The 144179-nt window shown below is 40.6% G+C and overlaps 2 protein-coding genes across 15 annotated transcripts in view; both read right to left on the minus strand.

Annotated features, from left to right (window-relative positions):
• Window positions 1-22185: 22185 nt before the first annotated feature.
• Window positions 22186-93262, minus strand: LOC140199092 (transcription regulator protein BACH1-like). Of its 6 annotated transcripts, none has more exons than XM_072260594.1 (6): window positions 93096-93262; window positions 85208-85296; window positions 60178-60432; window positions 42128-43570; window positions 29137-29343; window positions 22186-27794 (listed from the first exon to the last, which is right to left on the minus strand). In XM_072260594.1, exons 3-6 carry the CDS (start codon window positions 60418-60420, stop codon window positions 27360-27362), a joined length of 2328 nt encoding a protein of 775 aa, XP_072116695.1. In that variant the 5' UTR covers window positions 60421-60432; window positions 85208-85296; window positions 93096-93262; the 3' UTR covers window positions 22186-27359. The 6 variants fall into 6 exon arrangements, with proteins under 6 accessions (XP_072116695.1, XP_072116692.1, XP_072116694.1 ...); XM_072260591.1 differs by having other exon boundaries at window positions 85208-85299; XM_072260593.1 differs by having other exon boundaries at window positions 93089-93262.
• Window positions 93263-107257: 13995 nt separating this feature from the next.
• Window positions 107258-144179, minus strand: part of map3k7cl (map3k7 C-terminal like) — an 80393-nt gene continuing 43471 nt past the window's right edge. For all 9 annotated transcript variants that reach the window (XM_072260603.1, XM_072260601.1, XM_072260595.1 and 6 more), the window contains 3 exons: window positions 140399-140460; window positions 127069-127184; window positions 107258-108525 (listed from right to left, as the gene is read on the minus strand). In XM_072260603.1, coding sequence (XP_072116704.1) covers window positions 108345-108525; window positions 127069-127184; window positions 140399-140460 — 359 coding nt within the window. In that variant the 3' untranslated portion in view covers window positions 107258-108344. The remainder of the gene's footprint in view (window positions 108526-127068; window positions 127185-140398; window positions 140461-144179) is intronic.

Raw genomic sequence — 144179 nt, forward strand, 5'->3', positions numbered from 1 at the left:
CATGGTTTTGATAGCATGGGGAAGAATTTAATTTGTACCTAATAGACCAAAAAAAAAGTTGAAATTGATTAATAGAGGTCTCTTCACTGAATAACTCTCTAAGCCTGTCTGGTGATGACTAGCAATCTCAATTTCAGAGCAACCTTTGTAGTTTCTGCCTTGAATTAAAAGTAGGACAGATTAGTGTCAGGCATTGGATATGGCACAATGTCTTCTATCTGCACAAATGAGATACCAAGGACATTGCTGAATATTAGGAAGCAGAGTGTCTCATTCCTGTTCATGTCCAAGGAAGAAGCTTTACAGTGCTTTGAGTGTAAGTTACCTTATATATGAAACTTAAGAAAATACAGACCTTGGCTTCTAATTCTGTTCAGCTGGGGATAGGCAGGTACTAATCTACAGGTTTCAAAACCTGGGCCTCTGTACTTCCATTTGCAACTGAATCCTTGACTTCCACATTGGGAGGCCACTGTCAGTCCAGATCAGAAAGCACATCTGCTCCTTGCTAACAATCAGCACCGGTGCACCTCAGGGATGAATGCTTTGCCCAATGCTGTACTCTCTCTCTAAACCCATGACTGTGTGGCTAGGCACAGCTAAACGCCATCTAAAATTTGCCAGTGACACAATTGTTAATGGTAGATAACCTCAGATGGTGACAAGGAGGCATACAGGAGGAAGGTAGATCAGCTGGTTGAATAGGTTTGAACAATAACTTTATACTCAATGGCAATAAGACCAAGGAATTAATTGTGGACTTCAGCAAGTGGAAATCAAGGGAAAATTTACCCAGTCCTCTTTGAGGGATCAGCAGTGGAAAAGGAAGCAGTCTGAAGCTCCTGGGTGTCAACATCTCTGAAATCCATCCTGAAATGCAATTACAAAGCAGGAGCATCAGTGACTATGTTTCATTAGGAGTTCGAAGAGATTTGGTATGTCACCAAAGACTATAACAAATTTCTACAGATGTACCTGGGTGAGATTTCTAACTGGTGGTACAGGAGCCTAAAGCCACACACTCAACGTTTTAGGAAAAAGCTTCTTTCCCTAAACCATCAGGTTTATGAGCAGACAATGAACCAACCCAATGACACTACCTCACTATATTTGGCTCTCTTTTTGTATTATTTATTTAATTATATGTATTTCTTATTGTACTTTATTGTCATTTTATGTATAGCACTGTACTGCTGCAAAAAAAAACAAATTTCACAACATATGCTAGTGATATTAACCCACTAAACCTGATTCTCATTCTGATGCTGAGTTACAGCTGCACTTTTTTCCAGCAGTCAGCCAATACAATTGGGATTATCTATGAATTAAGAAATTTTCCTACTTTAGCTCCTCTTGGATATGAAGAACTGAACACACAAATTGCTGGAGGAACTCAGCACGATAGGCAGCATCCGTTGAGTGAGATGAACAATTGACATTTTGGACCGTGACCCTTCAACAGAACTGGAAGGAAAGAGGGCAGAAGCCAGAATAAAAGGGTGAGAGGAGGGAGACGAGCATGATTTGGTGCATGATAGTTGAATACAGGTGATGGGGAAAGACATAAAGGTCCGGAAAGACAGAAAAGTGAATGATGTTAGAAGATGGGAGGTGGTATGTGGAAGAGGCAAAGGGCTGAAGAGAAAGGAATCTGATAGAAGACAAGAATAGACCACAGAGTAAAGGCAAGGAAGTGTGGAGCCAGTGGGAGGAAGGTGAAGGTGATGAGCAGGTTGTGAGGATAAGGAAGGGAAGGGAGGGGTAACGGGGACCATAGGGATAAGGAAAAACAAAGAGGACAGTGGAAGACAGTGTGAATCTTGATGCCATCAGATAGGAGACTACAAAGATGGAATATGTGGCGTTGCTCCTCCATTCTGCATCTGGCCTCAACGTAGTAGAAGAGGAGGCCATGAGCAAACTTATCAGTGTGGAAATGAGATGTGGAATTCCCACACTGATAACAACTGTCCACAGCCTCCTCCTCTGCTCTCTGGAGGCCAGACACAAATTGAAGGAGAAACACCTCACGTTATGTCTTAGTAGTCCTCAATTTAGTGGTATCAATAACTACTTCTCTAACTTTCAATAAACACTCTCATCTGACTCTGACCCCCAACTGTATTTTCCCTTTACCCTCTGCCCACTTTACCCCTTCACTTTCCCCTCCACCACCCTCGCAACCTGCTGATCATCCACACCTTCTAACATCATTCTCTTTGCCTCCCTCCCCACCTTCCCACCTTCCCCTTCACCTGGATTTACCAATCAGCTTCCAGCTCATGCTCCTCTGTCTCCCCCCTCACATTTTAATTCTGGCTGCTGGCCTATTTCCTTTCCAGTTCTTCAAGAAGGGCTATAGCCCAAAACATTGATGTTCATTTCCCTCGGTAAATGCTACAGAGTTCCTCCAGCATCTGCAGTCCCTCGCGTGTTCCAAACTTCACTGGATGCTCCCGCGCAATTGTAATGGCAGATTTATATTACCGTGCAGAAGTCCCAGAAATGACGAAGCCGTTGTGACGATATAACATCAGGGATAACTTTATAGTAATTTGTGTCTCTGCAAAAACAGACGTTCTGTCATTTAAAAAGTTTTAACAATAATTTAAAATATTTTTTTAAATATACGAGATGGTCAAGGAAACCACATTGGCCCGTATTTTGCTTTCTGTAGTGAAAGATGCCATTAGCTGTTCACTTCATGTACAGTTTTCTGGAGGAGTTTTGCAGGCACAGGTAGTTTCAGGATGATCTCTACTGGGGATTCATGGTTTTTGTAATAACGCCAAATAACCAGAAGGATCTTTCATAAATCGGTCTTAAGTATCATCAGGCAGGCATACAGCCAAATCCAGAAACAAAAACAGGCAATACGTATCATATTTATATTATGCACAGAGAACAAAGTAATTGGATGTTGAGATTAATGAGATAGAAGAGTTGGAAAGAAAATTGGAATAACTACTTTAGTTTCCTTTAAATTTATGAGATTGAATTTATTTAAAGAAAATAGGACTATAATCATAAAATTTATTTTTCCAAGGCTAGAGATGGTTTTCAACTGAAGGAGTATGAACTATGACGTACAGCAGTTTAAAATTCTACTTTTCTTGCAATTGCCTTAGTCCAAACTTCTTCAGTTGCTTTTAATGTGTTACTACTAGTCAAAGACTTCAGATTCAAACCATTTTGATGATTTTGCTACTGAAGATGTTGACAAGGATTGTAACAGCTCTGTCTGAGTGGGATTTTGGTAGCCTCCAATAGGAAGTCTGAATTCTTCTGTATGACCTTGTATGTGCATTCCCAACTATTGCTACTGGATTAGGTAGCAATAATGGTATCCTCTGACAATGTCATCCTTATAATCATAACTACAATGGCTGTGATTAAAACTCTGATATGTGTACTTATATTTTAAATAGCAGTTTATGATTAGAGCCTAATCATAACATACATTTAGAACACATCTTAAACTAACCAGCACTGCATGCGAGTGCTTTGGGATAATTAAGATCATAGTCACATGCAATTAGATCTTGTGGACTTTCTATTGCTGTGTTTCCTAGGACAGGATATTGAATTTGGATGATCAACCAATTCCAAATTGAATAGTGGAGAAAGTTGAAGGGCTTCTACATTTTGAATTATGCATTTAATCTAGAAGAGTAGAAGCAAACACATGGCCATGGCTCATCTGCCTTTTTATTCACAGTGCAAAGATTCAGCCTGAAATTGGCAATTTAGCCTTTGTCCATCATGGTAATTGTCTTCATTTACAAGAAAAATATTCAGTGGAGTAAGGTTCTGTCACTCAAGGCTACTAATTGGAAAAAGGGTACAAACTAGCATCTCCCTAAGGTGCAGGCAACATTTTATAGAAAGACAATTTTGTTAGGAGATATAGACGGACATTCTACTTAGACTTCAGAGATGGCTTTTGAAAGTCTTCAGTTTTCAGTATAGATACCTGGGAAATGCTGATCAGACAGGTCTGGTAGACAAGTATTTCAGGAGCAAATGGCTAGCTTCAAACTCTGAGACTCTTGGTACATGTGAGTAAACAGCCCAAATGGCCACAGTTCCATTCCACATTAAATGGCCATGAAACAAAAGAAGAATGTTCAAAGGTATTAATAGTGTGAATGCAAAGGTGCACACCAAGGCTTGCATTCTCATTCTTCTAATTCTGCCTGTCGCACCCCAAATTTAACCAAGTCCCCGACAGCCCTGTCTTCAGCTGCCAAGGTTTCCCACCCTTAAATTTCTCTGCTCCTTTTCTCCTTTTTCTACTTTAAGACGCTTATCAAAACCTACCTCTTTGACAAAGCTGAAGGTTGTCTGCCCTAACATATCTTTAGTTCAGTAATTTTGCAAACATCCTCATGCAACACCTGTTGATGATTATGTTCAATTAAACAGGCTATGTGCATAGAAGTTGTTGCACCTGGTGCAAGACAAGAAGCAAAATCATCTATCTGCTGGATCCTTGAAGAATAACGGCAAAGCTTATATGTTATTGTGAGTCTAGATGAAGGGTCTCTGCTCAAAATGTCATCTCTTTACAGCTCTCCATGGAAGCTGTCTGACATGCTGAGTGCCTCTAGCATTTTGTATGTGTTGCTCTTTATTTCCAGCATCTACAGAATCGCTTGTGTTTCTGCTATTATGCCACATTTTTATTCCAAGTGCTGTATAATGACACATTTTCATGCACGCTCACAATAGATCTGGTGAAAAAACTGCAGATGTACTATTCGACTCAAGGCAGCTCTGAACTTTCAAAAAGCAGAGAGAAAACCTTTCCAGCTTTCATTCACAAAATATATGTCAACATATTCTGCATATAATTGAAGGCTGTTCTAAGGTTACATGATAGTGAGAGGGGAACCATTCAAGCTGGAATGTATAGATGTTGAATTGGAGGAGGAATACACTGATATTGTAAGCGGAAGCCCCAGGTGTGCCAGTCAGTCAGAACACAGGCACATGCTGGCTGCCAGCAGTAGCAGTCATCGAGAAATGAACATGCAAGGTTAGAAACTCAATTTTCTACCTGCATATACAAAAGCTAAAACTCCATACATTTTGCAAAGACTTGGTAAATTTGCTCCCATGATTTTTATCCAATTTAAGTCTGTCTTATGGAATAGTTTTCATTTATTGGTTTCAGTCTCAGCATTTCAGAATTCTGCAAACTACTGGCCAGTCAAACTGCCAGATAAAGATTGATGACATGCAGTATATGTAATAGTAATCAAATAGCCTTTTCTGTTTTAGCTCTTATCACACTCTGATCCAAAGAAAATTGTTGTTCCCAAGTTATATTAGAAGTGCTTCTGAACTAAAGTAGACTACCAATGAACAAATATTGAATTTCAAATAAATTAATATTTGCTTGGTTCACTTCAGTATACTTTGTCCTCCTCCACAACTGTACTGACATAAGAGGCTCTGCTGGATTCAAGTGCAGCAAGAGACTTTCTGGACTGGACTCTGGGTGTGCAGCTTGAACTGTCTACCTAGCATCATGGCCATTAATGGATGACGCTTGGGGTCTGGGATGGTAGGAGCATGCACATGAGCATCAAGGAGCTCTGCAAGTCGTCCAGTTCCTCCTCATTGACTCATACAATACTCCTCTCACCTCGGGTTACCCCTGGCTCTCCACTCAAGACCCTCACTTCACCTGGTCATCCAGTTCACTGCTGAGTTGAGGACCCACCTTTCGGACCACCTGCTTGCAATCTCCATGGCGATGGAGGAAACTCTCGACCTCACCAGACTCTCACAGGAATACCCCAACTTAGCCATTGTTTTCAGTAAAAGGGAAGTCAACACTGCACTGACTCACAGACCACATAACTGTGCAATTGACCTCTGTCGGGTACCACCCCTCTCCAAGGTCATCTGTTCTCCGTCTCCCTTCCTGAAACTTAACTATATTGCCGAAGCACTATAGCATGCTTTCATTTGACCATCCCAGTGCCCAGTCTCTGCAGGATTTTTCTTTGTCCAAAAGAAAGACAGGGGTCTCTATCCCTGCATTGAATACCGTGGACTCAACAAAATCACCATAAAGAACCACAATCCTCTCCCGTTGATGGATAACGCATTTGAAACACTCTACAGGGCCCAGATCGTTACCAAACATGGATCTACAGAGCACATCTGTCCAAGGGATGAGTGGAAGATGGCACTCATAACATCCACTGACCACTTGGTGATGCTTTTTGGACTTTCCAACAGTCCCGCCTATTTCCAAGCTTTCGTTCATGAGATCCTCTGAAGCATGCTACACAGGTATGTACTTGTCATGTTCAATGATACCCCCATCTTCTCCAAGGACCTACAAGACCATGTTTGTCACATCCTTTCAGTCGCTCGGTGTCCCCTATTTTCCTAAATTGCATCTCAAAATGATTTGAAGTTCATGCCACAACTAAGGTCAGACTTTAGCAATAAGACAGCAACTTATTTCTATTTGTGATATTTACTTCCTCCTATCTTATTGGCTGATGTTGCATTATTAACGTTAGAACATAAGTAAAAAGAAGAGCAGGCCATATGCTTGCTCGTGCCTGTGCAGCCTTCAGTAAGATTGTGCATTGCTGATCTTTTGGAATTCATTTCCCATGTCATTTGTAAGGAGTCTGTATGTCCTCCTTGCGGAATGCATGGGTTTCCTCCCACAGTCTAAAGATGTACTGGGTAGAAGATTAATTGGTCATTGTGCATTGTTTAGCAATTAGACTAGGGTTAAATCGGCAGTTCCTGGGTGCCCAGCTCAAAGGGCCAGAACGGCCTATTCTGTGCTGTATTTCAATAAATAAATATACATCTTTAATAAACCTGACATTTGCATTTTCCTTAACAGTGTTTTAAATCACTGTCTTGAAGGAATAGCATACCAAAGATTCACTAAACTCTGGAAATTTCTTCTCGTTTAATAAATATCTAGCACCCATTTATAGATGCCCAGCCAGGATAAACATTTACTCTGCATCAACCTTGTAAAGCCTCAGAAGAAGATCTGTACAGATCACTTCTCATTCTTCTAAAGCCAAGTGAGAGTGCAGGCAGTCTGCTTAATCTCTCCCTGAAGGACAAACCTGCCAATCTAAAAATCAACCAGGTAAACATTGTTACATCCCATCGATCACCTCTATACCTCTTTAGGTTTGAAGATCAGACTTCAACACAATAATGCTGATGAAAGTATTACACCCCTATTCTTTACTGTGCCTGAGTTAACTTTCAGTGATTAATTTTCAAGGTTACTCATGCTTCTCCAAGCATCAATATTGTTCGATCTTTTACCATTTAAAAATATTCCACCTTTCAATTCATTTATGCATTTTTCCATCTACCATGTCCTTACCCATTCATTCAGTCCTGACGAAGGGTCTCGGCCCGAAACGTCGACTGTATCTCTTACTATAGATGCTGCCTGGCCTGCTGCGTTCCACCAGCATTTTGTGTGTGTTGCTTGAATTTCCAGCATCTGCAGATTTCCTCGTGTTTGCCTTTTTAAATCCACAACACTAGTCTCTGTTGCATCTCACTCATTGCATCTGAAAATCAAACATTTATTCCACGTTTGTTTTCCTTCTTTTAACCAATCCTCATTCAATACCAGAGCACTCAAAAGTTCAAAGTACATTTATTATCAAAGTACGTATACATTATACAACCTTGAGATCTATCTGCTAACAGCCAGCTAAGAAACAAAGAACCTCCCCCCAAACAAAACTTAAAAAGACCGTCAAACACCCAATGTGCTGAGAGAAAAAAAAATCATGCAAACAATAAACCAAGCAAATAGCGTTTTGAACTGAAGTCCACAAAGGGAGCGTGAAACTCAATGTCAGGCACTCTTAATTTTGTCAGTAACCTTCTGAAACTCCTCAAGTCAGCTGGCTGCAGCCGCAGAAAACAGATTCATCAAGCATGATTTCCCTTTGAAATTTTCTATGTTTACTCGTCTAATCCTTTTATTTTCTGCCTATGTTGTACCACTTCTTTAATAAAAGGTACCAGCATTTTCCCAACTCGTCAGGCTAATTGATCTCCAGCTCCCAGTTTTCTCTTCTCCCCATCTAAAACACTGGGATTTTACTCAAGGAGTCCATTCTGGGGTCTATGGCGTTTTAAAAGATAAAAAGTAGTATATCCACAACCTCCAATACCCAAGGATGCAGGCCTTTAGGTCCTGGAATTTGTGCCTTAAAATCTCTATTATTAGCTTCTTACAAATATTAACTTCTTTGAGATCTTTGCTTACTCACAGGTTTCACAGGTTAAATATTCCTTTATTTTCAGGAAGTTTTCTATTTCTTCTTCTGTTTTCTATTTTAATAGTTGTTTAATTTATCTGCTATTTATTCACCTAATTATGTTCTCTGGCCTCAGTCTGCAAAAGGAATCATGTTATTTTAGCTAACGAGCTCCAATATTACCCTGATCTTCAGACTTAACAGTTTTGTTGGCAACATTGTTAGGCCTTTAGCTTCAATGTACACTCAGTGGCCACTTTATTAAGTACAGGAGTGAATCTATTAGAGTGGCCACAAGTGTGGAACCCAGAGTGGCCTTCTTCTGCCGTAGCCCATCCACTTTAAGGTTTGACATGTTGTGCATCCAGAGATGGTCTTCTGCACACCACTGCTGTAGTACATGGTTATTGAGTTACTGTCGCAATCCTGTCAGCTTGAAGACATGCAAACAACAGGAATTCTGCAGATGCTGGAAATTCAAGCAACACACATCAAAGTTGCTGGTGGACGCAGCAGGCCAGGCAGCATCTCTAGGAAGAGGTACACTTCGTCCTGACGAAGGGTCTCAGCCTGAAACGTCAACTGTACCTCTTCCTAGAGATGCTGCCTGGCCTGCTGCGTTCACCAGCAACTTTGATGTGTGTAGCTTGAAGACTTCTAGCATTTCTCCTCTGACCTCTCGCGTTAACAAGGCATTTTCACTCGCAGAACTACCACTCAGTGGATGCTCTTTGCTTTTCACACCATTCTCTGTAAACTCCAGAGTCTGTTGTGCATGAAAATCCTAGGAGATCAGCAGGTTCTGAGAAACTCAAATCGCCCCGTCTATGGTCAAAGTCACTTAGATTACAACTCCTCCCCATTTTGATACTTGGTCTGAACGACAAATGGAATCTCTTTACCACACCTGCATGCCTTTGAGCATTGGTTTGCTGCCACATGATTGGCTGATTAGATATTTGCAGTGAGACTATTAGACCAGAAGACATAGAAGCAGAACTAGACCATTTGGCCCATCAAGTCTGTTCTGCCATTTCAACATGGCTGATGCACTTTCCCTCTCAACTCTATTCCTCTGGCTTCTCCCCATAACCTTTCATGCCCTCACTATCGACCTCAGCCTTAAGTACACCCAATGCCCTGGGCTGCACTGCCACCTATGGTAATGAATTCCACAGATTCACCACCCTCTGGTTAAAGAAATGCCTCCTCATCTCTATTCTAACTGGTTATCCCTCTATTCTGAGGCTGTGCTTTCTGGTTCTAGGCTCCCCACTATAGGAAATACCCTCTCCACTATCTTGGCCTTTCAACATTCAATAGGTTTCAATGAGATCCCACTTCATTCTTCTTAATTCCAATGAATACAGGCCCAGAGCCATCAAACCCTCTTCATATGAAAACCCTTTCATTCCCAGCTTTTCTTGAACCTTCTCTAATCCCTCTCCAATATCAAAACTGTTCTCAGCACTCCAAGTGAGGCCTCACCAGTGCCTTTTAAAGCCTCAGTATTATATCCTTGCTTTTAATTCTAGTTCTCTCAAAATGAAAGCTAAAATTGCATTCACCTTCCTCACAACTAATTGACCTTGCAACCTAACTTTTAGGGAACGCTGCATGAAAACTCTCATGTCCCTTTTCACCTCAGATTTTTGAACTTTCTCCCCATTTAGACAAGTCTGTGCTTCTATTCCTTCAACACTACCTACTCCTCCACCTATCTTTATATTATCCATAAACTTGGCCGCAAGGCTATCAGTTCCTTTATCTAAATCACTGACATTTAACATAAAAAGTAGACCCAACACCGACCCCTACAGAACACCATTAGTCACTGACATCCAATCAGAAAAGGCTCCCTTTATTTCCACTCTTCACCTCCCACCAATCAGCCAGTTCTCTATCCATACTTGTATCTTTCCTGTAATACCATGGGGTCTTATCGTGCTGAGCAGCCTCATGTGCGGCACCTGAAAACCCAAGTGCATAATATCCACTGATTCTCCTTTATCTATACTGATTATTATTTCCTCAAAGAATTCCAACAGATTTGTCAGGCAAGATTTTCCCTTAAGGAAACCATGACTTTAGCGCATTCTATTATGTGCCTCCCAGTACCCTGATACCTCATCGTTCACAGTCAACTCCAACATCTTCCAAACCACTGAGGTCAGGCTAACTGGCTTATAATTTTTTTATCTTCTTCCTCCTTGAAGAATAGAGTGACATTTGTAATTTTCCAGTCCTCCAGAACCATGCCAGGATCTAGTGATTCCTGAAAGATCATTACTAATGTCTCCACAATTTCTTCAGCCACCTCTCTTTTTCAGAATCCTGTTATGTAGTCCATCTGGTCCAGATGACTTATCTACCTTCAGACCCTTCAGCTTCCCAAGTACCTTCTCCCTAGTAATAGCAACTTCATGCACTTCTGCCCCCTGACACTCTCAAACCTCTGGCATACCGTTAATATCTTCCACAGTGATGACCAATGCAAAATACTTACTCAGTTTATCCATCATTTCCTTGGCCCCCCATTACTACTTCTCCAGCATCATTTTCCAGCAGACCAATATCTACTCTCACTTCTCTTTTACTCTTTATGTATCTGAATAAAAACTTCAGGTATCCAGGTTGATACTACTGGCTTACTTTCAGGTTTCATCGTTTTCCTCCTTTTTGGCCTTTTAGTTGCCTCCTGCTGGTTTTAAAAGCTTCCAAATCACCTAAGTTCCCACTAATTGTATGCCCACTCTTTTGCTTTTATGCGAAGTTTGACTTTCCTTGTCAGCCACGGTTGTGTTATTCTGCCGTTAGAATACTTCTTTCTCTTTGGAATGTATCTATCCTGCGCCTTCCACATTGCTCTCAGAAACTCCATCCATTTCTCCTCTGCCATCACTCCTGTTAGTATCCCCTGCTAATCAACTTTGGCCAGATCCTCTCTCATGCCTTTATAGTTGCTTTACTCCACTGTAATACTGATGAATCTGACTTTAGCTTCTCCCTCTCAAATTGCAGGGTGAATTCTATCACATTATGATCACTATCTCCTCAGGGTTCCTTTACCTTAATCTCCCCAATCAAATCTGGTTCATTACACGACGCCCAATCCAGAATAATAAATGCCCTAGTGGGCTAAACCACAAGCTGCTCTAAAAAGCCATCTTCTAGTCATTCTACAAATTCTCTCGCTTGCACCAACCTGATTTTTCCAATCTACCTGTATATTGAAATCCCCCATGACTATCATAACAATGGCCTTTTGACATGTCTTTTCTATCTTCCATTAAAATTTGTACCACACATCCTGACAAGCCTGTATATACTATAACTCCCACTAGGGTCTTTCTACCCCTAAGTTTCCTAAGTCTACCTAGATCTTCCAATCAGTGTCACCTCTTTCTATGGATTTGATTTCAACAGAGCCATCCCACCCTTCTGCCTACCTGCCTATCCTTTCAACACAATGTGCATCCTTGGATGTTAAGCTCCCAACTATAATCTTCTTTGAGCCACGGCTCAGTGATCTCCAGAAGGTCACTCCTGCCAATCTCTAACTGCACTACAAGATCATCAACCTGTGCATTCAAATATAACACCTTTGGTCCTGTATTCATCACCCTTTCCAATTTTGTCCCCATGTTACACTGCAATTCATTGCCCTGACTACAACTTTTCCCAATCATCTGCCTGTCCTTCCTGGCAGTCTCACTACATACTGCATCTGCTTGTATACCTACTGCCCCATCCTCAGCTCTATCATTCCCATCTCCCTGTCAAATCAGTTTAAGCTCACCCCAACAAGTCTAGCGAAGCTGCCCACAAGGATATTGACTCCCCCCCCCTCTCAGGTTCAGGTGTACACTCTCCCTTTTGTACAGGTCACACCTTCCCCAGAAGAGATCCCAATGATCCAGAAATCTGAAGCCCTGCCCCCTGCAGCAGTTCTTCAGCCATGCATTCATCTGCCAGTTCATTCTAACTCTCACTGGCACGTGACACAGGGCAGCAATTCAGAGATTACTTCCCTGGAGGTCCTGCTTTTCTGCTTTCTACCTAGCTACCTAAAACCTCTCTTCAAGACCTTCTCCCTTTTCCTGCCTATGACAGTGATACCCATACATACCAAGACTTCCTGCTTCTCACCCTCCCCCTTTAGAATACTGTGGACCTGATCCAAGACATTTGTTTTACTTTATTATTTGTTTGGTGATATAGCACAGATTAGTCTCTTACAGCCCTTCGAGCCACAATGCCCCGACAACCCCAATTCAATCCCAATCTAATCACGGGACAATTTACAATGACCAATTAACCTAACTGCTATGTCTTTGGACTGTGGGAGGTCAAGCAGAGGACCCAGGGGAAACCCACACAATCCATGGGGTACAGAGGGTCCTTACAGACTGACATTGAAGTTGAACTCTGAACTCCGGAGCGCCCTAAGCTGTAATAGCATCGCGCAGACCGCTAGGCTATCATGGCACCTACATGACGTGACATCCCTGATCCTGAATAGACCATTCAGCCCATCAAGTCTGCTCTGAAATTCCACTATGGCTGATTGATTATCCTGCTCGACCCCATTCACCTGCCTTCTCCCCGCAATTGTTGACACCCTTACTAATCAAGAACCTATCAACTTCTGCTTTAAATATACCCAATGACTTGGACTCCACAGCTGTCAGCAGCAAAGAATTCATCAAATTCACCACCCTCTGGCTAAAGAAATTCTTTCCTAAGGCTCTGGTCCTAGATCCCGCACTACAGGAAACATTCTCTCCACGTCTATCCTATCTAGGCCTTTTGATATCTTGCCAAAGGGTCTCGGCCCAAAACATCGACTGTACTCTTTTCCACAGATGTTGCCTGGCCTGCTGAGTTCCTCCAGCATTTTGTGTGGGTTCTTATCAATTTAGTAGCCTCATGTGTGACACCTTGTCAAAGTCCTGATGAAAATCCAAGTAAACAACATCCACTGACTCTCCTCTGTCTATCCTGCCTGTTATTTCCTCAAAGAATTCCAACGGATTTGTCAGGCAAGATTTCCCCTTAGGGAAACCATGCTGACTACGGCCTATTTTATCATGTACCCTGAAACCTCATGCTTAATAATGGACTCCAGCATCTTACCAAACACTGAAGTGAGGCTAACTGGCCTATAATTTCCTGACTTTTTTGCCTGCATGGTCTTGCCCGCCTGAACTTGTGAACTGAACTGAACATTGTACATCATACGAAATAATACATAAAACAATTTTATATGTTCCTTCAGAACTCATAGGGATAAAACTAGAAATCACACATTCAATTAATAGGAAGTGCTTCTGAGAATCAAAAGTAAAGCTTCATTAAATTTACAAATCCTATTGGCACTCTTAGTTGTTCAGCTCCATTAAGATGTTAAAAAGCTTTTAATAATCCATTTGTGTAATGTGGTAACTCAGGCACGGCTGGCAGTTACTGTTCATCCCTCTTTGCCCTGTGGTGGCAATACAACTGAGTGAGGTCAGACTTGTTTGTTTGGCAAGAGGGCTTCTTTCTTTAAGAGTAATGAACAAGTCAAGTTGATATAAAATTCAGCAGCAATTTTATTTTTATTATTTGCACTGGCGAAGCTTGGTTATTCATCAATTACCCATCTCTTCTGAGAAAGGCAGCACCGGGGGATTATCTATTCCTACAGAAGAACAGTGTTTTGCTACCATCAAGTTACCCAGTCAAATTAAATTATCCAGTCCAATACAAGCCAATTAACTAATCTTATACTGTACAGGATTTTTGCGCCCATTCATTAAGAAATTGAATTTACATTTATGGTAAATTATGAATTAGCACTCTCTGGACTACTCTTCTCAAAGGATCAAGAATTATTTGCTACCACTCCAGTTCTAATGGTTCTAAGGTGGCTGATCAAGTGGGCCAGGAAACACTTCTCAGGGCACGCAGTTTGGGAGGTGGTGTGCTTCTTCCGCAAATGTACCGCTAATTGACATCCAACCCAAGGGCACAAATTTCTCAATGCCTTCTTAAATATTGGGAGCACCTGCGCTCCTTCAGCCAGAACAAGCAGAATCTCCCAGTGGCCACCCATTTTAATTCTACTTCCCAGTCCCATTCCGATATGGCCACCCATGGCCTCCTCGACTATTGTGATAAGGCTGGAGGAACCACACCTTATATTCTGTTTGGGTAGTCTCCAACCTGATGGCATGAACATCGACTTGTCAAACTTCCGGTAATGCCCCCCCCCCCCATCCCCTTTTCTTTCTCCTACTTTATCTCCTTGCCTGCCCATCAGCTCCCTCTGGTGCTCTTCCCTCCTTTTCTTTCTTCCATGGCCTTCTGTCTCTTTCACCAATCAACTTCCCAGCTCCTTACTTCATCATTCCCCCTCCAGGTTTCACCTATCACCTTGTGTTTCTCTCTCCCCTCCCCCCATCTTTTAAACCTATTCCTCAGTTTATTTCTCCAGTCCTGCCTAAAGGGTGTTGGCCCAAAATGTCGACTGTTTACTCTTTTCCATGGATGCTGCCTGGCTGCTGAGTTCCTCCAGCATTTTGTGTGTGTTGCTTGGATTCCCAGTATCTGAAGATTTTCTCTTTCATTTGTGATTAAACATTCCTCAACTACTTTCAGTAGTCAGGGATTCCCAAAAGTCTGTGAGGATGTTTGTTTTCCCAAAGAGGCTTCGAGAATCTCTTTGAATCTTTTCCTCCTTTCTGGTAGTCCAGGTTACAGCACACAACATGGTCAACCCAATAATAACTAAGTGCAAATAGGGCCTCAATGCTGGAAATGCAGGCTGTGCAAGGGCACTGACACTGATTTGGAGGATTTTGTGGGGATAGTATTTGTTGCCATCTCTCCAGCTGTGAACATAGTCCCATGCTCTATGTTGTCTTATTTTGACAAGTGAGAAGGCAAGGATCAATGCTGGCTGCTGGACCACGAGCTTTGGATTGGGTTTCAGGCCTTGAATTTCAAAGACTTTTCTTCAGATGGCCAAAGGCTATACCGGCACACTGCATGCATAAATGGATTTCACCTTCAATGCTGGTCTTTCCAAAGATACCGCTCCAAGATCTGGGAAATCAGAATTTGGAAATCAGTGGGTGGCTGAGAAGACAAGAACAATTAAGAGAAGGCCAGTGAGACTTGGGCTAAATAGTCTAAATCTAATGTTGGAGGTTAGATTTATTGATGAAACATAGAAATTAAATGTATGGATCAACATTTACATCAACACTTAGAATTCAGTAATTCAGGACTCAGACACATTACAATTCTAAACTAAGCATTCAGCAAGCTGTTTTTCACTTCATCCATATCATCCTAATTCCTTTTTACTTATGTTACACAGATGTGAAGTAAATACAGCTTGACATAAGAGGATTAATTAGGGTACGAGTCTTATAATAACTTTTTTCTTCGTTAAATAAAGATTACCTGTGTTAACTTATCAGACTTTCTCAGACATACTGCATTATTGCTGTTCACCAAATGAAACCTTTGATTACAAGCACCCATTTGATTCAGTATCTTTTCAGAGTGGATATGTTTCCCATTTTATGGAAATTTCAATTAAAAAGCCAAGTTACCATCACTTGCTATTTGCAAGACTAACTTCCATCCTAGCATTCATTAACAACGAATACAGCCTGCCAAAATAAAGGAAGCAGCATGCAAGGACATGTCTTTAATTGGTCATTAGTTGCAAACAAATTGTGTACAACATTAATTAAGTTTACAGTTTCCTAGAGACTTGAGAGCTTTTGAATATCTGTGAATGGACAGAGGAAGCAAGATAAATTAAAAGTAGTAGCTGGGAGTTGGGAAGAGCAGGGCAAGCAACTGAAGGAACTTAAGAAATTAATAAGAAGTCATAGAGAAGTTGGGGTTTACCAAGCTCAAAGACCTACTATCTATATCCAAGAATTTTGGAAGAGTTGTAGTATAGGTGGTGGATACTCTTGATATCATCTTCCTAAATGCTATATATTTTGAAATTATTCCTTATAGATTGGAAAGTGGCAGAAGTAACCCTACTATATAAGAGAGAAAATAGGGAGCTACTGATCTAGTAACCTACTTCAAAAAAAAAGAATTGAACAATCTACCATTTATGAATTTATGACTGGAGTTTTGCATGTGAACCAATGGACATTTTTGTACCTGGATTTCCTTAAGGCTTGATCAATTCCGACCATTGACCTACAAGCTTAGAGCAGACAGAGTTGAGGCAATAGCCTGACATGGATTGAGAATTGGTTATCATAGGCTGACCTTTCTTGGATTCAGAGGCCGTGATTAGTGGATTAGTACTTGTCTCTCCAATTTCATATTCAATAACTAGTGAAGAGTACCCTACATTCTATTTCCCGTTTTGTTGATTATGCTGAACTAAGTGAGATTGAGAGTACAGAGAATGTGAAGTGGCTTCAGGGGATATGGACAAGCTGAGAGAGTGGGCTAGAACATAGCGGATAGAATAGGATGTGGGAAAATGGAAGGTTATATAATTCAGTGCATCTTACAGGAAAATGCAGTACTTGTTGCTATGGTAAGAAACTGTGTAGTTCTGTTGTTCCATGGTCTACTTGTACTTAAGTCACTGCAGGCCAGTATAAAGTACAGGTGTAGCAAACAATTTAGAGTACAAGTGGAATTTTATCCTTTATTAAGACAGGTATTAAAAATAAGAATAAGGAATCAACTTGCAATTTTACAGGGCATTATGAAGATCTCATCTGGAGTACTATGTGCACTTTTCATCCTTAAGGATATAGCTGTATAGAAAGAAAATTTTAAAATTCTCAGGTTTTATGGATGGCAAGTATGAGAAGTTAAGCATAAGCATAAGTTAAGCAGAAGGGCTCATACTTTCCAAAGTTTGGAAGAACGAAGGGAGATCTCATCAAAACATGCGGAAATTTTTTAAGGCTTGACAGGCTGGTTTGTAGGGACTCTTCTTCCTCTAGTTATCTTATACCAATGCACAGTTTCTGAATAAGGGGTAAGCTACTTGGTACTGAGATGAGGAGAATGATGGTAAACTGGATCTACAAATTTGCAGATGACACCAAGATTGAGGGCATAATGGGCAGCATGAATGGCTATCAAAGTTTGCAGTGGGATCCAAACCTGCTAGAAACATGGTCTGAAAAATGGCAGATAGAAGTTAATGCAGGCAAGTGTGAGGTGTTGCACTTTGGGAGGACCAACCAGAGTAGGATTTACACAGTGAGTAGTAGCACACTGAGAGTGTGGTAGAACAAAGGGATCTGGGAACACAGATGCAAAATACCTTGGAAGCAACACATGTAGATAGGGTCATAAAGAAAGTTTTTGGCACATTGGCCTTCATAAATCAAAGCACTGATTACTGGAGTTGGAATATTATGTTGAAGTTTAATAACATGTTGGAGAGTCCAGATTTGGACAATTGTGTGCAATTCTGGTCACCTATTTACAGGAAAGATATCAAGAAGATTGAAAAAGTACGGAGAAAACTTACAAGGGCTTGAAGACCTGAGTTATGGGGAAAGGTTGAAAAGGTTAGGACTTCATTCCCTGGAGTTTAAGAGAATTAGGGGAGATTTAATAGAGATATACGAGATTATGAGGGGTATAGATTGGGTTAATGCAAGCAGACGACTTCTATTAAAGTTTGGTCATACAGTAGGTTAAGGATGAAAGGTGAAATATTTAAGGAAGAACTCCTTTGTTCACAGGGTGGTGCGGGTAGGGAACAAGTTGCCAGTGGAAGTGGTGGATGCAGGTTCAATTACAACATTTAAGAAGCTTGGACAAGTACATGGATGGGAGAGGCATGCAGGGCAATGGCCCAGGTGTGGGTCAATGGACCTCGGCAGAATACCGGTTCGGTACGGACTAGATGGGCTGTAGTGCTCTATGCCTCTAAATTTCGTCAGTGTATTGAACTTTTGAAATTATTTATTTCAGCGCAGAGTCTCTTCACAGCTGAGACATAGATTTCTGGGTTTTAAGCGAACCGAAGGCTATGGTGATGGTGCTGGAAGGTGCTAGAGGTGATCAGTCATGACTGCAATGAATGATGGAGTGAGCTTGAAAGTCTGGGAGGTCTGCTTCATCTCTCATGCAATAACACATACATCTCAATCACACTTGAGAATCCTTAGAGACATAAAGAATCAAAACTAGCATATTTAATTCAACATTATTGTACACAAAATGCAAAACAAGGTAAAATTGTTCAATTAGGAGATTAAGATGAAACTGACTGGAAAGACAAGTAAATTTAAAAATAACTTCATTAATTAAAATCTATATGATTGAGGCTGCACACATAAATGTTTCCAGTCTCAGGGAAATGGTTTGGTAACAATTATCAGACTCTTAAAAGAAATGACCCACAATTGAATGAATAAGTCCTACTGTTTTGTTCTTCAAGAGTATCCAGGAGATCAGTTCATAAAATGAATATCAAATCCCTCAATAAGGTATTGATACAGAAAGATAAGCAAATGATTGAGGGAGCTAGGGCTTTACTCTTTGGAGAGAAGGAGGATGAGAGGAGACATGATAGAGGTGTACAAGATATTAAGAGGAATAGATAGAGTGGATAGCCAGTGCCTCTTCCCCAGGGCACCACTGCCCAATACCAGAGGACATGGCTTTAAGGTAAGGGGTGGGAAGTTCAGGGGGGATATTAGGGGAAGGTTTTTCACTCAGAGAGTGGTTGGTGCATGGAATGCACTGCCTGAGTCAGTGGTGGAGGCAGATACACTAAGTTTAAGAGACTACTAGACAGGTATATAGAGGAATTAAAGGTGGGGGAGTTAAATGGGAGGCAGGATTTGAGGGTTGGTACAACATTGTGGGCTGAAGGGCCTGTACTGTGCTGTACTATTCTATGTTCTATATGTTCTATGAGAGTGCAGCATGCTCTCAACTTCCTTTTTTAGGAAAAAAAGCTGAATAGACAGAGTCAATTTCTTCCTCACTTCTCCTCTACCCTTTATTTGCTCTTTAATAACAGTGCTTAAGGTTGTTATAGCCAGGAGTGGTAGAAGGTACAAGCTCCCACTACTTATTAAATACTCCCAAAGGCGTGTGATGCAAATAGCCTCTGACAACTAAGTCCAGCTCCTGGCCTTCACACATGGCGTAGCTACTAAGTCCAGCTGAACACTCTCTACTGAGAGGAGAAGCGACAAAGGCTGGTTACTGTTGCCTTAAAACCAGTTGCTTTGGGCAGATGGGGCTTGTCAGCCATGATTGGCAACTCACCTAAGAGAAGGAAAACTCTGATCTCATACCTCCGTTGCCTTGCGGCTATACCCTCTCATAGAGAAGGCTTTGAGATTAAACCCCGAGGGAGAAGCTCAGAGATGGAGTCCCTAAGACAGTCCTACGTTGAGTTCAAAATTGACTGGCAACTCCTGTGACATTGCAGGTACTAGATTGTATCGGTCTCTGGCGTTCCTTTGGGTTCATCAGATGTGTGGAGAGGGGGATCTTGCTACATGGACGACAGCTTGATCTCCATATTGTACTGTCCAGGCTTGTGCATCTAGACAGCTAGGACTGAACATTCATGGTTGACCCTGGCCAACGAAGGCCTCATCATTAATAACAGTGCATCACAAAAGTAGGCCCATCTTAAACCTTGTGTAACTCTCGCTTCACCTAGCGGCTTAATATAGGGGGTGATAAGTTTGCCCGGCCCGGCCAAGCTTAAGAAATCTCGTTTGGGTGGATGCTGCACTATGTGTCCCGTTACAAATTAGTACCCTGAAATAACAAACAGTACACAATATGCGATTAAACGATTAAGCTTTATAACTCTTAATTTGACTATATGGTTAGTAGAGAAATGAAATAAAAGGAAAAAAAGAGCCCAATCTTATTAACAGTCTGTGCGCAAAGTTGGAGCTCAGTCATAGGCCGATCGTTCACCATTTACCTCCTCCGATCGTCGCTGCCCTTCGGACCTTCGCTCCAAGTCCACTCTGTCCGGCGGTCTACCAACTCTCTCCATACACATAATTTCTCTTCATCTCTCTCTCTCTCTCTCTGACAAAAGCTTGCAAAATCAACTGCTTCCAGATTCACAAGGCAGGGCAACAAAATCCTGATTGGCTAACATGCATAACCACAGTCCTGTTATCTCCAGCCATAATCCAAACATTGTTGCTACAGAGAAACCGTTATTTCAGCAGTGAACTTTACAGAGAAGCCATTTCATTAGCGTTAGCAGTGAAACATTACAGAGATGCCATTACAGCGCGTTACACTTGCAACCCCAGAGTATTCAAATTTAAGTGGAAATGTCTTGAATTTGAAATGTTAATCCTGAAATATCACCAATCCATTTGTTTTTCACTTCAGAAAAGTGGACTTACTTGCTAAGCAATTCCAGTTCTTATTTCCCATTCCTTGTAGTCACAGAGTTAAAAATACACGTGGACTAAGATGTTAACTGTCCTCTGCTATCACCAGTGGGATCATCAGTTGATCTGCCACCTGTCTTCAGGAGTTTCGGCCCGCTTATGATCAAGATTCCCTCGAGGTGGTGGGCCAGCGGTGCTAAAGCACCACCTCCCAACTGGTGAGCTTAAAAACTTGGCATCTGCCTCTATCAGAGTTGTTGGTCACTTCCATCCAACAGATAGTCTGCTCTTCAGGTGTCTATGCAACTACTGAAGGGTTTGCAAGATATGTACGCACTGTCTGACTATCTGCCCCTCTGGACATACTTGGTCCACACCCATGATGATCTTTTCTCTGCTGCCTCAGCTACAGCCCTGTTGGTTGGCTTGATCTCTCTTTTAGTGAAGCCAAGGTCATGCAGCCACTTCTGGAAAGTGAACGCAATAAACCCGGGGCAGCCTACTTCAAATGGATAGCATGAGACCTTCCACCAGATTATATCTGGACGCAATGTGGTGAAAGATAATTGCTCTGGGAAGCTGCCTTTTCCGTCCAGGTCGGTCATGACACACCAGTCACTGGATGAAGAAAGTATGCTTGATCGTGAGCCTGCACTGTACACCCTCGACTTGGAGCCTTCTTTCACAAATGATATGTGATGTTCTGTGCGGCATGGGGCATGAGATAAGTTGTGCTGCAGTACTCTCTGCTGAACCGCTTCTGTTACCACTTTGAGAACGTTATGTCTCCAAGTGTACATGCCGCTGGAAAGATTGACTCTGCATGCACTCAAAATATGTTGAAGTGTTCCCTTCTCGCCACAAGCAGCACACAGTAATTAAGTTTGCAAGATCATCTAGCAAAGGGTGCAACATCTTAAGATTACAATTTCCCTTGTCCCATTTCCTCTAAAGTACTGTGGAAGCTGTAATATCTGTAATGTTCCCGCTGGGTCTTAGGTAAACTCTTGTTGGCTGAGGGCTAGATGAGACTCGCTTGCAGCTGTTCTGTTACAATCTAATATCCCAACAATGTTTGCAGTTCAGCTGCACACTAACACATAGAGCTCGGGATGAAATAATAGTGCATGTTGTTTGTTGTAGATTCATCACTAATATGAGTCGCTAACTTTTGGACATGATCAGGTATAATTCTACCCAGTGAATGAAAGCAAGTTCTGCAGCAACCTAGACACCAGAACAAATATCAATAATTGACACAGATTAAAAAGTATAGCCTTGATTCCTAATTTATGGAGTTAATTCCCACTGAATGAAATTTTACTTAATGCATTTGAGCGTGGGTCAAAATACAAGCATTGAATTAGTAACACACACAAAATGCTGAAGGAACTCAGCAGGGCAGGCAGCATCTATGGAAATAAAGTACAGTCGAAGTTTCGGGCAGAGACAGTACTTCCCCTTAAGTTTATCAATATTTGGTACTAATGTACATGATTTAAATATATAATAATAAAGATCAAAAAGTTTTATTTGTCACATGTACATCAAAACATACAGTGAAATGCATTGCTTGAATCGAGGCTTGCTGGGGGCAGCTCACATAACACACCCACAGCTTACTAACTTGTATACCTTTGGAATGTGGAAGGAAACTGGAGCACCCAGAGAAAACCCAAGCAGTCACAGAGATAATGTACAAACATCAGTGAGGGGATAAGAGGTATTGATCGTGTGGATAGCTGGAAGCTTATTCCCAGGGCTGGGATGGCTAGCACGAGAGGGCACAGTTTTAAAGTGCATGGAAGTAGGTACAGCGGAGATGTCAGGAATAAGTTTTTTTTAAAACGCAGAGAGTGGTGAGTGCGTGGAATGGGCTGCTGGCGACGGTGGTGGAGGCGGATATGATAGGGTCTTTTAAGAGACTCCTGGACAGATACATACAGCTCAGAAAAAATAGAGGGCTATGGGTAACCCTAGGTAATTTCTAAGGTAAGGACATGTTCGGCAAAGCTTTGTGCGCTGAAGGGCCTGTATTGTGCTGTAGATTTTCTATGTTTCTATTAAACTCCAGTCTTACAGCTAGCACTGTAAGGCATTAAGCTAATCGTTTGGCTAATACATAGTCTGAAGGCTTCAGATTTACAAACGACATTTTGAGATGAACAACTGTACCACATTTTAATATTTACACTTTTTGTAAAGTCTGTTAAAAACTCAAACAAGTATATTCAGTAAAGCTAGAACATACCAATTACTGTTGTATCTTAAAGTTTGAACAATACAAAAAAAAACAGAATGGCAGTGGATATTTAGTTACAATACAACTGTACAATGTCAAAAAAAACTAAGATTAGAGATACTGAAATATTTGAGGTTAATTCAACACATCAATCATAAACAGAATCTGAATATGAATAAGTGGACCAGACATTAGACAATCACTGTGCTAATCTTCCATTAGTGCTTCAAAGGAGTATTATTAATCACAGCAACATGCCTACAATTTTTTAAAAAAGGATTTTAGTATACATTTCTGTAAATATTTTTATAAAATTGCACATCAGAAACGCAAAAACTTTGTACTTTTGATTAATAGAAAAGGTGGATTATCAAAGTTGTGGAGATATTCTGCACTGATTTGTAGATCTCACAGAGAAATTAGATTCTGCAGAAACAGAATGCTTGAGCCAGTAAATTTGATAAACTGCATATTTAGTGAGGTTGAAAGTTGAACACACTTGATTTCAATCATGCAGCCCATATCCCTGCAGTGAATTACAATTTCCTGGACTATTTCAATATGCTTGTTCCTTAAGAGTATACAAATTTTGATAATGCCTTTGAAGGCTCAGTCTACCAAAAATAAGCACATCTATTGCCTTCTGAGGCAGCTTTTATTATAATCCGTTATATAAACATGAGATATGTGGTATAAAACTACAACACTGCAGTGAACAAAAATATCGTAAAAAAATATACAAGCTACATTTGATTCAAAAAGTCCTGTTTCTTTTCACTGTTTAATGTGCCCTGTAGGTAGGTCAATAAATCTTCAAAATTTACATCATCTGCCCATTATCGAACAGCAAGTTAACTGAGAGCATTAGTATTTAATGGAAAAGCCACAATAACAAAATAGATTGATAATTCAAGAAATTCTTAAAGGGCAATTAATTGTTTTACCTGAGCTGATACAAATGAGAATTCTTTGTTTCAATATCTTGGTTTTGAAAGAGGAGGTGGTTCAAGATAAATTAAGGAAAGTTAGCCTTCGGAGATAACTGACAGACAAATTTTTGTATTTGCATTTAATTTTCTTTTAATACACCCTGAATTTTAAGAGTATTAACTTTAATTCGCAATTGATCTCAGACGCCCTCTACTGTACTCCCAAGAAATATAAAAACATCTTTAAACGCTTCAAATTGTTTCTATTTCCATACCTTTCTGATTAATTCCATCCTCCAAATACAGGCTTCCTGTATCCAAATACATATACCAATGCCAACCTAACTTTAAAGGATCACTCAGATAGATATTCGTAAATTATATTGGAGGCATTACTGTTTGCCTATAATTGAATTGAATCTCAAAAGCATCTTACATTTTTAAAAAATTGTCATCCTACATTGTTCCTTATAGGGCAACAATAAAGAAAAATAAGAATACTGTTAATATGTTAGATAATCCCTGACAATAATGCTGAGCTAGGTGGTCCACTGAAAAAAAATAACACTGCTGCCCTAATAAGCAACTCTTTATTTTTCTTTCACCCATGGTGGTGATTTATGATCAATCATGTTCAATAAGAAAGGTATGCAACTTGAAGCTTGATTGTCCCTAGGAGAAGTACTGAGACACATTTGGGTAGAATGTTATACCATTGCCTCTTTTGATGTATTCCTTCAACACTGAGGTAGTCAAGATATTGGCTAGAATAAATGGCTTCTACTGCATGGGGAAAAATATAGGGAAATTTTCCTAAAGGACTGCTGTACACAGAAACCAAATAGTTAACTTTATCATACAGTAAGACAATGATACAGAGTTTGTCAATAATTTGCAGATTGTATGGTTAGGAGCAGCACAATTAAACCAGGCATAAAATATTTAATGATTCACTTTCAAGTAATATTGATAAAGGCATCTTATTTCAATTAAGCCACTCAGTAATTATTGTTCTATTGTACTACTGCAGTAAATATTATTGGTTAATGTCTTTTCTGAACAAATGCAGAGTTCTACATGATAAGGGATTTCCATGGCTGCCCTATAAAACTCAGAAATTATCCAGGTGTACATTTGATAATGCTCTGATATTTTTACCCTCTTTTGAAACATTTCAAGTTTTAAAAAAAGTGCATGCCTAAAAAAAAATCCAAGGATTTGGGATTACTTTCCACAAAATAGATCTGGACTGGACTGGAAATGTTTCTGGTGTGAAGAGGAAGACTTTATTATGAAAAAGGCTCCTTATCTAAGAAAGGATGTGCTGGCATGGGAAAGGGTCCAGAGGAGGTTCACAAGAAAGATGCCAGGTATAAAAGGGTTAACATATCAGGAGCGTTTGATGGCACTGGATCTGTTTGGTGTCATCCGTTAGTCTCGCGAGACCATGGATCTGCCCCTGGAAAGTCTTGCTTCAGTCTGTGTTAGAGCAGCGTCTGTTGTGGCTGTAGAGTCCCACACTGACTGGATCTGTATTTGCCAGAATTTAGAAGAATGAGGGGTTATCTCATTGAAGCCTAGATAGAGTGGACACGGAGAGGATGTTTCCTATCATGGGGGAGTCCAGGACTACGGGGGCAGAATCAAAATCAGTTTTTACATCATTGGCTTATGTCATGAAATTTGTTGTTTTGTGGCAGCAGTATATTGCAATACATAATAAGAACTATAAATCTACACACACACATACTTATTGTGTACACACACACACTCGGTGGCCACTTTAAGTACACCTGTTTGTTAATTCAAATACCTTATCAGCCAATCACGTAGCAGCAACTCAATGCATAAAAGCATGCAGACATGGTCAAGAGGTGCAGTTGTTGTTCAGACCAAACATCAAAATAGACATGGTCAAGAGGTACATTTGTTATTCAGACCAAACATCAAAACAGGGACGAAAAGTCATCTATGTGACTTTGACCATGGAATGATTGATGCTGTCTGATAGGATGGTTTGAGTATCTCAAACTGCTGATCTGTGATTTTCACGCACAACAGTCTCTAGAGTTCAGAGAGAATGGTGGGATAATTAAAAAACATCCAGTAAACGACAGTTCTGTGAGCAAAAATGCTTTGTTAATGAGAAAGGTCAGAGGAGAATGGCTAGACTGCTTCAAGCTGACAGGAAGGAGACAATAACTCAAATAACGACACGCTGTAACAGCGGATGCAGAAGAGCATCTCTGAATGCACAACACGTTAAACCCTGAAGTGAATGAGCTACAGCAGAAGACCACATTGGGTTCCGCTCCTGTACCTAATAAAGTGGCCATTGAATGTACATATAAACACCACCACCAACCCATAATTATAGACCCCTTTTGAGAACGGGTTGAGATAGCGTTAAGAGATACCGGGAAGAAGCTATCACCTCAATCATATTCTCATCTTTTCCAGGCCATGAATATAACACAAATCTGCTTGAAAACATGGTCAGAGCTTTGTTTTGACCCTTTCTGCACCAAATATTAGAAAGTATTGATTCTGTTTCCATGACTTCCAGAGAATAAAAAAGATAGTCTATAATTACTTGCTATAATTAAACCAAAGATTAACAAATTAAGTTAGATGCAATGCATGATGCTCCCAACTTACTAATTTTTAAAGTTTCATAGTAGTAAATACATTAATGCTACTCAATCCACAAAAGAATGCTGACAAAAGGGCGCACAGGATCCTGCACTGATCAGGTAAAATGAACTTAATGGGTCAAAATTTCAAAGATATGACTACAGAGGAAAAATATCATCTCTGAATATAGAAGACACTTAACCTATGGTGCTATCTCTTTAGAAGAACAATCTATCCACTATCACAATATTCTATAGTGTGTGAAGGATCAAGGATTGACTTTATTTGCAATATACATTTACACATATTAGGAATTCGCTGTGTTGTGAAAGATTTGATTTAACTTGGCAAAAGAAAGCCCTTGAATAGTGCTTGACGATATGTGCAACGCTCAGGAAACAAATTAGTGTTTAGTTATAAAACTTCACTAATGCAAAACTTCACGTTCATGGACTTGTACAATACCTCAAAGAGGACATGGCACTGTTTTTTTGAAAAATTGAAAAGACAGATTCTAAAGTGTTGAGAATGAAAAGGTATCTCATCACGTAAACATGCAAAGAACAGACATAGGCAACCCAATGTCTGATGAAGGGTGTTTAAAATTTAGTGAAATGTTTAAGTTATTGAGATGCTGAGTGGAATTTATGGATTGCTCCAATATAAGTCCTTCCCCTCAAGTTTTTGAAACTTGCGTAAATTTCACATGTAATAACATGTACTATAAATTCAAAAGGAACATTATAAAACACATCTCAGTTTCTAGTCCATGTAGATCAAATGCATAAGATTTGCATTGCTCTTCTGTATCAACCGTACTTCATGGCTCTTGTAGATGAATTTTGAGCTCTATAAAGTGTACTAGTTCCTATTGAAATTGTAAAATACAGCATGATTACTCATCTGTGGTACACTTGTCTATCATTTCTTGACAGAAATCAGTCATTACATTTTGGCTGCACTGTTCAGTTTTAGATGAATCTGCTGTAATCCCTTCTCGTGGACTGCTGGGAATATTCAAAGTTTTTTCTCGAAGCTGTTGACCAGAGCCTTGCTCACCAATACATGCCATACCCTTTAAACCCTTGGAATATCCTGGATGTGCATTAATCAGATTTGTATGGGTGATGGAGCCATGATTTCTTTGGGTGTTCAGCACTGAAAGAGGGCATTCTGGGGAGGAGTACTTCGCTAGTGTCTGAATTTGTTCAGGGGTCAGGGCTGCTTCTTTACATATCTGCTTACAGAGGCCTGTTAAATTACTCCAGGTTTCACCCATAGACAGCTTTAATTGGCCCTTCTCTTCCAGCAACTTCTCCTTTTCACAAAGCTATATAGGAAAGAAGAAAGTTACATGTTTTAATAACTATATATTGTAGCACTTGTGCACAGACAGAATTTTAGTTACTTAATTCTTTTGCATTTGGTTAAGAATTAAAGCACAAAATGGATAATGAACCATGGGAATCTTTTATAAAAAGCATTACATTAATGAACCAGAAAGGACATCTAGAAACATTATTTTACAATGACTAATTAAAGGATGGTGGAACATATTCAATAACATACAAAAGAGAATGAAATAAAAATCTGATTTGTTGTCTTGCTTCACAAGGAGTACTGGCACATAGAAGGAAGCTATGATTCTATCATTTTATTTTACTCTACAGCCAAAAATTACTGTTCAGCTTTGGCTGTTCTCAAGGTAATGGGGAGTTGTTTTGTGATCCATTGCAGTACTCCCCAGTGCTGTTATGTAGAGTTACAAGATTTTGACACTTACTAATGAAAGGACAGTAATATGTTTCTAAGTCACAATGTTACCGAACTTAGTCATGGTACTACCTCCATGAGGATCTTAGGACACAGAACACTACAGTAGGGTACAGGTCCCTCAGCCCACAGGTCCCATTGCCTTTCAGCTGGTGCAGGTGGGAGATGAGAAGAAACAACAATGAACTGCTACAGTGCACCTTACAAAGGGCAAAGACTGCAACCATTGTAGTTGTTGGTGACAGAGGAAGCACTTACATTGGTTGACTGAATGCCACTCAAGCAACCCTGGTTTACTCTGGATAATTTCAATTGCCAAGTATTGTTGGTAGTGCACTCACCCTGGCAAATAAAGAGTGTTTTACCTCACTCTTGTCTCTTATGAGTAACAGAATAACAGATTATTTTTTCTATAATGGATGAAGGGGTGTGGGGGTGGGAGGAGTCAAGATCACCATGGAATTCCTAGCTCTGATATGCCATTGTAGTTACTATAACTGTGCAGCTGAGCAAGCTAACTTTTTAACTATGGAAATTAACAGAATGTTGATATTAGGCAATTTAATAGTGATAATGTTGCTGATCATTAGGAGACAGTTACACCATCTTATTTGGAATGGTCACATGGATGTTACTTGTGAAATTATCAATCCACAGCCAAACACTGTTCAGATTTGCTACTTGAGCTCACACGGTTCAATCATCCCCTGTTGTGAATGAAATTATAGTGTACCAGATTCAAATTCATAAACCGTTACTAGAACTTCAAGATATTTTCCAAATTATTATGGTCTTATAATAATGGCATGTCAAATATTACAGTATCCAACTTACTCACCACCAAGCACACACAAAAGAGCATGCAAAAAATCTACAAAACCCATTTTCCTTAAACCTACCAATGTGTGTATTTCACATTCCAAGTTCTGAATGCAATCAAGTTTCCGTTTTCGACATCGTTGAGCTGCAATTCTGTTTTTACTACGACGTCGTATATCATGGATATAATCCAATTGCTCTGGATTCAGTTTATGCAGCTTCAGCATTGTTTGAAAATCATTTCTGGATAACAGGGTAATTCTTTCAACAGGAAATGGTAGTTTCACCTGGAAGGAACCCAACATTTATAATTAGTTGCTACAAAAGTAGGAGGAAATTGCATGATAAATGAATGCATCTAAAAAATCATACAGAGAATGCATTTTGCATTATTTGTTCAAATACACAAACCTGAGAAATTGATCAGAATTTTCAGCAGAGATTTATTGGAAAGTAAATTTGTTCAGATCAGCAAATAACTGCAAGAATTGCTTAATAATTTATCAGGATGTGGACATTACTGGCAACGCCAACCATTATTGACTCACAGTAAATGTCTTTGAGGAGTGATCAGCTACTTTCTTGAGCCACTGCAGTGATTTTAACAGAAGGGCTGTAGCTCACTCCAGGATTTAACCCAAGCGATGATAAAGGTAAAATATTCAGTACCCTACACATCATTCTCCGCAACTTCCACCATTTTCCAGAAGGACCCTACTACCAAACACAACTTTACTTCCCACTCTCCACCTTCCACAGGGATCGCTCCCTTTGTGATTCCCTTCTCCATTTGTGCTTCCCCACTAATCTCCCTTCTGGCATTTATCACTGCAAGCAGCAGAAGTGCTACACCTGCCCATTCACCTCTGCCCTCATCTCCACTCAGAGCTCCAAACAGTCCTTCCAGGTGTGGGAATACTTCACATCTGAAACTGTCGGGATCGTCTGCAGTATCAGTGCTCTTGGTGAAATCCAACGCAGATCAGAGGAGCGCTTTGTCGAGCACCTCAGTCCATCCTCAAAAAGCAGAATTTCCTGTTGACTAACCACTTCAATTTCTATCCCCATGCCCCCTCCGACATGCCAGACCATGGCTTTCTCCTGCCTTGATGAGGCCACTCTCAGGCTGGAGGAGCAATACCTCATATTCCATCTAGGTAGCCTCCAACCTAATGGCATATACATCAATTTCACCCACTTCTGTTAATTTTTTCCTCCTTCTCCTTCCGTCTCCTTCATTTCCCCATGCTGGTGTCTTACCTATCACCTCCCCCTGGTGCCCCCCTCCTTCCGTTTCTCCCATGGTCCACTCTTCTCTCATCAGATTCCTTCTTTTCCAGCCTTTTGCCTCAACAATTCCCAGCTTCTCCTCTTCATGACCCATCACCCACCCACCTGGCTTTACCTATCACCTCCTAACTTGTTCTCTTCTCACTCCCACTTTCTTACTCTGGCATCCTCCCCCTTCCTTCCAGTCCTGATGAGGGGTGTTGGCACAAAACGTTGACTATTCATTTCCATAGATGCTCTCTAACCTGCTGAATTTCTCCACCATTTTGTGTGTGTTGCTCTAGATATTATAACCTGGAGGGGAACCTGCAGGTGGTGATATTCCAGATGTCTTTGTTCCCCCTGGTAGGCTTAGGAGATGTGGTCAAAGCGCAAACAAGAAAATGTAGTGTAGATTGCTCAGGACACAAATGCAATGCACCAGTGGTGGAGGGAATTAAAGTGCTTAGGTTAATAAATCAGGTCCAGTTCAAGCAGGATGTAGCATCCCAATAGCATAAAGCTAGAGTATTGTTGGAACTGCACTTATCAGTGACAAGTGAATCAATTTCCATCGCGCTCCTTATCTGTTGTCACAACCAGGGGGGTTGTTTTTAAAAATGATTTCTTTTTTTGGTCAGTTAGTATGTGGACTTGCCCCACCCCACCCTCGATGTCACTTTGTACCTGTGTTTTGTCCTTGGATTGAATATCATTTATGTCTAACTGTCTTTGCACTAGCCCTGATTTTTCACTTTATTTTGCAGGTGTCTTATTGGGGATAATGGGGAGAATGTTAAGCTCTTTGTATTTATAACTTTTCTTTAATTTGGGATAATTTAATTAGCATGTAATTTTCAATATCCAGAATTCCTACTTGCTCCAGGTTGTATTTCAGAGGAGCATGCAACCTCCCTCTGTTGGGTCTTTGTGGTTCCTTGTTGGTTGAAACTCTGACCAAGTTCTTCCCTGCACCCTCAGTGGTTTTGTTTCAGCCAGAGGTTGTGGTATATACTGGTACCAACAACATAGGTAGGAAAAGGGAGGAGGTCCTGAAAACAGACTACAGGGACTTAGAAACATAGAAAATAGGTGCAGGAGTAGGCCATTCGGCCCTTCGAGCCTGCACCACCATTCAGGATGATCATGGCTGATCATCCAACTCAGAACCCTGTACCTGCCTTCTCTCCATACCCCCCATCCCTTTAACCAAGAAGGAAGTTGAGAAGCAGGACCACAAAGGCAGTAATCTTGGAATTACTGCTTGTGCCATGTAACAGTGAGTTTAGGAATAGAATAAGGTGAAGGATAAATGCGGGGCTGAGGGATTGATGCAGAGGAGGAAGGGATTTAGATTTCTGGATCATTGGGACCTCTTTTGGGGCAGGTGTGACAAAAAGGACAGGTGGCACTTGAATCCCAGGGGGAGCCGATATCCTGGCAGTGAGGTTTGCTAAGGCGATTGGAGAGTTTAAACTAGAATTGCTGGGGGGGGGGGGGTGAACAAAGCAGATGAGCTTAGAGCATGGATCAGTACTTGGAGCTAATGATGTTGTGGCCATTACAGACACTTGGATAGCTCGGGGGCAGGAATGATTACTTCAAGTGCCAGGCTTTAAATGTTTCAGAAAGGACAGGGAGGGAGGCAAAAGAGGTGGGGGCTTGGAACTGTTGATCAGAGATAGTGTCACAGCTGCAGAAAAGGAAGAGGTCATGAAGGGATTGTCTACGGAGTCTCGTGAGTGGAAGTTAGGAACAGGAATGGGTCAATAACTCTTCTGGGTGTTTATTATAGGGACCTCGAGGAACAAATAGGGAGACAGATTCTGGAAAGGTGTAAAATAACAGGGTTGTCATGGTGGGAGATTTTAATTTCCCAAATATTGATTGGCATCTCCCTAGAGCAAGGAATTCAGATGGGCTGGAATTTGTTAGGTGCATACAGGAAGGTTTCTTGACACAATATGTAGATAAGCCTGCAGAGGAGAGGCTGTACTTGATCTGGTATTGGGAAATGAACCTGGTCAGGTGTCAGATCTCTCAGTGGGAAAGCATTTTGGAGATAGTGATCACAATTCTATCTCCTTTACCATAGCATTGGAGAGGGATAGGAACAAATAAGTTAGGAAAGCGTTTAATTGGAGTAAGGGGAAGTTTGAGGCCATCAGGCAGGAACTTGGAAACATAAATTGGGAACAGATGTTCTCAGGGAAATGTACGGAAGAAAAGTGGCAAATGTCCAGGGGATATTTGCATGACGTTCTGCATAGGTATGTTCCAAAGAGACAGGGAAAGGATGGTAGGGTACAGGAACCGTGGTGTACAAAGGCTGTTGTAAATCTAGTGAAGAAGAAAAGAAAAGCTTATGAAAGGTTCAAAAAACCTAGGTAATGATAGATATCTATAAGATTATAAGGCTAGCAGGAAGGAGCTCAAGAATGAAATTACGAGAGCCAGAAGGGGCCATGAGAAGGCCTTGGGGGACAGGATTAAGGAAAACCCCAAAGCATTCTACAAGTATGCAAACAGCAAGAAGATAAGACATGAGAGAATAGGACCAATCAAGTGTGACAGTGAAAAAGTGTGTATGGAACCAGAGGAGACAGCAGAAGTACTGAATGAGTACTTTGCTTCAGTATTCACTATGGAAAAGGATCTTGGTGATTGCAGGGATGACTTACAGCGGACTAGAAAGCTTGAGCATGTAGATATTAAGAAAAAGGATTTGCTGAAGCTTTTGGAAAGCATCAAGTTGGATAAATCACCCAGACCAGACAAGATGTACCCCAGGCTACTGTGGGAGGCGAGGAAGGAGATTGCTGAGCCTCTGGCAACGATCTTTGCATCATCAATGGGGACAGGAGAGGTTCCGGACGATTGGAGGGTTGCGGATTTTGTTCCCTTATTCAAGAAAGGGAGTAGAGATAGCCCAGGAAATTATAGACCAGTGAGTCTTACTTCAGTGGTTGGTAAGTCGATGGAGAAGACCCTGAGAGGCAGGATTTATGAACATTTGGAGAGGCGTAATATGATTAGGAATAGATAGCACGGCTTTACCAAAGGCAGGTCATGCCTTACAAGCCTGATTGAATTTTTTGAGGATGTGATTAAACACGTTGATGAAGGTAGAGTTGTAGATGTGGTGTATATGAATTTCAGCAAGGCATTTGATAAGGTACCCCATGCAAGGCTTATTGAGAAAGTAAGGAGGCATGGGATCCAAGGGACATTGTTTTGTGGATCCAGAACTGGCTTGCCCACAGAAGGCAAAGAATGGTTGTAGACGGGTCATATTCTGCATGGAGGTCAGTGACCAGTGGTGTGTCTCAGGGATTTGTTCTGGGACTCCTACTCTTTGTGATTTTCATAAATGACCTGGATGAGGAAGTGGAGGAATGGGTTAGTAAATTTGCTGATGACAAAGGATGGGGGTGTTGTGGATAGTGTGGAGGGCTGTCAGAGGTTACAGCGGGACATTGATAGGATGCAAAACTGGGCTGAGAAGTGGCAGATGGAGTTCAACCCAGATAAGTGTGAAGAGGTTCATTTTGGCAGGTCAAATATGATGGCAGAATATAGTATTAATGGCAGTGTGGAGGATCAGAGGGATCTTGGGGTCCGTGCCCATGCTTCAGGAGGTCTTGCGTTCAACCCTAGAAACTTGAGTCCAGAGGGCGCTCAAAGCTGCTGCGCAGGTCGACTCTGTGGTTAAGAAGGCATACAGTGCATTGGCCTTCATCAATCGTGGAATTGAGTTTAGGAGCTGAGAGGTAATGTTGTAGCTATATAGAACCCTGGTCAGACCTGACTTGGAGTACTGTGCTCAGTTCTGGTCGCCTCACTACAGGAAGGATGTGGAAAACATAGAAAGGGTGCAGAGGAGATTTACAAGGATGTTGCCCAGACTGGGGAGCATGCCTTATGAGAATAAGTTGATGGAGGATGAGAGGTGACCTGATAGAGGTGTATAAGATGATGAGAGGCATTGATCATATGGATTGTCAGAGGCTTTTTCCCAGGGCTGAAATGGCTAGCATGAGAAGGCACAGTTTTAAGGTGCTTGGAAATAGGAACAGAGGAGATGTCAGTGGTAAATTGTTTTGTTTTGTTTTGTTTTGTTTTGGTTTTCTTTGTGGTTTTTTTTTTTTTTTTTTTTACGCAGAAAGTGGTGAGTGCGTGGAATGGGCTGCCAGCAATGGTGATGGAGGCAGATACGATAGGGTCTTTTAAGAGACTCCTGGATAGGTACATGGAGCTTCGAAAAATAGAGGGCTACGGGTAATCCTAGGTAATTTCTAAGGTAAGGACATGTTTGGCACAGCTTTGTGCGCTGAAGGGTCTGCATTGTGCTATAGGTTTTCTATGTTTATCAATATTCTGTTTAATTTGCCTGTCCTCTTGTTAGTTTTTCAAGTTAATTTACGTTTAAAAAACTAGCGTTGTTTGAATTAATGAAGTCTCTGTGGTTCCTGTGTCTGAATTCGCTAGTGATCCTCACATCTGTGCTTTGTAAATAGTAGAAAGGCCTTGGGAGCATGAAGGTGAAAGACTTGCCACAGGACTCTGACCTGATCTTGCACAGAAAGACTCTATGTTGCTAATTGAGAACTAGGATCCACCAGGATGTTGTTGATGGAGTCGGCAGTGGTATTACCAATGTATATCAAGAATACATGGTTACTTTGCCTTTCTCTGGATGGTCACTGGTTGGTACTTTTGTATTGTTATTATCTATTTATCAAACAAGATCTTAAAAGTTGTCTCAGAGATTGATTCGTTCATTTGATGAGCAATTATTAATAGAATCAAACATTGCAAACATCTTTTTCTGACTTTACAATGGAACAGTTATTAATAAATCAGCTGAAGATGATTGAGCCTACCCTGAGAATCTGTGGCTGAAATGACTCACCCTATGCGTGATACAGGGGTGCTTTTTCTTAATACCCACTAACTTCAGTTTCACCAGGGCTCCCTGATGGCACACTCAATCAAATGAAGGTCACATTCCTCTCAACTCTGTGGCTTATTTTGGAGCAAATCTATGATGAAGTTTGAGAACTAATGATGCTGGCGAAACCCAAAACAGATTACAGGAATGACTGGGTGGCAATCAGCACGAGTGGAATTGAACTACTTTGTTTATAAGACACACCAGGACAAATTTGGCTTGAGGCACAGTTACTTCTGAAGTGCAGGCTTTCTGTTAAACAACTGGGATGTTGTCTACTCTTGTTGTATTCAATACTCACATCAGTTTCTAGATATCAAAATCGGGTAGAGACAGGTTTCTTGTATTTTGGGTTCCACAGTAAATAAGGATGCAATTAAAACCCCCACGTACATTTAGTGCTCAAGAGCCCACCATTATTCAAGTGGTGGGATTGCAGAGCTTTGACCTCATCTCACTAATGGGGTAGACCTTTCAGTACTCTAAGTTCTTAATGTCTAGCAGGTTCTTTCAATCACAACAAATATGTTCTAAAAAAAACAACACCTTTAGTTGGCCACACAGAAGCTACTGTGTCCAAGCATCTTAGCGGAAGATTGTACTGGGGTCCCTCTGATCAAAAGTTGCTTACATTCTTAAAGCTTCGTCTCTCCCACCAGCTCTTTAACTGTCCACCAACATTCACAACTAAATGTGATCAGACTCAGAACTTTGGCCTGATCTATTGGCTGTGGGATTATACAGCTTCAACTATTTCATATTTTTCATGCCAATTTATAAATACATAGTCCCAAGATGAAGCAGGTTGGCAGCACAATTTTTTTTAAAGGGAGGAAGAATGCTGCAAGTAAGCCTTCCTGCACTTATTCCATCAAAGTCGAGTCTCTAACTTGATAATGGTGATAGTGAGAGATATAGTGCAATAAGGTGACATACTCTGATGCTACTGGATTTCATCTCGTTATGGATGTTTGAGCTGCCAGAGCCATTTCAAGTCTTCTCTATTTTAGCATGATTATGGTGTTACAAAACAAAAAGAATAATTTCTCAGCGCAGAGAAATGATTGGCTTAATGCTTTTGGTTTTAAGCTTTATTTGACAGTTGTCTTGAATAAAAAAAAATCTACAGCAATATAGCATGACTCTGGCTTCCGCTGATAGCTGGTCTCCACCCGATCTTGATATCTAGAAACCCAGTATTTCATGGGGACATCAACTAACTGACAAACTAATTTAAATCAAATAACTGCAGCAGCAATGGGATAAACAGACTTGAGCGAGCAACCTTAATTGGCTACTAATCTTTGCAAGTTGGGAAGCATCTGTGCCTCTGTGTCCAATTTACTAGGAATGACAAGAATATTCCAAAACAGAGACCATCACGGGAATCTTACCATTCTGACCTATACATGTGTCAATCTTAGCTTAGATAAAAGAATATCACAGGGTGTCTGGAAAGATTCCAGCATCTCTGGTCGCCTGCCATCAAAGGTGTACAACTACTTATAGAGAAGAGCTGCTGTTTCAGCTCTAATGACACATTTGCTCCTGATCTCCAGTGCTGTATGTGTGGAGCTGCTCTTTCACCTTGTGACCATGTGGATTTACTCTGGCTTCCTTCCATATCAGGTCAGTAGATTATCTGGCAACTCTAAATTGATGCTAGTGAGTAGGTACAAACAAAGTTAATGAGGGTGCAGGGAGAACAGATTACGGGGAAAGTTAGCAAAGAAAAGGATTGATCTGCGAGTCAGCATAGACTAGATAGACCAACGTTTATTTATTTGGAGATATTGCATGGAACAGGCCCCTCTGGCCTTTTGAGTTACATGGCCCTGTGACCCACCGATTTAACCCTAGCCTAATCACAGGACAATTTACAATGACCACTTGCGGCGGGTGAGAACCGAAATGATGGGACTCAGGATAGGACGATGGTTAAAAAAAAAAGTAAAGATAGCGTGCAGTCAGATATCATGAAGGGCAGGCAGGTGATGGGACATAGTCACAGCCAACAGGGTGAGTATCAGTACATTAGGGATGCAAAATCAAAAATGGTAGCAAATACGGTACTCAAGGTGTTGTATCTCAATGCACGGAATATAAGAAATAAGGTGGAAGATCTTGTTGCATTATTACAGATTGCCAGGTATGATGTTGTGGCCATCACTGAATTGTGACTGAAGGATGATTGTAGTTGGGAGCTGAAAGTCCAAGGTTACACTTTGTATCAGAGGGATAGGAAGCTAGGCCGAGGGGGTGGCGTGGCTCTACTGGTAAAGAATGGCATCAAATCAGTAGAAAGATGTGACACAGGATCAGAAGATACTGAATCCTTGTGGGTTGAATTAAGAAACTGCAAGGGTAAAAGGTTGCTGATGGCAGTTATATACAGGCCTCCCAAAAGTGGCTGGGAGGTGGACCACAGATTACAGCAGGAGACAGAAAAGGCGTGTCAAAAGGGCAATGTGTTGATAGTCATGAGAAATTTAACATGCAGGTTGATTGGGAAAATCAGGTTGGTAATGGATCTGCCTAAGAGATAGCTTTTTAGCGCAGTTTGTCGTTGAACCTACTTGGGGATCAGCTGTACTGGATTGGGTGTTATGTAGTGAACCAGAGGCGATTAGGGAGCTTAAGGTAAAAGAACCCTAAGGAACCAGTGAGTTCAACTTGAAATTTGATAGAGAGAAAGTAAAGTCTGACATAGCAGTATTTCAGTGGAGTAAGGGAAATTACAGTGGTATGAGAGAGGAGCTGGCCAAAGTAAGTTGGAAGGAGCTGCTGGCAGGGATATCAGCAGCGCAGCAATGGCATACGTTTCTGCAGAAAATGAAGGTGGTGCAGGACATGTGTATTCCAAACTCAAATGGCAAAATAGTACAACTGAGGTTGACAAGGGAAGCCAAAGCTAATGTAAAAACAAAAGGGCGCGCATACAACAAAGCAAGAATTAGTGGGGGAAGATAAAAGATCGGTAATTTTTTAAAAACCTACAAGAGAGCAACTAAAATAATCAGTAGAAGGGAAAAGAATTATGAAAGCAAGCTAGCAAATAGTATCAAAGCGGATAGTAAAAGCTTTTTTTTTAAGTATGTAAAAAAAGAAATGAAAATGGATATAGGACCACTAGAAAAGTGATGCAGGAAAAATAATAACGGGGACAAGGAGATGGCAGATGAACTAAATGAGTATTTTGCATCGGTCTTCACTATGGAAGACACTTACAGTGTGCCAGATGTTGTAGCACGTGAAGGAAGAGAAGTGGGTGCAGTTACTATTACAAGGGAGAAGGTGCTCAAAAAGCTGAAAGACCTAAAAGTACTTAAGTCACCCAGACCAGATGAACTGCACCCTAGGGTTCTGAAAGAGGTAGCAGTAGAGATTGTGGCAGCATTAGAAATGATCTTTCAAAAATCATTGGACTCTGGCATGGTGCCAGAGAACTGGAAAATTGCAAATGTCACTCTACTCTTTAAGAAAGGAGGAAGGCAGCAGAAAGGAAATTATAGGCCAGTTAGCCTTACCTCAGTGGCTGGGAAGATGTTAAGAGTCAATTATTAAGGATGAGGTGATGGAGTACTTGGTGACATAGGACAAGATGGGACAAAGACAGCATGGTTTCCTTCAGGGAAAATCCTGCCTGACGAACCTGTCGGAATTCTTTGAAGAGATTACAAGTACGATAGATAAAGGGGATGCAGTAGATGTTGTATATTTGGACTTTCAGAAGGGTACACATGAAGCTGCTTACCAAGTTAAGAGCCCGTGGTATTAGAGGAAAGTTACTAACATGGCTAGAGCATTGGCTGATTGGTAGGAGGCAGCGAGTGGGAATGTGGTTGGCTGCCAGTGACTAGTGGTGTTGCTCAGGGGTCGGTGTTGGGACCACTTCTTTTTATGTTGTAGATAAATGATTTAGATGATGAAATAGGTAGCTTTGTTGCCAAGTTTGTAGACGATGCAAAGATTGGTAGAGGGGCAGGCACTGTTGAGGAAACAGGCAGGATGCAGAAGAACTTAAGACAGATTAGGAGAATGGGCAAGAAAGTGGCAAATGAAAAACAATGTTAGAAAATGCACGATCATGCACTTTGGTAGTAGAAATAAATGTGCGGACTATTTTCTAACCTGGGAGAAAATCCAAAAATCTGAGATGCAAAGGGACTTGGGAGTCCTTGTGCAGAACACCCTAAAGGTTAACTTGCTGGCTTAGTCAGAGGCAAGGAAGGCAAGTGCAACGTTAGAATTCATTTCAAGAGGTCTAGAATACAAGAGCAGGGATATGATGCTTTATACTGGTGAGGCCTCACCTTGAGTATTGTGTACAGTTCTGGGCTCCTCATCTTAGAAGAGATGTGTTGGCATTGGACAGGGTCCAGAGGAGGTTCACAAGGATGATTCCAGGAATGAATGGGTTATCATACGAGGAATGTTTGATGGCTCTGGGCCTGTACTCGCTGGAATTTAGAAGGATGAGGGGGGAATCTCATTGAAACCTTTCAAATGTTGAAAGGCCTAGACAGAGTAGAAGTGGAAAGGACGTTTCCCATGGTGCAAGATTCTCGGAGAAGAAGGCACAGCCTCAGGATAGAGGGACATCCATTCAAAACAGAGGTGCAGAGAAATTTCTTTAGCCAGAGGGTGGAGAAATTGTGGAATTTGTTGCCACTTGCAGCTGTGGAGGCCAGGTTGTTGGATGTATTTAAGGCAGAGATCAATAGGTTCTTGATTGAACATGGCATCAAAGGTTACTGGGTGAAGGCCGGGAAATGGGGTTGAGGAGGAGAAAAATAATAGATCAGCAAAGAATGAATGGCGGAGCAGACTTGATGAGACAAATGGCCTAATTCTGCTCCTTTGTCTTATGGTCTTATTAACCTACCAACTGGCACACCTTTGGACCGTGGGAGGAAACCGATGCACCCAAAATTTGCTTACAGTGGACGCCGGAATTGAATGCCAAACTCTGATGCCCAAAGCTGTAATAGCATCGGGCTAACTGCTACACTATCTTCACAAGGAAATATGGAAACCATAAGGAAAGAGAGTGTAGTATCAGCATTGACATATGGAATTCGCAGCCTTTCTCACCAGCAAAATTTACAAGCAATTCACCATTATTTGGTTACTTCTTTCACTGGTTTCTTATAGAACACTGAACATTTTCTAAATTGACAGCCCTCACCTCTGCAATTGTGTTAACAATGATAAGCCAATATTCTTGGAGCATATATGTTTATTCATATATCAGGCCCAAATAATTGCAGCCATTCACAAAACAATTCTAACTATTATTCACTGGAATTTCTCTGCATACCTATTAATCTTTCCCTCGTTAATGCCTGTATTTTTTATCCATGATTGTTTTTAATGGTCACCCTTAAATAGGGCATTTCAATGTGCACTGCACCGCCAGTTACTCAGTTTCCTTCCAAAACGTCATTGGGTATGTTTTGATTAGTAAGGGTGCTGAAGCTTATAAGGCAGAAGAACAGAGCTGAAAGGGGTAATAAATCAGTCACAATGAAATGGTGGAGCAGACTCAATGGGCCAATTGACACAATTCTGATCCTATGTTTTATGGTCTATGATTCAATTAAGAAATAAGTCATGTGATTTGCTCTCACTTACAAAATCATATGTTTACTTCCCACTCTTCATAATAACTTATCTGTGTCGTCAATAGTTTCCCCTTGTATCCTTGCCTCAACAAATTGTTTACCACACTATTAAATCTACTGCTAACACATTTACCTCATCCTGTGCTTCCTTTCTTTGGTACACAGTTTCCTCACACTAATTTTGAACCTATTACACAGCATCAGATCAAATAACAGTAACAGCTATTCCTGTGCTCATCCATGTTATTAACTCCCCAACATTACTGCTTCTTCTATCAGAACATTTGACAATCACAGATCACAATAGCTTTAATGATCGCTGCCTCTGATAGAAACCCGGAATAATAAAGTACAGGGCAGGCCTTTAAACCCATCATGCTTGCTCTCTCCCTTAGGAAGAATTAGCCATTTATTTCCTAATCTTTTCTGATAATGAGTCATAAATTGCAAGGCTAATTAGTAACCCAATTCACTTTTGAAAATTAAAATCAAATCTACTTTCACCATCTTTTTCAGGCAGTACATTCTAAATAATAACTTGAATATTCTCTTCAAACAATTTCTCGTTTCCAACTCTTAGGCTATCCTAAAATTTGTTTGCTTACCACCTTCAAGCTCCTCTACAGTTTTGAACATCTCTTATCAGATTTTCTCATAACCTTCTCTGGGGCAGAAACAAGTTTCTCTAGTCACTGAAGTTCTACATCCCTGCTAATATTCTACTGAACCACCTTCGAGATTCATTACATGGTAGTGACCACAATATTCCAGCTATGGGAACAAGCAGATTTAACTAAGACAGAAGAGAATCAAGATGAAGATTATAGAAAATAGGTAAACGGTAAAGGACTATAAAATCACTGGACATTTAACAAGGTCTAAGGCCATTTAACCAAAAGAATATTTATAAACTCAAGACAATTAGAAAATGGAACAGTGAAATTCAGCATCTTTTTCATTTATTTAACTGCACTTCCTTTATAATCATATATTTCTATAATCCAGAAGGGGGAGCTTTCACATGACCATCGTGGGCTTTGTGTTAACCGAAGTTTAGAGAAAAAGATATTGCATTGAATCTTAGATTCTTTAGCACTTTAGCAAGATGCACATTTTTTTCTTATTGCTATACTGTGACAACCAAAATATAAGATCTTTCCCATTATTTTTCCAGTGAAACATCATCCTGTGTTTATTTTACGTGTGTAAAGCTACCAGTTTTCTTACCTCACAATCTTGTTCTCTAGCAGAACATGACTCACTGTCATCCTCTGATTCAGAGCCAAAATCATCTCCTGAATTAGTAGTACAGGTGTCATCATATTTGCCTTGCTGATGTCCTTGGTCACTTTCAAGATCCTCTAAACCTGAGCTGCTAGAACATACTGAACTTACAGTGTTATATTTAAATGGGCACTTTGAAGACCGGTTAGAACCAGACAGGTGTGATGCTGAAGAGGTATAGTGCAGTAGTAGAGTGTTTTGATTTTCTTCAAGGGTTTGGCAAGAATCTATAGAAAACTGTGGGCACAGAGAAATTCTCACTTCATTGAGTTCTTTTGAACAATCATTCTCTTCAATAAAAGATTCATCCTTACAGCTAGACCTTGTATCATTAGTTTCACTCCAGAATCCTGCCATTTCTCCTTCCACAACGTTTTGACCACTGCAGACTGTATTAATACTTTGCCTTTTAGAACAACTCGAGCTAAAAATAACTGACTTTCTCTCAGAGTCTCCCCCTGCTTTTTCTGAAGCACTTTGCTGATCAAATCCTTGACCAATTTCAATTGTTGTTCCTTCAATATTTGCAACAGCAGCACTGTTCTTCTGCAAGATGTCATACTGCATTGTCTCAGGGACAAGTTGTTCTGCCTGGGCGCAAGGCAAGTTGTAATGCTCTTTAGTAAAGTTTAGTTGAGTATCCAAAATATTTTGCACTGACCCATTTGATTCTTCGGCTAAGAAGTTTTGTGTTACTGAGTAATGTATATCCATTGAGTTCTTCACTTCAGTATTTTCATCATTATAGATTCCATTCTCACCCATCATAGATGATCTAACATGATCCTTTTCAATCTGTTGCATAGGTGCATCTTCTGACTCGACTGTCGATGTTGGGTTTTGACAAGGTTCAATTTGCTCCAATGAAGAATTTGGTAATGACAAATTATTACTCCACAATTGTTTTCGTTCCTTTCCACAGGCCAGCTGAAATTTTCGGTACTTAGGGCAAAGAGATAATGAACTGGCCCATTCACTCTGTTTTAAATAGGGAAACTTGGAGTCAGTTGTCTCATGTTGAGCATCAGGGCAAATTTCCCTAACTTCAATGCATTTACGGAGCTTTGGACAGGGACTCTTGAGATTGTCAAATTCAAGAAATTCTTCCACATCATCATCAATCTCAGAATTTTCATTGTCACCAACAGGGATTTTTAGATTTGTTTTCAGACAAGTGGACATAAAACAGGCATTTCTTGGATATTCTGTATGATCTTTAAACTTTCCAAATAGTCTTGCTTGAAGAAAACTAAAACATGTTTTTTCTATGTTATGAATTCCAAGAAATTCTACGCTTCTACATACATCCAACACATTATCTTTGTTCAGAAGTAGTTTGGCGGTGTATGCAAACTGAAGAAGCGGTGCAAAACCTTTAACTGTAACCTGAAAAAGCAAAAAAAAAAGCCAATTATATTTTGACAAAATTGAACAAAGCCCATTATGATGAAGCATAAAACAAAATTAGCTCATTAGTGATTTAGATTTCTGTTGACATAAATTGAGTAAGATATACCATACTTCTACAAACAAGAGGAAACCTGCAGATGCCGGAAATTCAAGCAACACACACAAAATGCTGGAGGAACTCAGTAGGTCCGGCAGCATCTATGGAAAAGAGTACAGTCAACATTTCAGGCCAAGACCCTTCAGCAGGACACTTACACTTCTATAATTCTTTATTGCATATTAGTCTTATTGTAACTAAATTTTAAAGTATTCATGACAAAATCAACTAAAAAAAAACTACAATTAACTACAAAAGGTACTGGATACGGCCCAGTATATCATGGGTAAGACCCTCCCAACCATTGAGCACATCTACATGAAACACTGCCGCATCCATCAAAGATCCTCACCACCCAGGCTGAGCTCTTTTTTCACTGCTGCCATCAGGTCGAAGGTACAAGTTCCTCTAAAATAAAACTGCAGTCTTACTCCACAGAACATAATATAGTAATTATGGAATAAAAAACAATTGTTTTCTACTCCCAAGCTTCAAAGAAATCAAGTATTAATACCCCAGCTTTTAGCTTACATCATTATGGTTTACTTTTCATGGATATTCAACAGGTCACCTAGATTCTTCAAATATTTACTCAGGTAACACAATGCTGTATAATTTCTATAATTGATGTGGTATCTTTGTTAAACATTTTAATGAAGTTGAAACCAAAATCTTACAATGCATATCTTGATAATATCAATTTACACAACCTTTTCTGCCAATTTGGTTAGTATATGCAATATATAAAAGAAAATAATACTCAATTACGTCATCAGGCCCAAGCAGCATGGAAGACACATCATGATATATTGACCTCTACCTTGCCGAGGCACAGCGACAACTCGCGGATACGTCCTCTTATTTACCCCTCGATCGTGACCTCACTAAGGAGCACCAGGCCATTGGCTCCCACACCATCACTGACTTTATCCGCTCAGGGGATCTCCCATCCACTGCTACCAACCTTATAGTTCCCACACCTCGCACTTCCCGTTTCTACCTCCTACCCAAGATCCACAAACCTGCCTGTCCTGACCGACCTATTGTCTCGGCTTGCTCCTGTCCCACCGAGCTCGTTTCTGCATACCTCGACACAGTTTTATCCCCCCCTTGTTCAATCCCTTCCTACCTATGTTCATGACACTTCTCACGCTCTTAAATTTTGATGATTTTAAGTTCCCTGGCCCCCACCGCTTTATTTTCACCATGGATGTCCAGTCCCTATATACTTCCAACCCCCATCAGGAAGGTCACAAACCTCTATGTTTCTTTTTGGATTCCAGACCTAAACAGTTCCCCTCTACCACCACTCTGCTCCGTCTAGCGGAATTAGTCCTTACTCTTAATAATTTCTCCTTTGGCTCCTCCCACTTCCTCCAAACTAAAGGTGTAGTTATGGGCACCCATTTATGGGTCCTAGCTGTGCCTGCCTTTTTGTTGGCTTTGTGGAAAAATCTATGTTCCGTGCCTATTCTGGTATCTGTCACCCACTTTTCCTTCGCTACATCGACCACTGCATTGGCGCTGCTTCCTGCACGCACACAGAGCTCGTTGACTTTATTAACTTTGCCTCCAACTTTCACCCTGCCCTCAAGTTTACCTGGTCCATTTCCGACACCTCCCTCCCCTTTCTAGACCTTTCTGTCTCTGTCTCTGGAGACAGCTTATCCACTGATGTCTACTATAAGCCTACTGACTCTCACAGCTATCTGGACTATTCCTCTTCTCACCCTGTCTCTCGCAAAAACGCCATCCCCATCTCACAATTCCTCCGTCTCCGCCGCATCTGCTCTCAGGATGAGGCTTTTCATTCTAGGACGAGGGAGATGTCTTCCTTTTTTTAAAGAAAGGGGCTTCCCTTTCTCCACTATCAACTCTGCTCTTAAATGCATCTCCCCAATTTCACGTACATCTGCTCTCACTCCATCCTCCCGCCACCCCACTAGGAATAGGGTTCCCCTGGTCCTCACCTACCACCCCACCAGCCTCCGGGTCCAACATATTATTCTCCGTAACTTCCGCCACCTCCAGTGGGATCCCACCACTAAGCACATCTTTCCCTCAACCCCCTCTCTCTGCATTCCGCACGGATCGCTCCCTACGCGACTCCCTTGTCCATTCGTCCCCCCCATCCCTCCCAACTGATCTCCCTCCTGGCACTTATCCATGTAAGCGGAACAAGTGCTACACATGCCCTTACACTTCCCCCCTTACCACCATTCAGGGCCCCAAACAGTCCTTCCAGGTGAGGCGACACTTCACCTGTGAGTCGGCTGGGGTGATATACTGCGTCCGGTGCTCCCGATGTGGCCTTTTATATATTGGCGAGACCCGACGCAGAATGGCAGACCGCTTTGCTGAACACCTACGCTCCGTCCGTCAGAGAAAGCAGGATCTCCCAGTGGCCACACATTTTAATTCCACGTCCCATTACCATTCTGATATGTCTATCCACGGCCTCCTCTACTGTGAAGATGAAGCCACACTCAGGTTGGAAGAACAACACCTTATATTCCGTCTGGGTAGCCTCCAACCTGAGGGCATGAACATCGACTTCTCTAACTTCCGCTAATGCCCCACCTCCCCCTCGTACCCCATCTGTTACTTATTTTTATACACACATTCTTTCTCTCACTCTCCTTTTTCTCCCTCTGTCCCTCTGAATATACCCCTTGCCCATCCTCTGGGTCCACCCCCCGCCACTTGTCTTTCTTCCCGGACCTCCTGTCCCATGATCCTCTCGTATCCCTTTTGCCTATCACCTGTCCAGCTCTTGGCTCCATCCCTCCCCCTCCTGTCTTCTCCTATCATTTTGGATCTCCCCCTCTCCCTCCAACTTTCAAATCCCTTACTCACTCTTCCTTCAGTTAGTCCTGACGAAGGGTCTCGGCCTGAAACGTCGACTGCACCTCTTCCTAGAGATGCTGCCTGGCCTGCTGCGTTCACCAGCAACGTTTATGTGTGTTGCATGATATATTGTTTACCTGCACTGTGCTTTCTCTGTAGCTGCTACATTTTATTCTGTATTATATTGTTTGACCTTGTTCTATCTCAAAATACTGTGTAACGACTTGATCTATATGAACAGGATGCAAGACAAGCTCCTCACTGTATCATGATATATGTGACAGTAACATCGATTTCAATAATGCATTTTTAAAAATTAAGAAATTGTAATTAAAGTCTGCAAAAGGAGCAAAAAGCCTTAAAATATCCAACATAACACTAGAATAATGTATTGTGCTCTGACCAAAATTCTAGCTTTATTTTAGCCTAAGCTTCAGCTAACAAACAACAGAAATCTGGATGTTGTTTAAGGAGCACTGCATAGGGTTCTGGATAGATCTGTCCCATTGAGGCAGTGAAAGAATGACGGGGTAAGGGAACCGTGGTTGTCAAGAAAGGTGAAACATTAAGTCAAGGGGGGGGGAAGCAAAAGATCAGACAGTGCTCTAGAAAGTTACAAGATAGCCGGGAAGAATCTTAAGAATACACTTGATTACAAAAGATAGGTTGGCATATTTAAGTGCTCCGATAAAGACCTTGGTCCCTTGGGGAAAGTAACGAATAATTATACCAAATTTATTTTGAATCCCATGGAGCATGTGGAAACCTTCCAACATCCAGGCGGTTCTTTTCTTTTTTCTCTCTTTTTTTCTTTTTAGGTAGGACTATATATATGGGGGGGGGGAGGGTTAAGGGGAGGGGGGGAGGGTAGATTTTATCTTTTCATGTATTCTTTTTGAAAACTCAATAAAAATTATATTAAAAAAAAGAATACACTTGAGAAAGAAAGGGGCATGAGAAATCCTTGGTGAGTAGGATTAAGGAAAACCTCAAGGCATCTATCATATAGGTGAAGAACAAAAGGATGACTAGAGTTAGGGTAGGACAGATCATGGATACAAGAGGAAAATTGTGCCCAGAGATGGAGGAGGTAGGGGAGATCCTTAATGAATACCTTGCTTCAGTATTCACCAGTGAGAGGAACATTGATGTTTGTGAAGACAGAATAAAATAGACTGATATGCTAGAACACATCGACATTAAAAAAAGAGGATGTATTGGAACTTTTGAAAAACATTAGGATAGGTACTGTAAGCCCCTGAAGGTGGACGGGGTATTTCCCAGTTAGCACAGGAAGTAAAGGAAGAGATTGCTGTACTTGTGGAGATGACCTTTGCTTCCTCACTGGCCACAGGAGTAGTACCAGTTGACTGAAGGGTGGCAAATATCATTGCTCAATAAAGGGAGTAGGGATGACCCTGGGAATTATAGACCAGAGAGCCTTACTTCAGTGGTAGGCTAATTGTTGGAGAAGATTTCTCGAGAAAGGATTTATAAGCATTGCAGAAATATGGGCTGATTAAAGACAATCAGAAAAGCCTCACAAGCCTGATTGAATTCTTCGAGGAAGTTACAAAACACATTGATGAAGGTAGAGCAGTTTATGTGGTGTACATGGATTTTTATATGGTGTTTGACAAAGTTCTCTATGGGAGGCTCATTTAAAAAGTCAGGAGGCATGGGATCCAGGGAAAGTTGGCTGTGTGAATTCAGAATTGGCTTGACCATAAAAGGCAGAAGATGGTTTAGATATGAGTGTTTTCTGCTTGGAGATCCGTGACCAGTGATGCTCCACGTGGAGCAGTTCTGGGACCGCCTACTCTTTGTGGTATTTATAAATGACTTGGATAAGAAGTGGAAGGGGAGTTAGTAAGTTTGCAGATGACACAAAGGTTGGTGGTGTTGTGAATGGTGTGGAAGGATATTGAGGGTTACAACAGGGCATTAATAGGGTGCAGAGCTGGGCTAAGAAGTGGAAGATGGAGTGTGAGATGGTGAGATGGTCCTGACGAAGGGTCTCGGCCTGAAACGTCGACTGCACCTCTTCCTACAGATGCTGCCTGGCCTGCTGCGTTCACCAGCAACTTTGATGTGTGTTGTTAGATGGAGTGTGAAATGGTTTACTTCAGAAGTTTAAACTTGAAGACAAAATACAGAAGTAATGGCAGGATTCTTAACAGCGTGGAAGAACAGAGAATCATGGAGTCCACATCCACAGATTCCTCAAAGTTGCAGCAAAAGTTGATAGGGTAGTTAAGATGGCATATGGCGTGTTGGCCTTCATCAATCAGGGGATTGAATTTCAAGAGCTGTATGGTCATGTTGCAGCTTTATAAACCCTAGTTAAACTAAACTTGGAATATTATGTTCAGTTATGGTCACCTCATTATAGGAAGGATGCAGAAGGTTTAGAGGATGCAGAGAAAATTTATCAGGATGCTGCTTGGATTGGAAAATACGCCTTATGAGGATAGGTTGAATGAGCTAGGGCTGTTATCTTTGGAGGAAGGAGGGTGACAGGTGACTTGATTAGAGGTGTATAAGAAACATAGGTAGAGTGAACAGCCAGAGACTTTTCGCCCCTCCAGGGCATAAATAGCTAATATGGAGGAGACATAACCTGAGGTGATTGGAGGCAAGTATAGGGGGATGTCAGGGCTTTTTTCCTTTTTTTAATGCAGAGAGTGGTAGGTGAGTCAGATACATTAGAGACATTTAAGAGACTCTTGGTTAGGCACACAGGTGATTAAAAAAATAGAGAGCTATGTGGGAGAGCAGTATTTGATTGATCTTTGAGTATCTTAAAAGGTTGGCACAATATTGTGGGCCGAAGGGCCTGCACTGGGCTGTAATGTTCTGTTTCATGTTCTATAGAATGTATTTGCAAGAACATAATGTAAGCAGCTCTCACATCTAGAGGCAGAATCGAGAGAAAAGTCAAGCACAAAGACTGACAAGTACGGAGCAAATTTGCCATACAGTGTGTTTATCCATATAGCACATTGATGTTTTGAGTTTACTTTCAGCCAAATATTTTCTTTTGATCTAATCGCAATGGTCTGTAGAAGCAAGGCTTACAGGAAATTCTATCAACAATTCAGATGTAGGGTACCAATATTGCTATTCAAACATTAGGGATAGATTGCATGCAGGCCTTACTGCAAGTAGGGCATAGTGACATGCACCAGAGCAGTTGTGGGCAAGCTTTGTTATATGAGATAGTTTCTGGGAGGTCCTGGAATTTTTCATCCCAATTAACTTACAGATCCATGACAAGTTGACAATACTCCTTGCTAACAAAGTTCAGGGTCTTTGTATTTGCTGGGAATATTCAGAACAAATAATCATAGGGTCATTCAATGTAGGAATGGGCAGGAACAGGACAAGTATAAAGGAAATAAGGCACTGATTACTGAGCATGTGAGGGCTGCTTTTCCACTTCAACCTCTATGAATTCCTGGATAACATTTGATTGAGTAAAATTCCATAAATATAAAAATAAATAAATAAGGGTATTTGGTGCAGCAAAAAAAATAAATACACATATTTTAAAATGTCTATAGCATTAGAGCAGAAGTTTCTAATCTAAACTGTAAATTTGAGAAATTAGTATTACTAATGTCCATTGTGGGGTTTTTAAACAGCTCTTCCTGTATGTATGCAAATGGCACCAGAGCGAATTTATTACTTCTATTACAATCGTTCTCCTCTTAAATCCAAGTTCTATAACTCTAAGATAAATTAATAACATACATCTGACTGACTCTCTGGACATACACTTTTTCAACATTGCCATTGTTATCCCTTGCACTGATGTGATGAATTGATCTGTATGGATGGCATACAAGTTAAAGATTTTAATTATCCCGAGTACATGTGGCTACAATAGCCTAATTGACACATTTACATGGACCATCTTCCCACTTGATCTCTTCCCCAGCAAGATCTTCAAGCTATTTGGCTATGCCCACATTCTTGTCAGCATGGATACTTGGCTTTCACTCTCATACAAACAGAAAACGAGGAAAGAACCTTGGCATATAAAGCTAAGAAAAACAGGGTGAACATTTAAGTATGAAAACCTGCATCAGGACTGGGAAAGGTTAGGGGTAAAACTAAGATCCAGAAAGTGATGAGAATAAAAGGAACAAAAAAGAAAAGGCATGAAATAGGGTGAAAATGGAAAAGAATAAATGAAAAAGGGAAGGTGGAACCAAGTAAAAGAAGATAGCAAAAGCACTTTATGAATAATGAACAGCATTAGGTGAAATAGATGAGAAATATACAATTAGAGAGAAGGAAAAAAATAAAGCTGGAAATATGAGATGCAAAGATTGAAAATGCTGACCATCTAATTTTGTTGAACTTAATTTCAGGATGCTGCAACACACCTAACCAGAAGATTAGAACCAGAGAACACAGCCTCAGATAGAGGGGCGTCCTTTTAGAACGGAGAGGAGGAGAAATTTCTTTAGCCAGAGTGCAATGAGTCTGTGGAATTCATTGCCACAGATGGCTGTGGAGGCCACGTTTTTACATATATCTAAGGCAGAGGTTGACAGATCCTTGATTGGCGTGGCATGAATGGATACGGAGAGAAGGCAGGAGATTGGTGCTGAGAGGAAAAATGGATCCTCCATGATGATATGGCAGAGCAGACTTGATGGGCCAAATGACCCAATTCTGCTCCTATATCTTTTGGTCTAAGATGAGGTATTGTTCCTTGAGCTTTCATTAGACTTCACTTGAACAACACAGGAGACTAAGAAGAAAGAAAGGGAGGAAGGGAGGGAGAGCATGTGTATGTGTGTGCACATAAGAGAATTACACTAATTGTCAACAGGACATTCAAGAACTAAACTAGTCTCACTGCAAAATGTAACTTCGTTTCTACTTTGTTTTCTAAATATAGACTACACCAAGAAACCGCAAATGCAACGAATCACCGCTTTGTCTAGAAAAATTCAAAGTATATTTATTATCAAAGAAAGTATATGTTACCATATACTACCTTGAGATTCTGGTTCAGGATGGAAACAGGAAGTAGTAATATCAAGTCAATTTAATGGAAATCAGCAATGTGAACCCTGGGTATAAATGAAACAATAATCCAAGTATTCTGGAAAGGACATGCTATTTCAACTTTTTGCATCTTTTACATTATTGACTAGCTTACCTTCATATTTCATCTTTTCTAGTTGCCTTCTAAAAACTTCTCAATCTTTTACTTCCCACTAAATTTTGCTATATTATATGTCCTCTCTTTTGCTGCCTTTGACTTCCTTTGCACCCATGGTTGCCTTGTTCTCCCTTTAGAATGCTTCTTCATCTTTGAGATGTGTCTATCCTGCGCTTTCTGAATTGCTCCCAGAAATCCAGCTCTTGCTAGTGTCCCCTTCCAATCAGCTTTGGCCAGCTCATCTCTCATGCCTCTATAATTCCCTTTACTCCATTGCAATACTGATACATTTGACTTTAGCTTTTTCTTCTCAAACTGCAGACTGAATGCTATCATATTCTAAGGTAATGTAACTGGCAGAAATGTACATAATTTACAACCACTGACATTGAGATGTTGTTTCAATTTAAGAGGGTCGTCTGACGTGATGACATTAATGCAAGTAGATTTGTCGTGCTTTGTGTTCAGTTTTTTGGAGTTCAATAAATGGGTTGTACGTTTCTTTCTAAACATAAAATACGTTGTTTTTTTTTGGCAAAAACTTACATTGGTGACCCCAATGTTCTAAGACGATTCCAGAGTTATTGAACGTGTTAGCCTACACAGTTGCTTTGAAACTGCCAGACTTTCAGGAGCAAAATGCTGTTGCTTGGTTTGTACAAGCTGAGGTCCAATTTGTGCTGTGAGAAATCACCACCAACATCGAATTCTACTATGTGGTAGCGTCACTACAGACTCCATGACTGCGAGGGTTGTAAGTCTACTAGAAAAACACCCACCTGAACACAATAAATACCGATCATTGAAAACTCACCTTCAACAGACTTTTGGGCTATCAGTCTGAAAACACCAAACAATTGCTCTCCTTGGCCCACCTCAGCAATGAACCAAATGCTGTCTCTCCTGCAAAATCACCATCCTGGTTTTATTTTTAAGGAACTCTTCATGCAGCAAATAGCTGATCAAGTTTGCATAGCCCTCGCTAATGTACCCGCGAAGGACCACAGGGAGCTTGCTAAAATGGCTGATAGTCTACACTCAGCTAGGCAGCAGTACAGCATTCCTCCTCTTTTCTCTACCTCAATTAGCCCAGTCAGCAAGGCCCCCTACATAATGATGCCCATGGCTGCAAAATATGATGTTGGGTCTATGTTTTTACCACGTTCACCTTGGTACAAACACTGAGATGCATCAACCGCCTTGCAGCTTCAATAATGCCAGCACATCAGGACATCAGATGTCTGTGTACACTGTGGGTTCCAGCAGCCAGAGTTGTCTACTGTTCTACGTCCTGTGTGACATGGCTGCTCAAGTGAGTGTGCGGCCAGCATCACTACTGATGAGAGGAGAGGCAAAGACCGACAAAACCTCGCTGGAGGCGCCAATGATAGCAAGATCCAGACTTATATGACATGATGGGTGATACACTGCTTCAGTGGGCGACATTACAAATGGTTCATCCTGGCTAAAGTGGCTAGACCTCTGCTTGGTGCAGATTTTCTGTATGCTTAAGAGCAATTAGTCAGTCTTAAAAACTGCCGGCTCTTAGATTTCAAGGACTTTGGGTCATTACCCTGCTCCCCCAGCAAGTTCCCCACAACAAATCTGTCAAGGGCATGCACCACCGCACGCAAGTTTACTCTACTGCTGGAAAAATTCCCAAACCTCACCAAGCACACATTCTCCACTACAGTCATAAAACACGGGGTCGAGCACCATATCCTCACAACTGGCCCGCTAGTCCATGCCCATTCACGTAGACTGGACCCAGAAATGCTTGTAACTGCGAAGGCTGAGTTTGTCAACATGGAAAGACTTAGCATTGTACCCTGGTCGAATAGCCCTCCATCTGATCCCTTAGTCCAATGGTAGTTGCCACCTTTGTGACAATTACCAATGCCTTAATGAGGCAACCACCTCCGATCTTTACCTAATCCCACATATCCTAGACTTTTTCGGCATGCTTAGCCGGAAGGTTAGCTTTTTCCAAAGTCGATCTAGTTAGGAGCCATCATCAGGTGTCTGTGTGCTCGGAGGACATTCCCAAAATGGCTGTGATAACCCCATTTGACCTCTTTGATATTCTGTGCATGCCATTTCAGCTACAAAATGCAGAACAGGCATTAAAATACTTACTTACTTTTTGTTTACCTGGATGACATACTTGTCGCTAGTGCATCCAAATCTGAACATATATCTAATTTCTGCACACTTTGATTGCTTAAGCCAACACAAGTTGATTACTAACCTGCTAAATGCCAGTTTGGGTCGTCAACCACTGGCATTCTCAACCATTGCATCTTCACAGAAGGTGCGAAACCCATCCATCGAAAGTAGCCTTTATTATGCCTTTCCCCCTGTCCTGCACTACTAAACACTACAGGAGTTTTTAGGCATGGTGAATTCCTATCACCACTTCATTCTGCAAGCCGCTGAACTTATGCTCCCCCTGTATAGAGCACTTAAAAGCAATACCCCTAATCAAGTGCTTGACTGGTCAGAGGACATGACCAGGGCATTTGAAGATACCAGACAAGCTCTTTCCAACGCAACCTTACTGGCGCACCCACTCCCAAGTGCAGCCACTCCCCAATGCACCCATTGCCATTACTACTGACACTTCAAACTATGCTGTGGGTGCTGTGCACAAACAGTTGTTCGGAGGCATGTGACATCCATTCACCTTCTTCCGCCGGCAGCTCTGTTCACCCTCCCCCCACCCCAAAAGGAAGTACAGCATGCTTGACTGTGAGCTTCTCTGTCTCTATCTGGCTGTCAGCCATTTTCATTTTCTTCTTAGAGGGCTGTCATTTCACAGCGTTCATTGACCATAAACCCCTTGTGCACGCAATGGCTAAAATATCAGACCCTTGCTCTGCACAGTAGCAACGTCAACTGGCCTACAAGTCAGAGTACACAACTCACATATAACATTAAGGGGAAAAATAATGCTGCGGCTGAATGCTTTTCACGGCCAGCTGTTGAGGCCCTACACATAGGGTTGACAATGCCTGGATGGCAGCTGACCAAGCTGCTGACCCAGAGGTCCAGGCTTACGAACAGCAGCCACAGGCCTGCAGCTGGCTGACATTAACTTTAGGAAAGCTGGGATTTCTCTTCTGTACGATGTCTCAACCGGTCGCCCTTGCCCCATAATGCCTGCAAACTGGAGGTGGTCTGTTTTTTTTACTCCATAAGTGGCCTCTCGCATCTGGGCCAGAAGGCCTCACAGAAGATGATTGCACGGCCTCAGGAAGAACATGCATGATTACACTGCAGCCTGTGTGGAATGCCAATGGGCAAAAATTAACCATCATATCCAAACACCATTGGCATCTTTTGAGTCCATCTCCAACAAGAATAAAATATGGGAGAAGGGCTCATTCAGGAACAATACTTTAAAGACTTTACTGCCAATTATACCTCCACTTTTGTAAAAAGTTCTTTTAGACTACAGGTACTGCCAGTGAGAAACCCATGCCCAGAAGTACTGCATCCAATGTCATAATGATAGTCTTGTGCTGAATAGTACTTTACCCAGTGTTCCACAGTTACTGACCTGTGCCAGAATTGAATCTGGACCCATATCTGGACAAGAACAGAAGAAAATCAAGATCAGATAAGGCACTGGGTTTCTGGCCTAGTCTGATCTCTCACTGGCACTGAAATCAAGTGGGTTCTGAGAGATCAGAAGACAATAGTGAATGTACTCTTACCTCTGATCTATAGCAACAGGCTTCACAGCAAATTGCGACAGTGTGTACTTTGGGGTAAATTTAATGATAACTTGGTCTTGCCAAAGCCTCTGCTATCAGGATTGGAAAATTGGCACTCTGTATTAATTACCATATTGGATAACCAACCTTCCTTTTAAATGCAATGATGACTAAGGAGACCCAACCTGGAATCTACACATAACAGGCAAGAACAACAAATTAAATTCTCTGAAGTACATAAGTCAACCAGATGAGTTTTGACAATGCAGTAGTTTCAACATTTCTTTAATACGGAATTCCTCATTTTAATGATGCAACTTAATGCCTTTCAGGCAACAGTCTAGGTCTGCAATTACAAGTTAAGCAACTTAGGTACTTCATCCTCAAATTCCTTGAATCAATGATTCTACTTGTTCTTCAACACTTTTTTTAATGCTTCCTCTGTTCACAGAGATATTACATCCTCTACGCAGAACAAAAAGTTAAAGCAGCACTGTAATTACTTAAAGGTACCAGGCGAAAGCCTACCAAAAATATGTGGTTAGCTTTTAATGAAATGAACAATGATCTCTATTATAAGCACAAGAGGTTCTGTAGCTGGTTGAAATCTTGACCAACATGCACAAAATGCTGGAAGAACTCAGCAAGTTCGGCAGCATCTACGGAAGGAAGTAAACAGTTAATGTTTCCGGCCAAGATCTTTCAAGAGGACAGCTATCTGTTCACATGAACTGCAGACATTACAATTAATACAAATACATTATCAGCAGATTTCCTTCATTTGAAAAATACAAATAATCTCAGATCAAAACATCTTACAAATAAGTAATTAGACTTCTTAAAATAATCAAATATACTTAGACCATCAGAGCTTACTACTTGTTGATGTGAATTTGTGTTAGGAGCCATGGAACTTGACTGGTGCACATAAAATTATTTCAGATAGGATTGTCAAAGCCAACATGATATAACTGGTATAGTTGATACGTAATCAAGAGAATTGAATAAATAATTTATGAAACAAGAATTCATATATTACTATGGCAGTTTAAGAATTGAGAATAAAAAGATGATTCAAGCAGGGTTCTTGAAACTGTATGGGAGTCCAGCCAGAGGAGAGAACATATTAGACTTAGTTTTAGGAAAAGAGCCAGGATGGGTGACAGACCTGGTAATGGGTGCATATTTTGGAAATAGTGATCACAAATCATTACGGTAACAAAGGGATCTTCTGAGAAGGTACTAAATTGGTGGAGGGCAATTTATAACAGGGTGAGACAGGAACAAAGGGACACTGATCGGGAGCAGCTACTGTCAGACAAGTCCATTTCTGACATGTGGGAGTTGTTTAAAGACCAATTCAGCACATTTTAGGTTCCAACAATGAATAAGGATAAAGGTGGTAAAAACACTGGATGACCTGAGGGGTCTGAAAATTAGTCAGAAAAGAAAAGGAACCATACATAGCAGTTAGAAAACCAAAACCAGACTGGGCCCTTGTGGAATTTAAAGATAGCTGAAAAGTACTCAAGCAGGCAATTATTAAGGCCAAAAGCAGGTCATTAAATGTCCTTAGAGCAGTGTCAAGGATAATCCCAAGGCATTTTATATTTAAACTAATTTTAAAAAGGTAACTAAGGAGAGGTCAGGATAAGGAAGGAATTGGTGCTTGGTGTCAGCAAGAGTTTAAAGGGTGCCAAATGAAAACTTTACATTGGCACTTGAAGGATTTGGAGGAGAGTGAAAGCACAGTGGGACATGCTGACATGTTGGGACATTCTGAGATTAAGGAGATAGTACTGGATCTGCAAAAAAGCATTAGGTGGATAAATCCATAGGCTCTGAAGGAATACATCCCAAAATATTGAAAGTGAAGAGACAACCTGGGCTTTGACAAAGCTCTTTGCAATAGGTGAGGACCCAGAAGATTGGAGAATAGCAAATGTTGTGCTATTCAAGAAGGGAAATGGGGATAATCCATGTATTTACATGATAATGAGCCTCAAATCAATGTTAGAGTGCTACTGGAGAGGATACAGAGGGATAGGATTTATGCACATTCAGAAAGGCAAGACTTGCTAAACAGTCAACATCTGCTTAGCAAATCAAATTTGAGCAAGTTTTAGAGGAAAGGACAAAAGTCCTTGATGAGAGCAAGGAAGTGGACATTACCTACATGGGCTTTCAGGCATTGATGAGGTCCTTCATGGAAGATGGATACAGAAGGTAAAGATACAAGGGATTCAGCATGAATTGCAAGTTTGTATTCTGAACTGCTTGCCCACTGAAGAGAGTAGGGGCGGAAGGTTGTTAGTGTGGATGGAGGTTCTGCAAGGATTGGTGCCGGGACCTTTTTTTTTGTGATATATATCAATGACTTCGATGAAAATGTAGATGAGTGGTTTAGCAAGTTTGCAGATGGTACCAAGATTGGTGGAGTTCTGGACATTGTAAAGGACAATTAAAGAATACAGATCGGTTACAGATATGCGTAGTGAAGTGCCAGATGGAGTTTAATCCGGCAAGTGTGAAGTGCTGCATTTTGGGAAATTAAATGAAAGAAGGAAGTGTACAGTTCATGGTAGGCCCCTTAACAACATTAAGATACAGAGGGGTCTTGGAGTCCAAGTCCATTACTCTTTGAAAGTGCCTGAGCATGAGGTGGTAAAGATGGCACGTGCACACTTACCTTCATTGTTAAGAGTGTTGAGTATAAGAGCAATGCTGCAGCTTCATAAACCTTAAGTCAGACCTCACTTGCAGTATTGTATGGAGTCCTAATCACTCCATTATAAGAAGCACGAGACTAGAAAGGGTGCAGAAGAGTTTTACCAGGGTGCTGCCTGGATAAGCTGGTTTGAGCTATAAAGACAGGTTGAAAAAAAATGTATTCTTCTCCCTATAGTGTCAAAGGCTGAGTGGAGACCTGATAAAGGTTTGTAAAATTGTGAGGAGCATAGATAGGATGGAGTCAGAATCTTCTTCCCTGAGCAGAAATGAAAAACACCAGAGGACATGCTTTTAAACGCTGGATGTGTTAAAAATGATGCGAGGGCAAGGGATTGCTAAATACAAGGGGTGGCACTGGAAGTAGACAGTTTGATGGAGTTTAGAGGCTTTTAGATAGACACATGAATATGAGAATACAAATGGAATGAAGGTGTGTGTGTGATAGACAGGAAGACAATATTTAGTACAAATTAGCATCAAGGCCAGTACAACACTGTGTGCCAAATGGCCTATCCAGTGTATGACTGCTTTATGTTCTATCTTCAAAAAGGTAGTTGTCATTATATAACTTCTGAACATGACCACCTTTTCACCAATTTTCCAAGAAGATTGAAAATCAAGTACCATCCCAATCTGGCTGATTAAATCAAACTGACAGGAAAAGGGACAGCAACCTTAATTCTAAAAAATGATTTCACAGATTCCCACAAGGACCAAAGTTACACCATGGGGGAGACCATTCTGCTCATCAAGTCTGTGCTGGCACTGTACAAATGCAATTTAGACAATCTTACTCCCCAGTCCTGTATTGACAGCACTGGAAATTATCTTTTTAGAAGCTGCAGAGGGTTGTAAATTTAGTCCGCTCCGTCTTGGGTACTAGCCTACAAAGTACCCAAGGCATCTCCAAGGAACGGTGTCTCAGAAAGGCAGTGTCCATGATTAAGGACCTCCAGCACCCAGGGCATGTCCTTTTCTCACTGTTACCATCAGGTAGGAGGTACAGAAGCCTGCAGGCACAAACTCAGCGATTCAGGAACAGCTTCTTCCCCTCTGCCATCGGATTCCTAAATGGGCATTGAACCCTTGGACACTACCTCACTTTTAAAATATATATTATTTTTGGTTTTTGCACGATTTTTAATCTATTCAATATATATATATATATATATATATATATATATATACTGTAATTGATTTACTTATTATGTTACTTTGTTTTTTTCTTCTATATTATGTACTGCATTGAACTGCTACTGCTAAGTTAACAAATTTCACATCACACGCTGGTGATAATAAACCTGATTCCATTTAACATGACTATTACCCAAGTACTACCCATACCATCCACCCCTGTGGTGCATTTTCTAGATCTTCATGATTCACTGTGTAAAAGAAGAGCACACACTCTCACTTTCAGTTTTCGTCAACTATTTTATTCTTTGCCCCTTGGTTCTTATTACCATAAAAAGCATACATGATTTTACAAGTCTTTTAGAGGAATTTAGTGTTGCATTAAAACAGAAAAGGCTTCTTTATAAAACCTGCCTGAGATAGATTTTAAGGTAAAGCAACATAATCAAAATTATGCATAATTTTGCTGTTCTGAAATATTTGGTCAACAATTGTCTTAATAAAGAGCTCAACATTGGCAAACTGTTATCAGAGGTAACTGCAGACTTTTGAAATTACAACCTTCTGACTACTAGTAGAGATTGGTAGCTAGGCCAAAGATTTCAATGAAATATTCCTTGATTGACGCAATCTCCCCTTTAATTAATCACTGCGCGATCAGTATCAATAACATCATTGACTTTTCCCTTGGCAAACAGCATCCAGAAGAGAGGACCTCTTACCAGCCACAGAAATTCCCAGGTCATGCTGGGGGAATACAAGCCACTGAGTTCTTACCCCATCCCACGGCCTCCCACCTACCCAGGTCACAGAGGACAGAGACCTGGAAATCATGGTAAATTATCAAAAAAGCATTACGTAAGTTATATTCACTCCTTACCTCTTCAGGAAGTGTCACAAGCATGTCAAGCTCTTTCGTCCATCCAACAGTTGACAGAAAATAATCGCTGCATGCAGCAAGCACAGAACGGTGAGCACGAAAGGGCTTGTTTTCTACTATCACAGTCACATCACAGAAAAGGTCTTGCTTCCTTTGATCATTGAGGCTCAGCAGTACATTAGTACTGTGTACCGAGGACTCGTAGGAATAAACCAAAGTGTCGCTCTTGTCTTTTATTGACATTGTCTCTCATATCTGGAAAAATAAATACATTTCATGATTCCAAACCTAATGATTTTCAATTATATGTTTAAACATATTAATTCAACATTAAAGAAAAAACTTAGTTAGAAATTTTGTGATTGTACTTTTTCCAATTTCCTCTGTGCTTGTATGGGAGACATTTAATTTTCTCACCCATCAAAAGGGTCAGCAGCTCAATCCAAACCAGAATTTCAAACAGAAAAGAAAGTTTGCAGAAGGAATTTCTTCAGCCAGAGGGTGGTGAATCTGTGCAATTCATTGCTTCGGAGGGCTGTGCCAAACCACCGGGTTTATTCAAAGCAGAGACTGATAGGTTTTTGATTGTTAAGAGGTTAACGGTTATGGAGAGAAGTTGGGAGAATGGGGTTTAAAAAAAATCAGCGATGATTGATTGGAGGAGCTTAATTATTAATAAATAACATCAGCCATGATTGATACGGCTTAATTATTTTCCCCATATATTGTGACTTACACGTTTCATTCAAACAATACAATTAAAAAAAGACAAAAACTGGCTGATATAAAGATTGGTGGCTATAGTTTAAATGTATTAGTTTCACCATTAAACCTACTCTGAATACTACTTTCACTGAGACCATGTAGATAGAACATTTGATTGTAGAAGGGGGAACATACGTTGCCACAACAAAAAATTGCCTCTAGTCTTAAACTTATTACAAGTGATCTGAATGGTATATATATTTTTGATAAAATTTTAATGATTGTAACATTATTCTAGCAGAGTGTAGATTAAAAGGAAATGAAACTTCAATGACAAATATTTTGCAAAAGCTAAAGGATTAAACAAAGTGAAGGCAAGGTTCTCTAAATACAGATACATTACTAACATTTAACAAACTCTTTAATACATGGATGATAGAAAAATGGAGGGCTGAGCAAGAAGGAAGGATTAGATTGACCTTAGAGTAGATTAAAAGGTCGACACAACATTGCGGACCAAGGGTAACCTTCAGAGACAAAATTACTATACATTAAAATTGCACAACCATACAAGTGTGAAGAACTAAAAAATTCACATAAAAGCAATTCTGATGCCTCAGGAAATCTTATATTTCACACTTTTCATACATTGTTCCTTGTATTTTATTTCACCTTCCCACTCACCAAGACATTAAACTTGGTCCCTCTCCAGACTTGCAGCATATACCAATACAGAAGTAGAAATATCACACTCTTATGCTGGTCTATTACTGCAGATACATTTTTAAATAACAAAAAAAAAACTAACTGGAGAACACGTAATACTTGAAGTCCTTCTCTGCTCATTATAGAAGTACGCAGTTTGGCATCAAAGCAATGAGGTAAATGTTAAATGGATGCAGATGAATACTGTACATCCCAACATCTGTATTGCCTTTAAGATTTCTCTACATGACCATTTTCAGTCATTGTCTTCTATTGAGGTACATCAGAACGGGGAACAATAGGAACACAGCAATTAAATACTTCTGGAACAAGAGATCATAAGACAGTAACACATAGGAGCAGAATTAAGCCATTTGGCCCATCGAGTCTACTCTACAATTTGATCGTGGCTGACTTATTTCTCTCTTAACACAATTCTGCCTTCTCCCCGTAACCTTTGACTGCAATCAGGTCATTTGGAACTAATGATTTTATATTAACTGCTCATAAACTGGTTGACTTAAATCACACAAATTCAGTAGTATGCACTATTGTCAGCTTTTATTTTAATCAAACTTCAATGCACATCTTTTGTTTTAGTTTTCATGTCAAAAGAAATCTAGAACACAAACTATATTAAAACTGCATCATTCTGCAACTTATGCACTCTTACAGAATCAAACTCTAAAATAGAAGTTGTTTATTGTGCCTTTCCTTTTCTTGTTCCCTTCTAACACTGCAACTCATTGTTTCACAGGTCCATCCAGGTCCATATACTCCTTTGCTAATCAGATAATCTAGCGGATAAATTACAATGGTCTATTAAGCTTCCAGCATACCTTTGGGTGTAGAAGCAAAAGATACCAGTTGAAAACCAAGAATTCACATAGAGAATCTGCAAACTCCCTACAAAGACCATACAAGTGCAGGATCCATTCTGGATCTCTGGGATCACAGCAGCTTTAACTGCTGCACCAGTTTTTTCTTAATTGTTTAAAGCTCAAATGCTACAAAATTCAAGATTCCCATCTGAATGCAAAAAAAAAATCCAACACTTTAGCTGGCCATGCTCTAGTTCCAATTTTCCAACTATGCTCTGAAGCTTGAAGCACTAGATTTAACCCAACAGAAGAACAGAAAACAAATTCTTCTGAATAGAAGATGACCACGAGGAAGATGGGCAAATATCCCCTAAATTACACTTAATGAATTAAATTTTTTAGGAGGAGGACATTTCTGAAGTCCTAGAGGAGAAGGCATCATCTTGAGAATAGGTGTAGTGGAGAGACACCGAGAAAAAGGGACGGTATTCTTATAGGTGGCAGGATTGGATTGGAGGAGATGCATTTGAAGTAGTTGGATGAATCAATGGGTTTATAGTTGACATTAGTGGCTAGTTTGTATTTTGAGGTGGAGACATATACAAAGGAGTCAGCGACATGCAGGTGAATTTGAGGGCAGGATGGAAGTTGTTAGTGAATGTGATAAAATTGATGAGATACACGCAAGTGCAGGAAGCAACATCAGTGCTATTGGTGACGTAGTGCAAAAACAACTGTGGAGGGGTGCCTGAGTAGATCTTACCAATGTAAATGAGGCCACATTGGGGGCACCAGATACAATAGACGACCCCAATGGATTCACTGGTGAAGTGCTGCCTCACTTGAAAGGACATTCTGGGGCCTTGAATTGAGGTGAGGGAGAAGTAAATGGGAATATGTAACATTTCTGTCTCTCGCAGTGATACGTGCTAGGAGGGAAATTTGTGGCGAGTGATGAATAGTCAAAGGAATCATGGATGGAGTAATCCCTGTGGGAAGTGGAGAATGGGCCGGAGGTAAATGGGTGTGTTTGGTGGTAGGGTCCCATTGAAGATGACAAAAGTTGCAGAGAATGATATGTTGGATGCAGAGGTCCATGGGGTGGTAGGTACAAAAGGAACACTATCCCTGTTAAGTTGGTGGGAAGCTGTAGTGAGTGTGGATGTCTGGGAAATGGAGGAGATGTGGGTGAGGACAACATCATTGGAGGAAGGGGAACCCCATCCTTTGAAGTAGAAAGAAAACAGCTCTGATGTCCTAGAAAGGAAAACCTCATCCTGGAAGCAGATGAGGTAGAGACGAGAGAGCAAAAAGTGAACAGTATTCTATCGGAGAGAGGGTGGAAGAGGTATAGTCAAGATAGCCATGCAAATCAATGATTTTATAAAAGATGTCAGTAGATAGAGACAGAGATATCGAGGAAGGGGAGAAATGTATCAGAAATAGGCCAAGTGAATTTAAGGGCAGGGTGAAAAATGGAGGCAATGTTGCTGAAATTGATGAGCTCAGCATAGGTGCATGAAGCAGCACCAATGTAGTTGTCAATGTTGCGCAGAAGAGTTGAGAGGCATTACTAGGGAAGGCTTGGAACACGAACTGTTCCATGAAGCCAACGAAAAGGCAAGCATAGCTGAGGCCCATCCAGGTACCCATGACTACCCAGAGTCTGGAGAAAGTGGGAGGAGCCAAAAGAGAAGCTGTTGAGGGTGAGGTCCAGTTCCACCATTTGATGGAGGGGAACTGTTTGGGTCTGTTATTCAGAAAGAAGCAGAGAGCTTTAAGGCCTTCTTGATGGAGGATAGAAGTGTATAGTTACTGGACATCCATGGTGAAAATGAGGTGGTCAGAGCCAGAGAATTGAAAGTTTTTAAGGAGATCAAGAACATGTGAAATGTTGCAGATGTACGTAGATGAGAAGGGATGAACCAAGGGTGATAGAATGGAGTTGGGGTATGTGGACACGAATTCAGTGCGGCAGGACCAGGCAGAAACAAGGGGCTATCTAAACAGTCAGGTTGTGGACCTTGGGTACAAGGTAATAAAGAGTAGGAATGGTAAGGTAATTATGAGGTTGGTGGCAGTGGACGGGAAATGTCCAGAGTTGATGGTGAGGGAGACAATGGCCTGATGGTCCAAGTGTGGTCTTTTTCAAGGGGTAAGTAAAAAGGAGATGACTGAAAGTTGCTGCCTGGCCCCAGAAAGGTAGAAGTCAGTCTGCCACACTGCTACCTTGCAGAGGCCAGGCAGCAACTTTCAGACGTCTGCTTTGCTGCTGTCTGCCCCACTATAACAGTAAACCCTTTGGCTACATGATTGACATTGACGTTGGGATTGGTGAGGGAAAGTGGAGAGCAGTGCTTCAGAGGGGATAACGTGGAGAGGGGAATGCTGAAGTCAACCCAGTTATGTCTTGTCAGCAATTAGAGATGAAAAAAAATACAGAGCAGATAGAGAACCAGAGCTGCTGTCCAAATAAAGGAAGAGGTTTGGATACAGGAAAAAGGGACATCAGAGCAGGATAGGAAATCCTTGCCAAAGAAGTGGGCTCAGAGACAGAGGCAATGGAAGCAGAGCTCAGTGTCATGGTGAATACTGAACTCACTGAGGTGCAGGCAAATGGGAACAAAGAGAGGGGAAGATCGGGGGAATGGTGAAATCACATCAGAGATTCGAGCTGGGATCAGAGGTGGGAGGGGCAGGGAAGAGAATTGGTGGCGTCAGAGGAGAGGGAAGGGCTGGACTGTTCAGTGAAGATAAGGTAGGAGGAAGATGGAGGCTCTGTGGACCCAAGAGGTGATGGGAGACTCAGAGACCTGGGGATGAGGAGTAGTGGTGGGGAAGGGGAGGCCAGAGGCACAGCAGCAGCAAGGAAAGTCTCACTCTGGAGCTGGAGGCAGCCAACATTAGGGCTGGAGCTGAAGCTATCCATATACCTTCTACCTCTATAAATGCTGCTTAACCTAGCAGTTTTTTTCCCTCCAGATTCCAGCATCTACAGCCTCCTTTCCACATATGTATTCAGACTATCTCCTTATATGAACAAAGATGCGCTCCTGCTAAAATTTCCACTTATTTGCTCATTATTTTAATTGCATTTGTACAATAACTTCAATACTTTTTTTTTGTTCGCCAAGGCACTCAAAACTGATCACTGAGAAAACAGCGCAAAATATAGTTTTTTAATTTCTTCGCACTGTTATTGACATGTGGATACATTTTTAATGAATAATCCTTGAATTAATAAATGTACCGAGGAAAAACAGCTTATACTTCATCTTCAAGTCTTTAATCTGACAGCACAACACAGACTTTTTGGCCTAACTTGTTCACGCTGACCAAGGTACCCATCTAAGCTCAACTCATTTCCAACATTCTGATCACTGAGTGCTTTTAAAGTGGTCACCATAGTCATTGTGTCTTTAATATTTCAGTGATATACAGCAAGAGAAGGAAGCAAGGCTTAGAAACCACTACTTGCTATTTATAATTAAAACAATTCTGGAAGTTGAAATCACACATGCAGTGTTGAAGTTATTTCTTGTTTTGTACCAAGTATCAACTGGAGTGACTGGATGAGAAACTCCAAGAACTTAAATCTCAGCCATGTCTAGGTTACACAGGTCTCTAACAAAAAAAAAATACAAAATAGTACAAAAACAACTCTCTATTGAGGACTGGAAAACTGACAATATGATATTCATATTTATAAAGTGGAGAGAAACGGACTGTAATTACAGGCCAATTAGCCTGTAATTAGTAGAGTCATTTAGAATAGTATAACAGAACATTTGGAAAATCATGATAAAGTCAAGCAAAGTTGCAATGATTTCATGAAGGAGAAATCTTGTCTGACAAATATATTGTAAATTCTTGAGGAAATATCAGCCATTGTGGGTACAGCAAAATGAGTAGATGCATTGTATTTGAAATTAAAAGGTATTCACCAAGGTGCCTCTTAAAAGATAAAGTCAAAGGTGTTGGAGGCAATTTGCTGGCCTGGATAGATTCATTAACAGGCAGAAAGCAATGAGTTGCAACCTGTTGACTGGCGGGGACTGTAACTCTTTATAAAATACTAATCAATTGGTAGAAAGGCATGGACTTCAGTAAAACCTTTGACAAGGTACCCATATGGAGACTGGTCAAATGGTTAGAGCTGCTGGGATTCAAGGCAAGATGACAAATTGGATCCAAATTGCCTTAGTAATTAATAGGAGGCAGGGAGTGATGGTGGAAAACTGTTGTTATCTATGAATGAACTGCAAAGGATACGATTTCACAGATGCCATGGTGCTATCGATAGTGAGGAGTATAGTGTTAGGCTATGAGGTTATACTAATCAATTGGTCAGGAGAGCTAAACATTGGTAGATGGAATTTACTTCTATTAAGTGTGAGGTAATGCATGAATGTTAGGACAGAGACATAGATGGTAGAGCCCTTATATAATATTGAGGAGCAGGGAGACCTTTGTTTATCAATCCAAAGTCCCTCAAAGGTAGCAACACAGAGAGATCATGTTTAAGGTAACATATATAGGATCCTTCCCTTCATTAGTTTCAAAAAATATAGAGACAGAAAAATTGTAATAGAACTTAACATAAAAAACTTTGTTAAGCCAGATCTAGACTACTGTGCTCAGTTCAGATTGCTACATCATAGGAAGTATGTATTTCCACAAAAGGCGCAGCAGTGATTCAACCAGGCATAGGATATGACAGAATGTTTCAGTTATTTGGAAAGATGGAATATGTTGGCTTTGTTTTCCTTAAAGCAGAGACTGCCAAGATAGGACTATTTACTGAGAGGCAAACTCAGCGAGAAACTTTTACCCTTAGCAGATATCTAAATCTTAAACCTATTCCTTCTGGGTTATGTAGAAAGTTTAGAGAATCTAAAAAATGTTATTTTTCGCATCCAGAGTAGATGGAATCTGGAAAGCACCAGCAGAGGGACGGTGAAGGTAGCTAATCTCACAACATTTTTACTTAAACAAGCACTTAAAGTCACCCAGGGTATAGAAAGCTAAGGAGCATGTGCTTGAAAATGCAATTAATATAACTGATATTTAATATTGACATAGTGGGCTGAAGTGCCTAAATGCACTGTATGGCACCATGACAAATAAAACGTCCAACAGGGAAACATAGCAGAATGTTGGCACTCATTTCAAAAAGTATGGAGTGTTAAGGTAGGGAATTTTTTTACTACCCTATACAAAGCACTCATAAGACCATCGCGAGTATGTGAACTATTCAAGCCAAAATATTACTTAACTGGACACAGTACATAGAAGGTCCACTTGGATGATCACGAATATGGACAGGTTGTCCTAGATGGAAAGGTTTAACAATCTGGGACTTTACTCACTGGAGGTTAGAACAAGGGCAGATGTTCGTGATTACCCAGTATTCTCTGGGCACTAAATAGGATAAAAGCAGACAGAATGATTCACCACATGGGAGAATCCAGAATGAAAGTGTGTGGTCTCAGAATAACTGGGATCTATTTAAGACTAAGGTTAAAAGAATTTCTCTCCAAGAGTTGAGTGTTTTTGGATTCCTTGCACGGAGAGTTGTGGGAGCAGACTTCTTGTATTTAGTTAATATTGAGATAGATAATTTTCTAATCAGTTAGGAAACTGAAGGTTATGGGAAAAAGACAGAAAGGCAGGCAAGATAAGCCATGATCCAAAAGATTCTGGAGAATGCTCAAGGTGCTGAAAGGCACTCTTCCCAATTCAGGTAGCTTTTCTACAATTGGATCACTCCTATTAACTCCCCCCTAGTGTGAGAGTGCCTCATGGAGATGTCCAAAATCTTAAAGCACTTAAAGATTGTTCAGATGGCAACATTTGTTGATTTTAGTGCTGGATAATGAGATTTCCATTAAGATTTCTCCACCATTGAGCAACCAGGTTTGCAATCTGCTCCTTTCTCCTGCCTCATCTCTATTCTAGCTATTTTTCACCCCAGCTCAAAACCAAGGAAAAGATTAAGGTCTTTGAAAATTAAAAGACTCGCTGTATTGTTGATGTAAGATATGAGTCACAACCTTAATAGCCAATAATATTAAAGAGGATACCAAAAGTTTCTTCAGATAAACAAAGTGCAAAAGAGAGGCAAGAGTGGATATTGGATTGCTGGAAAACAATGCTGGAGAGGTAGTAATGGGAGACAATGAATTGGCAGATGAACTGAATAAGTATTTTGTATCAGTCTTCACTGTGGAAGAAACTAGCAGTATGGTGGACATTCCAGATGTCAGGGGGCATGAAGTGTGTGAAGTTACCATTACTAGAGAGAAGGTTCTTGGGAAACTGAAAGGTCTGAAGGTAGATAAGTCACCTTGACCAGATGGTGTACACCACAGAGTTCTGAAAGAGGAGGCTGAAGACATTGTGTAGACATTAATAATGATCTTTCAAGAATCACTAAATTCTGGAACGGTTGAGAAAGACTGTAAAATTACAAATGTCACTCCACTCTTCAAGAAGGGAGAGGGGCAGAAGAAAGGAAATTATAAGCTAGTTAGTCTGAGCTCCGTGCTTGGGAAGATGTTGAAATCGATCATTAAGGATGAGGTCTCAGGGTATTTGGAGGCACATGATAAAATAGGCCATAGTCAGCATGGTTTCCGCAAGGGAAAATCTTGCCTGCCAAATCAGATGGAATTCTTTGAAGTAGTAACAAGCAGGATAGACAAAGGAGAATCAGCATTTGAGCACTTGGATTTTCAGGACCTTGACATGAGGCTGCTTAACAAGTTATGAGCCCTTAGTATTACAGGAAATATTCTAGCATGGATAAACGAGTGACTGACAGGCAGGAGGCAAAGTGGGTATAAAGGGAGCCTTTTCTGACCAGCCGCCAGTGACTAGTGGTGTTCCACAGGGGTCTGTGTTGGGACCAACTCATTTTACATTATATGTCAATGATCTGAATGATGGAATTGATGGCTTTGTTGCAGTTTGCAAACAATATGAAGGTGGGTGGAGGGGCAGATAGTTTTCTGAAAGTAGAGAGGCCACAGAAGGAATTAGATTAGGAGAATGGGGAAAGAAATGGCAGATGGAATACAGTGTCGCGAAGTGTATGGCCATGCACTTTGGTAGAAAGAATGAAACGGTTAACTATTTTCTAAATGGAGAAAAAACTGAGATGCAAAGGGACTTGGGAGTCCTTGTGCAGCATTCCTTAAAAGGTTAATTTGCAGGTTGTGGTGAAGAAGGCAAATACAATGTTAGCATTCAATTCAAGAGGACTAGAATATAAAAATCAAGGATGGAATGCAGAAACTTTATAAAGCACTGGTGAGGCCTCACTTTGGGCCCCTTATCTGAGAAAGGATGCACTGAAACTGTAGAGAATTCAAAGGAGGTTCACAAAGATGATTCTAGGGAGGATTGAATGGCTTGTCATATTAAGAGTGTCTGATGGCTCTGGGCCTGTATTCACTAGAATTCAGAAGAATGCAGGATGACCTCATTGAAACCTATCAAACGGTGAAAGATGTTGATAGAGTGGATGTGAAGATGATGTTTCCATGGTGGGAGAATCTAAGACTAGAGGTCGCAGCCTCAGAATAGAGGGATGTCCTTTTAGAACAGAGATGAGGAGGAATTTCTTTAGCTAGGGAGTGGTGATTCTGTGGAATTCGTTGCCACAGGCAGCTGTGGAGGCCAAGTATGTACGTATGTATGTATGTATTTATTTATTTAGGCAGAGGTTGATAAAGATTCTTGATTAGTCAGTGCATGAAGGCAAGAGATTAGGGCAGAGAGGAAAATTGGATCAGCCATGATGAAATGGCAGAGCAGCCTAATTCTGCTCCTGTATCTTATGGCCTTAAAAACCTGTAATGCAGACAGAAAAGATTTGACATTTTTGTTTCTTATATTCTAAAAAGTAACTACCATCATTCCACTCACACCATGATATAGAAAATTAGTATTAAAATCGTACGCTCGTTAAAAAAACTCCATTCTTCGAAACTATATTTTACTCAGGACCATCCTAAATGCCGTTCTTCAGTTTCACAATTCAACTTTCAGTTCATGATCATAAACTCCTCCCTCCAATATCACAGTTTTCCACACATTATTTTGGAACCCAGAGTTATCATCAAAATTTTCAGCCCTGCTATTTCACAAGTACTTCCTGATTAAGATGATATTGATGAAGCCCAGTGACTTCTTATGGGTGACAAACAAAACAAATACAACTAAATACTTCATGAAAAACACTTTTTCTTGTAAAAATTTATGGCAAATCATCATTGCAAAACAAGTGAGAGGCAAGCAAAGGCAAGGCTGAGTCAAAGGTCGAAGCATGCGTGTGCAAGGTGAAGTCAAGGCAAGGTCAAACGGAGAAAAGTTGGAGTGGAAGAGAGGCAGATTTGTCCACCTAAACCAAGAGCAAGGTTTGATCGATCTAAGCACCAGGCTGATTTGAAAAGGTCGTGTACAGTCATAATGTGGCGGCGGGGTCCAAACCCAGAGTCTACCAATGCAACAGGGCCCAGGTCCTAGTGCAAGGAACAATCCAATGTTTGGATGAGTTAAACGCCGGGCCAGATGTTTTGAAAAGGCAGGGTTTTGGGACAAGAGGTGAAGGTCAGGCCAGCCCTGCTCACTACTCTGCAATGTTTACTCATCTGTGCCGAATTGAGGCATAGGCTGTTGCCTGCTCAGAGTATCGTGTTTATGGACTCACTTGATTCTGAGTGCTATTTGCTTACTTTTATTGCTTGCACAATCTCTCACTTTCTCCCCCCCCCCCCACCATTAGGTGTTTGACAGTCTTTTAAAACATAAGTTCTTGTGGGTTTTTCTGTTTTGTAGCTGCCTGTAAAGAGACGGATCTCAAGGTTGTATAATATATACATACCTTGATAATAAATGCACTTTGAACATTGAACACCATTCTTCAGTATTTGTAATTTACATTTCTCCACCCTAAAACATGTATGGTTTTCAGATCCCTCTACTCTTCCCCTAAGGATTCTCATGAAAACTGATTCAGGAGTCTAGATATTAATTAAGTATATATCAAAATGAGTTTTAAAAAAGGATATCACCTTACAGTAAAATGAGCCTATACTCTAATAATCCACTGTCCAACTATTCAGAAATCCAAATGGCTTGCCATCTGGCTCACTGAGTTCCAAGGTCCTGCCCTCCCTCGCTTTGGAAGTTGCAGCAAGGCAAGGGTTAAGATAATGTCTGCACAAGAACTCTTTGAAGAGCATAACTTCCTTTTGCACAGCAGGGCACTGGAGCCATTTGGCATACAGAGACAAGATAAGGATGCAAGCCACACACCAACGAAAGGACAATTGTTTTACTAACTTCAACTTTGAACACCTGCATTGTGAATGCCTTTTGATCTTGCAAATAAGGAATTTGAATATACACAGGGTTACCAATTAGTCAACAGCCATAATTACTAGTTAATTCTGTATAAAAATGGCATTTCTCTGTTCAGACATCAGAACAGTTTGGTGACGTGGGCCAGGCTGTTAACTGAGTTAACTGGTATATCGTCTCGAACTGCACCATTGGTTACCACCTTTCGCAACTGGTGGTCTAAGTCTCACCAAGTTAACCAAGTTGACATGCAAAGATTCCTCACTTACATAAACACACATGCACACGTGCACTCTACTTTTATATCTACCAGTTCAGCTCTCCGCATTCGTGATTACCTTGTGTCCCGGTGCACCACCGACCAAACAGATCCAAGTGTGAATGTTATTTTAGAAAAATACTCATCAACTTAGACTGCTAGGAACGCTGGTCACACAACGGGTCACAAAGTATCCCACCGCTGCCACCAAAATGTTGTAGCGTGGGTGAGATCACCGGAGAGACAATCACTGGTAGATACAAAGCAGCTTCTTTATTCGACACAAGGTACAAGCAGGCATCATATGAACGGAGACGCTTTCGGTAGAAAGGTCTGCTAGCCCAATGTGGGCTCGATATTTATACGCTAAACACAAAGGCAATCGCTACTTAAAAAGTTATAGACGATGCACAGACAATACTTCCTATTGAAGCTACATACAAAATATCACACCACCTAACATCATCCCTTCTTTCTGACGCCAACATGTCTGGGTTGGTATCCACAGCCTTTAGGAATGCAATTAAATTTACAATACATTTATTTGGCATTTTACGTGCTGACATAGAAGACAATTAATATTTATAATGTATAGATAATACTGCCTTCGAAACTACAGCATCTGGTCAAACTACGGTGCCAGAAGCATCTGGTATTCACACCTTTTTAGAAAGCGCATTGTTGTGGACTCAATCCACAGTACCTTGTCAAATAGTCAAAAGCAGTCAGGTGGCCAAAGTCATTTAAGTGTAAACAAATCATCTACCCAAAAAAATTCACTCTAACACGCACAATCCTATTGTTTAACATCATTTAGTTCCATGTATTTTCGTATTTTTTAAAAAATTATTTGCACAATTTGTCCTCTGTTGCAAATTGGATACTTGGAGGTCTTGAATGTGTAAGTGCATGTTTTTTTCTAGTGAATTCTAAGGTATTTGTTTTGTGGGTGCCTACAAGATAAATACCAAGGTCGTATATAGTATACATACTTTGATAATAAATTTGAACTTTGAAATAGGAAGAACATTTGACAGCCAGAAAAATCTGCTTATCTGGCACCAAAGTGCTAAACCTGATGGATTAATGGCTTTTTTTTACTGTACTTGAAGCTTTTCAGTATAACTATTTCTTGTCACTCACTCTTCAAAGAAAATGTAACAACTTCCTGCAGAATTCACTGACATTTACTAAGCCCCAAATTTTTCACTGCAAGTTTTTTGCAGGAATAACTCATGACAAATTATTGAATTTGGCACAAGTGAATCATGACAGGTTATTGAACTTCAATGTAGAATTTTAATGAAGAGCATGCAGCTTGCTTATTTCTTTCACATGATTAAAGATAGCTAAGTAAGATATCTTATATATTCAGAGATTTTATTAAATACTGAATGCTTTAGATTATACAACACTAGCTACTACAACCAGCATTGCTATTCACTTGCATTAAATGAGAAGTTAAGCTTCAGCCAAAGGTAGATTAATAAGGAAGGTACTTTTTCCCCATTACACCAGAAAAATCCAAAAAAAGAGAGATTCTTTACTCATTTTAAGCAGCTTCTGTAATAGTATTCAAGGCATTACTTTGGTATTTCACAAAGCTTGATTTTCTGTCTCAGTTCTATTCATTTAACTGGTTTAGCCAGTTAAATGTATAGACAATCACCTATAGAAACTTGATGCACAATTTTTCTATTCCTCTGTAGTTCAGGAAGGTCAAAAACATTATGCTAATTTCACACAAATACTTAATACAGTACTTTAAAAATAGATCAGAAAATAATTTAACATTTCAGCAGTGATAGTTACAATTAGGCCCCATTTAGGCTATGGGAGGTTTAGAAAAACAAGCACAATCTGATGCTGAACCTAACTAACATTCAAAATTTCAGATTTTTAGGTTATTTTGTTACTGAGTCACGCACAAGACACGTAGTCAGTCTATTTTGTTATGCATCTTTGGATTACTGTTAAGGGCTGTCAGCTAAGCTCCGCAGAGTGCTGATCTATCTCATGCAGTAATGCTGACAAATGATGAGTGAGCATTTTCTGGTTTCTTCAAATCATTGCTTCTCTAAATAACCTACCCAAAGGAAATCCACCAACTTCCTTCATGCTTTAACATAATTAACAGGCACATTACTTTTTTTCAAAAATATAATCAATACCTTAAGCAATTTACAATGTCATTAAACAGCATTCAGTAAAACCACAGGCTACCATTGTAGGAACACTCTTAAGATTTCAGCCTTAACCTGCATTAGTTTCTTCAGTGAGAAATTACTACATAAATATATCACTTCTGTAGTTAAAAAAACATTGAAGTCTCAATTTTATTTCACAGGTAATACCATTACACAGGACTCACCTTATCGCTCCATGTTGCACTGCAGTAGATAACTAAAGTAGCCAGCCACTGAAGTAGTGGCGTCAGCACTGGACTTACAGGCGAGTGGTCCAGGGTTTGAATCCGGCTGGATCCTTGCATGCCTTTCACCTATGCTGGTTGAACAGTGCTAGCAACTTGGCCTTGTAAAACAGACAAAAATACTAAAGAAACAGCAAGGCTGCTACCCTATATGCCACAAAGTGCGTAGAATAATAACAAGATAGCTAAAGTAATTCACCCTCAGGCTTATAGGTGTGGAAAATAAAATTTCTTCCCATTAAAGTTTGCTTCAAGAAACCTTTCCAAAGAGAGGTTATTCCCATTAAGTTACAAGATCTATAACTTTATTCTTCTTTCAGAACAAAAAAAAATTCAGTTATTCTGGAATATGTTATTAGAGGTAAAGTGTTCTGGGTTGATGTTATTGTAATATTTTATCATATGCACATTTGCACTTAAACAACAGGAGGTGCACATCAGTGGATAACTGGAAAAGGACAATGGAAGTACTTTGGAAGCTTACTTTTATGATAAACATTTTATTGAGTATTGCCCAATGTGCCAAACAGATTACAGTTTTAAAGAAGAGATGTGTATTGTTACTTGGATAATTAAATAGCAAGTTCATATACACAATAATTGCAAATCGTCTACTCTTGGTCAAAATACATTTTCTATTGCTCATTCATATACCAAAATTCAGCAGATGGTTTTGACAAAAAGCAAACTTGGCCTTTAAGACAAACCAAGATTTCTATGGGTGGGGAAGAACAGCCTGATGGATATGCACCTGAAGGAGCAAACCCAAGGCATAGGTTACAGACAAAATACATCTATACGAATAAACGGATGAAAAAACATCATGTCCAAAATAAAAGTTCATAGAGGGAGAATTCGAATTGGGTCTTTGTCAAAGCCCTTTTAAAGATTTAGTTTAAGCTGTGATTTAAGCAAGTGACATGATCTTGAATATCGGATACCCGTACTTGGCAGTATAGTGGCCTAGATTATAGAATTGCTGCTCGTCGTTACTGCAATCCGGGTAAAATAATAATATTCTGTGTAGTCTATATGGAGCTTGCATGTTCATCTAATGACTGCTTGGGTTTCTTAAGGAGCGCTCCAGTTTCCTCCCACATGCTTGGTAGTTAATTGGCCCCTTTAAATTGCCACTGGTGTATAATTAGATGGTCAATTCTGGAAGCAAGGTAGAACTCAATTGGTCCAAATGTCTTCCTCCCATGTTATAAGGAAATATGAGCTAATCAGATCTGCTATAACCTAAACATTCACCAGTGCCACTACAAAGTAAGACAACATTCATACAAGAAGAGCTACCTAAATAAGGATTTTTTTTTCCTCCATTAGTTTCTGGTTATTGCAGTTAGAAATGTATAGTGACTTGAAGCTTGCAAATGCAGTCTGTGAAAGAGATGCACATTTTCAACTGTTTATGCATCTTCCTGTCACACCACTTCTCTCAGCCTTGGTTCATATTAACCTACATTGTAACTATTCATATTTCAGTTCTGGAATTTGAAACCACATTAAGAACAGGAACTTCAGATCCCAGGGAAAAACAAAAATATTTAAAGTTAGCAATTAAAGACATTTTTAGGTTTAAGTTTAGCAACCTTTTAGCTGCAGTTCCAAGATATTATCTCACATTATTTACATTTTGTTCCAATCCATGAATGTTAATTTTTTAAAAATTCCTCTCCGCACCTTGTCTCTGGACATTGCCATTTCTTTAGCAATCTGTCTGTGTTTGTATTACGAGGCCAAGTTGCTAGCTCTATGCTCAACCAAGAACAGATGGAAAGCATGCAAGGAGCTGGCTGGATTTGAACCCAGGACCACTTGCCTGATGCTGACCGATGCTGATGCCATTACACCACTGGCCAACATAAATGATAATATTTTATAAATAAATCATTCTACTTTATCAACAGATATATTACAATTATATAGTCTTAGATAATCTACTCAAGGTTCAATGAACCAAGCAACACACATAAAAATTGCTGGTGAACGCAGCAGGCCAGGTAGCATCTATAGGAAAAGGTACAGTCGACGTTTCGGCCGAGACCCTTTGTCAGGACTAACTGAAAGAAGAGATAGTAAGAAAAGATAGAAAGTGGGAGGGGGAGGAGGAGATCTGAAATGATAGGATAGCACTATCAGGGATGCATCTCACCCTAACCATGGACTTTTTACTCTCCTCCCATCCAGTAGGTGCTACAGGAGCCTCTGCTCCCACACCAGCAGGCACAGGAACAGCTTCTTCCCTGAGGCTGTGACACTGCTGAACCTCTCATCACAGCGCTAAGCAGTACTGCATCTGTATTGTACTGTCTCAGTATTCTTATATTTGTGTGCTGTAGCACTTTTTTAATTCGGTTATTTTGTAAATAACACTATTCTTTGCATTTCTGGTCAGATGCTAAATGCATTTCATTAGCTTTGTATCTGTACTCGGCACAATGACAATAAAGTTGAATCTAATCTAATCTAAGAAGACAGGAGGGGAAGGGATGGAGCTAAGAGCTGGACAGGTGATTGGCAAAAGGGATATCAGAGGGTCATGGGACAGAAGGCCTAGGGAGAAAGAAAGTGGGGGGGGGGAGCCCAGAGGATGGGCAAGGAGTATAGTGAGAGGGACAGAGGGAGAAAAAGGAGAGAGAGAAAAAAAATTATTTTAATAATAAATATATAAATAAATAAATAATGGATGGGGTACGAAGGGGAGGTGGGGTATTAACAGAAGTTAGAGAAGTCAATGTTCATGTCATCAGGTTGGAGGCTACCCAGACGGAATATAAGGTGTTGTTCCTCCAACCTGAGTGTGGCTTCATCTTTACAGTAGAGGAGGCCATGGATAGACATATCAGAATGGTAATGGGACGTGGAATTAAAATGTGTGGCCACTGGGAGATCCTGCTTTCTCTGGCGGACAGAGCATAGGTGTTCAGCGAAATGGTCTCCCAGCCTGCGTCGGGTCTTGCCTATATATACAAGGCCACATCAGGAGCACCGGACGCAGTATATCACCCCAGCCAACTCACAGGTGAAGTGTCACCTCACCTGGAAGGACTGTCTGGGGCCCTGAATAGTGGTGAGGGAGGAAGTGTAAGGGCATGTATAGCACTTGTTCCGCCTACAAGGATGTGCCGGGAGGGAGATCGGTGGGAAGGGATGGGGGGGGGGGCGGGAATGGACAACGGAGTCGTGTAGAGAGCGATCCCTGCAGAAAGCGGGGGGGGGGGGGGTAGAAGGAAAGATGTGCTTGGTGGTGGGATCCTGATGGTGGTGGTGGAAGTTACGGAGAATTATATGTTGGACCCAGAGGCTGGTGGGGTGGTAGGTGAGGACAAGGGGAACCCTATTCCTAGTGGGGTGGTGGGAGGATGGAGTGAGAGCAGATGTGTGTGAAATGAGAGAGATGCATTTGACAGCAAAGTTGCTGGTGGAGGAAGGGAAGCCCCTCTCTTTAAAACAGGAGGACATCTTTGTCCTGGAATGAAAAGCCTCATCCTGAAAGCAGATGCGGTGGAGACGGAGGAATTGCGAGAAGGGGATGGCGTTTTTGCAAGAGACAGGATGAGAAGAGGAATAGTGCAGGTAGCTGTAAGAGTGTGTAGGCTTATAGTAAACATCAGTAGATAAACTGTCTCCAGAGATACAGACAGAATGAACCAAGCTGTGAAACTTCACAGATTCAGTAATAAATATGCTGGAGGAAACAAAAATAACTTTGCATTTCTATAAAGAGCAATGTAGAAGGATACAATTATCTTGATTCCTTACATGCCAACTAGTGACAGTGAACTGCTGCATCCTTATGGTGATGATACTCTGGAGAGAATTCCAGCAAGCTAATTCAGTGACCAGTTCAAGAAAACAAGTATCAGCCACATACGGAAGAAAACTTGGATATTCAATGGCAGAAGTTACAGGCAAGAGAGAAAGTAATGAAATAAAACAGAAATTCAGATCACTCATGCTGCAACCTTTATACATGTTTTGCAGATCAGGTGATGAATGTTAAAATGTGCTGAGCTACACTTGAAAATACCTCAATGCTTGAAATTGCCTCCCACTGGATTACACCCTTTGAACAAACGGCTGATGACATTAAATACATCATTTTACATATATTCACAAAACTTAAATAATTATATAGCCACCGTTAAAAAAAGCAGCACATTACAATATGTTTAAGCATATTACCAATTGCTATATTATCTAATGTGTCTCTGGTCACCAAGGGCACAGAAATCAAAGTAATGCACTTCATTGACTTATCATGTCCAATGTATTCAGCACTGAGTCACAAAAGGTATGCTTAAAATAGTTGGTTTTATGGATGCTTGGAGGCTGAGCTCAAGTTATCATCAACTGATTCAACCAAGTGTACTAGATGACAGGTCTTAAGCAATACTGCCAAAAATGAGTAAGTTATCTGTGCAAGAGCATACATAATGTTCATTGTAAAACAGAGGAATTGGCGACAATAATGTCTTGGGGGGGGGAAAAATGTAGTGATAATTGAACGATGGCTACAGAAAAATCAGGAGGAGTTACAATTCCAGGATATAACATACTTGGAAAGATGGAGCGGAGCAGCAGTTATGTTAAGCAAAACAGTATTATTTGAAAAAAGGGATGCAATTGCAATGAAAACAAATACAGAATCCTTTTGGATTAAAAATTAACAATAATAAAGGTTCAATAACATTACTATGCATGATCCTTACAAGTTGTGTACCCCACAGAATTTTCATACATAATTTTAGAAGTGACAAGGTACAAGAGCCATACTTAAAAATTCCCTCATGAATTAAGGCCAACTAGTAGAATTAGGTGAAAATTCTGCAGAATTATAAGAAGCAAGCAATTTTCATGCACATTTTGTACACAGGTGACCCTTATGTTATGGCCATTCAAGTAACGCAAATCACTGTTTTTTTACAGAATTTATGTGGGACAAAGAAAGTAAATCTTTCAGTGTGTTTCTTGAAATATGAGCAGGTGATGCAGCTTAGAGTTACAGAAAATTGTGAATCTGACCATTTCTATCATGTGGGAATCATTTGTACCTCAACAACAGATTCACGATAACCAGGCAAACATTTCACTATCAAAATGCTTTCCACCTAGTAATAGTTGCATGTGACAAGAAGCACGGCTAAGAACAGGATAATGATATCTCTACAAGTTATACCAGACCCTGAAAAATTTTATTCTTTTTACAGTAATGCAATTCACAAGCCATAAGAATAAATGATATAAAAAAGAATTTGAAGCATCTCTGGATAAAATGTTCTTTTCCAAAATTAAGATGAAACTGACATTAGAGAACTGCACAATGCGATTTCTTTTAGCACGTAAAATGAGTGAATAATCTAAATGTAATGTCAATTGGTACGAAAAATGTAATACATAAAATTACATTCTTGAATATCGCTACAACATAATAGAATGGAACAAATCACAAGTAATAGCATTGAGAAAATTTAATGTTATTTTCCAGGCTTTTAATAAGTGTTTCTGTTATTTTTAAAAAAACACGTTATCAAAATATTCCAACTTATAAAATACATGGAAGTGATAAATAGATAGTGAGGCAATCCAAGTCTGCGTTTAACAGGACTTAGATAACATTCAAACATGGGCTGACTCATGGCATGGATGTTATTTGATACAGTGCTGCAAAGATGCAGTTCAGTCTGGAGTTGGGAGGCAATTGATAAAAAAAGTTTCGCTTATGGTGTGTAGCTTTTATCATATTGCTGCACACAAGATTTCACTGCTCACCATGATATATCATTATGGTATCTGATTTACTTCCTGTAATGTCAACCTGTTTACTCTGGACACAAGTGGGGTCAGAAACATGGGTCAGGTGCACGGCCAGAACTTGGCTCACAGTGTCCCTTACCTCCCAAGTCTGCAGCTAGAACCAGAATGTCAACTAGGTAAACAGACAAGTTTGAAGCTGTATATCTGTGCTTAGCTGTGAACTGAGTACAAGAGAGCGGGCGAGGGAGAGAATGAAGGAAGGTGGCAGACGGAGCATGCATGTGTATAGCCAACTACGTATCATTATGAAGCCCATGAAGCAGAGCCAAGGGACAGGCCATTCAAGTAGCTGTAAAACAGCATCAACAACAAAAGAATCTAACCGTTTCCTCTAAACATTCAACAACATTGCAACCTTCCAGCACCAATCCCTGTGAAACACCTAAATCATCACAGCTACAAGAATAGTCAGGGACTGGCTATTATATAGAGAGTGTTTCACTTTTCTAGTTCCATAAACATTTCTATCACTTACCGGACTCAAGCCATTGACTAAATCAGATGGGCTCCAGAGTACCCTTAACTCTCCTGGCAATATCCTGACAGGCACCCTAAACACGCACTCCCTCAAAAACAATATAGTAAAAGTATACACCACTTTCAAAAAAAACATTGCAGTATCTCCTCACTACTTCTTTCACAACGTCACCTGAAAGCACAATGTCTATCATTCAGGCGCAAAGAGTCATAGTCAGAGCAATACAGCACAGATAAAAACCCTTTAGTACAAGAAGTCCACGTTGACCATGGCAACAACTGCTAGTCACAATTTCCTGCATTTGACCCATGTCCCTCGAACCACCTCCCCTCCACCTTTCTGGCAGCTCATTATCACTCTCAGTGTGAACAAGTTGCCCCTCAATCTGTAAATCTTCCCTTTATCATTCTAAATCTATAGCCCCTAGTTTTAGACTCCTCTACCCTGGGGAAAAAACTTGTTACCATTCACTTTCATCCCTCACAATTTTAAACACTTCTATAAGGTTGCCCTTCATTCTCCTTCATTCCAACCTCTCCCTATAACTCAGGCCCTCTAGTTCTGACATCATCATTGACAATCCTCTTGCATTCTTCCTAGTTTAATGTCTTTGCTATACACTGTGACCAAAACTGTACACTGTACTCCTATCATGCCCAACCAACTTATACAAGTGCAACATCATGTCCCAACTCCCTTTACTCAGTGCCCTGACTAATAAAGGCCAGTACGCTAAATACCTTTTTCACTATCCTTATTTCCTTCTTAAGAGTATTCCTAAACTTTTTACTAGTCCTTTATAAGGATTTGCTTGTCCCCAACTCCTAAACTCAAATTATACTTTCTTCTTTTTCACGACCAGAGCATTAATATCTCTTATTTGCCAAGGTTCCCTTAACTTGCCAGGATTATCCTTTATCCTAATAGGAACATGCTGTCCCTGTGCTTTTGATAACACACATTAAAACACCTCCTGCTTGTTATTCATTATTTTCCTTTCAAACAAGCTCACTTGATCGACCTCTCCTGGATCCTGCTTAATTACCCCAAAATTAGTCCTGCTCCAGTTTAGGCCCCGAACCTGTGAACCTGCCCTATCCTTTTCCATCATTATTTTAAACCTCATAATGTGGTCACTAAAGCTGAAGTGATATTGGACTTGCCCTACCTCATTCCCTGACAGGAGGTCCAGTTTTGCATCCTCCTAAGTAGGGTCTTCATATATTGACTCAGGAAACCAAGGGGCTTTCATTTGATCACAAAAAACATAAGATATAGAAAATCTCAACAAGTTTGGCTGCAAGACTCATTTCTATAATTCTTACAAAACATTTAAAATTCCCCAATGTTTGTCTTCTTAAGTATCCAAACAGAGTTGAAAGATGGGATCATGTGTTTTCATTTATGTTATACAAAACTTCTACAACAAAAACTTAGCAATTGAAGCAGCAGAATTTTCCTTTAACAATAGAGGAGAATAAGAAGGTCTGTTCCTTTTATTTCTTCCCTTCAACCACAGGTCAGGAATTTCTTTAAAATGGATATACATTTATTTATAGACAGAATGTAGACACAAGCTGCGTACCTCCAGACAATAATTTATGAGTGTGATGTACTAGAATGCCAATATTAATGATCAAGATATTATGCAGTAAGTGGCACTTAGTTCAAACCCAATTAAATTTTAGTTTAAATGATTACTTTACCCATCAGTCTTCAAAACAATTATTCTCTTAATAACCAAATTGTCTTTCAGAATATTTAAACATTTTATATTGGTCTACTCCAAAGGACTGTTTCATTTTAGCAATTGGTGCAATTGTTAATTCAACAAGTGAATATATTATAAACAAATTAATACTCCATTATCCATTGTAAATCACAAGATATATACAAATGACAGATCTATTCTGTCCATTTTTACTTCCAATGCAAGTGCTCTAGTCTTTCCCACAGTTTTTCCTAATTACATGTGATGAAAACAAATTGTTTAACCTGCTATTTTACACAGAAAAGATAGCTATTTTGTCACTTTTGTATTAAATTAATTCAAATTGCTATTTAGTTGGCCTCAATGTTTTAGTTTTTTTTAAATTTTAACTTGATTATTTTTTTTTCAGATTTGCCTCATCATATGATGCAATAGTAGCTTTCAAAGCTAAGATGCAGTTTGTTTGGGTGTGATAATAACCAACAAAGCCTGGACCGGAGTAAATTAATGATTACAAAGGTAGAAAAGAACTTAAACCAAATGGAGACAGAGGGTAGGGGTGAGAAGAAATCCCACTGGAGATAAATCTAGAATGCTTGAGAAGAAGGGCAGGTGGAATACAGTGAGTAGGTTGGAGATACAATTACAATCTTTAAGAGGCTTCAAATAGGCGATGCTTAGAAGAATATGCTCCTAATGCGGGCAAGCGAATTAGTATAAATGTGCAACAAGGTTGGCTGGATGTAGTGGACTGAAAAGCCTATTTCTGTGACTCAGTAGCCAAATGGCATCAGGAAGGAACAGAGTATATACACACTTCCACTAACAAATATGGCCCATGTAATAAAGACGCAAAAGAAATAAACAGGACACTGACGGATGAACAACAAGCAATAATGAGAATGGTTCAGAAAATTAAGATGCTTCAAGGGACAGAAAATATTGATGGGAGTTGTCCATTGGCCTCTAAACAAAAGCAGTCATGTAGAAAATTAAACTAATTAAAATCACACAGGAATTTTGAATTAGAAATATATGTAACAAAGATACTACAGAAATCTTGAATAAAACTAAATTAGCAATAATAGTGCGGCAGATGAATTCCTGGAGTGTACGTGTGATGATTTTTGGACAAATATTTTGGTATAATGTAGGTTTCAGTGCTGGGGCCACTGTTGTTTATTGTATGTCTGCGGTTATGATAAGTTGTCTGCTGACGACATGAAGATTGGTGGTGTTGTAGATAATGCAGTGTTTGCATAAGGATTCAGAGATATGGTTTAACTGCAAAGCTGGGTGGAGTGATGGCGATGGATATTAATCCAAACAAGTGTAATGCATTTTGGGTTGGCTCAAACTAACAGGACATGTACGTACAATGAGAGGCAGGGACCTTCGAGGCATTGATATAGAGAGGGAGGTTGGGATCAAGGCCACAGCACCCTGAAATTGATGACATGGGTGGATAAATAGTTCCTTCATATTCTTGGGCATTGAGTACAAGAGTTGGAATTTCATGTTGCTACTGTAGAAGACATTGGTTTGGCTGCACTTGAAATATTGTATGCATATCTGGTCATCACACTAAATGGATGCTGTAGCGTAGACAGAGTGTAAAAAAAATTCTTCAGGATGCTGCCAGGAATCGAGGTCTTTGGTTAAAAGGAGAGATTGGATTGGTTGGAATAGCTTTCACTGGAGAACAGGAGGCCAAGGGGTGATCTTATAAGGTTATGAGAAGTACAAGCAAGCTAACTAAACAGTCTTTTTCTAAGAGAAGGGGAATCTAAAGCTATAAGTCACAGATTTAAAGTAAGAGGAGATATATTTAAGGGATATTTAAGAGCATGTTTTTAAAAAGCCTTTGGATAGGTACATGGATAGAAAAGGAATAGAGGAATATGGGCCAACTACAGGAATAGCATCTTTGTAAGCATGGACAAATCCAGACAGCTTCTGGACTAATCAACTCCCATATAAAGTAATGGTGTAGAGATAAAAATCACTAAATATAGTTAAAGAGATAAACATATGAAAGGTATCATCAGAAAAGAGAAAAACAAAGTAGAAATATGATATTGACAGTGCATCAAGCATGATCATAATGGCCAAATATGCTCCAAATTTTTTTCATGTTAAATCTACTTCTTCTGCATATATAAAAAAAATCTGACCTTTAATTGAACTGATTTCATATATTGACAAGTTCTTCATTGAGTCACACCTCAGCTTAGTATTCTTTGCAAAATATTTCAACCAGAGCACTACATAGGTGTTAAACTTCTAATATATAATACATATATAAGTTGGCTGTATATTACAAAATAATATATTCTTCTCTGCACCTTGGGGTGCTTCAGATGGCAACCTTGCCACTTATTTATGATCTGTCGAGAATACACACACACACACCCACCCTCGGCCTGTTCTCTAGTGAGAAATATCCCAACCAATCCAATCTCTCCTTGTACCAAAGACCTCCATTCCTAGCAACATCTTTTCTCATAAATTAGGGGAATCTGGTTTCTTAATTTAGTTTTTGTTCTTTAAGATTTGTCCCAAATAACGGCTGTCCCAATTAACTGTATATATAAATGAAATGATTTCACTACTTCAACAAGTTCAGAATTACAAAGAATTTGAAGGAATCAACAAACATTTGAATGTTACAAAGAGAATGAAGATTTAGAGGATGCATATTCTAAAGCACTGTATGAAGGCAGTCCATTACCTGTACTAGATGTCTGCGTTAAATGAGAAAATTGGTTAACATGTCAACTCTTTGTGGAAAAGCAATCAGCAAGGGAATGGAAACCTGAACTGCTGAAATAATGGGAAAAAAAAACCATAGTCAAATACAAGGATACAATAACCACCTGATAATAAATACACACAAATATTACATCAGACCAATTTATTAATATTTTTTTCTCATCAGGTTCTCTGCCTTAAATCAAATAGATCTACTTGAGGGAAAGGGCTATTAGGAAATCACTAATATATCCAACAGAAAATTCAGGACAAACTTTACCTATTAATAATGTTACCCAAAGAACTTACTACTATTAGCAGTAATTGAGGTGAACAGATCAGACTTAAGGAAAAAGCAGGTAGAAAGGAAGAAAAGGATATGTTAAAGTTAGGCAAAGGAGGAAGAGTCGTATGTAAAATATTTTTGACCTGTTGTATTGAATGGTCTCATTCACGATTTCACTTGACTAGAATAATTTACCACTGGCCAGATGACAGGGTCCAACATTCTGAATTTTTCCTATCTGCCAGTCTACATACTCAGCATCCCTTTATTTAGCTCTTCATCTTCATTTACTTATCAGTTATTCTTCAAAACAGTCAGCCTCTCTATCACTTTCACTCATCTAAAAATAGTTATTACTGTACACTGTCATCATCCTACATTAACTTGGCCTCTAAACATTCCTTCTTAATGGGCTCAAAAAAGCTTTTTTAAAAATTATTCTAGCTTGGTTATGCCAGATAAAGGGAAACAAATCAATTCAAAAAGTAGAGTAGTAGTCTCACAACCCAAATGCACTGTGTAAGAGGTTCTGTAAGAGTACTGCATACTCCAGCACATCCTCCCTGGAAGATTTATTTGGCAGCCAACATCAATGAAGCATACAACAAAGTGCTCCTGGGCAGTTAAATTATTAAAAGTTACAGGAGCAAATCACAACAATTGGATCACAGCAGGGGCTTCACTTTCAGATGAGATCAATGCTTTCTATACTTGCTTTGACTGTCAAAACATGGAGGAACCATCTTGAATTCACATGGCCCCAGGTGATCCTGTGATTTCAGTCTTTGAGGCCAATGTGCAAGCACCCTTCAGGAAGTGAAGCCAGAAAAAGCATCTGGCCAGATTGAGTACCTGGTCAAGTACTAAGTGCTGATCAACTGGATGGAAAGTTCACTGAGATCTTTACTACTTGCTTCAGCAGTCTGAGGTACCCACCTGCTTCAAGCAAGCTTCACTTACACCAGTACCTAAGAAGAACGTGGCAACCTACTCAATGACTATTGTCCAAAAGAACTTACATCAACAGTGATGAAGTGTTTTGAGAGGTTGGTGATGAAACATATCAACTCCTGCCTGGGAAGCAGCTTGGTTCCGCTCCAATTTGACTAGCAGCACAACTGGTCAAAAGCAGGTGCCACCTCACTAGCTCTTCATTCAACCCTAGAACATCTGGACAGCAAAGATGCATATATCAGGATGCTCGTTATTAACTATAGCTCAGCATTCAATACTATCATCCCCTCAAAACTAACCAAGCAGCTTCAAGACCTTGGCCTCAATACCTCCTTATGCAGTTGGATTCTTGATTACCTCAGTTGCAGATCCCAGTGAGTTTGGATTGGTAACATCTCCTCCACAATCCCCTTCAGCACAAATGCACCACAATGCTGTGTGCTTAGCTGCCTGCTCTACTTGCTTTACATTTACAACTGTGTGGCTAAGCACAGCTCCAATGCCGTATTCAAGTTTGCTAATGACACCACTGTGGTAGGATAAATCAAAGGATGTGACAAATCAGCATATAGGAGGGAGACTGAAAATCTGGTTGAGTGGTAGAACAGCAACAACCTCTTACTCAATGTCAGCAAGACCAAAGAGTGGATTATTAGCTACAGGAGGAAAACAGAGGTCCATGAGCCAGTCTTCAGCAGGGGATCAGAGCTGGAAAGTGTCAGCAACCTGAAATCCCTCAGTGTTATTATTTCAGAGGACCTGGCCTGGGCCCAGCACACAAGTGCAACTACAAAGAAAGCATAGCAACACCTTTACTTCCTTAGGAGTTTGCAAGAATTAGCATGACATCTAAAACTTCTATAGATATGTGGTGGAGAGTATAACAACTAACTGCATCACAGCCTGCTGTGCAAACACCAATGCTCTTGAATGGAAAATCTAACAAAAGGTAGTGGATATAGCCCAAACCATCGCAGGTAAAGTGCTCCCCACCATTAAGCATATCTACATGTAGCATTATTGCAGGAAAGCACCATCAATCATCAGGGACCCTCACCAATTAGGCCATGCTCTTTTCTCACCTCTGCATCAGGAAGTTGGTACAGGTGCTTCAGGTCTCACACCATCAAGCTCTTGAGCCAAAGGGAATAATTTCACTTGCCTCATCACTGAACCATCCCCACAGCCTATGAACTGACTTTCAAAGACTCGTCATCTCATGTTCACAATATGTATTGCTTATTTATAATTATTACTCTGTTTTTATATTTGCACATAGTTGTCTTTTACACTCTAATTGACTGAACAGTTGGTGCAGTGTATCATTGATTCTGTTATGGTTATTATTCTATTATGAATTTATTGAGTATGCCCACAAGAAAATGAAACTCAGGGTTGATAATACATTTGCAGTGAACTTTTATATTTAGCTTCAGTTCCCAATTAAAACTTCAAAGACCAATCTCAACAGTAAAATTGAAGTAAACAACAGAATCCAAGGCTATTCTCTCATCATTCAAGAGATGATTTCAGAGCAAGGCACTATCGGATTAATGGAGTATACCTGTTAGTTTTTCCAAATGTCACACATTTAGGCCAACACAGTAAGTTACAACGGTTAGGGAAAAATAAATAAAAATTCAATATTCACTACACTATCCAAACAGATATCATACTTTCCTTTGTGTCTTAAGCATCAAGATCAAGATTGACTAAGCCTTGTGTCGGAGATCAAAAATTCTTCTCAACCTTTCTTTCCTACACATAATTACATAACTGTTCTGAAATCAGACAAATCTTTCAGTTTACATAATCTGGTACTGAATAAACAGCAAGAAAGACGCAATTGCATAATTTTTTTAGCTGGAACATGCTAGCCGCCATAGAAGTCCCAGGAAATATCCTGAGACAGGGATATTAAGTGAATCAAAATATACCTAAGCTGTCATTCCAAAGGCAAGCTTCTGGTAGCATCTTTTCATTGTTCTCACCAATAAACTCCCAATGAAAGTTCAAAAAACAATTAATTACATTTATTTTGCCACTATGCATTCAGTGATTCAAACAATGAAAGAAATAGTATGCAAACTGTCTGGCATTAAACGTTATAGCAACAATATCTCCAAGATCACTTGATAAAGCTCCAAATATATCATAGAGAAATTCAAAGGAATTCTTAACCTATTATCCCCGAATGACAGATTACTACACCAATTTATTGTGCTTGAAATTCCATGCCTGAGTCCATTACTTCAAAAAGAGGAGAGCTGTTTGAAATCATGATATAGTTAGTACAGGCAGGACCCTGAGATACAGAAAAATAATTAAAATAAGATATTATTGATATTTTTATTTTAAATAATTTGATTACTCCTTGCACAAACTATGACACATATGGATGTATGCAAATTGATTGCTTTTAATCCCTAGCGTTCTGTAGAATAGTAAAGCTCTGATACTCTGCCATCTGTGAAGTGCACAGTCAGCATCTGACTCATCAGGGCTGCTGTTTCCCACACTGTTCAAACTGCAGGACTCTTCTTTCCTGATTCACTCTTCCACTTCACTTTCCACGCAACTGTAGGTGATGTTACTTAATTTTTTTTTCACTTCTTCCCTTCCTGCCATCCACAGATTAAACAGGTGAAGCTGTAATCCACCTGCATTTCTTCCAATACAGAGTAGTTCATTCAGTGTTCATTACATTATCTCCAGTAAAAAGGAGAAATCAATTGCAGAGTGACCACTAGGCAGTATACTCTGCTCAGTCCACAGAATAATCCTGAACTCTCAGTCCTTTGTCACTTGAATTCTCCGACTTTGACCTCCTACACAGTTCCAACAATCTCTAATGCAAGCCAGAAGAGCAGAAACCAGTTTCCCTTTTGGACAAGTTACAGCCATTGTGACCCAATACTGAATTCAACTATTTCAGGTAGCCAATATATTTTCTCCTAAAACTGCTTTCAATGCCAACCGATTCTTCCTTTATTTTTCTTTCCTTTCTATTGGCCATAATTAGAAAGGACGATGACAAGTTTGGTTCAGCGTCTTCATACAACTTAAAACATGCTTGCTTTCTCACTTCTCTGATTCTGATGAAAGGTCACTTACTTGAATACTTTCCCCAAGACGCTGACTGATCTGCTGAATTCTTTCACCATCTTCAGTTTTCGTATTGCAAGTTTATTCTGGTTCAGCATTATTTTTTTAATTATTTGATGACTGTAGTTTCAAAGTGTGTGTGATAACTGCAATGGGTAAGCTACATTGTATGCCAGTACTGATATTTTTAGTGTATTTATGGGACTTCCAAATCTCAGACTCAACACTCCGCTTAACATCAACTGGGCTTGTACATGGTAATCAGTTGATGCAATGGTCAAATGTTAGATTGTTCAAACTAACTATAATGAAAACATTCTTCTGAAGTAGTATGCCCAGAAATCATAGTAAAATTTTTTAAGGGAGAAGAATCAATCAAAAAAATGAATGGAAGATCAAGTAGCTTATATTGTTTTTTTTTAAATTTACACCAATAGTTGGAAGGTCTAAGATTTATGCTAAATAAAAATTATTTTATATTATACAGAATACTTGATTAAACCAAAATTAAAGATCAAAGATACATGAACTGGAACAGTAACTCCTAATGAAAGGTATATAAATTAATATCAGAGAAGTGTACGCTATGAACTAGGAAAACAAAGATGAAATGATACAAGCACCATTTAATCAAAAGTCAATAGAGGTACTGCATTATGTTGAATAGATAAAAAAAATGGCAAAAAACAATGCAACTGAATAAGAATATGAAAGAGCAGGGGCAGATTTACCCTGCATACAGAGTTTTAAATCTTTAAAGACAAGATTTTAGACTTCACTAACCATGTCAACTGTGGGAATATGTACATTGCAACTATAGGAGTTGCAGAAACTTCTCATTTCAACAATTCTTCTTGGCACATTCATCATATCAAGGATGACTTGCCTCCACTTTGGTTAAGTGGGAGATAATGGCTGTGTGAGAATTCATCCAATAAAGGGTGACTGGTGCATAGTTCTTGACAGAGCAAACTCTCAGTCCAATGACAAGTCCAAAACAACTGAAATTCAGGTGCATGGGTAAATGTATTCACACACACTCCTACATGTATCATTTTCCAACTTCATTCCTTCCCTTCTTCAGATCCCCCCTCCCATCACTTCCCAAACTTTCTTTTTCCGCTACCTCCTTCTTGCAACCTTACCCCTCCTTGTTCTCTAGCTGCCGTCTACTCATTCCCACCAACAGTGCCATCTACCACCCTATTAAAAGCAATTCTCCAAACAGTTTCTACCCAACACCTGATCCTATCCTTGATCCCATCAGTCACACTGCCCAAAGTCCAGAAATCCCAGACCTCTGCATGTTTGGCTCAGTGCAACGTATTTGCATTTAAAAAGATGTTTGCAATTTCCAGTTAATCAGGCACAAAGAGAGACAACTGCTGAACCTTGGCCCTTTCTGAACAGTTACATTGCAGATTAGAGTTTTAATGCACTTTCTTCCCAGCGTTCAGTACCAAAGGTGAAGATACCATAAATCCTAAATTATGAAACCTCTTTTAAAAATACTAGTTACAGCATCAGTTGCTGTATGGAATCTGACAAGCAATCAATTTCAGGCCACACAATCACAACCAATGGCCCTCCTGGCCACAAATCATTCTGTTCATGATCAGTCACTCCCATAGGCAAGCCTACTTTTGCTTTACTCTGAAATTTTTTGTGTTTAATCCCAGAGGTAGAGCAAATGAGACTGCAAACTATGCATCTGTTTACACCAGTCCTCACTATAGATCTAGCTTACATCATGAACAGGGTAATCCGGCATTGGCACAAAGGTGCCTAAAGGAAGGAATCCCAAACTCCCACACCAGTACAGGCCACCTCTCCATGTCCATTTTTAGGGTGTAAACCCAATATTCCCTCAATACTGAAGTCAAGTCCAGTTCTGAAATTTCAGCATTTATAAGAGGCATTGGGCTCAAAGCTAGCTGCAAAGGTAACCCAAATGAAAAACATAAATTAAAAAGTAATTAAGCAATGAATAACCCATAGAATAGGCTTAAACCTCTTACTGTATTTACAATTCATCTTGGATGGAGGATACTATCAGCAAGGTTTGCAGACTTAAAAGCAGTGGCATTGGGTCAAATGATGATGAAAGCCATTGTATCTAAATATTCAGAAACATCGCATAATAGGTAAATTTTAAAGTGAATTTTGTAGAAAAATAAAAACAATGAAAACCAAAAATATCCAATGAAATACTATATTGAATAGTGAGTGAGAACGATACTGTGTAGAATGAATAGAGAGGGCTATTAAAAGTACAATTAAGTGACAAAATCTAATTAACCTACAAGTACATCTTCTGCAGTATGAGTATACGATTCCAGCCATAGGCAGGCTTGCAAACAAAGTCACTCCTTACTCCAAGAGTTCAAGATAGCGGAAAACATTAAAGAAGTAATCCAATAGCAGGTTCATTGTAGGAAAATGTATAATTAAATGAGTGTGCGTAAATAGAGTAGCATATTAATCTTGGATGACTTCAGTGTTCTTGAAGACTGGATTAATCAAATTGCAAGTGGTGGCCATATGAATCAATTCATAGAATTGTATAGTATCCCTAAGCATTTAAGATGAATTCAATGTAAAAAAAATACTTAAGGCAGTTGAGATCACAGCATGGTAGAATTTGGATTTGAAACAAACATGCTACACTTAAATATTAGGAGTTATAATGGAATGGGCTACAGTTGGTTAACTGGACCTGGCAAATAGATGAAAAGGCAAGACAAGTGAAAGACAGATAAGGAGATACTTCATGACTCCCAGCAAAGATGCATGATACGAGGAAGAAACATAATCAGGAATGGGGAGCACTGGGATGTGAATCAATAGAGTCTAGTGAGGAAACTGAGAAGGAAAACTAACTATGCTACAGATGATGGAAGTCTTAAATATCATCATTAAATATATAGTTAGGTGACTGGAGGAGGTAAATGCTAGGAGAATGTTTCCTGAAAGTGTCTTTTTCATTCTTTGTAACTAATGCCATTGTTAAACAACAGCTGATCCAAAACACGTAAATATCAAAACTAGGTTCGGATAGCGCTGAGAGCTATGGTAACAGTTTTATTAAAGAGACACTGTCTCTAAAGTCAGCACACGGTGTAGGCAAGCACTCTTCAAAGATAATAAACACTTAAAAGGTAGAGACAAGGAAGTTCAAAGACAATCAAGGAAACTAGCAAGAGACGAAAACATCTACAGCTTACAAGAATGCGAAATGGTAAACTTCTGCAACTGACGGGGAAAGTGCCCTCTTCAGCGACACAAATGCCCCGCCACCCCCGCTCCGAGGTTCAGTCAAGCCCCGATCTCTGCTTAAAGGGGTAGGCGGGCTCCCTGTCACCGTGGAAAGGGCTGACACACCCCAGTCTCAGGCTGACGGCCCGGCCAGCAGCGACGCCCGAAGCCTCCCAGCGGGCGCTCCGGGCTGGCCCATTAGCGACCCAGACCCGCGGAGGCGCAAGTACCGGGAGACGGCCCGCGGCGGGCCACACTTACCCCTCACCTCATACACATGCCTAACGGAAGGGAAGCTCGACCTCAGACGCGGCACCTCCACCTGCCTCGCAATTGCCCTCCCTCGGCCGGCCGCTCGGCCTTGCTCCGCCGCTTTCTTGCCACACAAGCTGTCAATCGGCGGACAATCTCCTCCCGGAGCCAGGCACGGGGAGGGGTCACGTTAGCCCCGCCCCTACAGCGCGTCACGGCCGTCCGCAATCCCGCGCGCCCCCATTGGCCGGGCACGCAGATATTCCGCAAACATTGACGCGTATTCACAGCGCCGCATGAATGGCTGGAAATGAGTTGTTTCGGGTGGATGTGCAGAGGAGGAAGGGGAAGCTGGGGTCAGGGGGAGACAAAAGGTCACGATAGGGAAAGTGGAAAGAAGAAAGAGCGGGGGAAAAAACCTGATGCGAATTATTGTAGGCGCTCAAAATCCAAGAGATTCTGCAGATGCTGGAAGCACACACACACACAAAGTGCTGAAGGAACTCAGCAGGTGAGGCGGCATCTGTGGAGAGGGAATAAACTGTCAACGTTTTAAGTGAGACCCTTCATCAGACTGGAAAGGAAGGTGGAAGAGGCCCGAACAAGAAGGTGGGGAAGGGGAGTCGGAGGCAGGAGTACAAGCTAGCTGGGGATGGGTGAAACCAGGTGAGGGAGAAGGTAAACAACAGAAATTCTGCAGATGCTGGAAATTCAAGCAACACACATCAAAGTTGCTGGTGAACGCAGCAGGCCAGGCAGCATCTCTAGGAAGAGGTACAGTCGACGTTTCAGGCCGAGACCCTTCGTCAGGACTAACTGAAGGAAGAGTTAGTAAGAGATTTGAAAGGGGGAGGGGGAGATCCAAAATGATAGGAGAAGACAGGAGGGGGAGGGATGGAGCCAAGAGCTGGACAGGTGATTGGCAAAGGGGATATGAGAGGATCATGGGACAGGAGGCCCGGGGAGAAAGACAAGGGGTGGGGTGGGGGGGAACCCAGAGGATGAGCAAGGGGTATAGTCAGAGGGACAGAGGGAGAAAAAGGAGAGAGAGAGAAAGAAAGTGTGTGTATAAAAATAAATAACGGATGGGGTACGAGGGAGAGGTGGAGCATTAGCGGAAGTTAGAGAAGTCAATGTTGATGCCATCAGGTTGGAGGCTACCCAGACGGAATATAAGGTGTTGTTCCTCCAACCTGAGTGTGGCTTCATCTTCACAGTAGAGGAGGCCATGGATAGACATGTCAGAATGGGAATGGGATGTGGGATTAAAATGTGTGGCCACTGGGAGATCCTGCTTTCTCTGGCAGACAGAGCGTAGGTGTTCTGCAAAGCAGTCTCCCAGTCTGCGTCGGGTCTCACCAGTATATGGAAGGCCACATCAGGGGCACCGGACGCAGTATATCACCCCAGCCGACTCACAGGTGAAGTGTCGCCTCACCTGGAAGGACTGTCTGGGGCCCTGAATGGTGGTAAGGGAGGAAGTGTAAGGGCATGTGTAGCACTTGTTCCGCTTACAAGGATAAGTGCCAGGAGGAAGATCAGTGGGGAGGGATAGGGGGGACGAATGGACAAGGGAGTCGCATAGGGAGCGATCCCTGCAGAAAGCGGGGGGGGGGGGCAGGGAGGGAAGATGTGCTTAGTGGTGGGATCCCGTTGGAGCGTTGGAGGTGGCGGAAGTTACAGAGAATAATATGTTGGACCCGGAGGCTGGTGGGGTGGTAGGTGAGGAACAGGGGAACCCTATTCCTGGTGGGGTGGCGGGAGGATGGAGTGAGAGCAGATGTGTGTGAAATGGGGGAGATGCGTTTGAGAGCAGAGTTGATGGTGGAGAAAGGGAAGCCCCTTTCTTTAAAAAAGGAGGACATCTCCCTCGTCCTGGAATGAAAAGCCTCATCCTGAGAGCAGATGCGGCGGAGACGGAGGAATTGCGAGAAGGGGATGACATTTTTGCAAGAGACAGGGTGAGAAGAGGAATAGTCCAGATAGCTGTGAGAGTCAGTAGGCTTATAGTAGACATCAGTGGATAAGCTGTCTCCAGAGATAGAGACAGAAAGATCTAGAAAGGGGAGGGAGGTGTCGGAAATGGACCAGGTAAACTTGAGGGCAGGGTGAAAGTTGGAGGCAAAGTTAATAAAGTCAACGAGCTCAGCATGCGTGCAGGAAGCAGCACCAATGCAGTTGTCGATGTAGCGAAGGAAAAGTGGGGGACAGATACCAGGATAGCTACGGAACATAGATTGTTCCACAAACCCAACAAAAAGGCAGGCATAGCTAGGACCCATACTGGTGCCCATAGCTACACCTTTAGTTTGGAGGAAGTGGGAGGAGCCAAAGGAGAAATTATTAAGAGTAAAGATTAATTCCGCTAGATGGAGCAGAGTGATGGTAGAGGGGAACTGATTAGGTCTGGAATTCAAAAAGAAGCGGAGAGCTTTGAGACCTTCCTGATGGGGGTTGGAAGTATGTAGGGACTGGACATCCATGGTGAAAATAAAGCGGTGGGGGCCAGGGAACTTAAAATCATCGAAAAGTTTAAGAGCGTGAGAAGTGTCACGAACGTAGGTTGGAAGGGATTGAACAAGGGGGGATAAAACCGTGTCGAGGTATGCAGAAATGAGTTCAGTGGGGCAGGAGCAAGCTGAGACAATAGGTCGGTCAGGACAGGCAGGTTTGTGGATCTTGGGTAGGAGGTAGAAACGGGAAGTGCGAGGTGTGGGAACTATAAGGTTGGTAACAGTGGATGGGAGATCCCCTGGGCGGATAAAGTCAGTGATGGTGTGGGAGACAATGGCCTGGTGTTCCTTAGTGGGGTCACGGTCAAGGGGTAAATAAGAGGAGGTATCCGCGAGTTGTCGCTGTGCCTCGACAAGGTGGGGGTCAGTACGCCAGACTACAACAGCACCCCCCTTATCGGCAGGTTTAATAATAAGGTTAGGATTAGTGCGGAGGGAGTGGAGAGCACAGCGTTCCGAAGGAGTGAGGTTGGAATGGGGACAAGGTGCGGTGAAGTCGAGACGGTTGATGTCCTGTCGGAAGTTAGCAATAAAGAGATCCAGAGCAGGCAGAAGACCAGAGTGGGGTGTCCATGAAGAAGAGGAGGGTTGAAGACGGGAGAAGGGGTCATCGGTGGGGGTGGAAGAGTTCTTGCCGAAGAAGTAGGCTCGGAGACAGAGACGGCGGAAGAAGAGTTCCGCATCATGGCGAACACGGAACTCGCTGAGGTGTGGGCGAAGGGGGACAAAGCTGAGGCCCTTACTGAGTGCAGAGCGTTCTGCCTCCGACAGTTGAAGGTCGGAGGGGATGGTAAGGACCCGGCACGGATGAGAGCTGGGATCAGAGGGGGGAGGGGGGAGGTTGGGGGTGGCAGTGGAGAGGGGAGGGTTGGGATGAGAGGAAGATGGAGCCTCTGGGTACCCAGGAGCTGACGATGGGATCTGAGGGAGACGGGATTGCAGACTACTGGTGGGGGAAGGGGAGACGCAACCACCAACTGCAACTCCAGCCTTGAACTCCAGGCCGGGTCTTTATGTGCTGCTATTGTGACTCCCATCTCCCCATCACTGTAATTTATTTTACTTAGTTATTTTTCTTCTATATTATGTATTGGATTGAACTGCTACTGCTAAGTTAACTAATTTCATCACACATGCCGGTGATAATAAACCTGATTCTGATTGTTTCCAGGCTTTATTATAACTTTGGTCCAAACTTGAACCAAAGTACTGAACACTGGAGGTGATCGTGGCTGACCTTAACATCAAGGCAAGATTTGACTGTTTGGCACCCAGCAGTCCTAGTAAAACTGAAATCATTGGGCATTTGGTAAACATGAAAGAACCATAATTAAAACCCATAGCCCCCGACGATCCTGTGATTTCAGTCCCTGAGGCTGACTGCAAGCAGCCTTCAGAATTATGAACCCACAAAAAGCATCAGGGCCAGAGGGAGTACTTGGTCAAATGCTTAAAAACTTGTGTTGATGAATTAGCTGGAGTGCTCACTGACTTCGTTAACCTCTCGTCTCTACAGTCTGAGGTACCCTCCTGCTTCAAGCAGGCTTTAATTATACTGGCACCTAGGAAGGAGGTGGTAACCTGCTTCAATGACTATCATCCACTAGCATTTACATCCACAGCAAAGAAGTGTATTGAGAGGTTGGTGATGATGCATATCAACTCCTGTGTGAGAAGCGACTTGCATCTGCTCCAATTTGCCTACTAGAGCAACAGGTCCACAGCAGATGCCATCACATTGGCTCTTCACTCAAACCTGGAACATCTGGAAAGCAAACATGCATATATCAGAATGTTCATTATTTAATATAGCTCAGCATTCAGTCCCATCATCCCCTCAAAATCAATCAATAAGCTTCAAGACCTTGGCCTCAATACCTCCTTGTGCATTTAGATACTCAACCTGCAGATCCCAGTGGGTTTGTATTGGTAATGCCATCTCTTCCACAGTCTGCATTAACACAGGTGCACCACAAAGTGTGTGCTTAGGCCCCTGCTCTACTCGCTTTGGACCTATGACTGTGTGGCTAACCACAGCTCCAATGCCATATTCAAGTTTGCTGACAACACCACTGTCGTAGGCTGAATCAAAGATGGTGATGAATCAGCAAATAGGAGGGAGACTGAAAATCTGGCTGAGTGTTGCCACAACAACAACCTCTTACTCAATGTCAGCAAGACCAAGGAGCTGATTATTGACTTCAGGAGGAGAAAACTAGAGGCCCGTCAGCCAGTCCTCATCAGTGGATCAGAGGTGGAGAGGGTCAGCAAGTTTCAATTCCTCAGTGTTATTATTTCAGAGGACCTGTCCTGGGCCCAGCACATAAGTGCAATTATAAAAAAAGCATGGTAGCACCCCTCCTGCCTTAGGAGTTTGCAAAGATTCAGCATGACATCTAAAACTTTGACAAATTTCGATAGATGTGTGGTGGAGAGTATATTCAACTGTCTACATCACAGCCTGGTATGGAAGCACCAATGAGCTTGAACGGAAAATCCTACGAAAAGTTGTGGATACCACCCAGTCCATCATGGTTAAAGCTCTCCCCAACACTGGCACATCTACACAAAATGTTGTCGCAGGAAAGTAGCATCCATCATCAGAGACCCCCACCGCCCAGGACATGCTCTCTTCTTGCTACAGCTATTAGGAAGAAGGTACAGTAACTTGAGGACTTATACCACCAAGTTCAGGAACAGTTATTACCCCTCAACTATCAGGCTCTTGAACCAAAGGGGATAACTTCACTCCACTTCATTATTGAAATGTTCCCACAGCCTATGGACCCACTTCAAGGACTCTTCATCTCCATTCTCAATATTTATTGATTATTTATAATTATTATTTATTTCTTTTTATGTTTGCATAGTTGTGTCTTTTGCACACTGATTGAATGTCCAAGTTGGTGTGGTCTTTCTTTGCTGCTATCATGGTTATTATTCTATTATGGATTTATTGAGTACACCTGCAAGAAAATGAATCTCAGGCTTGTATGTAATTTGATAATAAATTTATTTCGATCTTTGAACATTGAAGGGAAAATATTTCAACGATTGCACCTCTATCTTGCACAAAGGAAATTGGTTGTGATCAATCAACCCAGCCTCATGATATCACTGTAGAAATGCTCCTCAAGGTAGCGTCGCAAGCCTAGACATTTTCAGCTGTTCCACTATAAAGTCTGAAGTGCAATTTGCCAAATGAAACTGCTTGTATCAGTGTCCAGGAACTCCTGGATAATATTCAGGCATGTGCTGATAAGTGACAAGTAACGTTAGTATCATAAATACACCAGGCAATGACCAGCTCCCCTTGATAGTAAATGTATGAACATGATTGACATGCCACACTCTCAATATCTTGGAGTTCACTGCCTCAAAACTCAACTGAATTAGCTTCGTTAACACAGTGGCTAGAAGAGTAGGTCATAAGCTGGGTAACCTGCAGCAAGTGACTCACCTTCTCATAGCTCACCTTTCCATCATTTACAAGGCAATAATCAGGAGACTGAATGGATTACTATCTCTTTGCCTTGAGCGTAACTTAAATACTATGCATGGAATTTGATGTAAACCAGAACATAGCAACCTGCCGGAGTGGCATCCTATCCACCATACTAAACGTTCATTTTCTCCACCATTGTGAACAATGCTGGGTGTGTTCTGTCTACTAAATGCAATGGAGCTACTCGTCTAGATAACTTTGATAGCATATCCAAAGGTTGTGACCTCTGTCATCAAGAAAACCAGGGACATTGGGTGCACATCGAGCACCTGCAGACTTCCATCTTGAGTTGCACCTGGATATTTATTACCATTCTTTCATCTGCAGTGGGTCCAAATTTCATGCAAAAACTGTGAAGTATGACAAGACAATGTAAAATCTAACTTCTAACGCTGTTCATGATTCTAACTAGGAGAAAAATATAAAGTAGAAGTATTTATACAGTGAATATGCAGGACAGTATTTTAGCATATCATCAGCCAATTGCTTTATGAATTAGACCTCTTATTATTTGAAGGGAAAACAAATCAACTGCCAGGGATAAAATCACATGTGATTTTGTTTTAAATTTTACATAACATAACAAATAGTTTTAGCCAATAGTAATAACAATTAACTGTTGTTTCATTCTTGTCCAGGGTGGTAGCTAGGAGCAGAGGCACAGCTGGGAAGTACTGATGGATGAGGTAACAACCAAACCAAAGCTCAATTTAGGACACTGCTCCCCCTCCCCCCAGCCCCCATTCCAAAAAGGGTAACTTTTCGGTAAAAAGTGCTGCCCTGCTGTAGTGCTGTGAGAAACAATCTCCAATGTGGTGAGTCAGAGTTTACTCAACTGGTAGAAAGCTGACAGTTTGGGAATTGCTTCATAGATGTGACTAGCAGAATCAGTCAATAGTTCCATAGATGATTTAGTGGCCAGCAGCCAGGATATCTCTGTTTGTGAATTAGGAAGTTACTGAGTGACTACACATGAGCGAAAATGGAGTAAGGAATACATTTAATGAGGGAATTCCGGAGGTTTGTATCTTGGTACTGAAGCCATATTGGATACAGCCTCATACTGTGGAGCAACTGAGATTAAGAAAAGCTTAGAATCTAGAGAGTTCCGATATCTCAGATAATTGCTGAGCTAGGGGAAAGGGAACAAATTAAAAAAGATGAAGTTTAAGCTCTTCCTTAACTTAGAGCTATTACACGTTATTAATCGAATTTAATGTGGGTTAGGATATTGGGGAGCAAAGCGGTCTATAATTTCCCAGCACATTCAATCTGTGCTTTCCATTTGTCTTTTGTTTCATTTTCATACACTATCTTTGGTGTAGAAAATTAGCTCTATCACATTTCTGTGAAGAAAATGAATGGTCCCAAATTTGTCAATGAGCCTTTCCAAGTCTATTATTGGGATGTCTTTGTTATTACTGAATGCATCATGATAGTCCCACTTAAAAAAAAGACAAGCTTATATGTTTCTTTGTTTCCCCTTTGAAATATTTCAAAACACTTCACATTACACTGAAGCATAGAACCATAGAACACTACAGCACAGAAAACAGGCCATTCGGCCCTTCTAGTCTGTGCCAAACATTATTCCGCTAGGCCCATTGACCTGCATCCAGTCCATAACCCTCCAGACCTCTCCCATCCATATACTTATCCAATTTATTCTTAAAACTTAAGAGTGAGCCCACATTTACCACATCAGATGGCAGCTTGTTCCACACTCCCACCACCTCTGAGTGAAGAAGTTCCCCCTAAACCTTTCCCCTTTCACCCTAAAGCCATGTCCTCTCATACTTATCCCTCCTAATCTAAGTGGAAAGAGCCTATTCATATTTACTCTGTCTATACCCTTCATAGTTTTGTAAACCTCTATCAAAATTTCCCCTCATTTTCCTACACTCCAACGGATAAAGTCCTAACCTGTTCAATCTTTCCCTGTAACTCAACTCCTGAAGACCCGGCAACATCCTAGTAAATCTTCTCTGCACTCTTTCAATCTGGACAACAAAGATTTTGCTTCCTGCATACTTTTGGGTGTATATTATAGATATTAGTCTGTCGATCATGAAATTTCCCTATCATACATCATGTTTTTGAAATCACCTCTATTTGTTACTTCAATTCATAATTCAATTAAAATGCCTACAATGTAAGCTGAAAAGTTTTCTATCTTGGCCAGGTGTACCTGGGCATGCTTAGGCAGGGTGGATGCTGCATGGCAGGACAGGTCTCAGAAAGGCTATAAAAGCATCACACACACACCATTCTATGCATTGTATTTACATATATATTGGTTAGCAATCACATTGATGTACATGCTCTACACACATAGCATACTCTGTGTACTCATTATAATGAAGTAATAGGATTTTCAGGAATATTGTGATAGCAAAATGTCCCACCGATGTTTCCATAGCTGCTATATTTTCTGTTATATTTGTGGTGAATATACACTTAAATCTCAAAGGTGGAGCATAACTCCTCTTATTAAGAAGGCCTATGAGCTCCACTTTGTGTGTAAAATTGGCGACCAAGGCAAAACCTGGACTCCTCACATTTGTTGTACAACATGCGAAACTGTAAGGCCATCCATCTTAGAGCTTGACTCAGAGGTGCTAGGAAGTCCCAATGTTCTGGTGACAGCAGGAGGATCATGTGACAGACTGCTACTTCTGTCTGATCATTTTGTCTGGTTTCTCTGCCAAAAAAAAGAAATCCATTGAATACCCCAATCTCCCTTCAGCCATGAGACCTGTGCTGCATGACGATAGTCTTCCAGTACTGAAACCACCAGAGACGTGGAGGCAGATGAAGATACCATGATGCACAAGCCAAGAGTGGAAAACGATACTGAAACAGATACAGATTTTGAACCTTTTATGTCAAGTAAGCCTGATCTGATAACTCAGTCTGAGTTAAATGACCAGGTCAGAGCCAAAAGCAGAATTACTGGGTTCAAGACCGTAAGGATAGAATCTGCTGTCACTGGGCACAAAGATTTCAGTGAAGGAGTTCTATATTTGAGACAGATGTTTCCCAGAATAACTGCTGCCAAGATTAAGGAAGGCATTTTTATTGGTCTACAAATTAATCAGGTCATCAATGACAGGCAATTCAAAGAACTTCTATGGGACAGGAGAAAATTGCATGGAAAGTATTCAAGGATGTTGAATATTTTCTTGGCAACTACAGAACACCAAACTATGTGCATACAAAACCATGAAGTACAACATGTCACTAAAGATTAGTTTTCTGTATTCCAAATTAGATTCTTAGCGTTGTCAGTGACAAGCATGGTGAAAGGTTTCACCAGGACATTGCAGTCATGGAGAAATGGTATCAGTATAACTGGAATCTATCAATGCTGATTGATAATTGTTGTACAGTTAAGCGAGAAGTCACAGACACTGAGTGCAAATAGAAATCATCAACAGACCATTTTTAGCTTAGTTGAACTATTGCAAAGCGTCAGCACCATTATGCAATTAAAAGTATTGTTCAATAAAAATTAATTTCTTGTTTCTCCAAATTCCTATGTGATACAAGTAGTCTGAAATTATATTTGTGTTCAGCTTCAAGCAGTCTATCATGTACAAAAAAATTTCTGAAGCAACTCTTTTGAAAAAAATTGCTGTCCAGTGTAATTACTGTAAATCATGAAGACAAATGTGGAAAAATAGTTACACCCAGCTAGATCTTTCAAATAATGGTGAGCTTATGACTAGTTAATCTATTTTTGATAGCAGTGCATTTAGGGCAGGTGTTGATGACTGTTCTTAGAATCATGCAAAGGCTTATTTGATCTTCATTTCAATGACTGGACTTTGGCTCCTTGTCCCATTGTAAGAACAAGGAGTGAATCTGAAACTTTGCTTTCCTGTCTAATTATTGGCAAGCAATTTTAGAGATTGAAAAGTTGGTTATTTGCTTTCTTGAGATAAAATGTAAATATTGCTTCTTGTTAGAGGACTAATGAAGGCATTCTACCGCAAAGCCGTAATTTTGAACATAGTAATTTTGTTTTGACTTGTTCTCAAAGAAGATGTGTTTCCTTTTCAGAATACTGATGTGAAAATATTGTGTTTGGATGATTTAAGATGTGAGTCCTGTATTCCAGCCACTCCAAATTACGAAGTGAATATTCTCACCTTACTATTTTTATAACTTTAGAGGCAGTGAACAGAACTTGCTTAGCAAATCATTTTGTTTTACAAGTAATAATCCATACAATTGAGTGGCAATTGGACAGCCAGAAAACTGCTCACTAAATCACAAAGGTGCAGAACATCTGTATTCCAGTTACTAAAATAATTCTCAATTTAATGTTCATTATTAAACAAGTTTTCAGAAGTTTCATTGAAAATATTTTGATCTGTTGTAGGTACATTCACAGGAGAGAAAATACAGGAATTCTGGTAGCAATTCTTGATGCTGCAAATATTAACGGAATTACTCACTTTATCAAAACAAAGTTGGATCCTACAATGGATCTAACCTAAACTTGCATCTTTCCCCATGCTGAGTCAGAAAACCCGATGCCACTACAGAGTCACACACAGCATAGGGAAGATGGTTGTAGTTCCTGGAAATAAATGATTCTAATCTTATGTGCTTCATGAATGCCATTCCTTCATTGATCCTTCACTGATGGTGGTATGGTAGCATAGTGGCCAACATAACACTTTTCAGCACCAACAATAAGGGATCAATTCTGATGCTGTCTGTAAGGAGTTTGTACATTCTTCCCATGACTATGAGGGTTTCCTCCAGGTGCTCCTGTTTCTTCCCACTTTCCAAAGATAAACAGTTACGGTTAATGAGTTGTAGGCATGCTGGGTGGGTTCTGGAAGCATCGTGACACTTGCAGGCTTCCCAGCACAATCCTCCCTGATTTGATTTGATGCAAGCAAAGCACTTCACTGTATGTTTCAATGTACATGTGACAAATAAAGCTTATCTTAAAATCATCCATCATAAGGTCAGAAGTGAGGAAGTTTGATCACACAATATTGAATTCCATTCCCTACAGAGAGATTTGGTTGATTACACCTATAATCTGGAGTAGAGAAGAGTAAGAGTTAATCTCATATAAACCTATAAAATTCTCCCAGAAAAAACATACCAGAATGTGCCTATGGCTGGAGAGATCAGAAAGCAAAGGTTATAGCTTCAGATGTGGGGAATGTCATTCAGAACAGAGATCAAGAGAAATATCCTTACCCAGAGAGCGATGAGCCTGTGGAATTCTCTGCCTTGAAAAGCAGTGCTGATCATCATTAAGTGTATTCAAGGAAGTGAGAGAAATTTTTCTTCTTGTTGAAAGGATCAAGAGATATGGGGAGAAGGTAAGAATGGTGTAGTGAGGTGGCTGATCCCTCATGATTGCTATGAAAGACAGCAAGCACGAAGGGCCAAATGTCTAATCCCATTCCTGTAGGCACATGAGATCATATAGATGATGGCCTTCCCACCGAACCTCTGGAATTCTTTACACTTGGTTTGATATATTGACCTCCGAGGATGGTCTGTATGAAAATGAAGTTACTGGCTTAAGCATACAAGGGAATCTTTTACTCTGAGTGCCTACATCCAGCTATTTAGTAACCAGAATGAACTTCCACCTTAAACAATTACCTTGATAACTATGCAGAAGTTAGTCTGTAGGTCAATTTGGAATGCACAGCACAGGACCAGTGACTGTGAACAGTTTTGGGCCCCGCATCTTAGTGAGGACGTGCTAACATGGGAGAGGGTCCAGAAGAGGTTTACAAGAATGATCCTGGGAATGAAGGGATAATGTATGAGGAGTGTTTGATTGCACTGGGCTTGAACTTGAGTTGAGAAGAATTAGGGGGCATCTCATCTAGTGGATGAGGAAAGGATGTTTCAAACTATGGGAGGGTTTAGGACCATAGGGCACTGCCTCATAATATGAGCAACTTCCTTTAGAGCAGATATGAGTTAGAATTACTTTAATCAGAGGGTGGTGAATCTGGCATTCATTGGCATACAAGTAGCTATAGAGGCTAAGTCATTGGGTATTCTTAGAGCAATAGTTGGTAGGTTCTTGATTAGTCAGGGCATCAAAGGTTACAGGGAGAAGGCAAGAAAATGGAATAGAGGGGGAAAATAAATCAGTCATGATCAAATGGCAGACTCAATGGGCTAAAAGACTTAACTGTACTCCAATGTCTTGTAGTTTTATGGACCATGGCTTCCTGTAAGACAAAACCTGCATGGCACCATTACTGATGAGGATGTGTGGTTATGGCCCAGGTGCAGAGGGAGAGACTTTTAAGAAGAACTGTGCAGAATTAAAAATGAAAACAATAAATGCTAGACGACGAAGGATCCCGGCCCAAAACGTCGACTGTACCTCTTCCTATAGATGCTGCCTGGCCTGCTGCATTCACCAGCATTTTTTGTGTGTAACGCTAGACCAACAGGACTGTTAATTAAAACTCTCAAAATGAAAGCTAACGTTGACACTGCAGTTTGGAAGCAGTAACTTAATACCAAATAAATACTGCTTCTTTACAGCATCAATCTAAACAGTAGCTTTTTTTTCCCAGAACAAAGCCAGGGGTAATCCAAGTGCACTGATGTTGCTGTGCACTTGGTCAAGACTCGACAAGACTGAAACTAAAGAAAGGGAGTTAAATACAACCACAAAGGAACCTTAATTGACTGGGGCATGCATACACACGAGTGTGATTGCCAACCCTTTCCAGTTGCTACCCGCCTGCAAGGACGCCCAGACTCTGCGGCAGAGTCCGTGGTTGCAACAGGGCCCCCTCCCTAGGCACCAGTCCTGAGGTGCTAGAGACCTGTGCCCACTGGAAGATGCAGACGAGAAACTTGTCCAGGATGTTATGAGCTGGAACCCAAGAACGTTCCTCTAGGCCATACCCCTCCACGAGATTGAGTAACATGGGGCCAACTTGCAGCTCTCAGCTTTCAAAGGAAAATTTCTAGATGCCAGCCAGACTTTCTCCCCCAGATTGGGAGGTTTCACCTGTCGGTGGAGCTGATTAGCCTGCTGGGCATATTGTTTCAGAGCAGCCCTGGCCCGGCTGCCTGTGCACTTGTAATGTTGGACCTACTGTTCTGCAACAGAAACTCCCACGTCAGTCCTTTGGTCAAGTGGGAAGAGTGGTAGCTGGAATCCCTTATGTTATTCAAAGGGGGACATGCCAGTGGAGGATGACTGGAGTTTATGGTGGGCATTCTTTGCCCAAACCAGACGGAGCTTCAGGTTATGGGCTTGCAAAAGATAAGACAGCGCAGCGTTGTCTCAGCTCCCAATCCACTCTCTCAGTCTGGCCATTAGATTGGGGTGGAGCCAGATGAGATGTTGGCACCGGCTCGCAAAAGAGAACAGAAAGCCTTCAAAAACCAGGACATGAACTGAGATCATCAAGCAGGCACGATGTCCTGAGGGAAGCTGTGCAGCCTGAACCTGTGCTGAACCTGAGGGTGGCAGTCTCACGAGCCGATGGTCACTTGAGGAGAGCAGTGAAGTGGGCAGCCTTGGAGAAATGGTCCACAACTACCAAATGCTAGTGTTTTCAGAACAGTTATGAAATCCACTGAAAGGCTGGTCCAAGGGAGGTGAGGCACAGGCAGTGCAGACCCATTCTGACTATTCATCTGACAAATGTGAACACATGTGCCTTTGCTTCAAATTATTCAAGTGGAGGCAATGACGGGTGGATACATGTCTGACATCTCTGTTGGTCTTCTTCCATAAACCACATCCCCTACATAATTATCAAAATGTTCTTATAATTTAAAAGACAACAGGGAAAAATACAAAAGTAAATATATGAGGAAATATTCCAACCTATATTCAATTAGAAGCTCTTTCTGTAACCATTGTACAGTGTGTTCAGATAGGTGGGCAAATGCAATAATACTATATCAGCATGAATGTTGTAAAACTGCTGGACTGTCACATTGAATCATTTTGACAGCAATACCTGCAATTTGAGAAGAGCTACTGGTACCCTTGAAGTGAATAAAATTGAATGTTGCACTGAAAGCAGAGATACAACACCACAGATGTTGTTCTGAGTTTGAGTTAGCTACGTCAAGTTTATTGAAACTGCTCAAACAACCTAAACTTGTATATATTTATAAAGTTCAACAAATAAAAAACACATTTCACCCAAGTTTTATTAAAGTTATAGGTAGTTGTACATCTATTTCAAATAAAACAATAACCACAAGAGACCAGCTTTGAGTTTTCTTACTTGAGTACTTAATATCATGTGCATATTTCACAGTATGCACTTACCATTTCAAAACAATTGATAAGGAAGAAGAGTTGGATACATTAACTACTAAAAGAATTAGTACGCAATGAGAAAAAACTGGAAATATTCAACATTTCAATGTATTCTTCAGATCACTGGCTAAATATAATTGCACCTTGTAAAAAAACGGTGTAAAATTGCCAAAAGTATCCTCAAAAAACTAAAGTAATATTATTTTAAAATATTTAATTATGTTTATAAAAATCATAAGATAATAACTTGAAATAAGATGTCCATTTGCACTTGTGCTTTCTGTATTCCTGGTTCACCAAAGAGAAAATACAGAAACCTATGGTGTACATTGCATGAGAATCCTGCAGGATTAACCCATTCTGTTAATGCAGATTTGTTTTAATTTGCAATGGACTAAAATTGAAAAGACACGTATCTCAGAATATCCTCATGATTTCCAGATTTGTCTGGAAATCTTCAACAAACATCTTTCACATGTTTATCGCACACATGCACTGTAGACTTAAAAAGAAATCACAATTTTTATAGACGCAATGTTTTTTCAAATAATTTTAAGTACAGAACAATCTGTTATGATAAAAACATTCTTTATCAACATTAATGTGACCATTATACAAGGATTTTATCAATAATTCTTGCATGTTTAGATTTACTTTAACAAAGAACAATGATAAATTTGATATTTGTTTACAACATCTAGGAATTTTTAACCCTTACCATGTTGTACTCTTTGATGTCAGCAAATCTAATTTTGCTTTGTGCTGTCTACACATAAAAGCTCATCTGGAAAACCAGCAGTGCTGAAAATCAGCTTCCAGAAATATCATGAACCACCAAAATGGCTTCCCCTCTTACCAACTCTTCCAATTGATTCTCTGAATCTATAAAGAAGATTGCACAGCTATTTCAGCATTTTGTTTGTTATAAAATTTCTGCCATGTGCAAGGAATTGGGAATCAGGAAGATCCTTGTTGCTGCTGCAGTAACACCTGAAGTTTCTCTAGATGTTCTCTGCACTGTAAGTGGTAGGAGGTCAGAGAGTGGTTCTCTTCAGAGAGCTGCTGATATTCCTGAGTTAAGAGAGTGCCATTCAATTGATCCTTTTCGTCCTGATCAAGCTCTGCAATCAGCTGTTTCCTGACAAATAAATAAAATGGAAATATTGAAAAAATATATACGCTTGCAATTCACTACTATTTTATGCTTACTTGCAGGTTCTTAAAATAATGATCATAAACATCTTTTCATAGATTTCTCCAGACAGCAGACCATTCTACATTCAAGTTTAATGCTGCTTTATATACGAAAAAAATTGGGGAATGATTAGCCATGGGGTGAGAAACTAGCTCCATGTGACTTATAAGATAACTTTTGTGGTTGGTTACACCTTTCGTTTGCAGTCTCACAGTCTAAAATTGTCCCAGTCATTTGAAAGAACAGCATTAACATTTGAATAATAAATTCCAATTAGTAAACACTCTATGTATATTTTCCAGTGTAATGGATAAAATTTCAATCTCTATAGCATCGCATGCACAGTGTGTACAGCCTACTAATTTACCAGGAATGTTACTGTAAGACTGACATGTGCTTTATAAAGATAAATCCTGTTTAATATATTAAAGAAAGAATTGCATTTATACAATATCTTACCATGCCCTTAGAATTTGAAGTATTTTTTTACTCAACTGATTACTTTTAAAATAACAACATCAGTGTTATCTGAGTTGAGTGGCTTCCATACATAAGAAATTAATAACTGATCAAATGAGTTCTAGTTAATGGTACTGATGGATGGAAGAATTGGATGACTGGTATTGAAGTCAGGAAAACTTAACAATAATGCTGAGAGGTCTCTTAGATTCATCTGAACAGAAAAACTGACTCGGATTAACTTCTTCTTTAGCAATCAATTGATGACTTCCTACATGTCCTGAGGTGGCTGGTGAATCCAATGAGGATCTACAGACCCTGCCACAGATGGAACAGGCAGTGCTTGACAGAATGAGGGACCAAGTAGTCTGAGTTGCCATTTGTGTTCCAACTGATGGTTCTCGAAGAGCTTAGCACCTTTCCAAATGATTTCCTGCCAGTTTCAGCTGACTCGGGCTAAATTCTCCTTTCAGTTTGTAAAAACATTGCGTTTTCTCCGAGGAAATTTTAAGAATGGTCTTGAAGCATTTTCTCTTTCTGCAAATTGCTTGCCATGGGTTAGTTGTAAATAGAAGACTTGTTTCAGGAGTTCATTGTCAGACAATGGCTAATGCAGACTGCCTGGTGAATCCTGACCAGATATACCTTTATGCTTGAGAGAGAATACTGACATTGATTCACCTGTTCTCCCAAAGAACTGACAAATTTTCAGAGACAAAATTGACAGTACTTCTCCATCACCTGGAGATCCATGCAATAAATTACCCATTTTCTGAGTCTAAGAGATAGCTGTACATCACTGTTCTGTACCAGACACATTTCAGGTTAATATTATATTCATAAGAAAGCATTTACAGTCATGTAGAATCTTCTCGGTACTGTTCTCTCGATGATGTTCTGAACTGTGAGGACAGATTACGTGCTTAAATTCTGAGAGGCTTTAATCCTGCTCCTACTATATATTATTTATCTACTATAATTTTTTTACATTTATATCTAATCTTACTTTAAGAAGTATACCAACAATAAGCACACTTTGTTAATGAAGGAATGCAAAAAGTCTAGGTAATATTTTACATCTAGCTTAATCTAGTTCAAACTGTGACAATAACTACTTTGTGAGGGTATCTAAAAAGGAAAAATTAATGCTGTACTATGTGAATAATGAAAATATGACATCTTAGAGTAACTGCTAAATAATGTTCAATATTAATTTGGTCTATTTTCCATATTGTTTGTAACAGTTGAAATGCTCTCTTCATCTTCATCAGAAGAAACTACTTTAATTGTTTATTTCCTGACTGATTACCTTGAAAACTCTACTGTTTATGTGGTGGTAAATATTTGTCATCCAAGATATGCCAGCAGCTACTGAGTCATGCTGCTTCATGCAACTTTCTGAATGTCTCTGTAAATAAATCCATTAGATTTAGCAATGTGAAAACCCATTTATTTCTTGAACTTTAGAATTTGGATTTTAATATATTCAGACAATCACATCAACAGTGAAGTATTACAGTTACAGTGCATGAGGTAATTTTTGTACCTCTGTTCGCACACATGCAACTCCAGCACTTTCAGACTTGTGTTATTAGTCCATGAATATAATATTTAGTACGGAATTGCTCCACATCTATAATTAATTTGTTTTATTACATTCAGTATTTGGAATATAGCAATTTATACGCGAGAGAACAATCTTTCAATAAAAGTTGGAGAACATCATGAGCTGGAACACTCCAGAACAATGGCATAAATTCAGATTGCATCAAAAACGTTTCTCTCTCTGTCACTTGTAAGAACTGGATATCAAAAAGCTGTTTTAGTTCAGTAAAACCAAGAGTAAGGCGCCAAGCAAACTCTTTCACACTTAGCTCCTATTTAAAAACAGAGTCAGAAGAAAGTTGGTGGAGGAACTGAATGCAATCCCACAAACCCAATGATGAAGCAAGGACAAATTCTGGTTAGTGCGCAAAGCCTGGAGGGAGTTGCATTGTGCAACAAATTTGTTTCTCACTTGGAAATGCTAATAATGGGAAACAAATATTGAAATTTGTTTTAGCAGACATCCATCTCTAGAAACATTTGTCCAAACATCAAAAATTGTTAAGGGTTAAATTTCACAATCAAATGCATGGAGATTAAGTTTAAATGAGCCATTTCTATAGTCGCATTCTAAAACTAAATGAAACTTGTACTTTTATTCATATTCAGCCAGATACTGTTCGAAAGATAGTCTATCAGAAAGAAGTTTCACTCAGTGACAACTAGCATTGAACAAATAATAGGAAGCAAGGCTTTACATATGAAGCTTCTCCAATACCATATAGCCTTGTTATTAAAAAAAAGAAAATGAATGATCATTTAAAGGGAACATTTCCTGGGATCAATTATTCACACGATTATGTTTAATAAATGCTGAACATTGAACCTATGAACACTTCCACCCCTTTTTTAACATATATTATTTCTGTTTCTGTATCATTTTTAATCTATTCAATATATATATATTTACTGTAATTGATTAACAATTTTCCTTTCTCTATCATCATGAATTGCACTGAACTGCTGCTACTAAGTTAACACATTTCACAACATATGCCGGTGAAAATAAACCGGATTCTGATTCTGACCTTTTCTAAAAAAACAGTTTTATGTAAATATTCATCCCAATTTAGCTTCATTACAATGGCCTAAATATTTTCTGCTCAAAAGTTAGTGTTGTGACAGTTAATTAACTGCAAAAATCTACAAAATAATATTTCTGGATTTCAAGTGCGTGTCAAAGACACCCATGAGCTTATGTCAATGCTGCACCATATCAAAGAAATGTTGAAATTGTGACCCTTTGTTCCAGTTACCCCAGTCAGGGGAAACATCAATTATTCATTTATTTAAAGAGTAAACTTTCAAGCAGCAAGTTGATATGTAAATAAATAAACAATAAACAAAGTTAATCATATAATATCTGTCAGTGAGTCAGTAATGTAAGTGTGTCAAGTCAGGTCCAATTCGTCATGTAAGCAGGTCGAGTCTGTCAGTGAAGTTAGTTAATTGTGCTGGTCGGCCTACATCCAGCCAGTAAACAGATAAATTTGGCACTAACAGTTGTTTCCTAGAAAGTGCTTTAAGTTAGCCTCCTTGCCTGGTTTTCTGTGGCTCATGCACCATCCATGGCTGGGACCTGGACTGAAACTGTGAAAACATCAGAGTGCATAAGATCTTGTGCTGCATAAAGAAACAGTAACACTGATTTTCTATCAGGTGTTGTCTATCAGAAGAAGACACTTTTATCCTGTACCATGCCTTTATAGTATTGCTAAGCAAGAAAGTATGTTTTCAACATCTCTCACAATACGTTCTCATGCATCTAACTTTTTCTTATTCCCTTTTTCACTTTGGGCTCACTATTTCTTTTTCTTTAAGTTCCTCGGAGAATAAACCTTTGCAAGGCTAACATTCAAAGATGTGCATGTTACTTTCTGCTACATATCTAAGAAAACCTGGCTCAGTCTATAAGGCAGAGATCTCATTTATGAAGCTTTGCTGGTCCAGGGACCACCAAAGCATACTCTGCACAATACTGAGATAGATAACCCAAACACAGTATCAGGTTGAACCTGTTGATTTCCTGGTTTGAAAGGCTCCAAATCACAGTGATACAGCTCACACTGAGTCACCAAGCGACTCATTCAAACAATTCAAGCTAGCAATTTGTCATCTGACTATATCATCTGACTTTATCATCTGACTAGTTCCTGCTCCTTGGCACAAGACGCCTTCTCTTATAATAAAACCAAGAGTTGCATTATTATCTTTAAAGGAAAAAGACAGCAGTATTTTCCTTTTCCACTGCTTGGCAACATAATTGATGAGACATTTTGCAGAAGTCCTTCCCAAGAGCAACTCCTTAGAGTTAAGTCTGGATAGTTTCCTGACTGTCTAATCAGCAACAGACTCAGCTGCTGTTCTTATTCAAAGACTTAACATCATTTCCCTTCTTCATTGCCATCTAAATATGTCAGTCACCAATAGGGAACCAGATTCTGTAGAGAAGTACTTATACAAAATACTTCCTCCTTTGTATACTTTTATAATTCTATTAAATAGTTCCATGTTGTGCTATAAAATCACTGGATCTAATTTTGTAGTCTATTTTAAGGCCAAATAACTATCATCTTAAGGACATTTGCACAGGTTTAGCTCAGGCATGGCATTGTCTAAAAGATTGAAATTTAGAACAATATATGTACATTTTCTGAACTCAGTGCAACATGAGGCAGCCTAGGACGGTTAACATGAGAATGATTCATTTCCCTCAATCTGGTGTCAACTGCTACAATCTTTTTCCCCAATAATTCATTTAAATGAACAGAACATGGGATGGGATCCATTATGTAGCTGAAATTTTTCAGTTTTCCCTTGTGCCTGATGATCAGATGCATTTCCAAGTAAAGTATTCGTTGGTATCTGCTCCATATTTCAGGAATTTCCAGCCAGCCCACTCAAAACAGTGCTGGCCAACTGCTGACCAGGACCTGGAGTAATGTTTGAAAACCAGAACTTCAATCAGTAATCTCCGCTTGCAAATGCCTAAAGCTTGAAATTCTAGAATTAACTGAAAAAATCATCTCAAAGGACCACCAAAATAATTTCTTTCATCTTTCTCTCTTTGCCAACAATCATGCAGAATGTATATTTCTGTTCACATTTGTTTTAAGAAAGCTTTCAAAATGTGATTGAGCATCATGCTCTGTTCAGTGATGTCGATGTAGTGACCTGTCAAAAAGAATGGAGCAGTGGTAAATGTGGTAAAATACAAAAGTATTAATAATTCCTTGAAAGCAAATGAAAGCTAAGAAATATTAAATAGGTCTGTAATTGCTACGGATTTTGATTTAGTTGGACTTTACAGAGGTTGACACAACTTTTGACTATATTTAAATAATTAAAAGAACCGTGTTCTGTCAAATGGGAATAAAACTGAAAAGAAAAAGTACTGCTGCACTGAACTAATAATAAAAATTGAAAAATTCAAGCCCTACATAAGTCCCATTTTGGCAACTGGCTGTGGAGGTTCTTGCAGTGGACTTCTAAAAAAAAGCTTAAGAGTTGGCTGAATGCCTCACTCTTTGCTCAGTCATTTTAAGATTTTATATCCAATTTTGTTAAAGCTAAAATATAATCAGTAATTGATACAATATCTCAATATATATTTTAAGAGTTGTGTATCGTATGGTTTGAAAAGGAACTCAGATGAAGTAACTTCCTCTTTACTGAATATATGTATCTTTAAAATGCTTGTTTCAGTTCAACTACAGAAAAGAGGCAACTTCTGGATCATAAATTTTCTATTTTACAATGTGATGTCTAAGCTCATTTTCACATATGAGACAGCAGTGATTCCAGAAATTACAAGTTCAGGAAATAATACCCATATCATAATCAGGACAATAGTAATAACTACATCAGGCTGCTGTTTATTGATTACAGCTCCGTGTTTAACACAATCATACCCTCAGTTCAAGTCAACAAGCTCCAAAACCTGGGCTTCTCTACCTCTCTCTGCAACTTCCTTGCTCAGAGACCACAGTCTGTGCCAATTGGAAATAACATCTCTTCCTCGTTGACAATCAACACTGGTGCATCTCAAGGATACGTGCATCCTTTCTCTCTCCACCCAGGACAGTGTGGCTAGGCACAGCTCAAACACCATCTATAAATTTGCCGATGACACAACTATTGTTGGCAGAATTTCAGACAGTGACAAGGAAGTGTACGGGAGCAAGATAGATCAGCCAGTTGAGTGGTGTCACAACAGCAACCTTGCACTCAACAACCGTAAGAGCAAGGAATTGATTGTGGACTTCAGGAAGGGAAAGTCGAGGGAACACACACCAGTCATCAAGGGATCAGCAGTGGTAAAGGTGAGCAGTTTCAAGTTCCTGGGTGTCAAAACCTCTGAAGACCAATCCTGGGCCCAACATACTGATGCAATTACAAAGAAGGCACCACAGCAGCTATAGTCCATTAGGAACTTGAGAAGGTTTGGTATGTTACGAATGACCCAATTTTTCACAGGTATACTGCGGAGAGCGTTCTAACAGGTGCATCACTTTCTGGTATGGAAGGTCCACTGCACGGAATTGGAAAAAGCCGCAGAAAGTTGTAAACTCAGCCATTTCCATTACAGACACTAGATTCACCAACATCCAGGACCTTCAAAAGATGGTGCCTCAAAAGAGCAGCAAGCGTCATTAAGGAGCCCAATCACCCAAGGCATGCCCTCCTCTCATTGCTACCATCAAAGAGGAGGTACAGGAGCCTGAAGAAACATATTCAGTGTTTCAGGAACAGCTTCTTCCCCTCCACCATCAGATCTCTGAATGGACAATGAACCCATGAACAATACCTCACTATTTTTTCCTCTCTTTTTGCCCTACTTACTTATTTATATATTTTCTTGTATATATAGTGATTACTGTTTTTTAATTATGTATTGCTGCCACAAAACAACAAATATCTCACGCCATACAGTGTGCCATGTATAAAACCTGATTCAAATTCTGACATTATGTAGTTAGTTATGGTATCAAATATGGACTTCCTACCAAAAGTATCCAGGTAAAATAATGTTTTCAGAGAGCTGGAATACCATATAACCAGCTGGATCTCATGCAAACCCTCCTCCAGCCTCCCCTTAAGACCTTCAGCCACTTCAAAAATTCAAACACACTTCACAATAGACGACAATGGGATCCCTAATAAATATCATAAGCTATGTGGTTGATATAAATATAACATAAACACTGAAGTCAGGTCCTCCTCTGTCCAACCCCTTTAAGCAGAGTGACACTGCAGGTAATGTTCCTGCCTCATGGCACCAATTACCTGAGTTGATTCTGATCTTTTGCACTGTCTACGTGGAATTTGCGCATCCAACCTGTGATTATGTGTGTTTCTTCTCATGCTCTGGTTTCCTCTCACATGCAAAAGACATGCAGGTTGGTAAAGTTATTTGGCCACTGTAAGTATCCCCCAGTGCTGGAGGTAGAATCAAAGGTGTGTTTGCTTGGCACATGAGGTTACTGAGGTATAAGTGGAGGAATGGGATTGTTCTGAGAGCTGACATAAATCCAATGGGATAAATGGCCTCCTAGGTCTAAGAAAATAATGAAATGCCAAACGGTGGTATCATTAGTAAGGTGATGCAAAAAAAAGCGTAAGCCATAAAATCAGATTTTCTCAATGAATTGTGTCACAGCTTGCCAATTTATGAATCATACTTATCATATTATGTGAATAATTAATGCTGATCAATTTGGTGTCCACAGTGTGGCCTCCTCTACATTGAAGGAACCAAACACTGGAAAGATGGTTGATTTATGGGGCACATCCATTCAGTCTACAGGAGTGACACCAACCTTTCTGTTGCCTGCACTTTAATTCTCCTATCCGCTCCCACTTACAATTTTCTGTCTGTACCCTCATACAGTTTAAGCTTGGGGAACAACACCTAGGAGCATATTGAAGCCTTGTGAACTCGATACTGAATTCTACAAGATCTCTGTATCAAAACTGACCATTTCTGCTGTGAGTCATCTACAGTAATATTGACTTTATTTGTCTCTCTGCACAACTGCAGTCTGACCGCCTGGGCATATCCCACAGCCCTGCTATTTATAATACTTCTTTTTCTGCCCTCATTAACTGATTTGACTGGAGGGCCTTACAACTCATCCCTGTTGTAATCTTTGCCTCACTCTATCACAGATATATCTTTTGTCCTATGCACTCCTACCCCCACCATCCACACAAAATAAAACTACCCACTTAAATCTTTCTTTTCCAGTTCTGACAAAGGATCTTCAATCTGAAAGGCTAACTCTTTTTCTTCATATAGTTGCTGCTTGATCCATTGAGTGTTTTCAGCTTGTCCTGCTCTTATTTCAGATTTCTAGTGTTTTGACTTTCTTGAAAAAACACAGAACCATGCGCATGTAGCTAGAATTCTGCTTGATTAACACAGTGATTCATACTCACATGATTGCTACTCTGGTTTGACAGCCTGGTGATTCATTTTTATATCCTGCTCTGGTACATGCACATATCACTGTAATCCTGATCTAGTAACCCTTCTCTAGATGTTTAATTATAAATAAACCAGCTTTTCCAATCGTCAAAGGCAAATTCACCTGATGGGTGGGTTATGTTCCAGAGAACTGTTACCATCTTTTGAAATGTCTACCCTTGCAACTCAAAAGCAAAGTCTTGTAGATGTTAGAAGTTTAAAATAAAACAAGAAATCCTGAAAAAAATGACAGATCATAAGACAATATGACAATAGAACACAGGACCAGAATTCGGCCATTTGACCATAAGAACATATGAAACAGGTGCAGGAGTAGGCCATCTGGCCCATTGAGCCTACTCCACCATTCAATAAGATCATAGCTGATCTGGCCATGGACTCACCTCCACCTACCTGCCTTTTCCCCATAACCCTTAATTCCCCTACTATGCAAAAATCTATCCAACCTTGTCTTAAACATATTTACTGAGGTAGCCTCCACTGCTTCATTGGGCAGAGAACTCCACAGATTTGCCACTCTCTGAGAAAAGCATTTCCTCCACATCTGCATCCTAAATCTACTCCCCCAAATCTTGAGGCTATATCCCCTAGTTCCAGACCCATCGAGTCTGCTCCACCATTCTATCATGGCTGAATTATTATCCCTCTCAGCCCTTTCTCCAGCCTTCTCCCTGTAATCTTTGACACCCTGACTAATCGCTACAGTACATTCATGAAGCTGGGTGTCTTATGGCTAGTCTGACATTCATGAAGTGAACGACTAGTTGCACAAAAAAGAACACGTGAATTGTTGAGTATGCTCCTGAGGGTCTTGCCGTATTAACTTTTGACTACTGACAAGCAGTTAAAGACAAAACTATTGTACTATGAATGTTTTAGCAATACCAGTTTGCTATAGTTTGGGAACACACAAAGATACTCCTGTATTTCCAGATTTGATTCCAAGAAGGCATGTTGGTACCTTTATGGATTCCACTGAGGAATTTCAGAACCTTGGTGAAGCTGAACAGTCAGACATCAACATACATGTTTGTACCAACTACAAGGAAGAAAGTGGGATGAGGTTTACAAGCAGATTTTAAGGAAAATGATTTAGAAGCATTAGAAGAATAGAAATCTCAGCATTACACTAAATGCCCACTGAGCCTGTGCCAACCATTAATACTCTTTCCATTAATCTTATATCAACATCTTTAATAATGGACTTCGACATCTTTCCAACCACTTAGGTCAGGCTAATTGGCCTATAATTTTCCTTCTTCTGCCTGTTCTCCTGGTATCCTCTTATATGTTATTGGCCAGCTTACTTTTATATTTCATTTTTTCCTCTCCATATGGTTTTTTAGTTGCCTTCTGTTTGTGTTTAAAAGCTTCTCAATCCTCTAACTTCCTATTAAATTTTGCTATATCATAGGCCCTCACTTCTGCTTTTTTGCTGTCTTTGACTTCCTTTGTCAGCCATGGTTACATCATGTTGCCTTTGGAATACTTCTTTATCTTCATGAAGCATCTATCCTGTGCCTTCCAAATTACTCCTAGAAATTCCAGCCATTGACATTCTGCCATCATCCTTGCTAGTGTCGCCTTCCAATCAACTTTGGCTAGTTCCTCTCTCATGCTTCTCTCATTCCCCTAACTCCATTGTAATACTGATACAACTGACTTTAGCTTCCTGCTCTAAAACTGCAGGGTGAATTCTATCATATTGTGATCACTGTCTCCCTCGGGATCCTTTATCTTAAACTTGCTAATTAAATCTCGTTTATTACATAACACCCAATCCGGAAAACCCTTTCCAGTAGTGGTCTCAACCACAAGGCATTCTACAAATTCTCTTCATCAACCTGATTTTCCCAGTCTACCTGCATATTGAAATCCCCCATGACTATCATAACATTGCTCTTTTGACATTCCTTTTCTATCTCCCAATGTAATTTGTATCCCACATTTGTTCAGTGGCCTGTATAGAACTTCCATCAGGGTCTTTTTACCCTTGCAGCTTCATAACCTTACCCACAAGGATTCTACATCTCCCAGCCCTATCATACCACTTTCCAAGGATTTGATTACATTTTTTACCAACAGAGCCACCCCACTCCCTTTGTCTAACTGCCTGTCCTTTCGATATACGTGTATCCTTGGATGTTACACTCCCTACTATGATCTTCCTTCAGCCTTGACTCAGTAACACCCACAACATCATAAATGCCAATCTCTAACTGCACTAAAAGATCATCTACCTAATTCCATATACTGTGTGCATTCAAATACACCACCTTCAATCCCGTATTCAACACCCTTTTTGATTTTGTCCCCATGTTACGTTTCAACTCTTCCGTCTGACTTTAATTTTGCCCTAACATCTGCTTATCCTAATTCACTGTCTCACTACACACTGCATTGATTTGTATACCAACTGCCCAATCCTCAGCCCTATTATTATGGGTCTCCTGCCTCTGCCAAATTAGTTTAAGCCCTCCCCAACAACTCTAGCAAAGATGCCCGCAAGGATGTTGGTCCCCCCTTGGCTTCAGGTGTAACCCATCCTTTTTGTAGAGGTTTTACCTTCCCAAGAAGAGATCTCAATGATCCAGAAATCTGAAACTCTGCCCCCTGCACCAATTCTTAAGCTATGCATTGATCTGCCAAATCATCCTGTTCTTACCCTCACTGGCACGTGGCAAAGGTAGCAACCCAAAGATTACTACCCTGAAGGTCCTACTTTTCAGCTCTCGAGCTAATTCTTTGTATTCTCTCTCAGGACTTCCTCTCTTTTCCTAGGTATGAATATGTTCTGCCTGCTCACTCTCCCCCTTTAGTATGTTGTGGACCCGATCTGAGACATCCCTGACCCACCCTGGCACCTGGGAGGCAACATACCATCTGGGTGTCTCTCACACATCCACAGAATCTCCTGTCTGTTCCTCTGACTATGCAATCCCCTATCACAACTGCACTCCTCTTCGCCTTACTTCCCTTATAAGTCACAGATTCAGTGCCAGAGACCCAGTCTTCCCCTGGTAGGTTGTATCCCCCAACTGTATCTAAAGCTGTTGTGACGAGAATACACATAAAATTAAGATGTTTGCTGGCCTGGGTTAGCATCAGTGGCATCAGCAGTTGGTCTGCCACCTGTCCTCAGGGGAAGGAGAGATGAGGAACAATGGGGCAGCGTCTGGAGATGTGTAATGAAGGGACGGGAGAGAGAGCTGTCTGGAGCGGCTCCTCCTTTGAACCCTGAACTGTTTGAAATGATGGACAGGCGATCTGGAGATGTGTAATGAAGGGACAGGAGAGAGAGAGCTGTCTGGAGCGGCTCCCCCTTTGAACCCTGAACTGTTTGAAGTGATGGACAGGCGATACCCCAGCAGGGAGATAAAAAGGGACAGGTTCGCTAAGGCAGGACACACACGACACCCGAGGTAACGAGACCCTGGAAGCGGTGCGCCTCTCACAAGTCGGTGGGAAGTATAGGACCTTAAAAGCACAGGGTGGAAAGGTACGATCAGCGGGAACACAGTGTGTGTCCACCCTCGCTTGGGTGCCGGGTTCACTGCAGAGGATCGACCGCATCTGGAGGAGGGGTCACAGTCAGTGACCTCAGGTGACATCACCAAGGACCTGCCCGAAAGCTGCTTGTGAGCAATATCGCCGGTCTGTGAGTGGAAGCCGTTTTGAATGATCAGTCGTTCCCATTCTCTCTCTCCCTCCCCCCACGTTGTCCATCGCCATGGCAACGATTACTGCGAACTGAACTAAATTGGACTGAACTTTTGTGTCACTTTGAAATTGGTCATTTACCCCTAGACAACGATAGAGCTTGATTGATGCTGTTATCTTAATTCTGTGCACATGTGTGTTTATCATTGCTGAACTGTTGCATTTATTATCCTTTCGATTATTGTGTTGCTTGTTTCTTTAATAAAACTTTCTTAGTTCTAGTAATCCAGACTCCAACTGAGTGATCCATTTCTGCTGGTTTGGCAACCCAGTTACGGGGTACGTAACACTGTGTACTTATTACTGAGGGGAACAGCCACAATGGTACTTTGCACTGGCTGCTAGTCCCTTTCCCTCTCCTGACAGTCACCCTGGTATCAGCCTCCAGATGCTTAGGGGTGACTACCTCCCTGTAGCTCCTATCTATCACCTCCTCATTCTCCCACATGGGAAAGAAATCTGACCTTTTATCAGAGGTGCAGTGGCATTGACCAAAGTTGTTACACGCTTCACTCTCAAGCACTGCCTTTTGATAATTTCCAGCATTAATTTTATATTTCATTATAGGTTTCTTTCAAGAGGAGAGAAAATTTGGAGCAAAGGTTATTGATCTTCAAAATAATTGCCAACAATATTGTCACCATTCTGCTAAATACTGGACTTTTTACTGAAATTAAAGATGAAATTGAAAGTGGCACTACTTCCTACAATACTTCTTTGCCTCTTTCAATTTCCCTCTCATAAAACATTTTTAGTTTTTAAATTATAAGCTAACCACTAATTTCCTGCTTCTTCAGATATTGTCACCAACTTACCCACCCTCAATAATGCAATATCTCAACTCTTTGGTGCAAGTTTTCAAAAAAAAAGTGACTACTCCACCCTTTGACTCTGTCAGTTATGATAACAAATTGCTTAGTTCCAAAGAAAGGCACTTGCAACTTGAAATCCCTTTCATACCATTCAATTGTTCCAAAATGCTTCATAGGCAAAGGACTACTTTTAATATGCAAGTACTGTCATGTATGCAAGTGTGACAATCAAATTATGTACAGCAAATGCCTACAATAAAATTGGACTGAGGATCTTTTCATTCACCTTTAGGCATCAGTCAGGAATACAGAAAAACTGCTTTGATTTAGTAGTCCATTTACATCCACTAACTAGGTTTCTGTGTACCCACGCTTTCAAAAGATTTTACCTGTATTAATACAAGGCTTCTTTGGCACTTCAATAGGATGAGAAAGTTCCAGGCCTGGATAAAGTTGAACCAAATATTAACCTGTAAAGTTGTACCAGACCAATAGGTGACCTTTCAGGAACAGATGCTTCTGCTCCAGGCTAGGTTCATTCCCATAACGAGGATGATCCTAAGACATGAGAAAGGAGATAGAGACTGGACTGTATTCAGGAATTCATCCTCAAATCTGGATGAGAATACCAACTTCGTTAAAACCTGTGTGGATGAGTGTGTGCCTACAAAAACTTGCTGTACATTCCCAAACCAAAAGCTGTGGATGAACCAGGAGGTACGTCATCTGCTGAGGGCTAGGTCTGTGGCATTTAAGTCTGGTGACCCAGGTCTGTACAGGTATGACTTGTGGAGAGCTATTTCAAAGGTGAAGAGACAATTCCAAGCGAGGGTAGAGGTAATATCAGGTGCACATCAACTCTGGCAAGGTTTGCAGGATATTACTTCCTACAAAGTGAAACACAATAGATGAATGGCAGCGATGCTTCACTACCAGATGAGCTCAACGCCTCCTATGTCCACTTTGAAATGGAGAATATAACTACAGCTGTGAAGATCCGGTGACCCTGTGACCTCTGTCCTGGAGGCCAATGTTAGGCTGTCTTTAAGGAGGGTGAACCCTCTCAAGATGGCAGACCCCAATGGAGTTTCTGGTAAGGCTCTGAAAACTGTGTCAACCAATTGGCAGGAGTATTCAAGGACATTTTCAACCTCTCACTGCTACGGTTGTAAGTTCCCACCCGCTTCAAAAAGGCAACAATAATACCAGTGCTTAAGAAGAGCTGCCTTAATGACTATCGCCCAGTAGCACTCACATCTACGGAGATGAAATAATTTGAGAGGTTGGTCATGGCTAGAATGAACTCTTGCCTCAGCAAGGACTGGACCCACTGCAATTTGCCTTTCGCCACAATAGGTCTACATCAGACGCAACCTCAGTGGGTCTTCACAGGCTTTAGATCACCTGGACAATGCAAACACCTATGTCAGCTTGCTGTTCATTGATCGTAAGCTGAAGGGAGAAATGTAAAAGACAAAGAGAAAGTATGAGAATAGACTGGCAATTAACTTAACAAGGAAGAGCCTCTATTCAAATGGGAGGTGTTTTTCTTTCTTGTGGGAAACTTACAGAAATAACCATCAGAGAAAATGCTTCTGCTGTCTGACCTACTGAGTATTTTCTATTTTTAATTTCAGATTTCCAATAACTTTTTTCTCTCTCTCTTTCAGATCAGGAAGAATGTTAATGGCTACTCAGATAACTTTGAGTTGATAGAGGAGAGTCAACACAGACATGTTAAAAGCAAAGCATTTTCAACTCTCTGCCTGAATTTTTCTGAAGTGGTGATAAAGAACATTGATGAAGGGAATGCAGTAGGTGTCTTCCGCATGATGAATTCCCATACACAAAGCTGGTTAGAAAAACTGATGAACATGGAATTTTAAGGGTCAGTAACTGTATGAGTAAGAATTTGTCCACAGGCCAGAATGCAGAGAGTATTGGTAAATAAAAACAGAAAATGCTGAAAAATCTCAACAGCTAAGGCAGAATTTCAGGACATAGAAACAATGTTAGTGTTTCAGGTTAATGACTTTTTTTCAGAGATGAGAAGAAAGAAGAAAATTGAAAGCAAAGCAGAAAGAATATATCTAAGGATAAATACTCACCAGTCTCAGACCATTAATCATGATGAAAAGATAATATAGTGCAAATCAATAACTAGCTGATCTAATATTTAGAAATTGCTATTTGTCTTCCAATCTATGAAAAGTCTAATTCATCCAAGAACAAAATAAGTATACACATAGTTTCCCAACAGACTTCTACCTTTTTAGGTTACTGTGTTGCATACTCAGCCCTGATATCTGATATACTGTGGATACATTTAATTTACCATTCATGTATTCATAATCTAATCTATTTATAATCACTCATAAGCTATACAAAATCTTTGAGTACATGGTGCAAATAGTGTAGAAATAACCCTGATTGTACCAGTAGTTCTGTCAATTGAGTTATAAAAATAACAGAAGTGTTTCAAAAACAAGCCATTTAAATAATAGTAAGTGAACTAGTTAATTAGTCATGATCCTTTGATAATCACTTAGTATGAAATGAAACTTCCTTACATTGTCCAATGCAGATTCCTAAAGATGGAATTTACAGTTGCATTAGAGAATTAAGTTCAAGAGATCTGCTGTCCAAAATCATGGTACCAATGCAAGAAATACTGAATTTAGCCAGTAAAACAGTAAGATATGTTACAGCAGATTAGTCACTCCATCATGGGCATTCATAGCATGGTAGTTTACCACATCATTGAATCTCAACTTATCAAAATTACCACCAGCACATCTTTTTTTTTAAATTTTCTCTGAACTTAACTGTTTTGAGCCATTTTTTGAACTCAGCTAAAGTTATTTATCTTATAAATTTATGAACTCTCTACTCCTGTAATTGGAAATTGGGTATGTTTCTTCTTTATCTTGTATCAAAATAAAAACAAATACTATATTGTGCATCATTGAGAAATATTATCTACTTCATTTATGTTGTTCTCAGCAACTAGCAGCACTTTCAAAATTGTATATTTCACTAAATACCTCAGTACATATCTCAGGCCTTTAATCCAACAGTACTCTCTACAGGAGAGCTGTTGTAAATGCCATCAGGTGCAGGATAGTCTGTTTCATCAACCAATCAGATCAATGAACCCAGACTGTGACCTGCAGGCTTGGAAGTTCATCTCAGTTTCACAAGTGAATTAATTGCACTTCTCTTAATACAGGTGGAATTAGTACAAATGATTGCAGAATTTTAATGCAAAGTGCATTCAGTGTGACATGATTCAACCTGTCTTTTGCTCGAGTCTAATAATGCGGTAGAGGCACAACACCGGCCAAGCTTCCTGGGTGACTTTCTATTTATAATGCCCTGTTTTCAGGCCTTTTAAAAAGGCTTCAGAGATGAAAGTTTAGGACACAAAACAACTAATTACTACATTGTGAAATGTCTTAAGTGATTTTGTTTTAAAAAACTATTATATACCAAATATTTTAAAAAGGTCATAATTTTAAAATATTTTCAATTGATTAATCTTATCTGATTTAAAAAGTATTTTTCCAGAGGAACCCACTTTCTGCTATATTGAATAAATTTCAATAAAGGTTATTTCCTTTAAATAGATCAAGCAATTAAAAAAAAATTAAAATGCTACCCAATGGCACTTGTTCATGGCAAACTTATGCTTAATGTGGGTTGAGTGGAAAACACAACTTTTCAATCCATATAATTTTACATGGAGTGTGCTTTGGAATCCTTAATGGTGCTAAACTAAAAACCATATCCTGCAGAGTTTAAACCAGCAAGGATAAAATGTTTTTTAACTTGCATACTAAAAGTGAATGAAAGGGAGGGGGAAGGGGAAAGGAAAAAAAATTATATGTTTAATAACCTGGGCAGAAAAAAAATTCAAAAACATTAACGTCCAACATAAATTCCAATGAATGAGACTCCATGTTTGTAAAATTACGTTCACGGCTACAGAATTTATTTTCTATCATCTTTTCTTTTGGTAAAATAATCTACATTTGAATACACCAGACCCCCCCCCCCCATTTTTGCTATAGCTAATGGACATCAAATAGATAATAACGGAGAAACACGGCACCTTCATACTCATACGTTCATTCCTGAATCTATCTGGAAAGTTTTGTCAGTGTTACAATGTGGACTGAAAAGTTCAGGGCAAATTGAGCTGCAGCTTTCAAATTTCTGGAAGTGGGTGCATGCTCTGAATGCTACAATAGGCTGTCAGCAAGTTATGAAAACCTGACTTACAGACACCTGGGCATACAAATGAGTTCCCAGATTATTATTAAATTCAAAAGTCTGATGTTTGTATGTACTGTATGCTCATTCTGATGGAGAGCAGAACTAGCTTCCACTTTCTCTCCCCTTTTACTAATTGTTCGTTCTTAGCTCTCTTATCTTTCAAAGCCATTCAGTACAATGCTGTAAAGATATGATTCCACATAGGTTGATTTATGTGTATTTTCTGACAAATTCGTCTTCTGAGCATCTGTAAAAGAATTTGTTTGTTACCTGGCAACAGCCTATATCTAATTTGCTCTTATGATAGCCTCACCATCAATCCAGTGCAAAATTCTCCCATTCTTTGACATTTTGAGCATAATATAATAATGTTTGCTGAGTCAGCAAAAGATGGTCCCTGTCCATGGACGATATTTTCGCAAGGAGTTGTCGAGCAGAGAAGTCATATATAAGAGAAAAAGAAAAGAACAATACGTTGAAAAAAAGAATATGGTTTGTGTTGTCATAGCTATAAAATGTCAGGAAAGAAAAGAGCGGTGAATGTGCTTCCTGGAAGTTGTAGACAGATGATTTTTGGAAGCATATCCCACATGTCATGTGGTTATCCACTCCACGAACGAAATGTAATGGGAGCCTTGCAGGTTCTGCTTTCACTAAGATGTGAATGAATGAGTGACTTCACAGAATTAAAAACAGATGATTCATTTTCCTTCTTTTTTCCTGGAGGCAGGTGCTGACACCCTTTGGACCTCCAAGGGTGCTTTCAGATTAACTGAGAGCAGGAAGAATATGAGTCAACATGTGAGGTGTCATCAACCAAACACCCATAGATATGCTTTCCAATAGTAATCAACAAGTAACAATCACAAGCAGAAAGTTGGTTTGATTTCTCCTTCCACCTTTGTCGGTGCCCTACTGTTGCTTTCGTTGTCATCTGGGGATTAGACCTGTAGCACATCATGCATTCTGAAGCATCAGAGTACTTCAAAACACTTTGATTTTCACCTTATAATTCATAAGCCAGAAAATGTTTTCAATTAAACAAATATAACATTTGTTATTAATGCAAAAGGGTGAATAAATATTACCAGGGAAAGCATGAAATTTCAAATGTGATATTTCACTTACTTCCGTTCCTGTAGCAGTGCGATTTCTTTCTGCACTTTGTGGTACTCTTCAGCTATCCTGCAGTGCTTCTGAAACACCAGCATTGACTCTTTGGAGTTGAGGCATGGCTGCAGAGGCTAGGAAGCAAAAGAAATTAGGATCTCGGTGTGTGTCGCATCAAATGCATTTTTTCAATCAAGTTATAAATTCAGCCCACATCTATGCCAAAGCATTCTTCCACAAAGTGGTTAGACGTGGCTTCACCTCTTATTGTTCATAAGGTGTGTAGATGAGAGGGATATGGTTCGGGGTCAGCTAGATGGGATTAAGCAGAAGATCAGGCAAGCACAGACTAGATGGGCTGAAAAGCCTGTTTCTGTGCTGTAGTGTTCCATGACTCCAGTTCCATTTCAGCTTTCCACAAGAGATAACTGAAGGCTGGGAAGTTTTCCAAAACAAGATGGGAAACTAAAATTTAAAATCTGGGGCATTACACAATCTGAGTGTGTAATCGGCCAACCTGTCTTGGTGGTATGGTTTTTGCAGCAGGAAAGGAAAACGAAACAAGGAGAGGGAGGTAAGACAGTAGAACAATGAGGTCGCTGTCACTGCGTAATGCTGCATTCTTTTAATTCGTTATTTGACCTGAAATTACAACAAGCAGCCTCAAAGAAGCCAGAGAAGCAAAAACAAAATTAGAGGAATAATCACCCTGATTGACCTTGTACAACTGCCTTCAGAAGGTCACAGTTCACACATAGGTCAGGCAGCATCAGTGAGAAGAGACAGATGCTCATTACCTCACATCTGAAGCTGACAAAGGACCTGACAACTCAGACCTGAAATGCTAACGCTGTTTCTTTTTCCACAGACGTGCCTGAACTGATGAAGATGTCCGGTATTGTCTGTTTTAATTTCAGGTTATTGATTTTAAACTTGGAGCACATTCTTGTCTAAGTACATGGTGGGGAGATAGCAACCTGAAGTAAGGAAACCAGAAATAAAGAAATACAACACCAGAAGGAGCTATAAACTGAGACAAATTTCAGCAAAATGTATGTTAAGACTTTGCCTCTATTTAACAGTGATAAGCATTGATAAGAAAAATATCTCATTATTTTATCTGCAATATAGCACATCCCAGATACTATGGTTCAGTTATCTGCCTATGGGTGGTGCACAATGACAGTGGTACTTCCAAGTATTACTACTGAATTCTTTTTTCTTGAAATATAGTATCTTGTCTTTTATGGCTTATTAGCAAAACAATTATAAACTGTTGGCAATGCAATAGATAATCATATGAACACTCAAAACCCCTGCATAGGAAGCTCTAATCAGTCAGCAACTCATGGCGAACATTAAGCAACTCCACTCCTACCGGAGCTGCAAAGTCTGGTCTACCTTGAGGTACACCGTGACTAGTACTTGTGAAGAGATCGTTGATTTCTCAACCAGACAACACTGAAGCTAATGTGATGAGAGTGACCATGAGATGCAGGAGTTAATAAATAATTGAATTTAGCTGGAGTAGACCATTTGGCCTTTCTAGCCTAGTCTGCCATTCAACATGATCGTGGCTAATCATTCTAATTTAGTGGAGGCACAAGAGATTGTTGACGGTGAAACATGGAGAATTCGGGGAGTTGGGCAATATTTTCTGTGAGAAAGAAATTATGTACATTTCTGAGCAAAATCCTGCATCACCATATATTTCCCTTCACTAATATTTTTCTCTTCACAGATCCAACTATTTTTTATATTCCATGCAAGCTTATTCTCACACGGGAGTTTCCTCCTCAACATCTTAGTGATTCCTTTGGTGTCCGTTTGTTGCATTTTACACTGACTTCAAGTTTGAGATTTTGTTAGACAATAATACATGCTTTCTCCTTGGATCTACTCAGGAATTCCCCTTGTTGACCACAGTTAAGCTACTCTTCGCATCTGATTCTCTTCCCCTAGATGACAATGAGTAATTTTTGTGGTCTTACCATAGTCTCCTCAAATGTTTGCCATTGCCAGCCAACTATCAGCTCTTTAGTTAACACTTCCTAATCAATTTCAGTCAAATCTCGTCTCATACCATCGCATATCAGTATCCTCCATATCATCCTCTATTTTAATGAAGAAACAGATTACAGTCACTTCTTCCCCAGGAGTCCTGAACAACAAGACTGCTAATTAAAATGTTCCTAATACTTAATAACTAGTCCGGTTTGGCCTGTTATTTGGTGATTCCTTAATGTATTGATCCACAAAAGTTTTATATCCACTTCAAAATTATTCTTTCACTGTTTTGTTCTTAATTTGGCCAGTCCGATCTACGTGTAGGTTAAACTTACTTGTTATCATTGTACCCTGTGAGCATGTCTCTAATTTCTGGGTTAACGCGATTTTCATAATCACTTCTTATTTTGAGAGTTTGCGTACAAGCTTCACTCACAAGTTTGGCCCCTTGGAGTTGCTTAGCTCTGCCCAGACACATCCCACATCCTCTGTGTTGATATCCTTCCTCAACATTGTGTTGATTTCCTCTTGAACTAGAGGTGCTTCCTTACCTCCATTTCCTTTCTTTCCCCCCATCCTTCTGCGATACTAAATACTCTCAGATGTTCAGTTCCCATCCTTGATCCCCCTCCAGTGATGTTTCCATAATGCAAATCATCTCATATTAATTTAGATCTATTTGTGTGATTAATTCATCCACTTTATTACTGTTGGTGCATTCCGACGGTATTTTTTCCAAGATATTCCTATTGACATAGGAGACAGACAGAATACTAAGCTGGCTTGAAAGAAACTAATTTCTGAGGTAACATCAGGCTTAGTAACTTCACCACAGTCACAGTATAACCTGCATCCGTAAATTAATTGCATAATGTTGCATTGCATGTGAATGTGAGTGGCCAACTCACGGTTCTTCAGAGACTATGGCAAAATAATCTAAAAAGGAAAACATGGTTATTTTTGAAAAATGATTAATACTGTTAGGAAATATATTACTTTGCTTTAATGTAATAGTTCTGTTATAAAGAATAAAACTAGCTGTTTACTGGAAGTAAAACTGCTGGAGGAACTCATCTGAGGAGGCAAAGAAATATTCAATGCTTGAGTTTAGGAAACTGAATCAGGGCCTGAGTGCGTAGAGGGAAAAGAGTGAGTGTAAAGGGGAGAGCCAGGTGGGGGGGGGGGGGGAGGAATGAGTCAGGGGATGAGTCAGAGGCTGGTAGGTGATAGGTGGATCTAGGTGAGGTGGGAGATGACGGCCAAGTAAAGCAACATGGGGGGGGGGCGGGGGGGAGGGAATGTGGAGACAGAGGCTGGAAGGTGATAAATGGAACAGGATAATGGACAAGTGGAACCACATGGAGAGGAGTAGGGAAGTTCAGTGACAGAGACGGAACTCTTTAATTAGCCTGCTGAACACAGGATGAGGGGTTTATCTTTCACTATGGATTGTACAAAAAAACCATGTAAAAATGCAGATGTTTGTCACTTCATATTTTTATTCCATAAAAGGCTAACTTTTGTGCTGTACATTTAACTGAAAAATGATGGGAAAAGAGTTAAAAATGTAATAGTCTTATTGTGTCAAATATACACCAGATGGAGTTCATTCCATCAAATCTGATGTGTGTGAACACAACATCCATCTAGTTCTGGCACGCAAAATGTTATTTTTATTCATTCTTTATGTCATCTCATCTCTAATGGAAAGATACCCCCGATGCCAGGGTAGGGGCTAGGCAATAGCAGTGGGTAGATCAAAAACTGCATAAGATATATGTGATTTTAATAATATTGAGGTAGTTTAGCTAGAAATTTCACAAAGCAAGTAACATTAAATACAAATATATCTGGCAATGTCAGCAGCCGCCACTTTGGGGTAATAGCATTCTTAGGTATCTGTAAGACAGCACAGTCCTCAATCAGCCCCAGTTCCTTCAAAAGCAAACAACCATCACATCATCAAGCACATGGGGATTGTATGTATTATCATTTGCAAACAAGTTTCTCTTTCATTCAAAACCACTGCTTTATATGATACAGGATAAGCTGTGTTGTGTATTCTCTCAAATATTTTTATTGTATGTGGTATCTATTACCTCAAGATTATATTTATGTCTTTAAGTTCAAAGTAAATTTACTATCAAAGTACAGCTATGTCACTGTTTACAACCCTAAGATTCATTTTCATTAAGGCATACTCAGAAAATGCAAGAAGCATAATAGAATCAGTGAAAGACCGCGGCCAACAGGACTGACAAACAACTTCTATGTAAAAGACAATGTGCAAATACAAAAAAAAGTGAGAAAATGAGATGAAGAATCTTTGAAAGTGAGCCTGTAAGTTGTGGGAACAGTTCAGTGATGTGGCAAGTGAAGTTGAGTGAAGTTATCCCCACTGGTTCCAGAGCCTGATGGTTGAGTGGTAATAACTGTTCCTGAACCTGGTGATGTAGGTCCTGAGGCTCCTGCACCTCCTTCCTGATGGCAACAGGGAGAAGAGAGCGTGGCCAGGATGGTGGGGGTCCTTGATGATGGATGCTGCTTTCCTGCATCAATGCTCCGTGTAGATGTGCTCAATAGTGGGGAGGGCTTTACCCACGATGAACTAGGCCATATACACTATGTTTCAGAAGATTTTCCGTTCAAGGGCATTGGTGTTTCCATACCAGGCCGTGATGCAACCTGTCAATATACTCTCCACCACATATCTATAGTTTATTAAAGCAGTAGATGTCATGTCGAATCTTCGCAAGCTTCTAAGGAAGACAAGATGCTGTCATCCTTTCTTTGTAACTGCACTTACATGCTAGACCCAGGACGGATTCTATGCAATGATAACACCAAGGAATTTAAAGTTGTTGATCGTCTCCACATCTGATTCCCTGATAAGGAGTGGTTTCCTCCTCCTGAAGTCAATAATTAGCTCCTTGGTCTTGCTGACATTGAGTAAGAGGTTGTTGTGGAATCACTCAGTCAGATTTCCAATGTCCCTCCTATATGCTGATTTGTCACCACCTTTGATTCGGCCAACGTCTGCAGACTTAAACTATGGCATTGGGGTTGTGCTTAGCCACACAGTCTTAAGTGTAAAATGAGTAGAGCAGGGGACTATGCACACAGTCTTGTGGAGCACCACAATCTCTATCACCTGTGGTGTTGGGGATTGTGGGGGAGGTGCTGTTGCCAATCCGAACTGGCTGGATCCAGTTGCATAAGGAAGTATTGAGACCAAGGTCTTGAAGCTTATTAATTAGTTTTGAGGGGATCATCGTATCGAGTGCCGAGCTGTAGTTGATAAGGAGTCTCCTGATGTAGGTAAATTTGCTGTCCAGATGTTCCAGAGCTGAGCCAATGAAATGGCATCCGCTGTGGACCTGTCGTATGTGTAGGCAAACTGGAGCAGATCCAAGTCACTTCTCTGACAGGAGTTGATATGTTTCATCACCAACTGCTCAAAACCCTTCATCACTGTGGACAATAATCATTGGGGCATGTTACCACATTCTTCTTAGGCACTGGTATAATTGAAACCTGCTTGAAGCAGGTGGGTACCACAGACTGCCAAAGCAAGAGGTTAAACATATCGGTGATCAAACTAGTCAGTTGATAAGCACATTTCTTTAGTACTCAGCCAGTTACCCCATCTAAGCTGAATACTTTTCGTGAATTCATCCTCCTGTAGGACACCCTCACATCAGCCTCGGATACTGAAATCACAGGGTCATTGGGGACTCTGGCAGTCCATGAAGATTCCTCCATGTTTTGACAGTCAAAGCAAACATAGAAGGCATTGAGCTCATCTAGGGGTATGTCGTTTAGTCACCTATGTCTCTTAGTTACACTTCGTAAGAGCCCTGACACCACTGTCAAGCATCCTTCAGTGATTCAAGTTTGGTCCGGAGTTGACACTTTGCATGCAAGATGGCTTTCTGGAGATCGTACCTGGACCTATTTTATCTTACTTGGTCACCAGATCTGAATGCCACTGATCTGGCCCTCAACACATTGCAGATCTTATTCTTCATCCAGGGCTTCTGGTACGGGAAAACAGAATAATTTTGGGGGGACACATTCATCTACAATTGTGTTTATAATGTCTGTGACAACTGTGTTGTATTCAATCTGATGAGTCCTTGAACACGGCCCAGTCCACTGACTCAAAGCAATCCCTTAGCTGTTCCTCTGCCTCCCTCTTTGTTGTCCTAATCTCTGGTACTTTGTTGTCCTTATCTCTGGAACTTTGCTCTTTAGCCTCTGTCTGTATGCAGAGAGGAAAGGGATGGCCAAGTGATCAGATTTTCTGAAATACAGTCTGGGCATGGAATGGTAGGCATTCCTTATCATAGTATACCAATAGTATAGAGTGTTGGGACCCCTGTTGCTGCAGGTGATATGCTGATGATAATTGGGCAGAGATTTCTTCAAACAAGCCTGATTGAAGTCTCTGACAATGATTTGAAATGTGTTGGGTGGACTCTTTCTTGTTTGGTAATGGCAGTGCTCAATATCTTGAGTGCCTGATTACCATCGGCTTTTGGTGATATGTTAACTGAGGTCAGAATCATGGAGGAGAACTCTCTTGGTAAGTAGACACTTAGTCATTAGATATTCCAGGTTGGGGGAATCAGGATTACGATAAAGGCACCACATTTGAGTACCACAAAGAGTTTCTTATGAAACTCAGAACGTCACCTTTTGCCTTCTCTGAATCAGTAGTTTGGTCCATCCTGTGCATCGGGAAGCCTTTGGGTCTTACCGATACATCTGGCATCTCCGGAGTGAGTCATGTCTCCATGAACACAGCAAATGCTCATTTCCCTCTGAAACAGCAATCTTGCCCTTAGTCTTGGTTTCCAGTGATTGTACATTTGCTAACAAGACGCTGGATAGATCAGGAAACGATCAACTTCCACCTTAAATATACGCACAGAATTGGCCTCCACCACTGTACGTGGCACAGCATTGAGAATCAGAATCGGAATCAGGTTTATTATCACTGGCTTGTGTTGTGAAATTTGTTAACTTAGCAGCAGCAGTTCAGAACAATACATAATATAGAAGAAAATAATCAATTACAGTTTATATATATTGGAGATTAAAATTCGTGCAAAAATAGAAATATATATTGAAAAAGTGAGGTAGTGTTCACGGGTTTAAATTTCACAGATTTACTACTCTCTGGCTAAAGTAAATCCTCCTTACCACTGTTCTAAAGGGTTGTTCCTCTTGAAGCTGTGTTCTCTAATTCTGGGTACCCCCACCATAGGAAACATCCTCTCCACATCCACCCTATCTAATACTTCCAACATTTGGTAGATTTCAATGAGATCCCTGCCCCCACTGCATTCTTCTAAATTCCAGTGAGTACAGGCCCAAAGCTGCCAAATACTCCTCATATATTAACTCCTTCATTCCCAGAATCATCCTCGTGAACTTCCTTTGGACTCTCTCCAATGACAACACACCCTTTCTGAAATATGGGGCCCAAAACTGTTGACAATACTCCAAGTGCAACCTGACTAGTGTCTTGTAAATGCTCGGCATCATCTCCTTGCTTTTATATTCTTATCTCCTTGAAGTAAATGCCAACATTGCATTTGTCTTCTTTACCACAGACTCAACCTGTAAATTAACCTTCTGTGAGTCTTGCACGAGGACTCCTAAGTCCCTCTGCACCTCTGATGTTTGAACCTTCTCTCCATTTAGATAATAGTACGTACAATTGATCCTTTTATCATAATGCATCATCATACATTTCCCAGCTTTTCTGCCCATTCTTCCAGTGACAGTCCTCCCCTCTTCCCTCCCTTCCAGCCATAATGATGTACCTTTGTCCGCTTAAAGGTGATGTACCTGCTTGTTGAGAGTTAAGTCTGCTGAGTCCTTCAGAAGATCATGAAATCACTAGATCATTAAGACGGTTCAAAAGTACTTTGCTTAAAGGAAAATTGCATGCTGCAGATTGCTGTGAGAGTAATTTAAAAGAGGCATGCTTGGAAATTTTGTAAGCAGCCCGAAATATATCACCATGGTCACCAATGTCTCCTTGCTAGTCTTTGGGCTATATTATATATAATTCTTGTTTTCATCTACAAAGGTGAGTCATAGTTGTGTTTTTTCTAGGGGTGGTAGAAAATAGCTCTCTGCAATTGGCAAATTAACAATAACATTGTTTTAAATGTAATCCAATATCAACGACAGATTCAATTTCTGAAATGAATAAAAGAATTGTTTTAGATTCCTGCCACTTTAGTTTTTTTTTGGTATGCTATTACTACCATAGTCATCAGGGCAAAATCCTTTACAATATCCCAAAAAAAAGAGTTTGGAATAACCAGAGTTGCCAAGACCAAATCAATGTTGGATTTAATAAGACCTTTAGTTTCAATTAAATTCATGATTTAGTCAGGAAGTTTCTTTAGTTGAATGCTGATTAGGCAAGGCCAGGGCAAATGAATTTATCGAGTGGGAGAGAGAGCAGTCTGAGGCCAAGGAGATGGTGCAATGACTAAAATGGGAGAAAATAACAGACAAGGCTCTCAAAGAAAAATCAAAGAGACTGACAGAGGATGAGATAGCATGCTGTAATCATGTTTGTAGTGCTGTGAAAGGATATAACCTCTAAGGAATATTAGATATAGGAGCAGGAGCAGGAACAGGTCATCTGGCCCTTCAAACCTTCTCCTCGGTTCATCAAGATTGCAGATGTTCTTCTATCTTAGCCCCATTTTCCTGCACTATCCACAAGAAGCTTTGATTCACTTGATATCCAGAAATTGATGGATCTCTGCTTCATATTAACTCAACCCCCTACTGAGCCTCCACAGCTCTTGTGTTAGAGAATTCCAAAGATACACCACCCCTTGAGTAAGGAACTTCTCTCCTAAATGTCCTGCCCTTTCCCTTACAGCAAAGGAAAATAGATCCTATGCATCTACTACTTCAAGCACTCTAAGAATGTTCCAAGTTTCAATGTGGTCACCTTAAAACTCTAGAGCATGCAGAGCTGCTCTATTTGATTTCTCATTGTACAGCAATTACTCCATCCCAGGAAATGATATGGCAAGTATATCCTTGTTTCAGATACATAAACTAAAACTTACACAATACTCCTGATGCAGTCTCACCAAGACCTACATGATTGTTGTAAGTGATCTTAACACTAGTACTCAATTTTTCCCACAATAAAGATTATCATACCATTTGCATTCCTAATTGTTTGTATGTTAGCTCACTGTGCTAACATACAAGGAACCTAGCTGTCTTTGAACATAAATATAACCCAATCGCTCACCATTAATGAAGTACTCTCTTTCAATTTTGTGCACCAAAGTAACGTTCCCAAAGCTTTCCACATTATGGCATATCTGCCATGTTCTCATCTTTGTCTATCCATGTCTATAACCCTTTGAATTCAGTTTATATTTTTGTCCCTATGTACAATCACATCTAGTTTTATACTATCGGCAGATTTGGAAATATAATATTTGATTCCATCAGTTAAATTTGTTTACAGATTCCAAACAGCTTGGGCTCAAGATCTTGTCCACATGATGCCCCATTAGTCAACAGTTTGCCAACCCACGAAACATCCAATAATCCACTCTGCTTTCAAGCTGTTAACCAAATTTCAACTTGTATCAGTTTGTTAACCACAATTCCATGTGTTTTAGCCTTGTCAAACAACCTTCTACATGGGATCTTACCAAAAGCCTTCTGAAAATCGTAATAAGCCACGTCTTCCACTCCACGCCTCATCTATTTTACTAGTTTTACCCTTAAACAACCGCAGTAGAGTTGTCAAACATGATCTACTTCTCATAATGATCTGAATGGTGTTACACCACATAATGAACCGGGTTTCTAGATGTCAGAACAGTACAGAGGTTAGGGAAAGTGGAAAGCAGGAGAGGGAAACAGATTGAGGGAGGAAGGTGATGGGACCAAGAAAGGAAGTAGAATGCTATGTTGGCTGCTCAGACCAAACCGTAAAAGATGATTGTAAGCAGGGATAGGGAACTTCGAGCTGTGCAGGGATGATACAGCTCACAGAGCAGTAAAAGAGTGAAGCACTGGGGCCAAATCAAAAAATGTCATTGCAGCTGGAGAGCAGAGATAGTAATTCTGGCTTTCGGAAAGCAGTAACCTATATCCATATGTAAATGATTCTGTATCAAAGTAATTTCATCATTTGGAATATTTTGTAACCATAAAGCCTAGGTGTCCGCCTATGACTGTTTATGATAAATATAAAATATTTGGCGATATAATATTTCCAAAACAAAATCAAAAAGTCATGTTATACAATATTTGAAAACTCTGTTTCTTTGTTACTTAGCAAAATGAAAAATTATGCCCTTAGTCCAATGAGTTTTGAGCTTCTAGGGTTACCTTTAAAAATTCATGCATGTAAAATTCATTATGAACAAAGTACACATGCATTTATACACATATAAATGCATATACAGGTTATTGACTTGCAAAAACTTTAAAACTACATTTTAATTATTATATTTTCTATCCTTTTTAATTTAATCTTTTCAACTGCTGAAATAGGCAGGCATCCAACTCTTATCATGAGACATAGTTAATGAAATGGAAATTCCTCCGTGTTGTAAATCTTTTCAATCAGCTCATCTTCCTGGCTGTTTGGTTACTGAACTGTTCCTGTGCTAAGAATGCTTCATGAGTTTTTATTTCTTCATTTCCCAAATGCGCTGCCAGGGTGGCAGCGGAGGTGAATATGAAAGAATTTGAAAGACTTAGATGAATACAGAGAATGGCGGCATATGAATATCGTGTAGGTAGAAAGAATTTTAGTTAACCACTTAATTACTAGTTTAATTAGTTCTGCACAACATTGTGCACTGAAGGGCCTGTTCTTGTTCTCTGCTTACATACATTTACTATCATCTTAAGTCAATCTTTTGTTCTAACTCTCGAAAACACATTGACAGAATCCATGCATTATGATGGTTTCCTAGTACGCTGTGAACTTCTACCATGTTATTATACTCGTTTGCCTGAATATCCTCTCTGAACTCGTAACATTACACCTACTTTCTTGAATCTTTAATGGAGGAAATAAAGGATGAAGAATTAAGTTTCACTTGATTTCATAACAGTGAAAATTTATTATTGATATTTGATAGGTAGAACTGCTTTGTGGCAGCTCAAAATTGTTACCATCCTTTATATATAGGTGATATTGAATTACTGCCTCATAGCTGCAGTGACTTCTTGTGATGTGTGAACTGAATTTTCACATTCTCCCTTTGACCATGTGAGTTTTCTCCTGGTACTCCAGTTTCTTCCCAAATCCTAAAGGTACACCCAGTGGCCACTTCATTAGTTACCTCCTGCACCTAACAAAATGGCCACTGGGAGTATGTTCATGGTCTTCTGTTGCTGTAGTCCATCCACTTCATGGTTCAATGTGTTGTGCATTCAGAGATACTCTACTGCACCACATATGTAATGCTTGGTTATTTGAGTTATTGTCACCTTCCTGTCAGCTTGAACCAGTCTGGCCAGTGTCCTCTGACCTCTCTCACTGACAAGGCATTTTTGCCCATAGAACTGCCACTCACTGGATGTTTTTCTTGTTTTTGCACCATTCTCTGTAACTTCTAGATTCTTGTACATGAAAATTCCAGGGGATCAGCAGTTTCTGAGATACTCAAACCACCCCATCTGGCACCAACAATCATTCCACGGTCAAAGTCACTTAGATCACATTTCTTCACTATTCTTAAGAATAACAATTGAACCTCTTGACTGCGTCTACATGCTTTCAAGTATAGAGTGCTGCCATAGGATTGGCTTATTAGACATTTGCATTAGCAAGCAGGTCTGCCTAATAAAGTGGTTACTGAGTGCATTGTGAAAGACTAATTGGCCACTGTAAATTGCTTCTAGTGTGAAGGTGAATGGTAGGGTAGAGCCTCAGGTGGAGAGGGAGTGGAAATTTGATGGAATGTTACCACAATATTTTACAGGAAAAATTGGTGTGGGGATGGGATTGTGAGTTGGTGCAGATTGAATGGACCAAAATGGCCTCCTTCTATGTCATAAGGAAATATAAACCTAAAATGAATACATTATGCTGATAACATATGACAGAAGATGTAAATATTTTGTGTGAATGAATTCAGTTTAGCAGCTGGGTGTTGTGTTGTAAATACTGCCACACTGCTTGGTCAATTGTCTCACATATGTCTAAATCCCCATTATGACCGTTCTTTTCCTTTCCTCTGTAATATAGTCCAGATGTTCACCCTCTGATTGCGGCATTATACACAAACCCCTTCCCTTCACACTTCAACTGCCCACTTACAGTCTTAGTTTTCTTACTCTGGAATTCCCATTCTAATTTCCTCTGTATTCTTACCCCAGCTTCCTCCTTTAACAACCACACACTGAAACCACCTCTTCAAACAAACTTTTAGCCAATCAACCTGATAATTTCAGGTCATTAATTTCCTCCTCCATTTATTTAATGTTGTGGATATTTTTCCACAAAAAAGACATACTTGTAAATGTTAATGTACTACCTTAGCATTTCAGGGCAAATGTATGGAATAAGTGCCCTGGATTAAGATAATTTATTCTATTTTCATTAAAATAGCACAATTAAAATTCAAATAGCTACAGAAAGTGTGTGTTTTTTTTTCTCGCTTGTTTTAATGGACTGCCCAGGCTATAAAGATGGGCTGGTATCAGTGTGGCTCTCCCAGAAATTTTACATATTCAGCTAGTGAGAATGATATGAAGTGACCAATTCTGTGTACCGACTTATCCCAGGGTTAAACAACTGAAACAAAAGGTTTTCAAAATGACCAGTAGTGGGTGAGTCCCTGCAGTGAACTCTGTGACAAAAACTGTGATCACATTAACTTCTACTGAAAGCTTACTAGATGCAAAAGATATAAAAGCAGACATAACAATCTTTTGACTTTCTACACCCCCAAAGTGGAAAGTTTCGATTTCACTGAAGGGAGTAAATTTAGCAATGTTATCTTTATGGGGCAACGTAAAACGCCAAGCTGTCTGGATTAGACTAAAGGAGTCAACATGAACTGATCTGCAGTTACCTTCAATATTCCCTATAAGTTCCCCGATGTGTAAATTAAGTATTGATATTGTAAAATGAACATTTTCTATTGTTCTGAACTTAGCCACTTATCCAGATAATAAAGTACAAATTCACATTTTTATTAATATTAGATCCAAGTGTTTTATACTTTTAACAGGAACAAGCCTATTAATATTGCTTGTTGGGGTGACAAGAATTATAGTCTCTTATTCTTTAAATTAAACACAATTCAAAGCGCTTTACCTGGAGGTGCTGATCAAGTTGAAGATAAACATTGGGAATGAAGTCATCAGGGATATTCAATTCTAGGTAAAGATAAAGGAACAGGAAAGGTGAAGCACACAGTACTGAATTTACAGCAGAGAAGATGTTAATTATTTTTGTTAAAACTGGAAGAACATTGCTTCCTAGTCTGATCATTGCCCAGGGTCATTATTCTTCCTGTTGCTGAATGAAAGCAAATGCGAGAGTTGATCCTCTATTTCCCTACATTAAAAGAAATAATATAAGTGCACACTGGCCCAATGCTTCCCAATACTGTGAGGACGACATTTCCTAACAACGTTATAGCTAGATAGAGTGAAGATGATTGGGTAATTCCCCCGTCAATCAACATGGCAACCACACTGCTGTACCGGGATTGCTTTATACACATATCTTATACACAACTACTTAACTAGTGCACTGCAATTTTCATACTTTTATTTGGAATAGTTGTTGTAGTTTCTTTTTTACCACTTCTTGTATTAACTCCATTTTCTGAGTAAATTATCCATGTGTGTAATACTTTAAACTGTATAGAGTCACACAGCCTGGAATAAGCCATCCATACATAATAACCCCATTTTCCAGTATGGAACCCACAGACTAGATAATTCAACATGTCTGAAATGCTGTCTGCCACTCTGCTTCCACCACTCTCTCAGAGCCTGCATTCCAGGTACTCATCACTCTTTTGGTAAAAATTGTCTGCCACCAGATCCCATCTAAATCTCTTACCCTTTAACCTAAATCTATGTCCTCTAGTTTACCTACCTCTGACGCGGGAGAAGTTTCTTACAGTCTACTCCCTTAAAACACTCCCAGTACTATTTACCTCAGTCATGTCCTTTCTTAACTTCCTCAGATCCGCAGGAAACAAACCTGGTCTCTCCTCATAACTAAAACACCTCGTTCCAGGCAACATATGCTGAGTCTCCACTGGACCTTCTCCAGCACCATCACATCTTTCTCAAGGTGTGGTAACCAGAACTACATGTTGTGCTCCAGCTGAGGTCTGAACAGTGTTTTATAAAGATTGAGCAGAAACCTCCTGCTCTTTTATTCAACGCCCAGAGTAATGAAGGCCAGTATTCCATATGCCTTCCTAACCAATTATGTAGCTGTGTTGCCATCTTCCATAATCTTTGGACACCAAGGGTGAGAGGGTGAGAGGGTGAGTGTGTGAGAGATTGTGAGAGAGGGTGAGAGGGTGAGTGTGACAGAGTGCATGTGAGAGGGTGAGAGGGTGAGAGGCTGAGGGGCTGAGGGGCTGAGGGGGTGAGGAGGTGAGAGGGTGAGTGTGAGAGAGGGCAAGAGGCTGAGAGGGTGAGAGGGTGAGAGGGTGAGTGTGTGAGAGATTGTGAGAGAGTGCGTGAGAGAGTGAGTGTGAGAGAAGGTGAGAGGCTGAGAGGCTGAGAGGGTGAGAGGGTGAGAGGGGCTGAGGGGGTGAGGGGGTGAGAGGGTGAGTGTGAGAGAGGCTGAGAGAGTGAAAGAGTGAGAGGGTGAGAGAGTGAGAGAGTGAGAGAGTGAGAGGGTGAGGGGGTGAGACGGTGAGAGGCTGAGAGGCTGATAGGGTGTGTGTGAGAGAGGGTGAGAGGGTGAGAGGCTGAGGGGGTGAGGGAGTGAGAGGGTGAGAGGGTGAGAGGGTGAGGGGGTGAGGGGGTGAGGGGGTGAGAGGGTGAGAGGCTGAGAGGGTGTGTGTGAGAGAGGGTGAGAGGGTGAGGGTGTGAGAGGGTGAGAGGGTGAGAGGGTGAGAGGGTGAGGGGGTGAGAGGGTGAGAGGGTGAGGGGATGAGAGGGTGAGAGGGTGAGAGGGTGAGAGGCTGAGGGAATGAGAGAGTGAGAGGGTGAGAGGGTGAGAGTGTGAGAGGGTGAGTGTGAGAGAGGGTGAGAGGGTGAGGGGGTGAGAGGGTGAGAGAGTGAGGGGGTGAGGGGGTGAGAGGGTGAGGGGGTGAGAGGCTGAGGGGCTGAGGGGGTGAGAGAGTGAGAGGGTGAGAGGGTGAGAGGGTGAGAGAGTGAGGGGGTGAGGGGGTGAGAGGGTGAGGGGGTGAGAGGCTGAGGGGCTGAGGGGGCGAGAGAGTGAGAGGGTGAGAAGGTGAGAGGGTGAGTGTGAGAGAGTGCGTGTGAGAGAGGGTGAGAGGCTGAGAGGCTGAGAGGGTGAGAGGGGCTGAGGGGGTGAGGGGGTGAGAGGGTGAGTGTGAGAGAGGCTGAGAGAGTGAGAGAGTGAGAGGCTGAGAGGCTGAGAGGGTGAGAGAGTGAGAGAGTGAGAGGGTGAGAGGGTGAGAGGGTGAGAGAGTGAGAGAGTGAGAGAGTGAGAGGGTGAGAGAGTGAGGGGGTAAGAGGGTGAGAGGGTGAGAGGGTGAGGGGGTGAGAGGGTGAGAGGCTGAGAGGGTGAAAGGCTGAGAGGGTATGTGTGAGAGAGGGTGAGAGGGTGAGAGAGTGAGGGTGTGAGAGGGTGAGAGGGTGAGAGGCTGAGGGGGTGAGGGGGTGAGAGGGTGAGAGGGTGAGGATGTGAGGGGGTGAGAGGGTGAGAGGGTGAGAGGGTGAGAGGGTGAGAGGCTGAGAGGGTGAGAGAGTGAGAGGGTGAGTGTGAGAGAGGGTGAGAGGGTGAGGGTGTGAGAGGGTGAGAGAGTGAGAGGGTGAGGGGATGAGGGGGTGAGAGGGTGATGGGGTGAGAGGCTGAGGGGCTGAGGGGGTGAAAGAGTGAGAGGGTGAGAGGGTGAGAGAGTGGGTGTGAGAGAGGGTGAGAGGGTGAGAGGGTGAGGGTGTGAGAGAGTGAGAGGGTGAGAGAGTGAGAGGGTGAGGGGTGAGAGGGTGTGAGGGTGTGAGGGTGAGAGGGTGAGAGGGTGAGAGGATGAGAGGGTGAGAGAGTGAGGGGTTGAGGGGGTGAGAGGGTGAGAGGCTGAGAGGGTGAGAGAGTGAGAGGGTGAGAGGGTGAGAGGGTGAGAAAGTGAGGGGATGAGGGAGTGTGAGGGTGAGAGGGTGAGAGAGTGAGGGGTTGAGGGGGTGAGAGGGTGAGAGGGTGAGTGTGAGAGAGGGTGAGAGGGTGAGAGGGTGAGTGTGAGAGAGGGTGAGGGGGTGAGAGGGTGAGGGGTGAGAGGGTGAGAGGGTGAGGGGGTGAGAGGGTGAGAGGCTGAGAGGCTGAGAGGGTGTGTGTGAGAGAGGGTGAGAGGGTGAGAGGGTGAGTGTGAGAGAGGGTGAGAGGGTGAGAGGGTGAGAGGCTGAGGGGGTGAGAGAGTGAGAGGGTGAGACGGTGAGAGGGTGAGAGGGTGAGGGGATGAGGGAGTGTGTGAGAGGGTGAGAGAGTGAGAGGTTGAGGGGGTGAGAGGGTGAGAGGGTGAGAGGGTGAGAGAGCAAGAGGGTGAGAGGCTGAGGTGTTGAGGGGGTGAGAGGGTGAGTGTGAGAGAGGGTGAGAGGGTGAGAGGGTGAGTGTGAGAGAGGGTGAGGGGGTGAGAGGGTGAGGGGTGAGAGGGTGAGAGGGTGAGGGGGTGAGAGGGTGAGAGGCTGAGAGGCTGAGAGGGTGTGTGTGAGAGAGGGTGAGAGGGTGAGTGTGAGAGAGGGTGAGAGGGTGAGTGTGAGAGAGGGTGAGAGGGTGAGAGGGTGAGGGGGTGAGAGGGTGAGGGGGTGAGAGAGTGAGAGGGTGAGAAGGTGAGTGTGAAGGTGAGTGTGAGAGAGGGTGAGAGGGTGAGTGTGAGAGATGTTGAGAGGGTGAGAGGATGAGAGAGTGAGAGGTTGAGAGGGTGAGAGGGTGTGAGGGTGTGAGG

This window comes from Mobula birostris, chromosome 6 (genome assembly GCF_030028105.1).
Source record: "Mobula birostris isolate sMobBir1 chromosome 6, sMobBir1.hap1, whole genome shotgun sequence".
NCBI classification, from domain to species: Eukaryota; Metazoa; Chordata; class Chondrichthyes; order Myliobatiformes; family Myliobatidae; genus Mobula; species Mobula birostris.

What these genes read in the sequence shown, in the direction of transcription:
- LOC140199092 (XM_072260589.1), bottom strand. Translation starts at nt 60,420, where the DNA reads ATGTCAATAAAAGACAAGAGCGACACTTTGGTTTATTCCTACGAGTCC. An exon ending in TTGTGACACTTCCTGAAGAG is followed by an intron (nt 43,571 to 60,177) that starts GTAAGGAGTGAA and finishes TTGCTTTTTCAG; the next exon opens with GTTACAGTTAAAGGTTTTGC. An exon ending in AATGTGAAATACACACATTG is followed by an intron (nt 27,795 to 29,136) that starts GTAGGTTTAAGG and finishes TTTCCTATATAG; the next exon opens with CTTTGTGAAAAGGAGAAGTT.